We start from the raw sequence: 141,264 nt of genomic DNA on the forward strand, positions 1-141,264 counted from the left end.
TGTTTCTTTCCAAAAGCGAATATCATGAACCAACCTTATACACGTGGGTAGACCACGCAAGTGGACTGGTCTATGAATATCATTTATTTCAAATCAATAATTGATTAGATTTATTATTATTTAAACTTTTTATAAAAAGTTAAAATATATATCAACATATTTCATTATACATTTAATATATATTTCAAGGAATCTATAAAGCTTACTCAAATATTTTAACTCGCTATTATTTAGAGATCAATTTAAATTATTTGAAATTATTTTAATACAAATAATAATATATACTACATTTTCATCCTATTAAGTAAGGTGTTACACATTTATTATTATTAGATAATAAAAAAATATGTAATATATAATTATTTAATGATGATAAATATACTACGTCTTATTTAATGAGATAAAAATTAAAAGATATATTGAATTTTCTTTTCAACACCCAAAGACATCCTTAAACTATGTGTGTGCGCGCCGAAAGTGTCCAACTGAAACAGCTTCAATCGCCACTTCAAAGCACCATTTATAGCTGCTCTGCACACACTCATGCAATATTTTGAGTGGGTCGTGTACGAACACATCAAGTGTGTTTAGACTTTAGAATCTTTTTTCTGACCTGCCGTGCCCTTCCGTTGCATTATTATTATTAGATCCTTTAGATTAAACATCGACTATGCTCCAACCTTGGATCTCCATGAACAGCATTATGGAAGTGCATAAAGTAAACAGACTTCACAGTTTACACCACTTAACAAAAGATCACAGAGAACAGTTGAGAAAAAAAAATTATATACAATTACTCTTGCATACTCTTTTGTCTGCATTATTTTTTAATATAAAATAATTAATTTGATCAATTATATTAATAAAGTATACAAAAAAATCTGTAAATATGATTATATATAACAAAATTCGAAATAAAAATATTGTTCATAAAGTTGATCGGAAGAAAGATATTCTCTACATGTTATTTTACAGCTCAGTAGCCCAAACCTCTATATATAAAAGCCCATCAACCGTTAGCCTGGGTACCTTTTTGTTTTTGGGTCGTATTTGGGCTTCAGTTGGGAGCCCATAATGTGGAGAATATAAAAAACTCGGTATGGCCTCTAGATAAAGGGGAAGGAAGATTTCTTAATTTGTTACGAAATTAAGGCTGTGTTTAGTAACTGCAATGTTTTACTATTATTTATAAATAGTTTATTATTATTTTTTATTTTTTTATTTTTTTACTATTTACGAAGCTAAATATTTGGCGAACACTGTAGGATTTGTTTCATTTCAGCTATCACTACTACTGTATATAAATTCGAATAAATCCGAATAGGATGGCAAGGACATTAATCTTGAGAAAAGAGACATGGCATGTCGGGTGGGAAAAGATCGGACACGCCTAAAACACACAAAGCCATACGACAACCGATTCCTGCCTCCACGCGTTTAAAATGAGCGTGAAGAAATTGACCCACTGACAAAACCAACAACGGCAATTATAATTCCTGCCGTAATTCAAAAAATGTTTTTGTAAGCCCGACAATCGAAAGGAGGACGTGAGAAGCACGTGAGGTTAAAATCCAATTTATTACGACTAAAATCCGTATTTCCTGGTTTATATATCTATATCAACTTGCATAAAAAAAAAAAATCCGCAAAATGATGGATAGCGGATAGCCCCACTGGGCACCACCTCGGGTACCACCATCTCTAGTGCTGATGTCACCCTCTTATCTTTTTTAGACGTTGTTTGTTTATACAGTGTAAATAAAATAAGATAAAAAGTTTTAAAAATTAAATAAAATATTATTATAATATAATTTTTTAATATTAATTTTATTTTATAATAAAAAAAATTAAATTATTTATTATAAAAATTATATAAAATCAGATAACCATTCTATCCTCTTTAAGAACGTACAACCATCTCCCGCCATCAAGTCACAGTTAAAACAAAAACGATCAATACTTACGCCGCACCTAAACCGATGCATTGACACGTGTATACGATATTTGTGAACTAATGCAATGAGAGGAAAAACAAGATGTTAATATATTTATAGCATTGACAATGGTCTATGTATTTTTATATTTATTTTTATATTTAAATAATATCATTTTAAATTGATCTACACTGGATTATGTATCTTTAAAATTTTACATAACTATTAATAATGTTTATTCAAGTTTGGAGAATCACAATTCACTCTTCAAATATTATTTTACTATTTTTTTCTCTCTTATCCATTAAAATCAAATTTGTGAAATTTGTATTAATATGATTTTGATATATAAAGTTTATATTAAGTTGATAATACAAAGTATTTTTTTAATATATATTAATATTTATTGATAAAAGTAATCATTTTGATATATAAAATTGGTAATATTTAGATATATAGAATTTGTATTTTTGAGCACATTGTATTAATTGTAAAATATATAAAAATAATAATTTAAAAAAATAAAAAAATATTTTATTGTTATCTGGTTCAAAAATACATAATTCAATATGGGAATTTTTCTTTATATATAAACAAGAAAATCTTCAAAACGGTCCATCTGTTAATCTTTAATAAACAGCCCACCAACAGTTAACTTACACGTAGCCTCCTTACCACTCATATCCTATGCCTCCACCACACGCACGCAAAGGATCCATCCCCTCTCATTCTCTCCCTCGCATTCTCTCCCTCTCCCCCAGAACCCAGATTTGCGAAATCAGCCACTCCCCCTCCCTGCCACCCAAATCTCACGAGCCACGCGGCCCACTTCGCATCATCTCTCCGTCATCGCACGAGGCTGCTAATTCATTCTCTTATTTTTCCTACAGATTTCTAAAGTCCTTTTGAAAAAGTTGAAATTGCAAAGCACAACTAAAAGTGGAGTATGACTCATGTCTCGGTCTTATCTTAAACAGAGTGGGGGGAAAGCTAAAACCCAAATCTGAAAGTATACTGAAAGTCTATCACCCAAAAACTAATTCTTTCAAATTCTGAAAGTATGGTCTGTTGAGACAAAGACAAAAAAATAGATTCTTTCAAATAAAACAAAATGTGTGTGCGCCCAGGTGTTTTTTCCTCTCTTTTATTTATATATATTTTTTTCTGTATCCAATCCTGACAATTGGTTGTCTTGGTTTTCCCTTAACCATCGGTGGGTTATTAAAGAAGCTCCTGAAAGTTTTGTTTGATTACAAGTGAGAACTGAGAAGTTTTATGCGAACACCTTCTATTTTTACTCAATCACCCCAAAATTTATCTTTAGATTTTAAGATACATTATCATTCAAAAAATTATTTGTCAAATTGCTTTCAAAAATACAGAGCAAGCTTTTAGACACTGTAATGGCGACATCACAACAGGAGCAAACGAACGTGATGGCTGATCCAGAAGGAGCAAGTTTGAAGAGATAAAAAAACATGCGATCAAGAAACCCAGCAAACGACGGCAAATAAAATGGGGGACGGAGTTGGTTGATAGCGGAGATGGGCGACGGCGGCAGAGAAGAGGTGATCCAGCACACAGGGAGTCGAACGTGAGGTGTGGGGGTACGAATGTTGCTATGGAGAATAATAATTTAGTGTGATGCATTTCATTTTGCTTAGTGTGAAAAATGTAACGTGTCAAAATCTGATTGGCGGCTGTTAATCCCTCTTCACCAGCCCGACCGTCCCAAATCGTTACTCTATATAAAATCAATCTTTAAAAATTATAATTTTGAAAATACATATAAAAAAATTAATATTAGTGCTCTTACAAATAGAGAATAAAATTTAAAAGCTGACATTCTGATTATTAACATCAGTTGCTAGATTATGCAATCCAAATGAAGAAAAAAAAAACAAAAAAAAACAAAAGATTTCTTCGAACAAGGTATTGAAAGGCCTGTTTAAGATTATGATCGAATATTCAATACAATAAATTTTGCAAATATAAATAAATATTGGTGGGAGAAAAGATTTGAAATTGTGCTGTTAAATCTCCTGCTCTGCCCAACAAAATAAAAAATAAAAAATCTCCTGCTCCAACGTACATTTGTACCGCGAGTTTAGCCGTTGTGCATGAGGAGAATTATCAATGCTCGACAGGGACGCATGAAAGTCTGAAACTTTCTAGATATGGGCCAAAGTACAAATGTGCCCTAGTATAAGGGGCAATGTCATAAAGCTCAATTTATCAAAATTTTTACCTTTTTTACAGCAAGTTGCGTTTGAATATTAAGATAATTTTAAATATTTTGTAAATAATAAAAAATTATTAAATTATAATAAATAATATAAATAATAATTGAATATACTGAAAATATTCCATCAAACCTTAAAAGCCTGAAAAAGTTGCGCTTTATTTTTATTTATTCCTTTGCCATTCTGAGGACGCAAAGGTTCATTTTAGTTGCAGCTTTCTTTTAGTAATGGGTGTCACAAATTATGTTAAGTACCCATTTTACTGTGCTTGTCAGAGAAAGTAAATTGGTGGGGGATGAAAGGTCAAAAGGGTAAAGTCATTGGGAACTGAAAGAAATGAGGATCAGCACTGAAATATCACAGGTTGGGGTGGGGGCATTTCGAAATTTAATTTTTACAGAATTTCAGAAATGCAAGATCCCGTACTGTTTTCAAGTGGTCTATATTTGAAGTAGGGAAAGTGGGGCTGAGTGTTTCTGACAGCCTGTGACACCATCATTTTGGAATGTGATGTAATTTTAATTAATTTTGTTAGGTGGAAGAGGATTTAAGAGCGAGAGAGATTGAATAATACAAATAAATAAATAAAATTAAAAAAAAAACCTGGGAGAAGTCACCATCAAGAAACCCTTTATATATGGAGAACCAAACAAAGAGGTATGATGTATGAACAGCATTTTCTACTGTGGCCACTGTCAAAGACTAGCAGGCACTACAGTGAAATTAATATAGCAACTATAGATTAAAATGACATATTCACCCATCAACTATACTCCAACTACATTTATACCCCCGTCACCCCACCTAAATTGAGTAGCTTGGCTTTCTTTAGTTTCCAATGAAAGATTATATTAATTGATCCTTTAGAATAGAATATTACTAATATATCTAAGAGATAAAGATGTGGATATTAAAATTAATTATATATGATGATTATCTGTTCAAATTAAATTAGTCCTAATGAAAAGAGAAAGTGGGTCCATGTGTACAACTTCATGGCTGATTGGTGTTTTGACATTACCATATTTTTCTTGATTTTTAAATATCAAGACAAATGAAAATGATATGGGCAACTTCATGGATTACTTTCAAATTTGGCTGCCCCTAATGATGATATGACTAGTTTTTATTTTTTATTTTTTTAATTTATAATCACTTTTACTACGCATTTAATTAATGTCAAAAGTGATAGTATATAAATTTTTTTTTGTTTTAGCCAAATATTATATTTTTATAGCAAGAGACTTTATCAAAGTAAAGTCATTCTATCTCAAAGAGTAATTAGTTCTAATGCTTGATCTCATTCTTTAAAATCACGCCTAAGGACTTTAGAGATCAAATAATAATAAGGGGACTAAAATGCACTTTTCAGTCCATAGTTAAAAGCATGCATGACGATTTTTTTAACCACAAATTCAATTCACATACACTTAACATCTTCATATATTTCTCAGAATTCTTCTATTATTAAGTCACTGTATAGATATACAATCCACATAATTTAAATGATAATATTTAATTTGTATGATTCAAATTTTAAAATTTATTTTTTAATAAAATTATATCATATAATGTATGGTACAGTGGTTTTAGAATAGGGACACTACTTCTAATGGTCTAAAAAATTGCAAGTTCCACACAATAAGCCTCACATAAGTGCAATGCAATGGTATGTGTGAGGATCATATTGATTTGCATTTTACAAGTTTGTGATTGGTAGAAGTTTCGATAATTTTCGTACGTCTTGCCGATCACTGTCTTCTAAAGTGCTAGCATGGTTTGGTGAGCATGCTACATATATGCATACATGTTTGCATGGGCGATTGCATTAGAATGCGCGATTTGGTAATTTTTTTTTTTAGCGAGTCATTATTTAGAGTGGGATTTCCATTTTAGTACAAGACATCAAACGATCGAATTGATTGGTGTGTTTATTTGCAGTAGAAGTGAAATAGGTAGGTCGATATTAATTATCGGTGAATTCTATAAATACTCATGATTTTACATAGTTCGATTAACCTGTGTCTGTAGGTTGACATAACATTATGGTATGAATACCTCATAACATGATGTTCTGTCCATAGAATCCAATGATTCAAAGCTGCCTTGTAATTATTTGGTGGACCATTTTTTTTAGTCTTCATTAAAAATTATATAAGACAGTGACTCGACATATATAATAGTTTATATCCAAAAGAAATTGACTCTTTAATTGATTTAAAAGTTGGGAAGGGAAGATCCTTTTATATAGTTGTAATCCGCAGATTAGGATTGCAAAGTTGATAAAATTGGTAGTGTTCGACTGTTCAGATTATTCAGATGATTTAAGTTGATTTGTGAATATTAATATTTTGTTAATTTTATTAAAATATGTTTAAACATAAATAAATTAATATATATGTTTGAATGTATGAAATATGTTGAAATTAATTTAAATTTTTAATAAAATTTTAAAAATATTGTAAATCATATTTAAAAATATCTCTGAGCAAGGGCAATAGAGTCATCTCGAATATTCTCAAGCCCACTACATTTCCGAAGCCAGGGGTGCCCAAGTTGACTGAAAACCCAAAAGAAGAATTTTGAATAAACAAGTTAGAAAAAGAGAAACAACAAACACAGTGTGTGGGGTTGGGTTGGGATGAGCTGTCCTACTGCATTTGATGCTTTATCTGATGCTTACCTGCGCTGTCTAGCTGCTTGTTGCCCTGGACTCGTCTATTTACCAATAAACCACTGCCATCTGGTCTCAAAACGCCACTCCCTTCTTTTACCAAATCGCATCTTTCCCTTTTTTTTTTTTTTTGCTCCTTTCTTTTATTTATTGCTGTCGTAGAGCCTGACTTAATCAGCAGTTAAATAAACTGGCATTGTTTATGACTGTTCATGTTCATGGTGAAGAAAGTCCCATTTTCTGAATCGCAAAACTGTTGCCTCGATGCATGGGAGAGGGAGGGAGAAGTTGAGTTTTGGATTGGTCCCAAGTGAAAGAGGTGAATTTTGCCATGCATGCACCTCTGTTTACAAGTTGGGGGCACTTCTTGTACCATGGAAAGACAGTGTTGACCACCCTTTTAGACCAATTGGTCCAAATAATATTGGGTTTTTTCAGGCTAAAAGATCGGTATGGCGAATTTCTTGTTTACAATTTCAAATAATTTGGTGTATAAAATATTTGAAGAGCAACCATTTTAAAGGTAAATTAGATCAGTAACTGAGGTATATCTGTGTAGGAAACTAACAACGGAAGAATTTGAACATTATATTTACGAGACCCCACGAGTGGGCTTCTGCTACTTTTTCCTCTCCAACGTCCCCATCTGCTCCTCTCTCTCTCTCTCTCTCTCTCTCGCGCAGCTCAGGGAAAAACAACAGTCAATCACGAACCGAGAAAGAACCCCACAAACACTGCGAAATTTAAGACTCACTCTCTCTCCTGCCTTTCTTCTCTCTGTGTCTCTCTAGAACAAAGAGGGATGATGAGTTAGAGGAGCAAAGAGACGGGCTTGATCAATCACCTTTGAACCCAGAAAAAGAAGACCCCTCAAACCCCACCTCCCAACCCCACCAAATGGAACTAACAGATTTGCAAAGCAACAAGCAAAGCAACACCACCGCTCACCACCACCACCACCAACAACACCATCATCATCACCACCACCATCCACAGCAACAACAAAACCAGTCCACTTCTTCTCACCTTGTGGTCCCTTTTGATGGCAGATCAGGAGGACCCTTTATGGGCTCCATCTCCATCCAAGCTGGCCTCTCCACCCATGCCGGTGCATCCACTTCCTCATCTTCCTCTCCTTTGCCCTCCTCCTCTTCATCATCCTCCACTTCTACCTCTACTGCCCTAGACGCCTCCCTCGCCATCGCCACCAGATCCGACTCCCACCCGGCGTCCACCCGATCCGCTCCCCTCCTCGACTCCATAAAGAAGAGCCCACAACAAGAATTGTCAATCGTACCGATTGTAACAACAACTACAACTATAACAGCTACCACAACAACCAGTACCCCAGTAAAGCGATCCACAAAGGACCGCCATACCAAGGTCGACGGTCGAGGCCGCCGCATCCGAATGCCGGCCACATGCGCCGCCAGGGTCTTCCAATTGACCAGAGAATTGGGCCACAAGTCTGACGGAGAGACTATCGAGTGGCTGCTACAGCAGGCCGAACCGGCAATTATCGCTGCCACCGGAACTGGTACAATCCCAGCCAATTTTTCCACCCTCAACGTCTCGCTTCGGAGCAGCGGTTCCACGCTCTCGGCTCCTCCATCAAAATCTGCTTCTCATTCGTTTCATGGCGCTTTGGCTCTAGCTCACCATCCTTACCACGAAGAAGGATTCACTCACCCGTCTTTTTTAGGTTTTCATCAACAGCAGCAGCAGCAGCAACATCTTATGACAGCTGATCAAATAGCAGAAGCGCTTCCCAGTGGCGGCGGAAGCGGTAGTGGTGGTGGTGGGGAGAGCGGTGGCGGCGGAGATTCCACAGAGAATTATATGAGAAAGCGCTTCAGAGAAGATCTATTCAAGGAAGATACACATACTCAACCACAAGGTGGTGAAAGTGGAGGTGGAGAAAGTAACTCGCCTTCAGGGAATAAGGCTTTCAAGAGTGGCCTACAATTACCGAAAGCTCAGGTGCAGGAGGCAGGATCTTCGGGGTTGCTTAGGCCGTCCAATATCCTGCCCGCCACATTCTGGATGCTGCCCGTTAACGCTGGTTCAGGTGGCCCGTCCGTCGCCATCACCACTTCTGGGGCTGGTCCTTCAGAACCACATATGTGGACTTTTCCCGCTGCGCCAACAGCGAGCGGTAACACATTGCAAGCACCACTGCCTTTCATTTCAAGGTTCAATCTTCCAGGCAGCAGTCTTGAATTCCAAGGCAGTAGAGCGAGTCCTCTACAACTGGGTTCCATGTTAATGCAGCAACCCTCTCAGCATCTTGGGCTTGGAGTGTCGGAGTCCAATTTGGGAATGTTGGCTGCTCTCAATGCATATTCTAGATCAGGTGGTTTGAATATGAATTCTGACCAGCATAATCACCCATTAGAGCATCATCAACACCAGCCTCAAGCTAATGATAGTGGAGATGAAGGCCCTAATAGTTCTCAGTGAAAGTCCAAATTAAATATACGAGTTGGTTAGTCGCTCTTATACAATAATATTATGTATAAAACAGCTTGTTTTGCATTTTTTACGTTTCGTTCTTTGGGAGCAGGAGCTAGAGATTGTTGGCTTTGTTTTGCAGATTTGGAAGTTGAACTTTTGTGATGAGTTGAGTTCTTGAAAACGTCGTCCGATCAGGAAAGGGGTTCCTAGTTCTCATTCTAGTCATGTTCTTTGAGTTTTTTTTTTTTTTTTTTTCCAAGTGTTTTTGGGATTTGTCTAGATTGATCATTTGGAGTCTGAGATGTAATTTATTAGTTTGGTCCGAAGGGACTAAAAGGAACAGGCAGAGAGAGATATTGTATAGGAGGATATTTGTTCATGTTTAGTATTGTTATTTGCTTTGTTTGTATGAGAAAATGGAAAAGAAAACAAGAAAAATGGGAAACAAGAACAACCAAAAGGAATTAAGAGTTAAAGTTTGATCTTTTTGTGTTAATATAGTATGTATGAGCCTTTTTGTTTCTTTTTCTATTTTTGTTTACGAATAACATCGTATAAAGCATCTCTTTTCACTCTCGTAACTTTCAAAATACAGCGAGAAAAATGGGCAAGAATCTTTTTTAAGTTCTCTTTTCAATCTTTCTGAGACGAAGAAATTCCCAGATAAATTCATAAACCTCAACGCCTAGCTGTGATTCTTCATTCTTGTAGAGATGGAAAGGAAGCAGATAGGACAAGGAAAGAAGTGCAGCAAGCAGCAGCCAAGTAAAGCTCTTTATATGTGTGACTGTCTCTGAGAGAGAGAGAGAGAGAGAGATACAATAATGGAGTACAAAATTTTATCCTTCACATAGGAGAGAGAATAAAATTTTAAAACAAACACATGCTAGAGTTTACTTACCTCCCACTTTCTTTCTGTGACTTTAAAGAAAGATCCAAACAGCATGTCAGGTGGGTTTCAACTCTTTATTTTTTTTTATTTTTTTTCATTCCCATTATTTTTCCTAAGCATTCGTCCCACTTGGCTCGTGGGAAACTGTAAGTCTGCATGCATGATGATAATGAGGTATCATTTGCATACAACTAAGAGTATGTTTAGCTGATTAAAAAAAAAAAAACAAAACAAAAAGAGTATGTTTAGCTGCTTTCCTCGTCAATAAATTCTAGGCGTACTGTACGTCTTTCAATCAGAACCGTAGATCTACTGAATATCTTCCAAATTTTCAGCGAATATAATTTCTTAATTTGAATGGTGGATTGTTCGGTAAAATCATACCATGAAGTATTGATTTTTTTTTTTTTGGACTTTTATATATATCAAAAGATGAAATTTATGACGTTGTCGTTAAAGCCAAAGACTCTGAGGGTGACTTCTGCTCTCATGTGTTGACTTGAACAGTCAATTCAGATGAATTTCTCATTTTCATTGCTTAATCATTTTACCCTTTTATATATTTCAACACAATGTGGGGGGTTTTTTGGGTACGGTTTCTTAAGATTACCCAATACCTTTTATTATTATTATTATTATTATTTCTGTTTTTTCTTAGCGAGTTCCAATATCTGTACATGCATGTCCCTACATGAGTACTGACTACTGAGTTGTTGGTTTATTTGAATTCACTCCCTGGTAAAGTTCTCCCTTATTTACATTTTTCTTTCCCGTTTAAATGCGTGCGTACGTACACCACATGCATCGGTGACCCAAAAGAAAGGGAATCTTTGCAGATAAAACGCATTTATACGCACATACGCACTTATAATATTATATATATGTATATCATGTTAATAAAGAATTGAAGATACAAGATTTTACTCAAAGAGTAACAAGAGTAGTGCTAGGATGCCGTCTAGCTTTGACTATTAAATATATCCACTAATATATAAAGAAAATAATTTATTTTTTTCTTCTTTACATTTTCTAATATATTTAAATAGATTTAAAAATAAAAAAAAAATTAATACACTAAAAATTATTTTCTTAATTATTAAGTACAACAAAAAAATTTAAAAAAATTAAATATATGAGAAGGCAAACCCGGCGATATACTAGCATTTTCTTTACTCAAATAATATTGAATATCTTATTCATTGGCAATACTTACTATTGTAGGGTCCATAAACTTTAACTATCTCCATATAAATGGTAGTCTATAAAACATTTGATCAAAACATTGTAGAGGGTCTTGATTCGACATTCGATTCTATATATCATTCTTAAGAGCAAGGGAATTAAGGTAACTAAATGAAATAATATTAATAATATAGATATTTAAAAAAGAAGAAAAAGAAGAAGAAGATAGTTATATATTTTTGCCATTTTCTCAGCACTCGTTATTAACCTAACAATGGGGTGAAACTTCTAATTGATTATTGTTTTACCTTTTATTTTTCCTATTTTGTGGGAAGTAAGTTGAGATCCATTTTATAGCAAAATATGGGTACGTAGTAATTTGCGGGAAGTGTCACTAGCTGGCTCCAATATTGACGTGAGATTCACATACAAGTACATATTGCACTACTATTTGTATCAATGCTTTGAATACCCTACCAGATGCTGTATCGGTCAAAATATTAGAATAAAATATTTTGATACCAGTATCGTTTTATGTACTGTTTTGGGATAGTCAATATATGAATAAATTATATATATAAATATATATTAATTATATTCTAAAATAATAGTCTATATATGAATAAATTATACATAAATATATATAAATTATAAATAATCTGGTCTAAATTAGAGATAAAAAAAAAGTTTGTAGTTTGAAAAAAATGAGAAAAAAAATAAAGGTCGGAATACCGACAGACCGAAATATTAGCTAGTATGATCGGTATCTACTAGTACGGCTGGTATTTAGACTGATATAAAATAAATAAAATTTTTATATTAAATCAATAACTAATACGGTACGAAATTTAAATCACTTATTTATACGTCGGTAGCCCTCCCACGAATCCGTAATTTCCGCAAGAAAAAGGTAGAGTTGAGAGTATTATTCGATATTCTAATTAACGGAATAAATTGAATGGAAGTGCATATTTTGACCTTTGTAATTAAAAAATAAAAATAAAAATGGGTTCAGATTACTGTTCAAGGAAAGGAGCTAAGATGAATTAATAATAATGAGCGACGATCTGTAGAAGAGCATGGACGGCCAGGATGATTTTTATTTTGGCTTGTTCACGTGGAAGAAGAAGCTGAAGTATAGATCTGTTTGGATTTTGGAATAAATAAAAGTCACGCGCTTCACGTGCTCCAATCATAGAGGTCATAAGTGCGAATTTGGTCGAATGTGAAAAGCGACTAAACGCGTGGAGACATTACACACTCTCTCTTTATTGACTTCGGCACTTTGGTATGCCAATAATAATTTAGTTAAAAAACCCTTATTTTTTAACCCATATCGGATTACTCATTGGAGTATTTTAAGTCAATTTTTTTAGAAATTCTCTCTCCATTTTTTAAATATTTATACTGAATCACCGATTACATATTTATATTATTATTATTATTATTATTATTATTATTATTTTGTTAGAAAGAGATTATATAATTTGTTCTTGTATTTTCTTAAGGAAAAGACTGTGAATTGAGTACATAAAAATTATCATCTCAAGTTTAAAATTTTTACTTTATTATTATAATTTTTCTAAATCTCTATACAATATATAATAAATAATTTAATTTTTTCTTAATTTTTTCAAATATTAAAACAATAAAAAATATTTTTTTTTAAATCTTAAAATTCTCTATTACCGAACTTAAATTGTAGGTTGCTTTTCAGCACGTTGCCTGCATACAACCTGTCAGGTTTCATTATCAGATCAAGGTCGGGAACCGTATGGCTATTTTAGTAGTATCTTCATGAGTTTCTTTCTCATTTTGACTGTAGTGTATTTAATTTTTTTATTTAATAATTAAAGAAGTAAATTGTAATGTATTGATATCTATTTTTTTTATTTTTAAAAAAATATAAAAAAAAAGAAAATATAAAATTTAATTTATATTAATGATACCCCATCGTCAGCCAGCACACTAATACTATTCATATATATATATTTTTTTCTCAACTATTCATAAGTATGCATGTTCGTGACTATATATGCATACGTAGGCTTTTCATAATAATAATAATAATAATAAATTATAGCTCAGTAGGGGCCAGCAAGAAAGGCATAGATACAGCAAATAAATGGAGTTTAGGTGACGCTCGGGGTTTTGTCTCCCAAATTAAGGGAAGTTGACATGCAAACCATCTGTAGATCAATCATCAATTCCCGTTTTAACTTCCTTCTAGAGGCTGCTGCTGCTTTGGTGGCTGGCTCTCTTTGCTTTTGCTTATTCTTTATTTAATAGCTCAACAGGCTTTCTAGTGGCAACGTGGGATGCCCTTATTCTTACCCACTAGATTCCGAATGAAGTTTCAAAAAGGAGAATGACAACCCAAAAGAAAAGAAAAGAAAACAACACAAAAGAAACGAAAAGAAAAAAAAAAAAGAAACTCATGGGAAACACGTTCGTGAGATGAATCGGAGGAACTACCATCCATACATTTGATTACTAGTGAACTACCTATTTACCCATTTTACCTTGTCCTTTATTTCCATTCTTCAAATTTGCTTTAATATATAAATAAAAAAATATATATCAAATATAAAATTACTTAAAATGTATCACATTGGCAAGTGTGGTTAAAAATAATAAAATTTATGACAGAGAATAGCATCTTCGTCTTAAAATAAATATATAGTTATAGAAGAAAAATGATAGTTATAGTCGTTAGTGTGTAAATACTGTGTAATCACTTTGAAAAAAAATTAATTTTTTAAAAATAAATTTTTATTTTTTTCAAAACGACTACACGATATTTACATACTCCACGACTATACGTAACATTACCTATAACTTGCGATAATTCATCGCTTTGCAATCAAGAACTTGAATTCTGCAAAAAAGGACCAGCATCGTGGAGTGGAAGGAGGATGTAATAACCAGAACGATAGGCCTACTAAATCCTAAACTCCATTTCTGTGGTAGGAATTGTTTAGAATCAACACATCTTTATCGTCAATGAGACTAGTCAAAGCCGTGAGGGCTCCTCCCTCTATGTTCAAGAAACCCATGGACTTGGGTCACCGGTCACGAAGTCCCCAAGCCTATCCGATGTTTGTGAAAAGTCCACTACACAAAAAAACATGCTTCGGATAACGTCGAATAATGAATGCAACAGCATTATCTACCTGTACATTTTGCATGTCCACACCAGACACAGATGTAGACAGCGAAAGAATATTGGTTGCCCTTTTGCATAATGATGCTGCGTTGCCTAGATTAGAACATATATATATATATTTTATTGGCACCGGGTATCCGAAACAGCATCCCAATTAATCATAGGGGTACACAAGCCTCCAACAAGAAATTTTCTGCAAGTGCACCTTGATTAATTTAATGAAAAAATCATTCAATCCGATCCCTAGAGAATGTTTGCGGGGATTTGAAATCTTAGACTTGGGGGAGCATACCCTCAAGTCTAAGGCCTTTTACCACTTGCGCCAAACTCTAGAAGTTGTTTTAGAATATATATTTGTGGGAAATGGATTCTGATTAAAGATAATCTACATTGTAGAGAGAGAATACGGAAAGATTTATTGTATACCAACAGAAGTGTGCAAGAACTGCATAGGAAAATACTAGCTTATACATCCCTTTGGAAATGAGAGCATGAATTCGGCCTCTTACCCCTGTATTCAATCATTTCAGCAACTGTCATAATACAGTTTTGCGGGACGCAATTACAGTTCATCTCTGAGACATTTCCCCTACCAACAATCTCCCAAAACAAACTTGACCATCGATACTCAGCAATAAACAGTTTTTCATTAATTGAATATTACTGTACACATGCACGCTTGCATACGGGAAGGAGCAGAATTTAAACCTCCGAGCTTTACATACACACTCTGCAGAAGTTGATCATCTGCTTGGAACATGCATTTTATCCTGTCATACCATTACAAAATGAAATTGACAAATGAATTATTATGGCATTTAACAGAAAATGGTATTTGAATGGCAAGTCAAAGGATACATTGAAAGCTCAATTTCTTCACTTATAAACTTTAGAAACTTACTACTCACAACTTGTACTAGCATTCAGTCAGAATTCTTAATGTGCTTTATTTTCTTGCATTTGGTCCCGAGATTCCAATGGCAAGAGAGACAACGCCAGCAGCCTACAGAACATGGTCCAATCAAGGCATGCAGAAACATGGGTCTTACAATCAGAAAATTCAGACAATTCCAGTTTTCCTTCTTCAAGGACAATAAATATGTCCTATCTAAGCAGAATCTGCTGTAGGCTTCCAGGAATAATTTGCCCAGGCCAACATCTTCACTCATGTTTGCAACTTTGAATAAACCGCTGAAGAAAAATTAATGCTGCATAATGCCTAGCCCATTGTTTTCTCTTCTTTTTTCTTTCTTTTAGATAGGAAAATCATCCACCAAATTGTCTAAGAAACCCAACCAAAAAAGATTTTTCTAAACTAGTTCCATTGTTTACATCACAACTAAACAGTAAGTTAAGCATTATACTTCTGAAAAGAAAAAGCAGCTAATGACCCACAAAGTGGGTAGTTTTGAGGCACTCAAATAAAATCTGCAATGTTCCATTTTATTTTGAGTTTTCCATTATTTCTTAAATGTCTTGCTTATAGCAAATAATAGAGAACTTTTTTCAAGCAAGAATACAGTTGGTAGCTTACGACAAAGTGTCAGCTGCATAAAATATTGGAAGCCTTCCCAATCCAGCAGCTCTCCATTTTGTATTTTGAAAAGAAATATCCTGCTCAGCTCTTGACCCTGTTGCAGATAGAACAAACTGAAAGACACAATGTCAACAGTGACCCAGATCATTGAAGAAACAATAGAAGCAACTTTGAACTTAAGCAAAGAGGAAAATAATCAGAATCCAATAATCAAATAGAAAAAAGGAATAAAAGAAAAAGGAGTACCAGTGGAAAGAGTATAGCCATAACCCCATAGCTTACAAGGGGTGAGAAAAAGAATATAGCGAATACACAAGGGCTTCCTGGATAACCATGAAAGAAAATAGCAGTGTTGCACAGATCACCAAATGTCCCAAGTATATGAATTGAAAACAAATGGAAATAATGCATTCCTATCATCTATGTTAGGATGCAAATAACAAAAACTGAGCATGAACAAGATCATAGTTTCTATGCATAAATACAATTTGCTTCGTAATCCATTAGACATTATTTTTGAAGTCTTAATATTAATCTTAGGATTTTCCTTCCCCTCTCATCGCCCATAACAGACCTGGAATATGCTATTCTGTTCAACCACTGTTCCTCAAGCTTAACCAAAATCATAGTTTCTATGCATAATTTTTTTTTTTTTTTTGTAATCGACTAAACATTATTTTTTAAGTTTTAAAGCAAATTAATCTTAGGACTCTCCTTCCTTCCCCCACTCAAAAGAGGCCCTCCAGCCACTGAAACCTTCAGTTTCCAGGTTATAGAATCAGTAAACAACTAAAGAGAAGCCAGTGTATTCAAACAGTTAATTTTTCCATGTGAAACTAGTAGGTACTTGACAAAATTAAATTAAGCAATTCACTCTGCTGAAAAGGTAGAAAAGGAATTACCAAAACCAGCAAAAAATGCCCAGTTAGATTCGAAGTAATACAGCCTTTTGTCCAGAGCCACTTCAGAAAAGTTCCATTTGTATCTGAAAGTTCAAAAGCTTTAGTAGTCATTATCTAGCCCATCGTGAGCACAAGAGATTGAATAGCAGAGGACACGAACCACATACTCGAAAGAGTAGTAGGCATACATCCAGGACAGGAGTAGGAAATTGAGTACTTTCCCCACATAAGGTATGAACCCTGTAGCAAATACCTACATGTAGTTCTCAACATCTATCATGTTTTTCATCAAAAAATTAAGGAGATAGCAAAGTGACATTGAGAGATCAAAATTATATCTGATGATATAATACGCTTACAGTTGTGTAAATTTTGAAACTCAGTGAAAGCTTCATCAGAATATAATAGATGGACAGACACACGGGAATACAAATAATACAATGATATACTTCACCTCTAGGAAGAAGAAGCTCAAAAGAAGAACTGAATACACCTGCTCTCCTATTCCAACCATGACCCTGCGCAGACATGAACAAATGAGCCTTAAATTCTTATTTGTGATTCTGTGAACAAGTGCCTGCAATCAGCAGTAAATAATCCATTTAAAGTGACATCAAATAGTGACCAACTTTACCCTCCTAGGCCAGCAAGTCTTTCTGCGTGAACTGTATTCTGTACGGTAGATGTCTCACTTGGACTTGTAGGTTCCACTCTTGAAGGTCCAGATCTCCCCATTGCAGCAAAACCAAACTTTGCAATGTCATTGTACCTGAATGAAGACATCTTTTAACACTCCAGACCAGGATAAACCAAAATTAAGCTTTAAGGAACCACTTGAATTTATGGTAAACATAGAAATTAACAGTAACTTGAATCCGCTAATTCTCTTTTTCTATTCTATGGATGGTGTCATGAGTTATGGGATTAGATGACCAGCAGAACTCTAAATGCCTAGTAATGAGATGGAATAATTCTATTCACTTCATAAAACAGTGATGACCATAGACATTCGAAGACAAAATTGTGGCCAACCAAGGTCCAACTCGTAGCTATAGGCACCAAGCTGAAACCATCAATGATATACATAGATCAAGGAATGTAGCTGTAAAAAAGGGAAAGCCATACCATATATTGCTTAAGATAATGCTGAACACATACATTGGGTAGAACCAAAAGACCTGCAAGTAAAGAATAAGAAAAAAGTGAGTCGGGTCAGTCAAAGTGAACAAAATAAACTGAGAGAGATAAGGTTTTTCCATACGGAAGAAAAAAGGCACAAATAAACATTGTAAATCTAAACCATGTCAAGAAGTTATTTCCAATATGGCATTTTATTATATAGCCTTCTTATCGGGGGAAAACAAGCTTCAAGAATCATTCAAAATAAGATTAAGAGTAAATATACTTTTTGGCTTCCTTTACAAAGGTTTTAATGGGTAGGGTCAAATACAATAAAAATCCATCTAAGAAGCTCAATTAAGAGATTGTCCAGAAATAATTATCCCAATGAGACAAAAGTGATACTGAGTTGCTGATACTTACATAAAAAAGTTGTACGACTCCACGACGTAGGATGGAGTAAAATTTTAAAATGCCATCAAAGGAGCAAGGTAATTGAGAACTAATATGCGAGCACTGATCAGGTAATATCCATTGAAGCATTGGGATGACAACTGAGTTCAGGACAAATATACTGCGTAGAAATATGGCAGATATTTAAATTATTAAATCATTACATGCCAGATAAAAGATGTACTGGTCATAACCAACAGAGGCCTTCTTACATGTTAATATTGCGTTGGAATTGGGAACCGAAGGCCAAATAACTGTGTTACTGTAGAAGGCGCATGGCAAGCTAGTTGGTAACAACTAGATGATGCACTTCCATTTATCACACTACTCATCAAATAGAAAGCGGTATTTAAAAATATTTTCGAAAGGAGGAAGTTTTAATTTTGCTAGAAATCCTAGGGAGAAAATTGAAATTCATAAGACAATAAAATACGAAAAAATACGGGATGATTATGTCCAATTTTTCAAAGCAACAAAGCAAACCCAATTTCTCAACTTCAATTATCAAATAGTATTATCAAATGGAACAAATATATTTGAAATAAACGCGACTGAATCTCCAATCAAATGGACCAAATATATTTGCAATGCTCTTAAAAGTCACTGAGATTAAGATTTTTATACAAATAAACCATCTAAAGAGATAGAGGAGGTTACCTTCCTAAAAAGATAAAACCATTAAGTAGAAAACATTGCCCTGTCCTGATCAAAAGCTTTCTCGACCTGCACAATATATTAAACATATGCTGAGACGGTAAACCCAAAACTAAAAAATAAAATCTGGACCCTGGTCTTCTTCCATAATCAAAAACCTCCGTATTTCCTTTTATCTTCAATTATTTTTTTCCTCAAAACAAACGGAAGCAGAGGTAGTTAGAAGCGAAAGCATGCAGAGGAAGTCGATAATTAGAGAAAAGGAAGGAGACCTGAGGCAGAGAATGACAACCCGATGGAGACAACAGGCCTCGATGAAACCCTCGAGCCATAGCAGCGTCGCCTGCTTTAGTTTTGCGCCACAAAGCTTCATGGCTGGTTTAGTGGCTTCCATTTTAGAGAGAGATGGAAGGAGGGAGAGGGGAAAGACGGAGACGGAAAAAGTTGAGAGACATGAAGGCTATACAGCTTGACCAAAACATAAGTTGCCTGGGGAAGTTACAAGGTGACTTGTGAGTTCACCAATATTTCGAAGCTACGAATAATGGTTGGGCCACATGTATATAAGTAGATCCGTTTGGATCTTGAGTTGAGTCAAGTTGAGATGAGTTAAATTATTTATAAATAATAATAAGTCGAAATAGTAGAATAAATTTTATAGAGCCCACTTAATATGAGTTTGAATGTATTAGATGTTAATATAAGTTTAGATTTATTTATGAGAAGTTTAAAAATGTTATAAGTTCTGCATATAAAGAAGTGTTAAATTAAAAATAATTGTAAATTTTACGTGTAAAGAAGTTTTAAATTGAGATTGGTTTAACAATTTGAGAGCATTAGCATTAAACTAGTCAAATATCAATGAAATCTAAAATATAACTAAATTTTGTTTAAATGACATGCAATGGAGTAGCTAAAAATCTTTAGTTTAGACTGTGAGCTACAGTAAATCTAAAATAAAATAATTTTTAAAGTTAGAGAGTCATTATTTACCCATCAAATATATATTTTATTCACAAATAATCAACAAGACTTTAATAAATTATTTTTAAAACTTTTATTAGTAAACAAAGCTATATTATATTGAGAATATTCATAAAATATTTTTTGTAATAGGCTACGTTATGTTGGATAATTAGGTTGATATAAAAAATAGTTTGGAAACAATAATTTTAAGCAAAAATTAAATTATTAATTAATATATAGAGTGCATTTGCAAAAAATATATAAAAAAATATTAACAAAATTATTATTAAAATAAATAATATTATATTGTTATTTTGACTTTGTGATGAATAGTTCAATGTGAATTAATATATTAAATGTTTTTAACTTTAGCCAAAATCTCAACTTTTAGCCAAATTTTAGATTAGACCATTGTCAATGCTCTAGAGTTATGTAGTTGGATAATACACTCAGCTTAAAATTAAACTAAACTTACTTAATCTCAATTCAGTCCAACTTCTAAATAGGGCTAATGGATTGTTTGGAAAACATAATTCATCTCATTTTATCTAAAAATTTATCATAATTTCTTTCCAAGTATCACTCTAACATAAATACTTTTTAATTTTAAATCTTCAACTTTTTAGTCTAATCATTATAACTATTCTAAACTTTACAAACAAAACACAAAAAACAATTCAACTTTTTTAAAATTTAAAATGAAAATTATATTCTACCAATATTTTAACTTTATAATATTGTTTATGTAATTTTTTTCTCTACTTTCTCAAAACTCAATAAAATTTTAATTAAAACAATTTCATTATTATTCACAAATCATTTCACTACTATTCATAAAATTCTCATTCTTCAAACATCCTTTAATTGCTTAAGAAAAGCCATTTTTACAAACTTGGTTTTTTTTTTTTCTTTTTACCGTGAATATACACAAAATATACCATTATTAAAAAAGAGAAAAGAAAAACAGAATATACCAATATTTTAACTTGTAGATTTAAGTTTTGAGAAATGTTATAAAGAGATTTTGTATGTTATAAAGAGATTTTGTATGAGTCTTATATGATATGTTAAATTTATTTTATAATAAAAATAATTTTACAATTTAATATAACATCTAATATTATATCATACATATTGGTGGTTAGGTACCCATACCCAGCTCATTCGGCCCACCCACACTAAGCAGATGTGCTCCCAATAGGTAAAATTGGGCCAAGTGCCGAGTGGGGTACCATCCGGCCACTTGTCCCATATATATATATATATATATATATATATATATCATACATCATATATTTTAAAAAAAGGAAGAAGAAAACCCTAACTATAAATTGGATAATCTTTCTATCTCCTCGTTATCTTTGACTTCTCTCACTTCCTCTTCTCCCCATTCCTTTCATGTCTCAGTGGTCTCACGGTTCACCGTCATGTCATCTTTTTTTGTATCTTCTTTTATTATTATCATCCTCCTTTTAATTTGGCTTCTCTTTCCGTTGTCATGGGTTACGATCAAGTCACATTTTACAACAATAAGATTAAACTTAGTCGTGGGTCTCTACAATCCAAGACAATTGTTATCGTTATGGATCTGTAAGTTAGAGACCCATGGCTGCAATCATGAGTCTGCGGGTTTTATGACCCACGATTGTGACTGTAGGCTATAAAAGATTTGCCCACAAATCTTTATGACCCTTGCATGCGGTCCCAACCCTTAAGTTTGTGCACAAATATTTATATTTGTGAGATTTTTTTTTGATGTGATGTGATTTTATTTTATTTATTGTAAAAAATGTATTGTCGGATAAATTGATTGAATGGTAGTAATGTCAATTCGCCAACTCAACACGTGGATGTAGATGACCACTCAACGCAGACGAGCACGGGATGCAAGATGAGTAGCTACCCGTCTATATAAAATGGGCAATATCTCTAATGTTAAATTATATCAATTTATAAATTTATTTAATTAATATCAATTTATAAATTTATTTAATTAACGACGACTTTTGTAAGTTTTTAAAGCGCGAGGGATGTAACTGGAAACTCTCCTAATTTGCCGTTGCGGTACCCGATAGCCACCCCGAAAGAAACGATCAGGTGGCACTTTACGAAGGTCGGTTAGAAGCTACATAGCGTTGACGCTTCCTTCTTTTATTCCTAGCTCAGCTCTGAAACAGAGAATCTGGAGAAACAGAGAGAGAGAGAGAGAGGATGCCGCAGCCAAGCAAAGAGCCCTGCAAGAAAGAGGCTTGCGACATCCAAGCCTGTCTCACCAAGAACAACTTCATCCCGCAAAGGTACTCTCTTCTGATTAGGTATTCGTGTTTATGTTTTTATGTTCATTACCTTTTCAGTTTGTTTGACTGCTGATAAAATGTAAGGTACGAAAAGAAGATAACCGAGGATTTTTAATTTTGTACTGTTTCGGTTTCTTGATAATTGAAAAATGAATTCTGAGATAAGAATATCACTTTGCTATGTTCATCAGAGGTGGACTTGTTTTCTCGCCGTTAAATTTCACAAAATCTTTTTCGTTTTTCATCATTTCTACCTTTTCTCATCATTCGAGCAAGGAGTTTCTGAATTATTTATAATCATGTCTCGATAAGTAAGGCTTATGGTGGTCTTCATTCCTATCTTTTAGCTAGATTATTTTTTCATTTGATCTTATTCTTTTTAATTTCTTTCGATGATGAATTAATGCATGCATTATAATGACTCAGCCAATTAGGGTTTCCAATTCCGCTTCGCTTCTTTTGCACGTTTTTTATGTGCTCATTGTGCCGTATGGATTTGAATGATGAACTCTTCCCGTTTGTGCGAGTATTTTCCCCTTCTTATTGTTTATTTTGGTTTGCCATTTTTTATTAGCTCCTTCCATAGATTAAAAATTATCAGAAAATTTATTGCTTATAGTTGATAAACTGTAGATCAAATGTTGTCTCTGTCCCGCTAAAATCAGGTAGGGTTAGCGTAGCCAATATTAGAATGATGGCAATTCTGCCTTTTATTTTTCGTTCTTGGTGCGACTTTCGCTCAAGTAGTGAATGATCGGAATCATCCGCATGTGATTATTTGATACAGGGAATACTCTAAGACAAAGTCGTTGAAGAAAAGTTTAGCCAATGAGAGGTAGACTTGCTCCAATAGGGGGTTATCTTGCTTAAATGTTGTGCTGACTATATTTGGTAATCCCCATTAGGATCACAACTTCCATTTTGCAGAACTTCATTAATGAAGGACATATGTTCTGGCCAAACTAGCGGGGCGGTGAGGCTTCCACTCTTCCCTAGCTATTCTTCCATTTGGTCTTTTTGGTTGTCTAAATATTTGCTTTAGGATCAATAACATATTAGTATTTTCTTGGTTGCAATTTTGAATTTGCTGTTATCCAACCATTGTCTCACAGGTCAATGTGACACTTATTTGAGGCACTTACAAGTGAAGACATCATTTTTTTTTCTCCTTTGATAGGATCATAAAGAAGAATTAATATCCAGCATGTGGATATGTTTCTAACTCATACCATCTTAATTGTGATGAAGCAATTCAACACAAAGCTCATTTCATTTATCCTTTAAAGAACACTACATATTTAACAAAGAAGTTCCTTTTTTTGTTTCAAAAAATAAAAATAAAATGAGTAAGATAAACTTTTCATATCTTATAAGTTTTCTTAAAAGATATGATATATCATATATGTCCTAATTTTTTTATTTTTCCAAATGATTCATATTTTTGAGTCTATTATACTTGTGTGTGAGTGGGTAGATTTGACTTTCATCTTTGGTTTGTAACTATTGGAAACTACATCCAAGTTGCAGATCAAAGTTACCTCACTGCTTTGAATCGGACACTGCAGTATGATAATCTAAAGAACATTTCAATGAATTTTTCTGGTTTCAGTTCACATGTGTCCCACTTTAAGAGAAGCCCTGTTGTTCAAGCTTTCAATTTGCAATTAAAAAGTTTCATATATGGTTTTGTTTAAGAGGTCTGCCCTCGTAATTGTGTTTGGAGTTTTGGGTCAGAACAATGATATGCAGCATCATTCTTTAAGATTGGTGAGGTTGGAGCTAATGGTTAATGGGAAGTAACTGATTGGGTAACACTCTGCCCACTTGTGGTATTTGTATGGGCCGAGTTCAGTTTGCAGCATGTGGTTTTGAAAATTACTCATTACCCACCTGATGTCCATTATACTATACTACTATTTTCTGAATCTACCTTGAAATTTGGCACGTGCAGATAATGTGCTTTAAAAAAATGTGCCTTATATCAGCCTGTGATTTAGAGAAACAAAATATTGCATGTCCGCCATGAGTTTTTTGTGATGGTTGCCATTTGGCCCCACTTTTATAGTTAACAACATAAAGTGGATGATAGTAGCGTTGATCTTATACCACTAATGTGCAAATTTATAAGCTTCCAAGTTCTGAGCTTGTCCAATTCCACGAGTGGGGAAAATTTAGTTTACCCGAGTGGATTTGTAAGCTTATCCACCATTGAACTCCTCTCATGGTCTGCCATGATGCATGATTGGTATAAAACATCCAATATGGTAGACTTAATTCATCTTCTATTGACTTCTTTGACATTTTTTGTATTTAATTATCTGATGTCTTGCGAGAAATGTGGTTTGCATTTCACAACCTTAGCAAGGTTGGATGGACTGAAGATCTTCTTCTCTTCTTTTTTTTATTTTTTTTTTCTTCCCCTTCCCCCCCTCCTCCTCTAATTTAGCTATCAGGATATAGTTACCCATAATTTGGTCATTCCCAAACTTGAAATGCTTGATGAGCATTCTAGGGTGGCATTTTTTCTCCATGAAATAATATGGCTGGCTTCCTTTTTAGCTGTTATTATGAATAATGTGACCATGAAAAATGATCATTATAAACAAATAAACAGCTTGTGAAAAGGTATACTTTCTATCTGGTCAAGAGAGTAATTACTTCATCAATTTCTGAGAAATTCATTCAAATGTTTGGTTGAGTGGTATGACCAAGAACATTGGGTTCCTCGAATGGGTCTCTAAAAAACCTAAGATTCTAAATTAGATTTTGGGGCTGGATTCGTGGCTTTGCGTTTGATGGATGATTTTCTCCCAGCTTCACAGTTTACCGTCATCTGTTATACTTTTCCTACTCATAAATAGAAAATCTCTAGTACTCTTCCCTTGATAGCATTTGTTTTTATAACTGTAAGAGCTATTATCGACACTAACCCCATGTATGATCTAGTAATGCTGGTGTTCACTTATTTGTGTCAATGGTATAGGTGCCTTAAAGTCATTGAACTGCTGCAATCCTGCTGCGAGAAATGTGATTACAAGTCAACACACTGTGCTTCTGTCTCTGGCCTTTTGAAGCAAAAGCCCAAGTAGAAGCCATTATCTTACAATTTCATTTTCACTGAAAATGGCTAACGTAGCTCTTTATTTATGCCCATCTCATGGGAAAATGCTGGCAGAGCCACTAACATTAGACGTGGTTCGTGAATTCCGGGAATTTCTTAGGCAGGCTTATTGCGAGAAACACATCCCCTACTAAATGCAGTGTTTGCTGGAGGGGGGTAGAACACAATGACGTGATTATATCATCTCAAGAAACGCTAGGGAACTTTTGAATGGGTGTTGCTAACCGTTGAAAGGTACATTTTTTTACCGGTATACTTTTTAGATGTCTGTTTGGTGCTTATTTGTTCTAGATTTTATTTCTTTTCGTGGGTCAATAAAGAGAAATATATGGACGTTAATACTAGTTAAATAGAAACTTTAAGTTTTTTGTGCATATTAACAAGTATTAGGGAACAATGTTCGACGGCGTAGTCGACTTTCCTGGTAGAATTCTATCAAGTAAATTAACTTCCTCAGCTAATTGGTTCCAAAATCAATCCCTCGTGGGCGGGGCTGAAGAATCTGTCTTAGTGAAGTTTAACATTAAAAAAATCAGTTCAATCTTTTTTTAAGAGATTATGGTACGTGGAAGTCATGTTATGCAGAAATGTCATGTTATACCATTAGATATGCAGTCCTTCGATTATTGGTTCTATCTATAGATAATTCCTATGAAGTCTCATGATTAATGAAATTTAAAAAATATATATATATATATATATATATATATTTTAACGTAAAATAGATACCCAAGGAGTCGTCCACGTAATTGGATAAACATATAACTAAAGGGAGTAGGCGGCCAACCATGAGTTTGGCTACCACCCTTAAACTTTTTTTAAATAATAATTTAGTTTTAATCTTTTTTTTATACGAGTGGTGGCTTCCCAAACATGTGGACTGTCCACGTAAATTCCTACATCAATTTATAATCCTATTGAAACAAAAGAGTGTACCCCTAGCATTTATCTTCAATCCTGTTCTCCCCTATATCATCTTTAATGGCTCATCTTTGCGGAGGGAGATGTGCATATTCCACGTGCAGTAACCCCTTCCTAGACTTCCCAGCCCAAATATTGGCAAGAAAAACATTGTAAGTCGGGAAAAAAATATAACTAGAATACACTATAAACAAATGTGCACAAAATTACGTTGCCTTTCGTATGGAGTTTGGGATAAATCGAATACAATGAAACAGATGAAAGCAAAGGTACTGTGAAGCCGAAGAGAAAAGGAGAGAAGAAAATTTAAAATCTCACCTTCTTCTCTTTTTCTATCGAAGAACATGATTCGGATGAATAGCTGCATAAAATACAGGTTGCATCAGCAACTTCCGTGCCCAAGAAAAAGCATGCAATCTTATTTTTCTTTAAGCGACTGGAGGAATGATGCATAGATCATGGTCATCTAAAAGATTCCTGCCGCTTAAGAGGGATGCCTTCACCACCATTAAGGATATCGTCTTCTGAGTGTTTAGAAAGTCGCAAGCATAGAGCTGTTGACAAACCTGTAGATGATTTGCCGATATGATCAATAGGTTCGTCAGAATGCTAAAAAAGAGTTAAAAACAGATCAAAATCATGTAACGAGCCTACAAGTTCCCAGTGCCCACAGGAGATAATGTCTCCTTGTCAGTTAACTATCATCATTTGATACAAAGGATTCACAAAGGAAGATATAGAGAACATACCATCTGCCATATCCTTTGTTTTGTGAAGAAGAAAAGTTCCTGAAAGGATGGTCACAAACCCACACATTTCTGTGACTACCTGGGTTGGACTCTGCCTATCCCAGTCCTGAAAGTAAATTCAATTTCCACAATGTCATCAACTCAAGATCATCACATGGAAATTCAAATGATTCTGTAGACTCAAATAGTGTAAGTCCAGCTGAAACTATTTAGAACAAGCTCAGAAGTCAGAAATTACTCTTAATATATCAGCTTAATCTGACATTACATAATTGAACGCATTATCATTATTTTTTTAGCTTATCAAAAAAGAAAACCATCAGCCTTAATTAAAAAAGAATGAAAACAACCAGAAAAGGAAAACAATTACAGAGACGGAAGAGCATCATCATCACTCTCACTCACCTTTTGTTTCATTCAAATTTAGGAGGGGTTCACATCAAACCGTTAACTTCTTTAGGTAAATTAAGAAATAAAATCTGAATTGAAGACATAAATGGGACTAAAACATCCTGCAATGTATGAAGCATGAAGAACTGCAGATTGCAGCAAACGACAGAGTTCATCTTGGTCAAAAATAAAGAAAATTCCATACAAAAATAAGGAATTAGCACTCAAAGTTGAATTTTACTATGATCTATAACAGGCCTATTAGATAATGGACATGGAACAAAGCCCAAAGGCATATCATGAAGAAAAATCCATATGGCTGCACCTTTTTTAACCGAGCCTTTCTGCTAAGGAACTAATTTTAATCAATCCTGTAAGTTAGCAGGAGGGAATTTTGGTTTGACTGTGACATTCCCGATCCTATAAGTCCATGTATCTGATGACCAAATTTATGGTGGTCAATAATTTTAAGGTTTTGAAAAAGGACTAATAGCAACAATCCCCATGTGTACAGAGAAAAGGAGAAGAACGGGCTCAGATAACACTGGCCTGAAGAAAAATATACCTTAAACATGATCACACTAGCCAAAATAGTAAGTGAGGTGAACATGACATAGTATATCGGAGATACCACGGCCGTGTTAAATGTATCGAGTGCCTGCATTGAAGAAACAAAAGAAAAGAAAACGTAAAGAAACAATTGCAAAACAGTATCTATCAAACGAGATGGGAGCAAAAAACTTTACCACATTATATATTAGAGGTAAGATTCACCAATTTTATGGTTCTAAGTCCATGCAATTGCACATCAGCCACTTGCTTCTTCAGAAGGTCAATCTAATGCAAGTTTATAACAAAATGCAGCTACTCCAATGGTCATTCATTTCAAGAATGCCTGTGCACGCTTAGAGACCCTTCTTTCAATAAATTTATTTTCTCATTCATGCATGCAACTGTTTGTAGTCACTCCACCTAGCATTCTAGTTTGTGAAATTATAAGGTGCACATAGATGATGAAGTTATAAGGTTTCAATTAGAAAAAATTTAGGACGTAGTATCTCCTCACAAATGTGTTAGAATGTTTATGAAGTCAGCATACGGTTGGAGCCACTTCCTGATGGCTCAAGTTTTTGGGACTAAATGTTTCTACCATAATATTAGCCTGACTAGGAGCAGGATAGATCAACAAATAATGACCGTGACATAAGCTTCTGCGCCCTCAAAAAATACCATGTCTCTGGATTCGACAGCCCATGGACGAGCACTCCAAAACGACAACTATGATTAAATCTTCCAGGACATTAACTTGAGGATCCAGAATGCTTCATTAGTGCTTAGTGGTTATTAGGTGTATACTGTATATATTTCCTGTGTTCTTGGGCTGTGCCTTTTCCTATTAATAAAAGGATCATCAGTACTCTTTATGTTTGGATTGTGGAGTACAATAGCTTCTGTTCTAGCTTTCTAGACTTTGTGGATTTGTGTTATTTTTCTTCCTGTCTTTAGTGGGGTGTTTCTTATTGTGTACTTTGGTGTACCCTTCTGTGCTTTGAATAAGATTACCTTATAAAAAAAGGATCAGAACGCCTTGATTTAAACTATACCACAGTGAAGTTAGAATTAAACTAACCCAACAGATAGGCAATAGTCCAAAACGTAGTTCTAAATTTGCAAATATAGAGGCCAATATGGAACAAAAATCTATTTCCTTTGTATAAGGTGAGCATGCATTTAAGAGTTTATCTGAATACCAGAGCAGGAAAATTATGCTCAAGCATGGCATAAGTTCCAGGAAAAGTTGCTCCAGCATCACCCACTCTATGGAAAGCAAATGGTTTTGGCGAGAGAACAGCTAAATTTAGGTGGTTCCATGTATTCTGATCAGGCTGGACGAACCCTAGGCATATAGCCGTATACTAATTAAAGGAGACTCCAAACTAAATTCCAAAACCTGCAAGTTGCAAATTCATAAAGTAACTACCCTGAATACCAAACCTCAAAGAAAAATGCAGCCATCAAGAAACTACCTCAAATTAATCCAAACAAAGGAATCCTATCACCCTAAAGATTCAACAAAATAAGTTGGGCAAGAAAGATTCAACAACCTAAAGAAGGGTTGTGTGCTGTGCTGGAATTGGAAATGAATGCACCATTTAAAAAAAAAAAAAAAACAAAAAAAGTGATGGAAAAGGTGGGTAAGAAAGTTCTTATCACTCTCTGAGATCTCCTTAACAAAGATAAATACATTCGGGCGGCTGTAGGGTGGCTCTACAGCCACCGCTGGGAGCTCCCGTTAATGCATTTTAAGTGTTTTTTTTTACATGCATTTTTTTAATACTTTTAAATATTTTTAAAAAAATTCACAATATCATTAAAAAACACTTTCTTAATCATGAAGTTAAAAAAAAAAAATCCCAGCAGGAGCTCCCAGCGGGATGCCTAGCGTTTTCCAATACATTCAGATAAGCAAATTGTGACAATCTATTCAATATCAAATATCCACCTTCTGTCAAATCACATATGATACCAGTCTATGAATTCAACAATCTCTTTTTTTTTTTCTTTTTTTGATAGGTCTTTTTTCTCTTCTCTAGTTCCCAAACCATAACGTAAAGGAACCCTTACTCATCAGTGACAAGTTACTAGTATCAAATCCTCCATACCCTTACTTGCCTAGCCCCCATGGTTCTTTCATATCAAACTCCACCGCACCTTAAATTGGTTCGTGGCATCTTCAAATTTCTGAATAATTTCTTTTGAAATGATGAAGATGTTGAACCTCTAACGCTAATAATATATATAAATAAAATTAAAAAAAAAAAAAAAGCCTAACCTGAATCTTTATTCTTTTTCAATCAACATTTAGCAAGCAACTTCTAACAGTAAGATGAAGGCGGGGGGAATACGATAACAGATCCACAAGCTTTAAGAATCCAACAAGTCCTCAGAAAACCTCATGAAGCACCAAAGAGGTAATGTCAAAAGACCGAGAAGAGACATGTCTCGCCACCAACACCTCCATCCAATGTTGAGATCTATTTTCCAAAGCAAACCCCATTCAAGGCCAAAGGCCAGAAACATCATTAAATGGAATGAGAGTCCAAATTTAGACAATGTTTTGAGTTGTGGCAGGCACACCCCTTGAGAGCATTGGATTTGTGATACTCTAGATTAAGTATAGGAGGGTGGTGAATGTAATCCCATATTATTTGAGAGGAAAAAGTTATTTCAGTTTGTCAATGAGCTCCATTTGTAACTACCCAAGGAACACCTAAGCCAGGTTTGCACTCCAAAAGAACAAGTCAATGTACAATTGGTTTTCATTGGAATCATCAAAACATGTAAGAATTTCTCTCCCCCATGCAATGTGGATATTCATCAACCTCCTATAATTAATCCAAGGTATACAGGATTTCGACAAGGATCACAAAATTGCATATTATAGGAATATACTTAGCATGCTCCTAACTTTTTGAATTCTTGTGACTGAAGAAACAAAGCCCCTTACAAGCTTGAAACGGTCATCATTTGATGAACATGTAGCCATATACTTCACTCATCAGTCATAATGGATGAACAAGTTTAAATAAGTCATTTTTGAGCAAAGTTTCTAATGAAAATAAAAATAAGGAAAACAAAAACTACTAAAATGAACGAAATACAAAAACAGAAGACAGAAGGCACGGACGGAAAATGCATAATTGTTACCTTGTTCAAATAGTTCATTTGTGTAAGAACACAAGTAATTACAACGAAAGTGAATAACCAAGTTTGTGGATAAATTAGTTGATTCATTCCCGACAATGTCAACTTCAGAGCAATTCCTAGTGCTTTGACACTCATGACCTGTCAAAAAGCACTCTTAGAATAAAAAACACTGAGGAGATAGAAAATGCAACTCAAAAACATTAGAATTTATATCAAATACTGATACATACCGACAGAGAACCTACAAGGGAACAAACTCCAATGTAAACCATTATGTGTGTCTGGCCATACTCGGGTATAAAACAGAATATAAGAATAAATGCAGCCGTTATGACCAAAGCTGCATACATGAGAAAAGCTACAAAAGAAACAAAAGGAAAAAATAAATATTTTCAAATTAAACCAAATTAGAGGACAATGATATCTGAACATGAAAAGCAAAGAATGGTTGAATCAATTCATACACGCAATTCCAGGAAACATTACAATTACCTGGCTCCATAGCAAGATCCCAAACTTCTGTCACGGATTCAATCTCACACTCTTGAGGAGCATGTAGAACAATTGTAGTAGAGCCCACAACACACAAAACACAACCAAGAATTCCAAAAATATGTAGCTTCTCCTGTAAGATAACATGTGCAAGTGCAGCACTGCAGACAACATGATTGTAAGCACTCAGTACTGGAAAATTAGAATTATCTATGTAGAAAAGTTTTTATCATGCCTGATGATAATGCTGAGAGCCCCAAGAGGAGTGACCAGAATAGCTGGTGCAAACGCATAAGCCGCAAAATTAGCAACTTCTCCGACAATCACTGTTAAATAAAAATTGCTCTGAGAATTTTTTTTTTTTTCAAATCTAAATCTTAAATAAAATCATAAGCTCTAAGCAACTTCATGAAACATAAATTCCTAAGGTATCAAATGCTTTCTTTTGCATCTAGGTTCTAGATATGATCATATACATGTCATTAATAACAATCAAGGATTGAGACAAGGGGTCCTCTATTCCCTCTATTTTTTGTAGTTGTAATGGAGGCAATGTGTAGAATGATGTCAACAACTGTGAATGGGGGCTTTTATAACACGCTTATGACACGCTAAATAATGAAGAGAGATTATCCTTTCTCATCTCTTGTTCACTTATGACACGCTAATTTTTTGTGAGGCTATCCAGGAGAGAACATGTAACAGCCCGCTAGAAATTCAATTGTGGAATTTCTTTTGACCTTAATAACCTCGTGAAAATTCCGTAAGTTTACATGAATCGACTAATCGCATAGGTTTTAGCCTGTCAACATAGTTAATGTTATCACTCACTATGGTGCCAGAAATGCGATTTTAATTATTTGAGATAGTTAGAAGTGTCAGAATACATTATAGTCTACACCACTAGGCTTAATTGAATATTTAGGATTTTTCAGTACTAAGTTTATTACGTTTATTTTTGGAGTGAATAGTAATCTCGGTAAACGTACTAAACGCAGTGTTTTCAAAATCACAGTGTGAAATGTCCAAATTAGGTTAGCGAAATTTTATTTGGATACTTGGAAAGATCTTAACCACACATAATGAATAGTATTAAATACTTAGCACAAAGAGAAACCATTAGATGGAATTGTGAAGGAAATCAAGGTGTGAGATCATGACACCTAAGCAAAATACACATTTGGAAAATATCTTAAGAACATAGATTTAAAATACACATGGAAAGATTTTAACCACCTTACTCTTCCAAGTCTACTCCACATTTAGAAAATATTTTGAACTAATTTCTTGGATATTATTGGGTAAAAAATATCTTGAGTTGATTTTTGTAGATATTATTAGGTAAGAGAGTCCTACACTCCACTCTCACTCCGGTAAGAGAGTCCTACACTTAACTCTCACTTCGGGTAAGAGAGTCCTACACTTAACTCTCACTCCAGCTTCATCTCTTCCATATCTCATCCATAATTATCTCCAGCCACCTCTCCCCACGAAATTATCTTCAATTACACCTTCCAATAAAAGATTATCAAACACTCTCTCTCGGACAGCTTTTAGGAGGTATTTTGCACGCCAATTTCGAAGCTGTTGTAAGTGTTTTATCATAAAGTCTCCTTCATATAAGTTGTTCCTTTTTGAGTCTAATTTACATGGATATCTTATTTGCCCCATTTGAAGATCATTTGGTCAGTCAAATATTGTGTAAACTATAGAAAGGTCATTCTGGGAGATAAACTGGAGAATATGTTATAGTTTGGAGTTTTTGACCAAGCTAATGGATAGATATTGGTCCGAAATTTTTATGGAGTATTGTTAACATGTATATGTGACTATTGGTTGAGGATTTTTGCATGATTAAAGGTTTTGATGAAAGATGTTCTTAGATTTAGAAACTTAGAAACTGAGAAACTGGAAGAGGAAAAACAGTTTCTGTTTTGAGAAAGTTTAACTCTTTGGTGGTCTAAACCTATTCTAATGACTTTGATAATTTTATTGGAGGATCCTAAACATCTTATATACATGTTATATTATTATTTTGAAGATATTTGATGTTAGTTTCAAAGATATGAAATTTTATGCAAAGAAATATTCAGATAAGCCAAAGTGTGGATATTCTTGGCTAAATTTATGTTTTGGTTAATTTCTAACCATGTGATCTTGAATTAGAAGCTTGTATATGTTTTAGGACATCTTTTTAAACCATGTAATGGTTTGGTTTGAAGATCATATATTTATAAGTCATAGATCAAGAGATTTATCAAAACTAGTTGAGGAAAAAGTTCCTGTTTTTGGACTAAGTGTAAAACCAAAAACTCCAAATGTTATTTTGTGATTTTGGTGACTTTAGTTTGATGATTTAAAGCATGGTTGATGTTAGGATGATATTATGAATATGTTAGAAGTACGATTTGATTTTTGAAATTCTTGGAGATGTTTTGATTTAAGGTCAAAACTTGTGATTCAAGTGCTTGGATCTTTTTACAAAAAAGTTTGGTGTTGATTATTAGCTTTTTCTAAAAGGATGTTTTAAGTATGGTTTTGAACTTAGGATTGGAAGATGTTTGTTGCAAAATTTTGGTTTAAGCATGAGTTTTGAAGTTGGAAGGAATTGCAACAAAAATAAAGGGAAATGGCCTATGGATGTTTCGAACATAGTGTGTTCTTCATAGTTGTGTTTTGTTTTAAATTTTTCTGAGTTGATATTTAAGTTTAGGACAAAATTTACATGAGGAATGTAAATTTTGGAAACTTTTGGAGTTAGTATGCAAAATCCTTAAGTTATAGGTAAAACGGTCATTTTCCCACATGTAGAGAGTAAAATGAAAATTTTACTCTTTAAGTTAGTATTTTCCATATTTCAAATTATTAGTGATTTAGTTCTAACTTTTAGAATCACTAATTACAGTTCCTCGTGATCGCACTTGAAGTTTTATAAGAAACGCGGAGATCGAGGTAAGTTAGCTTTTAACTTACTAGCAGTCTACTGTGTATGTGTGCTAAGTAAAAGAACTACAGTGTATGTATGTATGTTATCATATGTGTCATGCCATGTCAAGTTATCATGTAATTGTCTATTATACAGAATTTATTCTGTCATCAATTTTTATCTGTTACATAATATATTCTGTTATGTATTACTGTACATTACAAGTACGTCATGCTAAGTATGTCATCTATTACATGTAAGTCAAGTCATGTAATATTCACTGTTGCAAGTATGTCATGTTAAATATGTTGTCTATTATATGTTATGCCATGTTACGAAATGTTTCTATCTCAAGTTGGTCATGTATTCTAAATTATGTTCAAGTCACGTTATGTTACGTCAGGACTTCAGTCCTTTCGTATTCCAGTCACATTTCATCTTGAGTACATTATGATGTGTAGAATACATGGGGCCACAACAACTGTGGAGTATGTATTTAACTACAATTGTGATGCGTAAAATACATGGGGCCACAACAACTGTGGAGTATGTATTTTTCATGTTAAGTCAAGTTTTTGTAGAATACATGGGGCCACAACAACTGTGGAGTATGTATTTTTAATGTTAAGTCAAGTTTGTATAGAATACATGGGGCCACAACAACTGTGGAGTATGTATTTAACTACAATTGTGATGCGTAAAATACATGGGGCCACAACAACTGTGGAGTATGTATTTTTCATGTTAAGTCAAGTTTGTGTAGAATACATGGGGCCACAACAACTGTGGAGTATGTATTTTTAATGTTAAGTCAAGTTTGTGTAGAATACATGGGACCACAACAACTGTGGAATATGTATTTACACGTAGAATACATGGGGCCACAACAACTGTGGAGTATGTATTTTTCATGTTAATTCAAGTTTCAGAGCAAGTTCATGCTAAGTCAAGTTCAGTTCATGATTCAATTTAAGCTATGTCAATTATGCTATGTTGTACGCTAAGTTATGCTTTAATTACTTATGAATTTGATTATGCATTTATGTTTTTACTGTCATACATGCATCATTAGTCTGTATGGAAGTTTTTTGTTAACTTGCTGAGATTTGTAATCAAATCTCACTGTGGTAGTCCCAACTACCATTCCCCCCGAATGGTAGATCTTGTTACAGGACCTGAAGGAGGATCAGGAGCTGACCAACTAGACACAGTCGACTGAACGACGGTGCGTCGTTAATGTTAATATAGTAGTTAAATTACTACTTGTACGATGGAGTTGCATCTCCAGTACTATTGGATCATAACTATTTTGGAATAGTGCTGTGATCTTAGTTATTCAATGGATCTTTATGTATGAAGTATGTTTCAAGTATTGGGATATTTTCAGTTTGGTGCATAGTATTGCTAAAGAAAAAAATTATCCGCTGCGAATATTGCATAATGTTAGATGCATGTTAGGATTATTGCATCTTATATGTCATGAACGGGGGCAGGTAACCTTGTGTTGCATGTCTCGACGCTTCAAATGTCCGTCCGATCCCAAACGGAATTTGGGGGCGTCACAGAACATTCATCATTTGCATAGTTTATTCCAGTGCTTTGAAGTTGTTTTTGTGCTGAAATTCAACTTGGGCAAGTCATGGAGTGCCGTTTGGAGCAGTTGATAACATTGGCATTTTGGCATGTATCCTTGGTTGCAAGGTGTCATCCTTATCCATGAAGTATCTAAACCTCAAACATTATTTTCAAACAAGGCCTTATGGGCATTCCTTTGATTAGCGGGTTGCATGTGGTCCAATGATTGAGATCTCCTAATTGGTCTAGAATTGATAGATTTCTCATCTCCCCTAATTGGGAAATCATGTTCCCTAATGTGTCACAGAGAAGGCTACCTCCTTTATCATGGGATCACTTTCCTATGTTACTTGATTGCGAGAATGTTGAACAATGTAGAGGGTACTTTAAGTTTGAGAATATGTGGTTAAAAGCTGAGGGCTTTGTGGGCAAGGTGAAGCAATGGTGGTTGTCATACACTTTCACGGCTCCCCTAGTTTTACATTGGCAAGCAAGTTGAAATCACTGATAATACAGAATAAGGGCTAGTTTGGACACTTAGAATATCTGTGAATAGTAGTGAAATTGTTTGATTTAAGATATTTTATTAGATTTTGAAAAATGAGAGAGATATAAAGTTGAATAAAAATATTATAAAGTTAAAAAAAAAATTTGTTTGAATATAATTTTGGGAGGTAGCCTTTTCTGTTCCCTAATGTGTCACAGAGAAGGCTACCTCCTTTATCATGGGATCACTTTCCTTTGTTACTTGATTGTGGGAATGTTGAACGACGCAGAGCGTATTTTAAGTTTGAGAATATGTGGTTAAAAGCTTAGGGCTTTGTGGGCAAGGTGAAGCAATGGTGGTTGTCATACACTTTTATGGCTCCCCTAGTTTTGCCTTGGCAAGCAAGCTGAAATCACTGATAATACAGAATAAGGGCTTGTTTGGACATTTAAAATAGCTGTGAATAGTAGTGAAATTGTTTGATTTAAGATGCCTTATTGGATTTTGGGAAATGAGAGATAAAAAGTTGAATACAAATATTATAAAGAAAAAACAATTGTTTGAATATAACTTCTTTTTTTTTTTAAATTTGAAAAATTTGTATTGTTTTTTGTATTTTGTTTGAGAATTTGGGAAAGTTGTAATGAATAGGTAATGATTAGATGAAAAAGTTGAAGATTTGAAATTGAAAAGTGTTTTGTTTTTTAGTGATGTTTGGGAAGAAAATATATGAGAATATCTAAGAATACTTTAGAGTACTTGTGTTCCCAAACTAGCCCTATGACAAAGTTTGGCCATCTTGGGAAAAGGAAACTTCTTTTTCTCAATGAATCATGCCGTGATGATGATTTGGAAGAAAGAGATCATCGTCTAAGACAAGAATTGAGAAAGAAGGAGATTATCAATGAAGTCACCTCTTTTCACCACATAATTTCATTCTTGCGAATGTCACCGTTACTTTAGCAGCTATAAGGTATCGATAAATTTAGATGTGGTGTATTGTGGATGCCTGTACCATAACGAGCCGATAAAATGAAGGCTTCAAGTACACCATAATAGAGCAAACTGATTAAATGCAAACACATCATTTTATATAATAGTCAACAATCTAGTTCTATTTTTTTCAATCATAAAGAGTAGCATTTTGGAGGGAAAGTCGAATACCAATTATAGTCATCGACCAACGACCAAAAGATTCATGTAAAACTCACTTGTTATCATGCCGACCCACCAAAGTGGCTCATATAAGTAAGAATAGCCTCCAACACCTGTGGAAACCATCAATTAAACTTAAAGAAATATGTTACATGTGGCATAAAGATAAAAACATATTTTACTAATAAAGAAACATAAAAAACATATTCAAAGTATACAATAGTAGCTACACTCTAAATAATGCAACACTCATCCCATACGTGGATATTAGAGACAGATGTGAGAACATGGCAACATCTCCAGAAAATTTAATACAAACTAGATCAAAGACACCGTCAGTTCATGTAGGGTAAAATGCACATCCATATAGACATGGAAAAAAAGGAATCAACTTTCTCAACATGAGCAAGCTTCCTAGTCCTCAGTACAGTACTTTTAATTCATTTCCAGGCACATCAGCACAGTAGTAATAATCTAACATCACTAATTGCAGTCATTGTTCAGTCCAACATTGTTATAATGAGCATCGGTTTGAATTTGTAACTTAATTTTCCTTTCAATTTTCTGATAAGTAACTTTCTGTTTAATTTACTGAACAGGCAGCTGGACACCAGCCAATAAAAAATGAATGCCTCTATGATTTTACTTTAACTACATCCACAGGCAACTAATTTCTCAAACCTTACCAATTACAGCACCGACTCAACTGCGCTATCGACTAGAAATACCTAAGTCCAAAATGTAGACTAAATGAATTTTTCAAAACCATAATAGTTCAACTTCTTTCTGATATTTAGTAGGTCGAAGTCCACATATTGTCAAAGTTGTTCAATCAAAACTACGCAAAATTTCAATTACTCAGCACACGTGCGTCTTATTATTTATACACCACGTCAATCCATCAAAAGTCCATCAAACCGGCTTTTGATCGCTGAGTAATTTCCTTCATTCAAGTGTTATTGAAACCTACGTCTCTCGTCAGTAAGTTTTTGTCGTGATACGGATATTATTTTAACAGTGAGAAATTACGACAAGCATTGTATACCGAAGATCTCCTCAACTTCACCGGACCAACCGTCCATTGACTTACCAAACACGAATAACGTCATACCCTGCCTTGTTTTTCCATTCTCAGATTTAGTTAAATTAAAATCAGAAGACGAGAAACAAAATCCAACATTGTATAACAACTCCCAATCAATAGAAATTTAGAGAAGTGGCCCCGAGAATTATTTGAAGAATTCAGTACCTGCTCGGACTCCAGAAGCGCCGGCCTTCTTCAAGCCCTTCTTCTTGACAATGAAGCTGGCGCCGATGAAGACGCTGGACGAGAGAGCAAGAACAAGGCCCTTGACGTTGTCAGAGGACATTCCCTCGCGCCAGCTCGTCGGCGGACTCGGAGAGGTCGTCGAAGACATGGCTAATGAGCAGAACAAAAACCCTAGCCTCCACCGGTGGCTCTAACATACCCCCACCGGGAGGGCCATTGAATGAAATCGCTTATTGACTCGGTGATCTGATCAACTGGATACTGAGTTAGAACGACGAGTTGGATCTGGATAACTAATGGATGAACAATAAATTAGAGAATGTTTTTGTCGGCACTTGGAGCAGTCGGTGGTTACAGCTGTGAGCGAGGTTTCCTGGATCGGAGAGAGAGAGAGAGAGAGAGGCGTGCTGGGAAGGACTAATTGGTTATTAATTGGCTTTACCAAAACAATGACTCCACTCCGACTTGGGGTTGATGACTGCTCCATTCCATCTTCTTTCCTTTTCACTTCTCCACCTTTTCTTTTTTTACTTTCTTTACCAAAAACATAAATTTTACTCATCCCGTAATATTATCGTCAACTTTCGAATATTCTGAATCTTGTGCAATAAACTGAGACCCTTATTTTTATCCGAGGGCTGTCGCCAGACTCGCCACTTAGGCAACTTTTTTGTTTTTTAAGTATTTTTTAATATTTTAAATTATTAAAAAAATTTATAACTTCATTAATAATAATTTCCTTAATTATTAAATTAAAAATAATTAAAAAAGAAGGCTATCATTATTCATAAATGTTTGTGTCGAAAATATTATTCGAAATAATTAATTTCAAACACTCTTATCAATTGAAAAAAATAACTTTTTACGGATCACGTTCCTAATATTTTGGCACCCAAAAACGCATTATCCTCAACAGTTCTCGGTCGTTAATTAATGCTAAAAACATGGCTTAACCAAATTTCTTACAAGTATAAAAAAAATCGGGGGTCTTTTCCCTTGGATAATGCCAACAAACAAAATATTGATTAAAACTCTTATACGTTGGTCATAAAAATAAATTTATAAACTAACTTAATTTTATATGATTTGTTATATCTATTTTATAATAAAAATAATTTTATAATATAATACATCACATCAAGTTAATATATAAATTTATTTTTATATAATCATTTTGTAACTTGAGTATTCATCAAGAAAGATATTTTAATTACAAAAAAATATCATAAAAGTAAATATATAAATTAACATAACTTGATATAATATATTAAATTGTAAATATATTTAACATACCATTTTCAAATCACGTCAATTTATAAATTTATTTTTATAATATTTCCTACAATACATCACATCTATAAAGCCAAATAACAATGCAATTGTGTAAAAAATAGAGATAATGATGTGCCTCCTTTAATTGATCAATTTAATATCAGCTTATAAATTTATAAAATAAATCTAATATATCAAGTTTAATATAACTTTTGTATGAACTTTGGACTTGGAATTTTTTTTCTAAGTAAATTTCATTAAAATAAAAGATGATACAAGTTAGAGAGGGTGGAGTTCCCTAACAAAACACTCTAAAATAACAACCACAATACAAATAGGTGAAAAAAAAGAGAGTTTAGTGACCAATTTTTTGGTCTATACCCAAGCCATATAAAAAGGGTACCGTATTAAAAAACGTTTTGAAGGTAAGCCACCGTTAAAACCAATGCAAGTGGAAGCATTGTAATTGAAAGTTTTGAGATATTTGTTAGTGAGGTCCTTAGTCTATTTTACAAGATTACGGGTTAAAAAAAATAATAATCCAAATAGATTGGTATCGGAATGGCAGATATGCAGTGGCATAATAGTCAGCCTGTGCCGCTAGATTGGCTCTTGAGGACCCCACATCAGTGGAATGAAGGTGGGGTCAGCCCAATCTAAATGATTGGAGAATAGGGAGTCTGATGGTATGGCACTTGTAGCCGGAGGAGTTGTTGGAGCCCGATGGCGCATGAAAGCCACGCGTGGAAACAAGTCGCATGTGAGGGTCATGCACCGACATTTTGGGTGTTGTTCTGATCATCCCAATAGATTGGCGGGAGGGAAACATCGTGGTGGAGCGTGTGTCGATTGTTCATGGCCGGAGATATGTAGATCTAAGAAAATCTGAATTGGTAAAAAAATACTATCATATAAATATATTCACATATAAGTAGCAGAAAGTAAATGAAAAAAGAAAAAGAGACGAAGAGGAAGGTAGAGCCGAGACTCATACCTTCCTTTTTGGTGTAACTGAATGAAAAGATTGGTTTTTCCTTTAAAAAAAAAAATTGAACGACTCACATCTAAGTTGAGATACTCTTAACGCTTATCAACATATTTCATTACTATTAATTACTTTATTATTATTTTTTACTATTATTCATTACTTTTTACTAATATTCAATATTCAATTATTATTTTTTAATTACTTTTTATTATTATTATTCACAACATATTTTAACATTTTTCAACACCCAAATTCAACTTAAATCTTATGGGACTTGGGAGATTCTAATTTGCTGCAATACTTATGAAAAAAAAAATCGCTTCAATACTGTGACGTCCCCAAATTCCGTTTGGGATCAGACGGATATTTGAAACGTCGAGACATGCAACACAAGATTACCTGCCCCCGTTTATGACATATAAGAAACAATGTTCCTAATATGCGTCTAACATTATGCAATATTCGCAGCGGATAAATTTTTTTGACTTAGTAATACTATACACTAAATTGAAAATATCTCAAATGCTTAAAACATACTTCATACATAAAGACCTATTGAACAACTAAGATCACAACACTAGTCCAAAATGGTTATTATCCAAAAAGTACTGGAGATATAACTCCATCGTATAAGTAGTAATTTACGTTAACTACTATATTAACATTGATGTCGCACCGTTGCTCAGTCAACTGTGTCTAATTGGTCAGCTCCTGATTCTCCTTCAGGTCCTGTAACAAGATCTACCATTCGAGAGGAATGGTAGTTGGGACTACCAAAATGAAATTTGATTACAAATCTCAGTAAGTTAACAAACAAGTTCCACACAGGCTAATGATGCATGGATAACAGTAAAAGCATAAATACATAATCAAATTCATAAGTAATTAAAGCACAACTTGATGTATAACATAACATAACTGACATAACTTAAATTGAAACATGAACTGAACTTGACTTGACATGAACTTGATCTGAAACTTGACTTAACATGAACTTGCTGTTAAATTTGACTTAACATGAACGTGATCTGAAACTTATTCTTTAACTGCTTAAATACATACTCCACAGTTGTTGTGGCTCCATGTATTCTACGTGTTACAATTGTTGTGTCTCACGTAGTGTACGCGTCATAATTGCTGTGACCCCATATTTCGTGTGCCTAAAACTTATTTTTTAACTGCTTAAATACATACTCCACAATTGTTGTGGCCCCATGTATTCTGCGTGTCACAATTATTGTATCTCACGTAGTGTATGCGTCACAATTGCTGTAATCTCATACATAAGTAATCAAAGTATAACTTGGCGTACAACATAATATAACTGATATAACTTAAATTGAAATGTAAACTAAGCTTAACTTAATATGAACTTGAACACGAACATAATATGTATGTGAACATAACATGATATGACATAAACTTGATTTGAAACTTATTCTTTAATTGCTTAAATACATACTCCACAGTTGTTATGGCCCCATGTATTCTACATGTCACAATTGTTGTGTCTCATGTAGTATATGCCTCACAATTGCTGTGACCTCATACATAAGTAATTAAAGCATAACTAAACTTGAACTGAATTCTGACAATCAAAATGATTTCGCCTAAAGTACCTCGCGTGAATTACAAAAAGAGATGCTCGGACAATCATAATAATTTCATCATGAGTATCCTAGACATAACAAATTTGAACGTAACTTGAAAGACATGACGTACTTGAGATAGAAACATTTCGTAACATAGCATAACATGTAATAGACAATATATTTAACATGACATACTTACAACAGTGAATATGACATGACTTGACATACATGTAATAGATGACATATTTAACATGATGTACTTGCAATGTATAGTAATAAATGACAGAATATCTTGTGTAACAGATGAAAACTCATGATAGAATAAATTATGTGTGACAGACAAATATGTGATAACTTGGTATGACATGGCATGTCATATATGATAACACACATACATACACTGTAGTTCATTTACTTAGCACACATACATAGCAAACTGCTAGTAAGTTAAAAGCTAACTTACCTCGATATTCGCGTTTCTTATAAAACTTCAAGCGCGATCGCGAGGAACTGTAATTAGTGATTCTAAAAATTAGAATTAAATCATTAATAATTTAAAATATGAAAAATACTAACTTAAAGAGTAAAATTTCAATTTTACTCTCTACATATAGGAAAATGCCCATTTTATCCCTAACTTAAAGATTTTGCATGCTAACTCCAAAAGTTACCAAAATTTACATGTCTCATGTAAATTTTATCCTAAAGTCAAATATCAATTTAGAAAAATTTAAAACTAATCACAACTATTAAAACTCCATAGGGTCGAAATTTTCAACTTTTTCAAAATAGAAACTGTTTTTCCTCTTTCAATTTCTAAGTTTCGAGATTTAAGAAAATATTTTATCAAAACTTTTAATCATGTAACAAATCTTCAACCAATAATCATATACACATGTTAACAATACTTCATAAAAATTTCAGACCAAGATCTATCCATTAGCTTGGTCAAAAACTCCAAAATATAACATATTCTCCAGTTTATCTCCCAGAATGACCTTTTTAGAGTTTAAATAATATTTGATTGACCAAATGATTTTCAAATGGAACAAATAAGATATCCACGTAAACGAGACTAAAAAAGGAACAACTTATATGAATGAGACTTTATGATAAAATACTTACAAAAGTGTTGAAATGGGCATGCAAAAGAATACCTAAAAGCTATCCGAGAGAGTGTTTGGTGTTCTTTCAATGAAATGTATAAAGGAAGATGATTTCGTAGGGAGTGGCTGGATGTATTTATGCATAAAATATGGAAGATGGTGAGGCTGAAGGGAGGGTTGAGTGTAGGTCTTTCTTACCCAATAATATCTATAAAAATCAGCTCAAGATATTTTTACTTAATAATATCCGCAAAAATCAGTTTAAGATATTTTTATCCAATAATATCCACAAAAATCAGTTTAAGATATTTTTATCTAATAATATCCACAAAAATCAGCTCAATATATTTTTACTCAATAATATTCACGAAATTAGCTTAAAATATTTTTATCCAATAATATCCACAAAAATCAGTTCAAGATATTTTTATCCAATAATATTTACAAAATCAGTTAAAGATATTTTTACCCAATAATATCGACAGTTTTTAATAGACTTTTCGTCTGAAAATATGAAAAAAAGTTTTTGCAGCATAAGATCTTAAATAACCCACCGAGTCTAATGACACAAATCATAATACATTTTGACACTTCTAACTATCTCCAATAATCAAAAACACACTTCTGATACTGTAGTGAGTAATAATACTAACTATGTAGTTAGACTAAAACCTATACGATTAATGGATTTGTGAAAACTTATGGGGTTTTCATGAGATTCTTAAAACCAATAGAAATTTCGCAATTGAATTTCTGGCAGACTGTTACAAATACTTTTCAATTGGAGCATTCACATTAGGTTCTCATAAAATTCTTTATAATTTAGCTAAAAATGACATTTCCTAAAATTTTTTCCTAAATTTTACTTATCTTTCAAAAACCTCTTACATCCTATTTCTTATATTTGTTCTATTCTATTAAAATAATATTTTGCTATTCTTTATTTATTATTTTTTTCATTTTTATTTACGAACTTAACTACTCAATTTTTTTTATTATGTTTTGAATTATTACTCTAGTAAATGTTTTAAACAAAAATTTAAATAAATTTTTTGTGGTTAAGATAATATTTATAAATTTTTTTTTTATATTTTTGTAATTATTTAAATTATTTTTAAAATTATGATAAATATGAATATGATAGAAAGTAAAGATAATTTAAAAAATAATTTATTTTATGTATTAGAATAAAATATTAATAAAAAATAATTAAAAAATAAATAATAATTCTCAAAGATAATTTAAAAAATAATTTATTTTATATATTAGAATAAAATATTAATAAAAAATAAAAAAAAATAAATGATAATTCTCAAAATATGAAAAATTACTATTTATTCCTTAAATATTTTTCTTAAAAATAAAAATTCAGATCTAAAAAATATTTTAATCAAAATCATATAATAAATCTCGAATTATATAAAATCCGGTGCGGCACCGTGAATTTATAGAGCCAAACCGCAAGGCAATCGCATTAAAGATTGAGGAAACGACGTGGCTTCTTTTAAGTGGCCGGGTTAGATAGTTGGAACAATTCACTGAATCACTGTACAAAGACTACCGCAGAGGTTTTATGATCCCCGTAGCACCGCGTAATTAGGCATATACCTAAACGCCCTACTCCGGATTCCAAGTTCGAAAGCGGCGCACAGGGAGAGCTCGTGCTTGCAAGTGAAGTGAGCGGAGCAGCCATGTCCATTTCCATGCTGCAGCCGCGCCTCTCGTCCCCAGTGCCATCCCCACCGATCTTCTCGTCCTCCCGCATTTCAGTAAGACGAACCATTTGGTGCTGCGCCTCGCAGTTCCAGGTGGCGGTGGTGAATGGGCCAGTAGACGACGGCGGGGCCTCCGAGAGGAACGTCATCCGTGTAGGCCTCCCAAGCAAAGGCCGCATGGCCTCCGATACGCTCGATCTTCTCAAGGTATCCTCTCATTTGTTTTATTATCTGGTTCAAGAGAAAATGCCGAAAAATGTGTTATGATATTTTCTTGATGACTGTTTTCTGTGAAGGATTGTCAACTGTCTGTCAAGCAGGTCAATCCTCGACAATATGTTGCACAAATTCCTCAGGTGCGGCATTTTCCTTTTCCTTGACAAATCGATTTGTTTTGTTACTATTTGACCTAGTCGGTAGAGGGGAAAGCATTGAAAAAGCCCTTAAAATCAATCGGTGTATGCTGTGCCATTGTATTTTCCGCAAAAGAAAGCTTTTGTTCTCTTGAGCTGGTTCTTCACATATTCATGCATGATTACAGTGTGGAAACAATCTAATGGAAATTTTAAGTACTTACTTTTTGAACTAAGTTTGATATAGATTTTTTATTTTAATACATCACATTTTATATTTTTGCTCGTAAATACTGTTTGTGTTGTTAAATGTTTATATGTTAAGTTATTTTGCAGCTCTCCAACGTAGAAGTTTGGTTTCAGCGGCCAAAAGACATTGTTCGGAAATTGTCGTCTGGAGACCTAGACCTTGGTATCGTGGGCTTAGATACAGTCAGTGAATATGGCCAAGTAAGCATTCCTTTTATGAAAGCATTGGGCCTCAGGCTTGGATCTGTGTTCTACCCCCAACCTAGTTTATGAGATATTCATAACCAATGATCTAGATATCAATTTTTTTTCTTTTCTTTTAAGTAGCAATTTCTCTCTCTCTCTCTCTGTGTTTTTTTTTTTATAAGTAATAAGAGATTTTATTGACAAGTAAATAGGCATAGCCCAAGTACACAAGAAGTATATAAGAGAAAAATGATATAGAAATCACATAGGTCAGATACCCAATGTTACTAGTTTAATCCACAGTCCTCATAAGCTCGGAAACTCAATCATGACTTGGCACGCAGGAATATTTTCAAGAGCAAAAATTATATGTCTTGCATTCACACACAGACACACCCATTAACCCTCTTGACTTGTATTCCTCCCTTTGTTGTTAACACACACCTGTGCATGTAGATAACACCTTGGAAAATGGGCAGAGTGCCTTGAAGACCCTCCATGTGCTGATAGCAAGGGATAAAGGTGTGTAAACGCAATGAATCCCATTGTTGGCTGGTTTCCCTGCCATGCAAAAACTCATGGAGATGGATACTATCTATAGGGTTGGATACCTTATGAGAGGGAATGATTGGAGTTAGCTGATCAAATATATTTTTGTATCATAGAGTCATTATCGAAATAAATTTACTATGCATATGTTAATATGTTTCCATGTCAAGAATCAGGGTAAGAAAATGCATATTAATATTTGGTACTTCTGTCAGGGGAACAAAGATCTTATTCTTGTTCATGATGCTCTTGAGTATGGAGACTGCCATTTATCCATTGCAGTAAGTCATTCTTGCTAATAGCTAACTGAATTGTGCTGCTCATCTTATAAAGCTTACTGTTAATTATCTATATTTATTCTTTGTTCTTTCAGATTCCCAAATATGGGATTTTTGAGAACATAAACTCTATGAAAGAGCTGGCAAAAATGCCTCAATGGACTGTTAAAAAGCCCCTGCGAGTTGCTACTGGATTCACCTATGTATGATCTGTGTCTGATTTTGTTGAATTCTGTTAGTGCTTACTGATTATTTTTTGGAAACATTTTTTTTAGCTTCTTGGTAGATTGTTCTATGTTAATTTTAGTTTTGATCTATTATTTTGCACAGCTAGGTCCCAAATTTATGAAAGAAAATGGAATAAAGCACGTGACCTTTTCAACTGCTGATGGAGCATTGGAGGCAGCTCCTGCGGTGAGATACACATTTTGACCAAATAGTTAGAGATTCTCTATCTTTCTTTTTGTTGTTTGTCTTTTTCCTCATTTTACAAGAGAATTGCCGACTGCCCTCTAATTGCCCCTCTTCAAATATCAACTATACTCTTTAGGATTTGCAATGGTATAAGGGAGGTGTGTGGATTTTTTTCATGCTACGATGTAAACGGTGGGGGAGAGAGAGAGAGAGAGAGAGAGAGAGAGAGAGAGAGAGAGAGAGAGAGAGAGAGAGAGAGAGAGAGAGAGAGAGAGAGAAGGGGGGGGGGGGAGTGGGGAGTTAGTGTATCTTTGTTGGTCAGCTGGCTTTTGTACTAAATGCTTCTCCTTGTATATTTTTGCATCACACATGAGGTGATATGGAGAAAAATGAAATAGATAGTACAAAACCGCACCACGAGTTGCAAGATAGAAGTATAAAGAATATAAGTTGACCTGTTATTTGTCTTTCCTCAAATGCTCATCTTTTATTCCACACGAAGTGAAATTATTGCCCATTTCTTCTTTACTCACCTTCCCTTTTCCTTATGTTGTTTTTAGGTGACAACCTACCACAATGATAATAATCGTGAATGCTTCAACAACTTATGGACATAAAAGTACTAGGAATATCTTAGTAGTACTAGACCTTCTATCTTTTCCTAGACCTCTCTTTTTCCAGTTCTTAGTTTTAAGTTTTAAGATGGAAGAACTTAGACCACTTTGCGGTGGAATAAAAAACTTTCATCTTCTCGAAAGTGGGTGGCAATAGCTTTCGTATCACAGAGAGGAACATACGCTTGACCATGTTTCTTCTCTTAAATGGCTCGGTAGCTTCATGGGTGGTTAAAATGGTGGGGGAAGCCATCAAAACTAGGTGGCAAAATGATTTCTTCAAAAAACAGAGGGTGGGCAATGGAATTCTTACTTTGTAGCTTCTCAGAAACTCTAGAGGCAGTTATCTCCTCTTGGAGGAATTTGACAATGGCAGGAGAGGAGGTTCTCTAATCATTCTTGAAGGTGTAAAGGGTAGTGGTTGGGAGGGTTTTGCTTATAACCTCAAAAAGGCTGCTGAGCGCACAATGGTGCAACTAGATAGAGTCTCGCGACGGGATGGAAAGTCTGTCCATGCCTCGAAATCTTATGCCATGGCTGTAGGTTCTGCAGCAGAGTGTAGTTCTGCTATGGAAATGAAGGAAGAAGCTACTGGTCTTTACTCAGTGGACGTGGGGACATTTTCTAACAGTGGTGAAAAGTTGGGAGAGGTAGAAGGCGTGTTTTGGGCTGTCAAAGCACAACTTTCTGGTGTACTAGAAGAAGTTTCTTTATTAATACAAAAGGTTGATCTGGGACTGAGCATGGTGATGGGACTGAACAAGGTGATCATGTCTAACACAGCTGTAGCTATGCGGATTCCCGAAGACACCACTCCTATTTTGGGAAGGGATGTGCTTGGGTCAAAGGAAGGGGAGTTGGTCATCCACGGGTCAAAGGATGGGGAGTGCTTGGGTCAACAGTCACGTTTTAAAACCACGGATTAGTCATGGGCCACTGTTTTTAATTCCCATGACCCGCGGCCCATAAGCCCACGGGCCGAGACTTGTGGAATACCGGATGGGGCCCCATGGGCCGGTCCATCCAAAACATAGGCCCGACCCAACGGGATGTGAACCCATGCCCATCCACCGGCGCAAACACACGGGTTCCACATGTCTTCAACCAGTTAACCAATATATCAGCTAACTGCGACCCACCGGCATAGATTCTGCTGGCGACTTCCCCGACCACCTTCCTGGCACAAAAACCACCGACGAACACGGTGGTTGCCTCGGTTTTGGGAGGACAACGTCCAAAGGCCTCTTTTGAGCCTTTCTCCTCCGTAGAGGCTACGCGTCTGGACTCCATCAGTGGCTCTCAGGCCATCGAATCTTCCCCACTGCCACAGAAAGGGCCGATGGTCACCGTCGACCATTCGGCTCCTATTTTGGTCTCCACCCTTGCCGATAGCAGTGCTAGTGGCTTGAAATTTTCCTTTCCGCTGGGGCCAAACGTGGGAGATGCTTCTGATGCTCCTAATCACTCTTTGGGCTTCTCTGAGACACTCTCTAGGATCCTAGAAATTGATCTGGAAGAGGTTGAAAACTCCTCTGTGGATGGGAGTACTTCGGATGAAGGGCTACTGTACGGATCAGATCTTCAGTTGGTATGCAAGGAATTTGGGGCTGACTCACTTGCAACTGATCTGTATGAACCCGCGGATACACCAAGTCCCATATGCTCACTGCCACCAACAGCACCTTCAGCTGATCCACATGTTGATTGGATTTTTCAGAAGGTTAAGGATATGAGTTACTATTTAGGAATGTCTTGCGAGGGCTATGAGTATCAGCTGCAAGCTCTCCTCATCGCAATAAAATCAGGCCACTTGCTAGATCAGCGATGAAGAATGATAGGGAGCTCAAGAGACTTGCTTGCTCCATAAACTATGATGCACGGGAGGGTAGAGCGTGCAGGGGACGGCACAAGGATAGGGTGAATCTTGGTGATCCATGAAGTCTAAGATTCTTTCATGGAACGTTCGTGGCTTGAATGACCTGAACAAGTGCCTTAAAGTGAAGAATTTATTACGGGATTGGAAAGCGGATATCATTTGTTTATAGGAGACAAAATTAAAATTTATCGACAGGTACATAATCAGAATCTTGTGGAATTGCCCTTATGAAGGTGGACCACCCTTGTTTCTAAGGGTGCTTCAGGGGGTATCCTATTAATGTGGGATAAGCGTGTAGTCAACTTCGTGGAGGACTATGTCAGGGAATTTTCGTTAGCATGCTCTTTCTCGAATGTGGATGATGACTTTGTTTGGGGTTTTGCAGGAGTTTACAGACCAAATGATGATAGTAGCAGAAAACTACTCTGGGATGAGTTAGATGGTCTATGTAGTTGGTGGGATATTCTGTGGTGTATTGGGGGCTGAGTGAGCGGTCGGGGGTTTCTAATATGGGCTCAACTATGGCTGACTTCTCAGCCCTTCTCTCTGACTTAGACTTGATGGATCTCCCTTTGGCAGGGGGAGACTTCACTTGGTCAAATGAAAGGGCCTGGTCGAGACTGGATAGGTTTGTTGTCTCTCTTTCTTGGGAGACTCACTTTCCCAATTTGTGTCAGAAACGGCTTCCTCGGCATTGTGTTCGGATCATTTCCCCATATTACTAGATTGTGGAGGTCTTCAGGAGGGACGCAGATACTTTAAGTTCGAGAACATGTGGTTAAAGATAGACAGATTTGTTGAAAAAATCCGTTCGTGGTGGACGTCTTATCAACTCACAGGCTCTCTCAGTTTTGTCTTAGCAGGGAAACTTAAAGCATTGAAGAATGATCTCAGAAAATGGAATTTGGAAGTCTTTGGGCGCATCAAAGACCAGCGGGACAAACTCTTTACGGAGTTACAACAGCTAGATGAGAGAGAAGCAGATATGACATTATCTTTTGAGGATAGGACTAGAAGAATTGTTGTACTTGCTGAGCTGGAAAAAATCACACTCATGGAGGAAATCTTGTGGAGGCAAAAATCACGGGCCCTTTGGTTAAAGGAAGGGGATAGGAGCACAAAGTTTTTCCATAGGGTTGCAAACTCTCATAGAAGGAACAACGCTATAGAGGTCCTTCATGAGGAGGGCAGGGTTATATCGGGTAGAAATGAAATTAAGAACCATGTCTTCCACTCCTATGAGAAGCTTTTGACAGAGCAGTACCTTTGGAGACCCAATACGGACAACCTAACTTTTGATTCCATCGACCAGACAACCGCGGCCTAGTTGGAGAGGCCCTTCGAAGAAAATGAAGTGCTTGGTGTGGTAAAAGGTATGAATAAAGATAAAGCCCCAGGACCAGATGACTTTTCAATGGCTTTCTTTCATGCTTGTTGGGAAATTGTCAGAGAGGACATCATGAAGGTTTTCTTGGAATTTCACTCTTTTATGAAATTTGAGAAGTGCCTAAACGTTTCTTTCATCGCTCTCATTCCCAAGAGAGCAAGGTCAGTGGAAGTGAATGATTTTCGACCTATAAGTTTGATAAGTGGGGTTTACAAGATTATCTCTAAAGTCCTAGCGAAGCGGTTGAGCTAAGTCATGGGGAAAATAATCTTGAAGTCACAAAACACCTTTGTAAAAGGAAGGCAAATATTAGACTCGGTCCTCATTGCCAATGAATGTCTAGAGAGCAGAGTTAGAACCGGCACTCCAGGTATCTTGTGTAAACTGGATATGGAAAAGGCTTTTGATCATGTGAACTGAGATTTTTTGTTGTATATTCTTAGCAGGTATGGCTTTGGGACAAGATGGTGTCAGTGGATCAAACACTATATTACAACTGCCAGATTTTCTGTTTTGATCAACGGCACCCCTGAAGGTTTCTTCAACAGCTCTCGGGGTTTGAGACAAGGGGACCCTCTATCCCCACTCTTATTCATCCTTGTCATGGATGTACTGAGCAGAATGTTGGACAGGGTAGTGGCTACAGGCTTCATCTCGGGTTATTAGGTGGGTGGTTCTACACATGGAAGCATGATGGTTTCTCATCTCTTATTCGCCGATGATACGTTGATTTTTTGTGATCCAAATCTGGATAAGATCTGCTCCCTTAGAGCACTCCTTCTTTGCTTTGAAGCTGTATCTGGTCTCAAGGTGAACTTACCTAAGTCGAAAGTATTTCCCGTCGGCTCGGTTAACAATTTAGGGGAGGTGGCAGCCATCTGGGAATGCAAGGCCGCATCCTTGCCAATGAAGCATCTTGGACTCCTTTGGGGGCCCCCCATAATTCGAAGGTAATGTGGGAAGGGATTGTGGATAAAATTGAAGGCAAACTAGCAGGATGAAAGAGAATCTACTTGTCTAAGGGCGGGAGAATCACCCTTATTAAGAGTACATTATCGGCTGATAATATGTGTAATAATTCTGACTCCATCACTTGGTCCGTGAGTTTTACTAGAGCTGTACAAGATTGGGAGATGGGGGACATCGCTGAGTTCTATAGAGTGCTATATTCGCTGAAGTTAAGGGCAGGAAGGGAGGACAAACTACTTTGGACTGGCACAAGAAAGAATAAATTCTCAATTCGTTCATACCATAAAGCCTCGTCGACCCATTCCCTCCAATGCTTTCCCTTGGAAGAGTATTTGGAGGAGTAATGTTCCCCTCAAAGTCTCTTTTTTTGGTTGGGTGGCCTCCCATGGTAAAATCTTAACAATCGACAAACTAAGAAAGCGTGGATTTTATATAATGGATTGGTGCTACATGTGCAAACGTAACGGCGAATCAGTGGATCACCTTTTACTTCATTGCGAAGTAGTTAAGGCTTTATGGGATGCAATCTTCTCGAGGCTTGACATTGTGTGAGTCATGCCCAAGAGGGTGATAGACCTATTGTCTTGTTGGCAAAGGATTAGGGGCAATCGCCAGATTGCTTCTGTATGGAAGATGATACCTTTATGCTAATGTGGTGCACATGGAACGAAAGAAATGGCCGTTGTTTTGAGGATAAGGAACGCTCCCTGGACAGCTTTAGGGATTACTTTTTTCATACTTTGTTGCTTTGGGCCCATTCTATTGCATGGAATGGAACGGGTCTTAATGATTTGTATGCTACTATCCATAGCACGTAGTTTTTGTAACTAGGCTTTTCTTGTATACTCCCTGTGTACTTGGGTTTTGTCTATTTATGAGAATCAATAAAACTTCTTTTATCTATCAAAAAAAAGTTTTCAGTTTAGACGCCCACTAGTGGGTAGCCCAAGTGGAAAGGGCTAACTTGTATGCATGAGCCCCATGTCATAGACTTGATTCCCCTTGGGATCAAACTGCGATTTAAGTGGGAGACCATGGCGGTGGTTTGCTGTTCTAGTCTCCCTGGGGGTTTAGGTTCCATGGGTGAGTCCTTCTAAGGGCTCTGCCATGGGTTGCTGTCAATCCATCATCATATTCTAGTCCTTCTAGTTTTTTGTATAGTATCTTCCTTGATAAGATTCAGCACTTCTGATATCCTATTGGTCAAAGTGGTTGTAGCGTAGAGGTGTAGGCAGCTTTTGAAGGAAGTTGCAGGGCTGAGTTTTCAGTTCTTGTAGTGGAACAATGAAGGAAAAGAATAATAAATCATATTTAGTTATATCCTCTTCCTATCATAATTGTTTGCGTTGTGGTTTATGACCTGCATAATATAAGATAATGATGTCGCTTGCATAAAGAAATATATGTTTTGATTACAGTTCTATAAAGGGTAGCTATCTGGATAATAAATTCATGCTATCTCATTATGATATTAATGCTGGCTATTTGTCTTTCTTCTTAATTTAGATGGGGATAGCTGATGCTATTTTGGACCTAGTGAGTAGCGGAACAACTTTGAGAGAAAACAACTTGAAAGAAATTGAAGGTGGAGTAGTGTTGGAAAGCCAGGTAAGCTATCTTGGGCCTGGGTGGCCATGACAAGATGTCATGTTGTAGTTTCTATAATGCTATTAAAAGATAGTCTGAAGGCACCTGATTTTATATTTTGTTTTATTAAATCTAGTCTTACCAAAATGTTTGATTATTCTTGAGGCTGTTCTTGTTGCAAGCCGGAAATCACTGATCCAACGGGAAGGTGCATTGGACACAACACACGAGATTCTTGAAAGATTAGAAGCACATTTGAGGGCAGTTGGTCAATTCACAGTATGCCATGTTTCTTATGCTGTGGTTGATTTCAAATTTTCTTCATTTTTTGGTTTCTTACATACTTTGTTGGCAGGTTACTGCAAACATGAGGGGAAGAAGTGCAGAAGAAGTAGCCGAGAGAGTGCTGAGCCAGCCATCATTATCTGGACTGCAGGTTTGCTCTTGGAATGAAGTCACTTTTCTTCCCCACATGATTTCCACTTTTGATTCTCATTATTCAGGTCCATCAACAATAAATCATGATTTCTTACTTATCAAAAAAATAAATAAATAAACACTAAATCATGATTTAGAGATGTGGTGGTGAAGAGTTTTTTTCTTTGGCTGCAAGCTGACTTTTTGTGAGCATCAAGAACTCTTCTAAATGCTTGGTTATATGTGCAGGGACCCACTGTAAGTCCAGTATTTTGTAAACATGATGGGAGGGTAGAAGTAGATTACTATGCAATTGTTATATGCGTACCGAAAAAGGCACTCTACAAGTCTGTCCAACAACTGAGAGCGGTGAGTCTATACTATTTGATAACTTTTTATTTATTTATTTATTTTTATTTTTTTATGAGATCGGTAAACAAAATTTTTATTGATCAAAAGATTAGACAAAAGCCCAAGTATAGGGGACATATATAAGAGCAATGACTAAGCATGCTAGTTTAGTAATATTAGGAAGGAAAAAACTCTAGCTGCAAAAGGATTATACAAAAGCAACCCCACAAACTGATGTGACTTGATGTGAATCGTCATATTGTAAAGTTACTTTTATTATAAAGTAGATCTAACAGTTTAGATGAAACCGCATCAGTTTGTGGGATTATTTTGTGTAATTTCTTTGTAGATGTAGTAGTACTCTCTAAGCTCATCCATTGACTGCTCTTAGTCTTCAAAGCTTCTATCATTCCTCACCCTCCAAATGCACCATCAAAAGCTCATCCAAATGCACCATCTTCCATATGGATGCAATTTGAGAGTTATCCCGAATGCCTCTCCAATCTCGGTGTCACCCAAGCCAATCCCAAATTAGCAAAAACTTCATTCCACAAAGCCTATTTGATAACTATTTGCAATGTGAACTTAAACTGGTTTTTCAATCTCTCCAAATGCCACATGGAGAATGTTTGCTCTCTGGACTGGTGCGTATCATGCCCGACGGAGTTTTCAGTGTTGGAACACTCGTATTTTACTTTCTATTGGGCTTGCCATATTGTTGTGCCCATTCCGTTGGTGATATTTTTATCTGGTCCCGTGATAACTTGATTGGTTGAGAGTCCCCAAACAGAAATCCACCGAGGAACTTAATTGTTTGGGTATTGGTTGATGCAGGTTGGAGGAAGTGGAGTTCTCATCTCTCCGTTGACCTACATTTTTGATGAAGAGACTCCAAGATGGCGTGAGCTTCTCACCAAGCTTGGGCTTTAGTCTATTGTTGTCTATGCCCTTTTGCAAGCTTCCATTAAATCCACCTGGTGAAATTAATTATCTAGGTATTGGCTGATGCAGCATGGAAGGGGTGGAGTTTTTTCTCCGTTGACCTACATTTTTTATGAAGGGACTCCAAAATGGAGCTAGTTTTTCTCCAAGCTTGAATTTAGTCCTTTCCAGTCTATTATGCCTTTTGGGCTGTTTATTGTGGTTCTGAATTCAGGTGTGGTGTCTGGTAGACGATGCTTGTGTCATTTTGAGTCGGTACTTGTTAAGTTTTTTTAACTATGGAGTGTATCATTTGCAAAGATGCATAAGGGTAGAACAAGCTGAACGCAAAATCTATAGTAGGTGACAGGCTGTTTTCTGTTTCTTTCCCCTAAAAAAAAGTGTTTTCTCCATTAATGGTAATGTTTCGCAAGGATAGTCGGATAGAAGTCTTGATCAATGAACTTAAGGGAATAATGTAAAGTTAAATAAAAGCATCTGGCCAACGATGCGTTTGGATCTCCGGTCATTGCTCAATGAACTTAAGGGAATAATTTAAAGTCAATCTTTACCAATTTTATCTTCTCGGCTCTCCAATGTGGAAATTTGATTTCAGCGGCCCAAATACATTGTACATAAATTGTTATGTGGAGGTCTAGATCAAACTTTCGGAATAATTAACGAGGAGTATTTTATTACGCTTAGAAAAAAGAAATGAAGAGCATTAAATACTGAGTCATCATGTTTTCGAGTGAGTTATTAGTTTGGTAAGTAAAATGATCAAAACAATACATATTTTGTATTAAATGAATATTCTCTATTCTCAAGTGACATTTAAATGATATTTCGACTGTCCAAGTCTTCCGTATAACAATTTTTCCATGCAAGAAAACATAAACGTAGCCTCCCCTAAACATCCGATCAATACCCCTTCTCTTGAACAGACGCAGATCGATCGATACACCCTAGCTAATTATTGGCAAAGTGATTCCAAGACCCTCCATATATGGTGACACATAGGGTTAAAGTTGTATAAAATGCAATGGCGGCATCTCTTACATAGTCGGCCTGCAGAACTTCTCTGCCAGACTCACGGAGATGGATTATAACTATAGGGTCCGCTGCTTATTATAAAAGAGACGATTGCGGCTAGCTAGCAGATCTATGTATATTTTTGTCATCTTGCTGTAAGGCATTGTTGCAAATAGCAAACTGAAGCTTGCTGCTATATTAAGTTCCTTGCTAATTGTCTTCATGTACGTATTATCCTTTGATCTTTCAGATTTCCCAAATATGGGGGATTTTGAGAAGATGAATCTATGAAAAGCGTCGGTGAGTCACCACTCACCGCTGCATTCTCCAATGTATGATTGCTGTTTCATTTTGTTATGTTATGGAGACGATTTTGTACCGTTTGCTCAAGTTGATGATTCTCTATTGATTTCAGTTTTTGATCTATATTTTATCCTTCTGCACATCTAGGTCCTGAATTTAAGAAAGAAATTAAAATGTACTAAACCACTTGATCTTTTCAACTGATGCTGGCGCACTGTTGAGAAATACATTCTCACTGCACACTAACATGATTTTCATTTCTTTTGGTTGCAGTACTCTTCTTGCTGATTTAATAAGCCAGACTATTGACTGGCTTATAATAAGAGATTCATGTCCTATCTGTTTTCTGTTTAATTAATTAATCGATCCATTATATATGTTCTCTCACACTTTCCATTAATGGTTGAGGGCCTTGATCTTCTCTCCCTTTACTCTCTCCTTTGTTCCTATGTTAGTGATGAGGTGACTCATCGATAAGACTCCAATAATAAAAACGAATTTAAGGACTCCTCGGAAAAAAGAATCTCAGAGTCAGTATATAGTTGGTATTATAGCATGTTAGAAAACCTGATTAGAAAGACAAAGGGAGCATCAAGCAAATAAAGTTGGGGTTTCTTCCCGATCTGACATTGTAAAATGAACCTTTGAACTCATCTTTATTGTTAAAGAAGCTCATTATTAGAGTATTAAAGACAAGTTTTGCTAACAAGATGGGAGACCAAAAGGGGGACATTGCCCTTGGATTAAGTTCTGTTCCTATGGGAATATGGGATTGGTGCAATGTCTCTGTGGGGTGTTTTCTGAAATTCCCACAAAGTCGTCAAGAATGAGAATCCGCCACTTGTCAGAAACCCCATTTGAAAAGTGATAGGAAACTCCAATCTAGATTAGGATAAACCACGTGAAGGTCAATAGTCCAACAAAAGATTCTTGATTATTCACATGAAAATTGACAATAAAAAGTGGTAAGCTAGTGCTTGGCTTTGCTGCTTAAATTAACAATTTACCTAGCTTGATTACACATGGGCCTCTTGGAAATTTAAAAAAAGTTGCTAGTGAGATGATTGGAAACTATTTATTATGCTTCATTTGTAAACCTCTCATTTAATGCCATATCATGGGATGGTGAGATGATAATGAAAAAATAAATGATGAGTAGATTTTTTCTTAGAATAAAACATCACGTACAATCCATTTTAATGCAATGCCAAGTGTACTGATTCTCCGGATTGACTTCTTTGACACCCCCCCTTCTCCCCCCTCCCTCTCTCTCAATTTTTTTATGGCATTTGTAGAATAATTTATCTAACACTTATAAAAGCATGATCTAGATAAGAATGGCCATGAGCTTAGGAAATAGCTAGGATTCAGAAACGTAGAAACTTGCTGTGATAAGTTTGTCTTTTGCATTAAATATATGTTTTTGAGGTGGTCCTAATGCTCACGGAAGCACAGTAGTGTATGACTTTTCAGAGTATTAATTCGGAAGAAAGTTAGGGAGAGATTATTTCAATTTCACATGCTCAAATTGAGAGGGAGTGCCTGGGGAAGACCTTCTGTTGGCAAGCAATCCACTTCTTTGTATTTAAGTGCCTGGCTCACACATCCAGTTGGCATGAACATGGAACCTTTAAACAAAAGTTTTTGTCATTTTATTTAAAAGTGACAAGGAATCTGTTAGTCAAAATGTTCGGCTAAAGCTGTCTTACTGGCATGGCTGTTAAATAAGATAGTGCATTCTCTATGTCACTTTAATTTTTAAGTTTCTGCAATTAAAAAAATATGTATATCATGGAAGAGAAATAAGGTATAAATTACCCTCATTATTAATCGGAAAGAGACAAATCCAAGTAACATGAGATGTCTACTGAACTCACATAAAACAAGGCTCATTGCAAGATAAATGCAGACATCTGCATGTGGATTCTAACACTGCAAGTAAAGGAACTCAGGTTAAAAAGGAATAGTGGTTGTTTTAGTCAGAATGTCCATGCCCTCCTGCCCAAACATGTTCAACACTGAGCAGCAAAGTCTCTGCACTCCCACTGTGGACCCAAGAATCTCCTTCTCCAACGACTTTGCAGACATTCAACAACCTACCAAGCATGAAAACACCTACAGAGAAGCCCCCGTTTCCTCAGAATTCGAGTTTTCTGTGAAAAACTACTCCATGATGTCTGCAGATGAGTTATTCTTTAAGGGCATGATGTTGCCTGTAAAGAATAGTCGCACCAACCAGCAGCGAAAGATGACTTTAAGAGATGAACTCTCTGTGGATGATGATGATTATGAGGATGTGTTTCCGAGGATACCGAAGAATGGAAGCCGGTGGATAGAGCGCCTTGGCCTAAAAAAGGGTCTCTCTCTCTCCCCTACCAATAAAAAATGCGACAAGAGTGATGGGGTGCTGGAAACTGTAGTTGAAGAGAAAATGCCTGGGCCTGTGTTTGTTCACGAAGAGGCCTTTGTTAGCAAGAAAACACGTGTAAGATAATCTTCTGCTTGAGTAGATGGTTGAACCTGGGACTTGCAGATCTAGATCAAGTTTACAATTCAAACAATGACTTAAATAAAGACAACATACACATACACACACACACACACACACACACACACACACACACACACATATTTCTGCATATAAACAACGCACTGCACTACTGATATGTTTGTTATAATTGGTTTCATTGTTATAGGAACTATTATTTTGAGGCCTTGAAGAATGTTTAAGTTGCGGATACAAATGGAGTAGGATTGGATCAATAAGTCAGATGGAAGTAAAGGATGTTCTAAAGAAGTAGCATCGGCAATCATCAAGGAAAGGGGGGTTTGTTGTCTGATATCTTGCTAAAAAGTTTGAAGTTTTGTTTGCTAATGGTGAAGGTATTGTATGGATAGTGGGTTCCATACTGTATGTTCAGGTTTGATTAACTGCATTTTTTTTTTCTAACTCCTGTTTCTATCTTTATATTTGACTCAAACAGCCCCTTCCGCCCTTAATTCCCATTGGAAGAGAGAGAGAGGAAGAGGTCAGCTTTTTCTGTTCCGTACAAATGTGAAATGTTGAATGTTGAACTCTCCTACGTATCTAGGATTAGAGATTATTGTAGTCAATCTATCCATTTCATATCTATTGTTTCAGTGATGTTCATCTCTCCCTAACTCTGTATACATATACATATACATATATATATATATATGTATAGAGGTGTAACCGGTACGGTATAAGAGCCAATACCGGTATACCTATAAACCGGTACTTCCGGTTTTACCAGTTTCGATCTAGTTTTTTCGATATATTATACAAAGTATATATAATATGCTATAAATATTATAATATATAATAATATAGTGATAATAATATTATTATAATTGTATTATAGATTATAATGATATATTATAGTATATTATAACATATAGTGATATTGTATTAATATAACTACTAATACTATAGATTACAGTGATAATATATAATTATTTATATGGAATTTTAAAATTTAATGTTATTTTAATTAGTAATTTAACATATAATACAAGATTATTTTATATATAATTATCTATATTAGATATAAAAATTATATATAATATAAAAAATCATATAAAAAATTAAAATATATATTTATATGAATCGCTTCAATCTAATATTAGAAAAAGAAAAATTAAAACCGGTTCACCGGGGATGTTCATCTCTCTCTCTGTATAAGAAACACCAATGTTGCTCGCTTTAAAATGTTGATTACAAGTGGTGTTGAAAGTAGAACAACAGTGACATTTTGACCTTTTATTATATAGATATTTACATCGCCTGGATCTAACATGTATACATAAAAGTGTGGAGAGAGAGAGAGAGAGAGATCTACATCACTCACAAAGCGGTTCGATTATACAATGACATCCCTAATACTAAAGCATATCATTTTCAGTATGTAATTACCATCGGATACCCTAATACCCAATAATTTGTAGTGTTTTACAGTCAAAATCTGTAACCCCACCAGCCATTTTTGGGACAAAATAAAATAAACGACAGTGCCTAAATTAAAAGCCCATAAATATTACAAAACTGGATTAGAAGTCAAAAGTATAGGTTCACTTTGACAATCTAATGCATCCTTCTTAATTTGCAGAAAAATAAGGGTAAAAACCCAGCAAAATAAAACCAATTAATTAATCTACTAAAAGATGGCGGTGCATAAACATCATTGTTTTTTGTCTTCAAGAATCAGAGATAGTAAGCACCCCAACAGGGTTAGTCCCTCCAACACGCAAGTCCCCTCGGAGACAAAATAAACATTCAAAAACACATTCTAATTGTATAAAGAAAGCAGCGATTTCCTAATTACAATGTCCAGAAACACTAAAATAAATTCTATAACGAGATGAAAGAAAGGGGGTGCCGCAGGGGTTGACCACTACCACAGTAGTATCAATGGTATTTTCAGTAGGTAATTGTTAAATAAAACATGTACATGATCAAACATTTCTGATTGGGAAAACACTGTTTGCTGAATTATTTACAACAGAAGCAACTTTCACCATAATTAAGGCTTTAAAAGAATAACATGATGGATAACTATAATTACAAGGCTTGTGAGCGTGGCAAAAAATTCTAAGAACCATTGGATATTTACAGTTTGTACAAAAATTGCCGTCTTTATCTTTTCCTGACGGGAAATAAATCAATTGGTAGCTTTGTTAACTATACATCTGCATCCAATAAACCAAGCATAACAACTTTGAGAATCAGGTAGAAAATGCCAGTGGTTGAGCAAGCACTTCAGCTGACAAACAAGAAATGTTTTGTATACTGTAGAAACATCATCTCCCCTTTTAAGTCTTTAACAAACAGGTCATACACTATAATTTCCCATATAGAGTGTGAGTAAATTCTGAAAAAGTAACTTACATGATACATGCACCCCTCCACAGCAACAACGAAGCTCTTCATCAGCTCCCTTTTATGGACGGGAAAGCAGTTCTTTACTTGACCGGTCAAGATATACTCTGCAAATAGTTTATACAAGAAACACAACGAATCTTATAAGCAAGAATTAAATTACAGAAGTCAAGTAAATATATATTGGATCCCTATGATAGGTAGGACAGGCAGCACCATTAATCTTGTTCTGATAACTGTGTGGGACCCAAATATTTCTCCATGGATTCTTTCTTACGCTCAGGATCCAGGCTGCAAGCACGAACAGTTCAGTTAGGTTCAGGTTCTAACTTCTAAACATTTAGATGTGCTGACAAACAATTATATAATCTCATAAAAATAATAAAACCTCAAAATTATGGCTGACCTATTTCTAAAGCCAAGAAGAGTATAATGTATAGCACTTGCACAAGCAGAAGCAGGAGCTATAGCAGCTGCAGGAACTGCACGAATTGCAGATGCCAAAGCAGATCCAGCGCCAGCTCCACGCTGGTACTCCTTCAAGGGAGTCCGGACTAAGGCAGAAGCAGATTTTCCCAAGCCATCACTAAGGCTTTCATAAGCCTGTCAAGTTAAGAACATTAAAAATTTAAAACCTTCCCTGGAGAACACAGCACACATCTTTTTCTGAACTGATAACCATTTATTAACTCCATCAGGGTCATGATTTCAATGCCCAACAGACTGAAAATGTTTATTATAAATGAATTTTTGTGACAAGACATGGCAGAAGGAAAATGAAGTATACACAAAGCTTGCAATTAACAAGAAATAAGGTCACATGTCCAAAACAAAACCAAAAAGGTAAAGATAAAGATGACTGTACAAAATAAACAAACTTTAAAATGATATGTCTTCATCTAAAACTCCACATATGCATGCTAGGATATAAGCTTTATTCAGTAAGTCCAAAACCAAAGTTGACAGCTAATGTAACACATTATGTACTGCATTGACCACTAAGGTCTTGTATACAGAACAATTGCTAAGTAACGTTTGATTGCTTTAACTAGGTTCATATCAAGATTTTAATTAAAAAAAACTAGATTCATAACAACATTTACGAAAAATCTATTAAACAATATCTTGGACGAAACAGCCCTTGAGCAGAGGGGGGCAAGCCCAGTTTAAAAGGATGAGTTCAAGTGGGTTTCCACATGTTTGTGCGCACATGGGTGCATGCACACAATTATTATTTATTAGAATTTACAAACATACAGGATCATCTACAATTAAGAATTACTGATATGACAACGAAAATATGGACAAATTCTTACCCGTTGGAGTCCTTGCTGTGCATCATTGGGCTGATCAGATCTTACATGTGTCTTCGATGTACTTTGTCCAGCCCATGGTACAGAAGGAGGAATGCTAGTAAAAATATATTCTGCTTGCCGCAGAATATCATGAGCCCCAGCAGCCAAATGTACCCCAAGTCCAACAGCTTCAAGTGAAATGCTTCTAAGAAATGCAGCTGTGCCTGAGAAAAAAAAAAAAAAAATTACCCAGTTTTCATTATTTATTATTACCCTTCAGATATCATGTGAGCAAACAAAAGGTAAGATAACATCACATATGGGAATTAGAATTGGTTTTACTTAAATAATTGCAAAGATGGATGCAATTTTTTAGTTACCACAACAGGCCACCAAAAAGAAAAAGAAAATCTGGATTAGCCCATAAAGAAATAATAAATCTCTAATGTCAATAAGCAATGCTCAACCATGCTCCCATAAATGATTCCATAAATGATTAAGAAACATCTGTTTTTATTTTTCTTTTTTATCAATAAATAACTATTACCAATGTTTTATTAACGAGGAATAGGCATAGCCCAAGTACACCATTGTTTTTAATTTTACTGCCAGTGGTAAGAAGTTTCACATGGTTCAACTAATAAGTTGTCTTATTAAAATAATCTTCTTAAACACCAAAAATTGCTAGGTGCTTGGGCTGCCATGATGGAGGCCCTGATTTTTCTGGTAGGCATTGAACCATGAAAATAGTTCAACTGATTTACCTCTTTGCATTCCCTTGAGAACTCTACGATCCCTCTTGTAGTTCTCAACTGGCAAAGAAACCAACTTCACAGCGCTGGAACCAACAGCAACAAATGATCGGATAGGAGGAAGGCCTCGCAATATTTTACGAACCTACATTATAGAAACATAACTATTTACTTTTGATATATAATAGTCAAGAAATTGGAACACGGAATCATTATGTTTTCAATAAGCACAATGAATGCTACTAAAAAACCTGGTTTTGTGAAACATCTTCCAGCCACTCCCCTATAATTGTTTCGCAAACACTGCCCCAGCCATAGATGCCAACAGCATGGACATGCTTCAGTTGTAGCTCAACACCCTGCCTCAATCAGTTAAATGTGATCAAACATTCCATTCACCCATCCCTTAACCCAAGAGGACTCGAAATCTCGATCACTGCATTCATAATTATACAAAGAATGCAAAATTTACCTTCCAGGGGACAAGATTCACGAGTTCTACATAATTCCCACTGCTCAGTGCTGTGAGATCAAAATGGTGAGGACTGTAGTCAACCCGAACAACAACAGGCCATACATCAAATTTCTGGAAAAAAAAAAAAAAACTTTAACACAATGAGTACATAGATTTTGAGCATAATAAAATACAAATACGTTTGATGAAGAACCGAAACATGAATTATCCAGAAACATAGAGGGTTATAGTTCTGCCCAAATTCCAAAATTGACTAAATGAATATCGAAAAGCAACATCATCTGGACAATACAGACAATGCAGCAAAACCCAAAATAGACAAAGCCAAAGGCACTGGCACCAGAGAGAGAGAGAGAGAGAGAGAGAGAGAGGACAACCAGAAATTATATAGCACATCATAATCATGATATAATCAAAACAACATGCCTGAAAGAAGGGAAGCAATGCCTCATTTGGAATTGTATGGCCATGCAACAATTTTGAACCATCTGACTCTTGGTAACAAGCAGGAGACTGGTCGACTGGTGAGTTCTTAGACCCAAAAAAGTTGATGAGAAAATCAAGTTGGGACTGATGAAGATTCAGTAGAATGGGAAGTAAAGCAATGCGCAACCTGAAAGGGAAAATTACAAGAACCGGCACAAGTACTTATAAGAATATTAGTAAGTTAGTAACCACTGTGAAAACCACACTCACTATTTTCCCTTCACATTAGAGGGGGAAAAGTTGGTGCATAATTATTGACCATGCTTCAATACCACTTATCAGCCTAACATGAGGTAGAAGACATTAATATGCACAGGAAGCAAGAAGCAAAGATACTGCTGCCATTAATATTATAAGACTGACCTCGATGCATAAATTATAATTTCAAATTTTTTATGCAAACCTTACATGGGCATGCACACCCACACACATATATTAAAGTCACAATAGTAATCAAACAACTCATGTAAACCTAGTAGATAATTTCAACTGAAAAACGGAAGTTCTAAGATAGAATAACAAAATATGGTAGTACTCTATGAAAAAAGGCTAACAGGTTAATATCACCTTTAATATCAGAAGAATTCAAATAAAGCATTAGATTATTTAGACTTACCGATACTCCTCAAGAGGAATAAAAGGATCTGGTCTGACAGCTTCTAATTCCAGTTTCAATGCTTTTGAGGATGATTCTCTGGGATGTTCTTTTGAATGCTTATATCCAAGCAACTTCCAACACAAAGGTAAAGAAAGTTTCAGACTGTTAAAGAAAAGAACAGAAAGGAAAAAAAAAAAAACAAAAACAAAAACAAAAGGTAAAGACATTTGAAAGTTCAAGAATTTCAACAATACCAGTTTCCATGGTGCGTCCCTGCTCTTATCGTAAAGATGAAAATCTTGAACTGAAAGAGAAAGTTTAGATGCGCATACTCCACCAATTGGGAAAAGGTCATACTGAAATTCCATCCCTGATAAATAAAGCTCCAGACATATAGTTTTATCCCTTCCATGATACGACTTAGAATGCTCACCATCATCTCGAGAATCATGCCAGTCAGAACCAGCATACATTCTCCATCTGACATCAATCTTCTTTAAATGTATACGCCCAGTAACCTTTCCAGTATCGGCATATCTCGTATTATCAATAAAAGGAAGCTTGCCTTCCACAAAATGTTCCACACCACTTTGCTCACTAGCCTCTGAAATGTGGTTTTCTACGATTCTTACAGAAGTGTCCCCATACCATCCACTAGTTCCCGTTTCAAGATCTCCACCCCCTGCATTCATGGATCTGCATTTAGGTATCTCAGGCATAGATTGTTTGCCCATAGATAATTCTGACAAAGGGAAAAAGTCATCACCTTTTATAAACTCTGGAAAGTAATCTTCTTCTAAAAATGAGGTCTGACTACTTTCCAGTCCCACTACAGGCATGGACTCATTGATGGACAGATCATGAGATGATATTTCAGTAGTTTCAACATTTAAGCCACACGAATCACCAAGAAGGCTTTCATTGAGTGAAACACAGATGTGGGACTCAGAAGAATCAAATTGGTAGATACCATTGCTATTAAATTGAAATGCATCCTCACATATCTCATCCATCAAACCAACCAATCCAGGTTCACTCTTTGTATCTACACTTGCGGTACACATTCGCGAAGTTGATGGCACAGAATCACCACCAAGAGTACTAGTTTCATCATTAAAATCATTCTTCTCTTGTGCCTTCTGAATATTATTCCACCTAGCCTGCAAATGCACAACCGATTCCTCCACATCAGGAGCAAATAGCTGCTGAAGTTGAGAGGCCAAACGAATCAGACCAGAAGTGGTGTCATGGCAAGTTTCCACGTAAATGTGAGATTTAGAACATTCCACCTCCCACAGAAGGCCATTCTTACAGTTAGTTCTCAAGATAACTTCAATGAGTGCCTCCCAAGCAACTCTGACATAACCAACCTCGTGAAGATGCTCAACATTGTAAGTGCCACCAAGAATATGGGGTTCTGAAACTGTACGAAGAAGCAGCCCAAGATCCTGCACTTGGATTTTGTACTCAGTGTCAATTGAGTTTTTGACAGATGAATTTGATAGATTGAAGGAAGATGCAGCTAACAGACAAGCAACATATTCTTCAGCCACACATTCTTTTCCTTTGGCACTTGAAGAATAAAACTTGGGATCAAGAACTTCAATCCCATCCACCAATTTCCTCAAGTAAGGCTCATAACTCAATCCAACATCAACAAAGTTAAGAACAAAAGAGGACCCACATGATGTATTCAGATCCTTCTGCATACCATTGTCACCAGCTAGTTTCGTCTCAGGTGAGGGCAAGCTGAAAAAGGAGGATATAGTGTCTAACCAATCCAAGCGACCACCTATCGCAACAATGGTACCACATCTGACATTTACGGATGTAAAGCCATGAAAACTCTCTGGCTCCCACAGGTATACAATATCAGAACCCGCCAATCTAGATGACAATGCATTGGAACCTCTTCCATCACCACGCTTTAAAGTAGAATCACTGCATGAGATTAGAATAAACTCTTGCTCGGGAACCCCAGTGATGGAACCCCACAATTTGCCTTCTCCATGGGCTAGCCAAAAAAATTTGGCATCCTTAATACCTCCAATATTTGAGACAGACAGCAATTTAAACTTCTGAATTTTCAGTTTCAAAAGACACCATGATCCTGGAAGTTCACTCTGCATTGAGCCTCCAATATCCTCTTTTGCATCTGGGATAATTGAAATATCTACCGCATCACACTCCACAAGAAGTGATGTTTGAGACACAGAAGATGGTTCCCTAGAATTGGCAGCATCAGAACCCATGCATGACAATCCATTCATCACCTGATTTAAAAGATCGTGTAATACTTTATACTGAGAACTGCAAAGAGTAACTGTAACAGGAGATAGATGAACATGAAAGAAGAGTACAGAGGTCAGAATTATTCCTTGTCGAATTTGAGAATTTAACCCTTCCAGATCTTTCACAGTAGACACAGAAGCAAACTCACCCTTCCCTACAACTTTATAACTACTCCTTGATTCCCCTAAAGTGGCTAAGAGCTTTGCCCTCCTTTGTATCCAAGGACCAGTCACATGACCCTCCGGCCAAAGCATGCTGATGACAGAAAGACAGCCTGTTTTGTTTGTCATGGACAGAATGTTCTGAGAAGAAAGTTTTTTATTCTGCATGTTGCTAGAGTTAATTCCAACCTTATCTTCGCTTGCAGAAGAGACCGAGTAAATTTGAAGATCACCAACATGCAAACGCAAAGACCTTGTGGTTGTGAAAAAATGTTTTTTCTGTGAACTTGCATCTGAAGTTGGACTCATGTCTTTATTCACTCCCATGTTCAATGCCGACTGTGATGAAAAGTCAAAAACAACAAACTGGTCCCAGGAAGAGTAGCCTCTACCATCTTCACCATTTTCAAAAGGGAAGCATAGTATTACCCGAGCAATGGGCATCATTATATTGCCACGCAAGCTTTCTGTTGAAGACAAGCTTGTCATGGGTAGAGTAGAACCTCTTCTAGCATCTGCCTGTGATGATCCTTGCTTCTCATTGAAGACCCGGGGTGGGAATTCATTCCTTTTTCTGTTTATCTCAACAGATTTCACCACTTCCACGGATAAATTCATTAATGTATTAATCAGAGGGAAATTCACCCAGAAAACAAAAGGTGATAATTGCAATGAAATTGATGTTGGCCCCATAAAACTGCCATCTGATGAACTTGAACTCACAGAATATTGGCAATGAGTGACGCCTGAAGTTTTAAGCAATGTAACTTTGACTACACCACCCTTATTAACGAAAGGAAAATCTGCATCAGCTAAACTATTTATTTCCTCTGAATGAGGATCTTCAGCAGGAGAGGCAAATGGAGGGAGAGCGCCTTGAACTTCAGCTTGCAGTTGATAAATAGAATGCTTTTGACTGTTGTTCAACCCAAAGTCCAGGGCATTGTTTTCACTGCTGTGGTAATCAGAAACCATAACACACTCCACCATTCCATCAAACTTCATTTCTTGAGGACATACCTGTTAATCTCATCAGATGTTTGAGTAAGTGTAGAAGAATATCAAGCCACACAGACAGTGCAGAGCACAAACGGCAAAACAATAAATGGACGTAAAAGTCTTCAACCACATTTATTACCTGCAAATGAAGAATGATGTGTCTGCATTCTGCACCCAGATAATGAACATTAACCTGATCACCCTCAGGATCACACAAATGCTTTTGGGCTTCATCATGGAAAGAAAGAATGATGGAAATTTCAGCAAATGCAGCTTTTACAATGGTTTCAACATGCTGCTGTTCTGTAATCAAACATTGAAAGAGGAGAAAATCAAAGTTTCACTCACAAATATCTATGAGCAATATATGAGATCTGAAAACGCAATTGGAATTATTTAACTCTTAAATGAGAATATATTAGAAACGTTCAGCCCCAAAAGCTTAAACTAATAAGTGTACCAAAAATGTAATTCAAAGGTGCACTAGACACGCTCCCCCCCCCCCCCCCCCCCCCCCTTTCTCTCCCCTTTTCCCTACATGTAGTGTAAGATTTTATTATTCTTATTATTATTATTTTTTTTCAAACGAGAATTTTATTAATGAAAACAAAAATCATAGCTAAGATTCCCGTTGAATTATAAAAAACGGAGGTTCTGAGAATTTGAAGACTAAACCTTTTAGACAACTGACAAAGACCATTCTCTCTGGTACTTTATTTCAACTTTCAAGTGAAGCCAAGTAAACTGAAAATATAATGTAAGAAAAGTGACAGTTGAGGAGAAACATATATATATATATATATATATTTTTTGGATAGGTAATCAAGAAATTTTATTCATAGAAGTAGGCAAAGCCCAAGTACACAGGGAGGAGGAGAAACATATATAACAAATCTCATCTGTATAAGTTCGATTTTGGACAATTTGAATGGACCTTGGACACACCTAGGTGTCATCCAAGCATCACCCAGGCACCAAATATCATCTGCGAGTACATATTAGGCCAAAATACAACGCAAGTTGAAAACACAATCAATGCGCTAACATATAATGCATAGAATGATTAATGCATTCAGTATTAGAGTTCTAAAATGGGGAGAAGAGCGCATACCAGAGGGCATATGCAAAGATCCAGAAGCAAGGCTGGATGCTGCAGTAATTGCACTGAAAACAGAAGATGTCCACTTCCACATCCCACTGCTTGTTAAAGCTGATTGGGAACTTCGTATTCCATCAAAACATTCAAAAAATTGATCTACACTGCACAGAGGCAACAGAATGACATATTAGGGGCAGTGACAATATTTGAAATTGTTATACTTGACTACCAACCGAGGCAGGAGCAAGGCTATACACACATGAAACAAATTAAAAGGTTTGAAACATTCAGTTGTTGTTTACATGCATCCACTACTTGGCATTACCAGGAAACATAATATATGAATGCATATACGGAAGACTGGCTCTTAAGGTTCTAATGCAATTCCAAATTCATTACTTTTTCTGTTTGGAGTTGGAAGCAGTATGGTTAGACCCAATATCAGTTGCAAGAAATAGAAATATAATCAACACCGAGTGTCTCTGGTGGGAGTGTCAAGAGAAATTTCCCTCTATTGCAGCTATAATAAAAATATTGACACCACAAGACGATTACTAACCTTGCCCCAAAATCAAGTTCTTCAAAGTGATTTTTATGGTTTTCATGGACTGCAAATGGCAACCAATCTGAGATGACATGTGACCCAGGTAGCAGAGATTCAGTGACTGAATCTTGTAGCGCCAAAGAAGATGTGTCCATTGGAAAATCACCACAACTTGGCATCACCTTGTCAGTAACGTGTCCAGTAACTGGTGTTGATGAATGGCTGTAGGATGCTGCATTAATGTTAAAAGAATCCGTTAAATTGTACTGCATATGATCCTCAATATCAGAGTCCAGGTTCTTAAGAGTTCCCCATAAAAGCAAGAGCCATTTAATTGTGCAGGGCTGAAGTCTCAATTCCACGGGATCAATGTGAATATCTGCATCCATTTTGTGAGTGTCTAAGGATCCATTCTTCCAAGGTATACTTAATTTTATATTCCCAGAAAACCCGCCTCTTTTCCCAGTCACAACAGGAGTGGTAATATTTGAGGGGCAGTGCACCGAAACATATTCACCAAAACTTGTTCTTGATATGCATGGAGAGCTTTCTTTATTGTTGTCATCATCAATTTGAAGAAGTTCAAGTACCGCTTCTCGAAACTTCACAGAACTTGTCAACTGACTTATTCCAAGAAAGCTCTCAATTCTTGCACCACCATTTAAATTGGCATCTGCAGAAACACAAGTTCCACATTCGGTTTCTGATATTCGAAGCACTAGGGTTGTGCGACTGCCCTCATTCTTTTCTTCCTTCTCCAAATATGGATCAAATGCAACTATCAACTTTTTTATCTTCACGTGGAAACTTGTAAGCAACCGTTTGACCATCTTTGCAATCATCTTAACACCTTCATGAACATCCCCAAACATAGATTTGGCAGCATCATCCACCATGTCATGCTCACCCTTTCGAAAGTCAGAATGGAGACCATCATCACCATGCTGAACTGAACAAGAAGTTTCACCCCCAGCTGGTGAATTATTCTTCGAACGAGGAGCAAGCACAAGCTCAAGTTCATCTATCTCAACCAGACAACCTTCACCCTTCCAAGGCATTTTAACCAGTAAAGAGCCAATGGACCCTTCTTTTATAATCACTGATGCTGCTGCACCAAACTGTTTGGGGGGAGGGGGGACAGGAAGAATTATGCCATAAGAAATCAGCATGATGACAAGTAAATCCATTCAAGTTAAAAAAAAAAAAAAAAAAAACAATGAAAAATGATGTTAGCAACCCTCTGCACCCTAAATTATATGAAATATCAATTAATAATAGTTACAGCTCTATTAATAAGTTTCTCATTATTTACAAAAAAAAAAAAAAAAATGTAGTTACAGTTCTAACATTTTGATCTACCATGTGTCTACAAAAGAAAGATATGGCCCCCCAAATCAGTTAATGTTTTTAAAATAAAATAAAATAACCTGGGAGTCTTATCCTTGGATATACGTAATACAATTGTGAACATATAGACTAGCGATATTAATCAATATAGTCGTCTTTCTTTAGGCTAAATCATCAGCATATGACATCACATTCAATGGTTCTCCACATAAAACGGGCGCCAAGCATATAACAAGATTAAATGCTAGAACGCTACATATTCTTTAAATCCGGAATAACTGACGAATTGAAAAAAGTGCTACTATTGACAAAGAAAACAAACATCTCCGCTCAGTTGAGTCTAATGAGTCAATATGACTCTAATTACCTTAACCGGTAGAAATCTCCCATTCTTTTCATTAATAAACACAAACAAACTTAAACAAAAATAAAAAATAAAAATTCGCGTATTCATTCCCATGCTAATTATTAATGAACTTTGTTTATTTCTGAAAAATAAAAGAATCAAGCGCACCTTCTCATTGAGACAATCGACATTAAGCGCGAGATCGCTAAGCTGAATCGTGCCCTCGCGGAGCTGCACGTCAAGCTGATCGAGGTCGATATCCCCCAATATGAACTGCCCCAATTTCTTCTTCAGCACGAATTTGCAGACCCTCTTTACGGCCCACCGCGAGAACATCGCCTCGGCCGACTTCGCAATATTCCAGGGGAACATTTTTATGCTGCTTGTCGAAGAATTCGGAATTCTCGAGGCCTGCGTGGAAAGTAGGGTTTTGGGGAGGTTAGATGATTAGGACCGAGGTCTTTCGCCGCTGTTGTGGTTGCTGGCGAGGAAGGTTTCCCTTCCATCGACCATGAAGAAGAAGAAGAAGAAGGAATTGTTTGTAGTTTGCGTGAAGTATAATTGATTGAATTTGGGTTCAGTTCTTACGAATCTTGGGGTTTTGATGAATGTTTTGGAGGTTTCCGTGTGAGTCCTCACCTCCGAGTTTTTTAATTTCCTTTTTAATTCAGTTAAAAAATATAAAGGAATGAGTTATCCTGAAATTGAGAAAATATAACTTCAAAAAAATTATGAGTACCGGAAAATAACGTAAACTAACGGAATATTTTGAAGGGTGACGCGTCATGTACAGTCAGTCCACTCGCGGAATATTACGTGTTACCACTATTTTGTACTTTGGGTAAATATTCCATTCGAATATTTTAATTTAATATTCGATTAATCTGTATGTACATATCAATTTTATATAAAAGTTCACAATTTATTTCATCCAGTTTAATTGGGAGAAAACCTTTATCCACATCTACTGCTTGAGATTTTTGTTAATTTTAATATAATTCTCTCCCTATATTAGAATTATATTTAGATGTTGAGATGATCTGAATTGATCTACGAATAGTAATGTTTTTGTAAATTCATGTGATTGAATGCAAAATCCTTTAGGATCAACCTTTGTTGCATATCAGCAAAATCTGTAAGCTACGATGAGTTCATATTTCATGAAAAATTTAAAAAGTGACGAGTCCAGTAATGATTAAGTTGAAACGAATTCAACAATCAAACATAACTTATATATATATGGGTAATGTTAGAAGGAAGTATCAAATAGACAAGTCTTATTCAAACTCTTTATAAAAAAGCAAAGCTTTTACAAATCATTTCTCTCTCTCTCTAATGTGTGTGTGTGTATATATATATATCTCGGTAATTCAACAAGTAATAGCTACTTTGATTATAAACAAAGTCGACATTTTAAATATTCTTTTGGATAAAGCGTATATCCGTATATTGGGTATTCAAATTTCAATCATACCCTAGCTATTTCTTGTTGACATGAATAACATTTTGCTCGACCCAAAATGGGAGGGAAAATCACTGTTTTTGTTCATTGTTTTGTGTTTTTGCTTTGTTGTCCTTGCGTGCAAAGTCACTCATTAGGTAAAAGAACATGTAAAAGGGAGTTTGGATGCCCGTATATATGGATGGTTAAAGAAGAATAAAGAGAAGCATGGCCAGCAATGGAACAGTGTTATAAAACTTTGAAAGACTGCTATATATTTTTAAGACAAAGGAACACTCTCTGATTGGATGAATCCAGCCATTTTCTTGGCATGGTGGAAACACTGCAATTCTGAGTTGAGATAAAGTACCAAAAGAGGTCAAGTGGAAATATCATGAGGCTTGCTTTTTAAACTGTGTATCGATGCAAAGGATGTCAAAAAGGAGGATCCTCCAGGACCCCACTACAAGGAATCAACTTAGTGATGAGTAGATGATGCTCTGTCATGACAATGACTGGCAATAAAAAATCAAAAGTTTAAACTCCAAGTTGGAAAGGAAACTATTTGAGTGGGAGAGAGAGTTTGAGGGAGGTGAATATTCAATATTGTCATATTGTGCAGATTGCAGATAGGGTCCTAAGGGTTTGGTATCCTTCTATTACTTTTATTTGTACCATCTTCCTATCGAGAAGCCCCTATAGCTCAGTGGTAGAGCGTCAGTCTTGTAAACTGAAGGTCTGTAGTTCGATCCTGCATGGGGGCACTTTTTTTCCTGTTTATCTTCTTTCTCTCACCACTCATTGGCTCCAGGTTTTCTATAGATTTGCACTGAGCAGATCAGGCAAGAGCAGACAAACAACTTGCATTTGACTTGGTAGCATAATCATATAGAAAAAGTCATTGCTATTATGATACATTTAAGTAATACAGCGGGCTAACTGAAAAAGCGCATACATTTTGAAAGGACTGCTGCAAAGCTACTCCTAAATCCCAAGTACACAAAAAAATGACATTCTAAGCTAACTTGGAGAAAATCAAAAACCTCAGGAATGACGAACCTAATGTTAGTACATTGCAGAGGAATTTGCAAAATTCTATTCCTGTAACGCACAGTTTTCTAGGAGCAAAAGAAGGGCGAAATTCCAGTAAGATCATCAAGTATGAAGTCTACTTTCTGCCTGCCAAAAACAAATGGGTGGAAGTGAGAACTCTGAAACATGTTAATCTGCAATTTTTTGGATGTTTTTTTAACATACTATAAGTTGCTATGCAAGGGCCAACTCGAAGAGTTTCAGAGATGAGAGCAATTACCGGCTTTGATTCTTTTGGCACTCCTGTCCATGTGCAAGACATCTGAATCCTTGTCATCGTCTTCATTATCTGTTAACTCAGATGCCCTAATGATGAACACCTAGGAAGAATAAATCAGGCAATTACCATAAGCAGAGCACCTCTATGATTGAAATTCTACTTAAAATTGGTGTTTCATAAAATAATTTTTGAAACATGCAAAAACAAAGCATAGCCAAACCATGCCTACTGGACAAGTACTTTCTGAGGGACATAAATATGTAGCTTTATGCACGTGAAGAATGTCAACATTACATAAGACAATTATTCCTAAATAAAGTTGTCAACATCAGAATCGTACCACAATTATCAACATTGGCATATACCACAACATTTGTCGTGTTTAATTGGAGTAGGTCGGCCCACATGCATAGATGCTTCAAAGCACTTATGGGTACCAAACGGGCATTGGAACCAGAATCCAACTACTCACCTTAAATTTAGTGGGCTTAATTAACTGGAACACCAATGCATCCCCATCAACTAGTTGATGATCAACGGCGAACCCTTTCCAGCCACCGCTAAGACCAGTTTTCCGAGCAAGATATCTTGTTGGGAACTCATTTCCACTCTCATCTATTAAAGTGATAATTTCGTCCTTATGGGAAAGGTGCATCTTGCAGAACTGGACTGAAAGACCCTATTTTTGTTGCACAAGATTATGATAAGAGTTACTACAATTAAATCTTCTAAAAGAACAACCAAATTTTAACCAACAAAATACTTCATTATAGGGAAAGAATAAGACATCATATCCGACAATTAAAAGGATAAGCGACCATTGACAGTCTGTTAACTGTCAACGATGCCCGAATTTCTATTTTCAGCTGTGTCCTCAAGCAAAATTATCGACAGAAATCCATAAACAATGGCCGTCTACAAGACTAGAAGAATCGAGTCAACACCTGATACTATATATTACTGAAATAATTGTCTTCGTTCATGGCATCATTTATTTTATTTGTTCAAATCATTCGGCTTACCAACCAAAATCCACCGGTGACGTGTGACTGAAGCATGGGCTTCAGAAACGTGGGGAAGTCAGATCCCAAACCGGACTCAACTTGTTCTGCTCTCTCAATCGCATCTTGCCTTGCTTGATCCGAAGCATAAAATCGGTTTAACAGATCTCTCCGCTGATAGCTAGTCAACCCACAACAGTCATAAGATAAGTAAACTACGAAATACTCGATTCTTTTATGACCACCGAATCAGACATACCAACCTTCTGGGCCTCGCCAAAGGTTCAATTGGGACCTGCCCAGAAACAAAATAAAGCATTTTAGCAGAATAAAGATATGTCTAAGCATCTCAGACTATAAAAAACAAATCTCCAAATAACTTAGTCGGAGGTTGATTTGAGTGTGGGCACTTGTAACACACACACACACACACACACACAGAGAGACAGAGAGAGAGAGAGAGAGAGAGAGAGAGAGAGAGAGACTGACTTCCTTGTAAGTCGGAGGGGGCTTGCCAGAGACACGGCTTGACCTTCTCACCCGTACCGACGAGAGGTCCAGTAGCTGCCTAGGCCGCTTCACCTGCTTCACCTACACGAACCCCAAAAAAAATAAAACTCCACGAAAACGATCACTTTAGAATCCAAATACAGAGGGAGTCGCCGAGAGAGATAAGGAGCTATAAAACCCACCGGAAAGGTCTTAGGGCTCGCGGCCTTGAGAGCTTGAGCGAGCTTGCCCAGATTGAGCTCCTCCATTCGCTTCTTGTTCTCTTCCAACCTCTGTCGACGGCATTCCTCATAGCTTCGCTTCGATTCGACCACCATTTGCCTTTTCTACCCGACGATGATGCTCTCTATCTTTCTTTCTGTGTCTAAAGGAATTTTTTTTTTTTTTTTTGGGTTCACTCTTGCAAAGATACTGTGAGAACAGCGAAACCAAGAAAATGGAGGAGAAATACGACCGTTGGACTCTCCTTAATTTGTTCAATCCTGGACAGTACGATTCATACGACCGTGTTTTGTGCGCCAATAAGACAGGACCGAGTTTGAAACTTTGAATTCAAACGTGTCCACGTCATCAGGACACGTAGGGAATTTCAAACATTGAGCTCCTCCCGCAATGTGCGGTGAGTTGGCATACGGTACTTGTTAGTACCAGTGAACTGCGGCCATTTCAGTGTCATTTTACAGCCTGTTCCAATCAAATAACGATGTATTTTTTTTTTAGAAATAGTAATTGCAGAGTACAATGATTACATAATTTTTTTTAAATGAATAAATATAAAATTTAGAAAAAATAAAAAACTAAATTTATTAATAATGAATCTTACTATTTTTTAAAAAGAATAATGCTATATATAATCGTGAATTATGCAAGTATTGTGCATTCATTTTTAAAAAGAGTAGCCTATTATTAAAAAATTAATTTTCTTTTCATATAAGTCTTGTATTTATTTTTTTTTTAAATGATTGTACAGTACTTATATATTCATGACTGAAAGTATTTTTTTTTTTAAATTACATGGCCGTACGAACTTGACGACTATAATTAACTTCAAGGTTATATCTAACATTACTTATAACTGTTAACACTTCTTTTCTTTCATTCTTTCCTTTTATTTTTATTATTATTATTATTATTATTATTATTATTATTATTATTTTTGTAGTTTTCCCTCTCTTTTTTGAAGCCGCAGTGTTTAGCATGCATATATTTCATACATGAGTTTTGATTGGCATCAGCCACTGTAGCGGTGTGCAATTTTGCACACCGTACGTGGCAAATGTTTTTTTTTTTTTTTTAATTATCCGAAACGCACCGTTCGGTAGTTTAGTGAGATATGAAATTCATTTCGAATTGAAACCCCCCCTCCCCCGGCGTAGAAATCGAGCCCGCGTCAAATGTAGTCCCCGCCCGCGTCGAACCTGATCTCCCCACCCCCACCGGCGACGCCGTCTGTTTAAAGCCGTCCAGCCATTGTCGCCGGTTGAAAGCATCCGGCGACGTCCTCTGTTTGCAGCCGTGACGACATTTTCACTGGAAGCATCCCGCGTCACCCAACAGGATCGTCCTCGCCCAACACCCACGAATCCTCGTCGGCCCACGTAGTCGGCGCTCAGCACCCACAGCGCCACCCAACTTGAATCTCGCCAGCGCCGAAGAACGAACCTGAGTCTGTCCGCCAGTTGGGGAGGGGCACGGGGAGGGGGGAGAGGGGAGTTCAAGATAGGGTTCGGGAGAGGAACGAAATCGACCGGGGAGGGGGGAGGGGGGAGAGAGGAGAGAGAGGATACTTAGATTTGAAATTAAGTGAGAATGAGAGGGGGGAACGGGAGGGGGAACGAGATCGAGGATAAAATTGTAAATACACTCCCAAGCCACGTCACGTGTACTCCGGCTTCAGCCAAATAGTGGCTGATGCCCAGATTTATTCTTCATACATCGACCAAGTAAAAAGGGCTGAAATGGCATTTCGGCACAAAGAAGGATGGGGAAGAAGCTTGTAACTGTTAGTCGAATAATCAAGATAAAATTCCCAAGGCATGCAGTGTTGATTTCTTAACGTTTCAGGTTATATTAACCTCTGAAGTATATTGAACAAACAAGTTGGTAGCTTGGTTTGAGATGGAAGTTCTTAGAACATCTGGTCAGTGGTCCTGGATTTGAGGCAAGACGACAAAGTTGTGTGCGGATGTGGTTGTGGTTTTGTGTGTGAGGGAGGGAGAGAAGGAAAAGACAGAGACACTGCAATAGCTCGTCAAGTTGTCCAATAATAACAGCTTTATCATAGGTATACAAAAGAGAGAACCAACAGATACCCAAGTACAGAAAATACACCATCCTCTGGCCTTTGCTAGCAGTTGTATCAATTTCTTCAGTGATCATCACTATCTTAAATAATCCATAAGTACAGAAAATACACCATCCTACAAAGGGAACTTCACAAAAACCAGCCTCTCAATTTCTTCAGTTTCACTTGATGCACTTTTTTTCCCCAAGCTATCAGTAGATGCACTAGGAACTTCACAAAAATAGGTATATACCTATAAAACAAAACATCTCTTACATATTTCTGGTCCCGGAATATACTATAGTCTACAGAAGACTGTTAATCAACAACACAAACGTTCCTCATTACCAAGGGGCATTAGCCACTTCTACAAACAAAAGTTCAAGCTTATCTGCAGTTACATCTAGATTCTCAATCTTGGTATCAAGGCTATTCATTTTATCTTTTGCTTCCAGAAGCTTTGTCTCCATAACTTTTATCTCCTCTTCTGCATGAGCTCGTTCAACTATAGCTTCTTTATACCTCTTTGATTTAAGTGAAATATTCATAAGCTGCTCTAGCCGTGCAAGCAGGAAACCCACATTCATGCCCAACACCTCAAAGGCCTTCAAAGTTTTTTCCCAAGTGGAAAAATTATCTTGTGAAGTGCAAATCTTGGAGGCTCTAATGGCATCGGAAATGTTAATAGTCTCAGAAATGATTCCAGCAGCTAATTTACAGTTAAGACCCTCGAGGAGATGGTCATGAAGAAATGCTTTCTGACTGCAGCACAGCTTGTGGTACTTGGTCAGAAGGAACTTTGGGAGCTCAGAGTTTATAACTAAACCATTAACGAGAACAATGAAATCCTCAATGCTTCTGACTTGTTTAAAATCAACAATAGATTCTGATAATCTAATTCCATCCAAAATTTCTGAGCTGAAATCACTGTCATCTTCTAAAAAATCTGATATTGGCCTGAGATCAGTACCACAGACCATCAAGTTATTCTCTCGACTATTTTCGTGAGAAAGAGGCTCCAAATTCTCAATTTCTATCTTTTCACAAGCCTTGGTATCCTCATCTGCATGGTTTACTCAATAAAAATAAATAAATAAAAAAGTAAAAAAGTAACAAGGAAATTGAAGAAGGGTAGCAATTTGAAGCAATTTAAAAAATCATCAAATTGAAAAAAGGAAAAAATATTAACATGAACTGCAAGAAAATACTTACCACAAGTCAGTTGTTTTGGGCAGGCATCCAATTTTAAAAGGGCAAGAGCACCATTCACTTCATCTGAACCATTATATCTCACAATGTATACCTGAATGGATCAGGTACACTACATATATAATAAGCATGGACACATAGCAGCTTCAAGCATCACATGATAGATTATATCATATAAATTGACATGCAATGCAAAGAGAAAGGCCGAATTGAACAAGTGGACTTCGGGAGTTTTTCTGTTTGCAAAGAAAAATGAAGGATAGAAGTGGATGAGCCTTTGGGTTACATTTGTTAAGGAAAAAATATCCAAGAAGAAAGCCCAAATTTTGGCACTTATTTTATTTCAGATTTTGCAGAATAGATGTCTTTCACTTACGAAAAACTTATACTTTGAGGTAATAATGAAAACCCAATCAATGCCAAATAATAAAAAAACCATTTATTTTCAAATATTGATCTACAACAAATTAGTATAAACAGCATTTTCTTTATTTTCTTTATTTTTATCTTCCCCTGTTACACTTCTATTCAGTCAACAGATTTATCCATACCAATGGAGTACTTCCTTTTTACTGTTCTTTGGAGAAGTAAGTGAAAATCATCATTACGGTTACACCAACTTACATTACATGCACTGAGTACAAGCAATAGAACAAGCAACAAGGAACAACGGGTGCAAATGTAAAAACAATAGAAAGAAGGTTCAAATAACTACCTTAAATTTTGAAGGCTTGACCAAATGGAAAACTACTATATCTCCCTCCAGTAATTTGTGAGAAATAGAAAACCCTCTCCATCCTGCACTTAGTCCCACCTTTTCAACTAGATATTTTGTTTCAAATTCTTCCCCACTTTCATCTTCCAAAACAATTGTTGTATCATGCTTAGGCAAATGCGTATAACAAAAGTGCTTCGGGAGACCCTGTCATCCAAATCATTAGCACATACAACAAGATCAGTAACCTAAACCTTATTCAATTTACAAAAGCATAGGAAAAGTTATGTTTACCAGCCAAAATCCAACAGTAACATGTGATCGACTCATAGTCTTGACAAGGCTAGGGACATCTGGTTCTAGATTTGCTTGAAACTCTTTTGCTCGTTGTAAGACGGAAGACTGAGCTTCGGACGAAACATTTAAGCAGTCAGTTCTTGCTCTCTTTCGCTTGAAACTGTACCAAAGGTTGGAGGCAGCAGCACTGTTAAAGTTTTACTAAATCCCTGATATGTCATAACAGATTAATTAGCAGACCGATGATACTTACTGACCTTCTTAACTTATCTGCATCATTGACTCCCTGTTCAATAACCCACAAAAAGTTTCCATTAATTCAGTACCATCATTACGGAACTCACTTTTTAAAATGCTATCAAAGCTTTTAAAAATGCTATTCCGTACAGTTCTCAAACACACTTTCATCCGAGATTCAAAAATGGAAATTAATAAAATTAATTGGGAGGTTGAGTGGAGATTGGGTTCGGACAGTTCTCTATTAAAGCATCCCATTTAAAAGCTTAAACCGACGGAAGATGAAAGATCATATCGGACAGAAAAATATTGAATCTTTCACAGTTTTATTGACACTGCCACCAAGTCAAATAACAGGTAACAAACACCCCTTCCTGAACTTGTTTATCGTGTTTTCCACTTTTCAATTATTTTTCTTACAAAAAGGAGAACATGTCTACGTCGAATAAAAATTGCGTCTTCAACAACTACGTAAAACAGGCTTGTACAAAACATTATGAAGGAAATTCTCAATATCAAGAGATCAGAATACCCCCAAAAAATTGAAGTATATAAAGAGCACAGTACAGGAAATGATCAAAATAAACAGAGCACAAAATGAAAAACAAAAGACAGTGTCCTGAAGCTTTTTTTCTCACTTGTGATGTAGTCATTTGGTTAAACCCAGAAGATTTCTTCCGGAAAAGCTTTTCTTCGGTCTTTGGTGGCCTCTCCAGTTTTTTAATCTGAGAGGAGAAACAAAACAAATTCACAACAGTGAACAAGCAAAACCCATAACAAGAGAAAGATGGAGACATTGGGGGACCTCTTGAAGAGAAGAAAGAGAGGATTTATCTCTCATCTTTTGTACCGTGGCCATGGTTGAGCAGCTCTGAGCGGAGGCCAGCTGTTTAATCTGGGAGAAAAAAAATAAACAAATAACAAGTCACAGCAGTGAACAAGCAAAACCCATAACGAGAGAAATAGAGAAAGATGGAGACGCTGAGGGGGACCTAGTGAAGAGAAGAAAGAGAAAAGTTCACTCTCTGCTTTTGGAACATAGCCATTGTTGAGTAGCTCGGAGCTCTCTCTGTTTCTGGTTCTCGATAAAAGACAAAAAGCGTGCAAAATATATAGAGAAGGAATTGGGACGTTTAATTCAAATTTTGTCAGACCGAAACTCACTATTCACAAATACTTTAAAATAAGAAAGGAATGTCCCCATTTTAACTAATTAAATTAGGTGGAAAAAAACTAATACAATTAGTTTTTTTATTTAATTCATATTTAAATTACTTACCAAGAAAATATTTAAAATCCATCATATCAAATCAACTATTATTATTGAGAATAATAAATAACATATCATCTCTATAATAACCTTATTAGCCAAAACTCAGGATTTTAAAACATGGAATATTGTTTACGACTTTGCCAGATTCTTGTTAGCCAAACACCCTTAGGCTCTAGCAACAACTTCCAAAATAGGGAAATAGGTTGGTGATTTGGGGTACAACTTGCAAAAGCTGGAAAAGCATGGCGTTCTCACCGAATGGTAATTTGGAGGTGTTTGGTGCGGGCAAACTCGTAGCCCATTTGAGTCAACGACAATGCATCTAATCAACCATATACACAATGCATCGTGAAGCATGAAAACTTTTCCATCTTGGACTTTTTCATGTCAAATATGTAGAGTGAAATATCATTCATCATTGTTGTCATCTCTAACCTCTGTTTACAAAATGAAGGCCCAAAAACGTGGGCATAACAGTCCATCCACATTAACCAAAATCGCATAAGATATTCAACTGTCGAATCTGTGGTATCGTCCTCTTTTGCATATTTAAAAAAATAAATAAAAATTCTTCCCATTAAGACTTCCTCTTATTTACATATTACAGGTCTCCAGCCTCATTCTTGACCATTAGAAGCTCGTACAGCCATGGTCTAATACCAAAACCATATATTTCTAGATAACACCACTATACAGTATACACTATCTCATGCAAACAACTCCTTACAGCATCTGCAAACATAGAACTAATCAATAGAAGCCCACTTCTGAATGACTGTATCTATCTCCCAGCATCAGCTGACCACTTGTGCATTCATGTAGCTTTTTCTGTTTTAACCGTGCATTCATATAGCTTATTCAACAGGAGGATAGTTCATAACAAACATACACCTCACTCTATACATATCATCTTGTCCTCACTTATCTGTACACTTAGCTTATGGAACAGGTGGATAGGAGATCATAATCAACATACCTCTTTGTTTAAATACGATATATATGGTCTTATCCTGTTTAGTGCCAAAGGATTCCAGCTGTTCCATTTGGAAAGCCCAACTCCGCTACTTACATTCCCAACATCAAGTCTTTAATCATCTTCCAGGAGGTTGATTTGCTTGTGATCTCTTAGATGCTGTTGAACAACTCATGCAAACTTCTAATAGATTTTCAGAAAGTCAACCTGTAGGAGAAGTCATAGTCTTGATCGGCGAGTGCATTTAATACCCTGGATAGGCAAATTTCTACGTGCAGAAGCAAATGGCTGCCCATTCAGAGAGCCACCAAATTTAATATCCCAACCTTCAACGTTCTTGGGAACACAAACATCAAAGAGGAATTGGCCAAGTACGCTATGTGCATTGATTCTTGACGGGCTAGGTAGATAAATGGATCTTTCTTTCTGCTCATCTTGTAAAGATGGAGATTCTCTACCATTTTGATACTCTGAAGAACTTGGCAAGAAGAAGTGGTCGCCTGGCCCCTGTGCAACTCTTCTGAAGCTCTGGTTTGAGTTAATAGCTGCATTCTGGAGGTCACAGATTAGCTCAGATATCTCATCATGCATACCTTGCATGCTAGCTCTTTCTCCCAGTAGTCGGATTTTTTGGGAATAAACTGAAGCGGCCTTGTCAAGCAAATTGGTCACAGCAGCCCTATATTGGATTGGATAATGCTTGTAATGACCTAAAAGAACATAAAAATCACATGACTTCTGTTCCAATGAGCCACAAATATGTAACCAACAGAAAATTTGATATGTTCAAAACGCTATTGTTTATTTACAAATTCAAAATAGGAAATCATGATTGTTTAGCACATATAGGTAACATGCCAATAACCAGAAGGCTAAATGATAGGATTCAAAATTACACTGTAGGTAATAAGAAACTAAGAATGTTTGAGGCAAACCTATGTGATTGGAGCCATTCAATTTCACAAGCTTAACTTCCCCCCCAAGATCCTGTAAACGTTGAGCAAAATTGCAGATAATGTGGTACGGTGCAAGTTCATCCTTTTCTGAGCACACAATGAGAAAAGGAGCGCTCAAGTTCTACACAAGAGGGAAAAATGTTACATTGGCAGATGAAAATGGTGAGAATATAAGTTTAAAGGCAAAAGGCAAGATGGAAACTTACAACAGAGGAGTACAAGGCCTGCCAATACTCCACACGTTGCGATTCAAACCTAGTAAGATATAATGCATCAAGACCAGAAGCAACGCCTTTCGCCACCCAAGAAACAAGTTTCGATGACCCAGGCATTTTCCAAATGGAGGGGTGTAGAGTGAATCTTGCACCAAAATCACTTGTAAAATCTACTGGACTAGAATCATAGATATGCCCAGAAAAGCAATTTCTGACCAACTGATATTCGCCCTTCAACAACCATAGAGAGAGAGAGAGAGAGAGAGAGAGAGAGAGAGAGAGAGAGAGAGAGAGAGAGAGAGAGAGAGAGTTAAATAATGAAGCTAATTTAATTAATTAGACATTTTTAAGAAAAAGCACGATGTATAGGTCAGAAAGTTTTATCCACAACAATGAAATAGTCATACCCAATACATCTCTCCACATGTTCCATCGATAACCTGCATTATGAGTGCCAGATTTGTTAGTTTGCCACATTCAGAAATAAATAATAGTTTAAACTCAGCGGAGCATATAATAAATGCTTGACTTGCATTTACCTAAAAGAAAAAATTTAATGCCTACGATATCACAAAATTTACAAGTACCTGAAAAATCTTATACATGCAAGCTTTGGGACCACCAGATAGAGCAACAAAGACAATAGGGCATGGCCTAATCCTTAGCTCCTGCACCCCCAACACCAAAAAGGTTTTTGTACGCGTCAAAACAGAAGTACCTAATTATCTCAATATAACAAAAGTTGTCCAGTCTGCGATCCCACATCATATTGATGTTGGATGGGTTTTGATTTAGCTTAAAGATTGAGCAATATGGGAATTCAGCCCCAATCATAAATTCTGCTTCAGATTAAAGCTTTACAGTATCTCATTGAATTTTCAACTTTTTATCTTACTTAATAAACAAAATTGAAATCCCAACTGAACTTTTTCAGTTGAAATCGGAGAACTACTTATTAAGCTGACCTCAACAAGCCCGTTGAGAACAACAAATGCCAGTGACATGGCCCTCTCAGGATAAAATCTGCATAAATATTAACCATGAGTAAGAGAAGCGACACTCGTTAAAAATGCAGCAAACACCTTCATAGTAAGCTGGAACTCCAAGGAATGCAATAAACCCCCCCCCCCCCCCCCCCCCCCCCAAAAAAAAAAAAAAAGCCCTGAAAAAACCACAAAACAAAAGAGAGAACACCAGCTAAATTGGACCTGATAAGAACTACAGGTAAATAGTGCTATTAGTTGCAAATAGGGGTCTGAGTTGGGTTTCTGAGCCCCAGTTTGCAGTTTCCTTCATGTTCTCAGCAACCAAACGGAGCGAACGAAAAGAAAATATCTTACGCGTTGAGAAAATCGGCATGGCAAACGAGGCAATTCCATCCGAGGGACGCGTACAAGTCTACGTAGCTCTTCAAGTGCCGCAACTGAATCGAAGCCCAAGCGAAGACCACCGCGATTCCTCTGGATTGAGCCTCCTTTCTTCCCCAATGGAGATCACCCCCAATTCCACCGCCACCACCCCACATATTAGTTAGTTTTTATTTTTCTTTTTTTGGTAATTGTTCGAGAACAAACAGAAAAATAAAATAGGACTCCAGGTAAATTCAGCTGTGAAAGTCGATAATTTGGGAAATTAGGGCTTAGGGATTGAGGTGGGCTGGCTTGAGCCGCTCGTATTGGTGTGGGGAGATCTGGGGAGACTAGTGGGTGGTGGTCGATGGTCGGGTGATAGTTCGCTGAGTGGAGTTGAAAGCCACGTCGGATCGTACCCACCACGCGCCTTTTAGGATAAGCTCCTCCATTATTTCTCTAAGAGGTAGTGGGACCCCTTTCTGCGTCGGGAATTTTTTTTAGCCGCTGTCTGTTGAGTGCGTGAGATATATTTAATGAGAAAATATTTAATGGGAAGAGATAACGAGACTATAAAATAATATATATCTATTTTTTTAAAAATTAAATTAAATTTAAACAATAACATAACGAGACTATAAAATAAATTATAAAATTATCATTTTATAAAAATATATTTATTTTAGAAATAATTGTTTAACGTTGTAAAAATATATTTGTATCTATCATTACTCTTATTATATATAAAAATAGACATACTAGTTAAACTATAAATCAACTAATAATAACAATTATATCTTAAAATGAAAGAACACAAGAAAATATGGATAAAATATACATCTTTATATATATAAAGTGGCTATCTAACGGAATTTTATTGGTTTAACGGTTTTTGTTGTTTTACCGTTAAAATTAACGCCGTTAGTTACATGAATAAATTAAAGTGACTCTCTCTTCTTAAAAGTTCTTAATTTTTTAATCTCTCTCCCCAATCACTTATGAATAAATTTATAATTATTAAAATTCATGCAGCATGCATGATCCTGTAACCTATGCATTGATGATCATTTATTTATGAGGTATATTAGAGATATATATATATATATATTCTATTATATATATCTATATAAATATATATTCTATATTCTATTATATATATATGATCTTTTATATAAATTATAATTTATATATCAATTTATTTATGTGATTTAAAATTTTTATTCATTCCTTATATAAACAAAGAGAAATGTAAAATAATTAAGTTTAAATCTATTTACCAACTACATTTACGAATACAATTATCCTAATAAAATATTATTTATTTATCAATTTAAATTCATTATGAAACATTAAAATCAAATAATAATATCTTATAAAAACCTTAGTATTTTATTTCTTTATAAAAATTATGTTACTTTTTAAAAATAATCGCTTTATTAAATTAAGAAAACGTGCTATGCACGTTCCTTTACTGTTAACAGTTTATCTCCTATGCTGCACATGTTTGTTTCAAGATTTTTTTTTTTTTTTATAAATTCTAAATGCTTTAAAACTGATTTAAGTCTATCTTACTATTTGATGTTAGAATTTATATATATTTTTTCTAAAAATATTACATTATTATTCAAAATTTTTTCCTTAATAAAAATAATATTTCTATACACTGGACGAACGTCCCTTGGACGTTGCCCAACTACTAGTATATTAATATGTATGAAAATTTAATGAAATGCTTATATTTTATGCGATTTAGGTTTGTATAGTTGTTCTTTTAAATCATTATTTAATATTTCTTTAAAATAGCACTGCTCTTCATTTTAGAAATGTTAAGTCAATCGATATTTTCACCTATTGTTTTTTTTTCTAAAATTAATAGTTAAGGAAATTATTATTAATAAATTTAAATTATTTTTAAAAAAAGTATTTAAAAATGTTTTAAAAAATAGGTAAAAGAAAAGAAAAAAACACACTCTAGTTATCGATCATGCTGTTGGTATCAATTATTAGAACCTGTCCTAAAACTCTATAATTTTTTATTTGAGTAATGTTATTTATTATCATTTTCTTAGCATCTCATAATATAATATTAAATTATTAAAAAATATTTATTATATTTTATTTATAAGCCTATTATTAATATCACATCATAAAATATTGAGAAAATTATGGTAAAAAAAGAACGATAAATAAATTTTTTTTCTTTTTATTTATAGCTATTAATGAGTCATATTTCCGTTTTTTATAAGTTATAATTCAAATATTTAAACAAAACAAAAAATCATTGAACATATAATACATTAATTAGTTGTACATAATATGAAAGATTTTAAAATAAAAACAACATTTCTCAATCTTTTACAGCCAGAAGGAGAGTCATATATCAACTTTCAAGACATCATGAAGATCCACTCTAAGAGGCTGTAATCGTAGGTTCGATAGGTGTTGATAAATAAATACGTAGGATCATGTGCATCTCGTAGAAGAAATATTCACCAATTATTTTCTAAACCACATAAATAAAAATGGTTGACGAGTTTACGTGGAAAGTATATTCCAATGCTTGATGTCGATAAAAAAAAGAAAAATAAATTTTATATATAATTATGAAGTGTGTAAATATTATATAATTATTTTGAAAAAAGTAAAATTTATCATTAAAAAATTAATTTTTGATATAAAATTTATATTTTATTCACTTATTTTAAAAATAATTATGCAACGGTTACCTTATAAATAGTTATAAATATATTCTTTTCATAAAAAATAAAAATAAAATACTTTAGATACTAGGAGCTAAATTCCTCTTGTCAGAAATCACCTCGTTTGGACCCAGTCTCAATAGATTCGGCCTCGCCCACCCAACCTCTCTTCAAAAGCCCCCTTTGCGGGAGATCTTTGTTTCGGGTTTTAAGCTGAAACCAAATCCCACAGGGCCTTTCAAATGCCCATCATGTGCCTTAAGGTGGACCTTGATAACGATACCTCTTATAATTTGGGCCGAAAAGAAAACTATTATTTTTATTATATATATATATTTGAATAGAGTTTTATTACATATAAATATAATTACGTACTAATCTGTATATTAATACTAATTTATTTATACTTAAAATTTAAATTAACACTATTTTCAATAAAATCTACTTTTTAACCAATCACATCATATTGATGCACAGATTAGTGTATAATTATACTTGCAATTATAATTTTCCATTTGAATAACTCAATTAGAAAACTTCTACACCATACACCGTCGAAGTAGAAGAATCTTATAAATAAAGATGAAGCCGAGATTATAATTTTGGGGGGCTAAGTGTTTTGGAATAAATAGTTCAATTGGGTTTTTCTAGGAACACTACTAACAAAATGACAATTAATAAAAAAAAGATTAAAGAGTAAGAAACGAAAAATAAATTCAGAGAGAATAGGGCCGTAATTGTAAATGGTGTATGATGTAAAAATTTTAAAATAATATTGCTCTATGTGAAATAGAGACAACATGCAATATTATGTGAATCTCATAAATATTTAATATTATAAGGTATCGTCTGGATAATGATACTCAAGCCGTGTAGAATATAGTTGAATGTTTTGGCGCACACAAATATTTGAATGGGAGTCAACAATCTTGAATAATAAACAAATATGTAATTCGTCGTGTAAGAGAAACGGTAAGAAAAGAAACGCCAAAAGCCAGACTTCCAAAGAACCAATCTCCTTAATTAATTAATATATTAATGAGCAACATTCTACTCCCCACCCGACCCATCTCTCAAATCTACGTCTCCATGGAAATAAAATAGGGGGCGCCAGATCCAAAGCAAGCCAAGTCTGGCAAACCAACGCGTCAGCAATCCAACACTGCACGTGTAAGCCTTCCCCTTTTCGTATCTCTCTCTCTTTTGTCTTCCCTTTTCTACTTTGAAGGCCTGGAAGCCTTTTTCCATTCTAGCCATTTTTACAAAGGAGAAAGAAAAGAATTTTGTACAAGGAAGGAACCGGAAGGTTGGAACAACCCCACGTGCAATAAGATTGCCTTGCTTGCAAATTTGACACGTCCGAAAATTCACAATCATGCCAATGTGCATGCATCTGTTTCTTTTTTGTTCCCATACAAGCAACCTCAGCCACAGCTAGCCGTCGCTATCCCCATATTCGGCGATTCTTGCCCACCACGATTATTTCTGTGTCCACTCATAAGCTGTCATTTGACCCATTTCTATCTATTTCTTTCTAGTTGAAAGACAAAAAAGAGAAGAAAAATCAAAAAAGTACTTCGCCTATGGCTTTAAATGATTCGACTACAAGCATTTCATTAATTCACACATCATTTCCTGTAGGGTACTGAGCTTTTCCCTCCTGCTGGCCATGCCCACTTCCATTAATTCTCACTACTTTCAAGGACTTAACTTTTGGTTGTTCCTCAGAATCATAAGTTAGGCACAGTGATTAGGAGAGCATTGTAATTTGAAAGGCTGGTTTGGATGGGTCCAATTAATGCACCATTTCTTCGGTTGTCTACGAGTCTCAACCCCACGACAGGCACCTCTTTTTGTTGTATGCCAGAAACTTCATTAATAGAGTGCTGGGTCGGCTTTATATATTTGCAGACTCAAGAAACAGAAAACCTCATGATTGTATATGTGTATATATATATATATATATATATATGCGCACACAGCTTGTTTTATTTGAATGTGAATGAATATCAGTACTCCACGAAACAAATGGTCCCAACAATCATAAGAATCATACACACGAGAAACTTAGAGAATATTCCGCTTTCAAAACAATAACGGGGGTGAAAGAAAGGTGTAAGAAAGTTAGTACCAAACCAAAACCGCTGAAAACGGAAGCTTTTACAAAGAGCCAAAAAACAAGCCCAAACGAAGATTGAACACTTTCCACAATCCAAAATATCACCCATCAATGCAGTACTCTATCAAAAAAAAAAAACTGATCAAGGGAAAAAGAACAGAACAGAACAGATCATACGTAAAAGTGGAAAAGTTTTATTTTTTATTTTTTTCCTTCTTCAGTATCGATATCTAGCTTGTTTCATTGCGAAAGGGATGCGATGTCTGCAGAAACAGAAGCATTTTTGGGGGACGGTAGTAGCAGTACAAAGGCAGGCAGGCGGACAGAGCTTCGTTCTTTCTAAAATGGTAAATAGAAGTAGATGAGAGAGAGCTGTGCAAAATAAAACAACCATCTCCTACCTCCCCGCTAAACCAAAAGGAGCAAAGTTGCATGCAACTCCCTGTGTTGCCCAGTGTCAGTTTATGTGAAATAGAGACAACATGCAATATTATGTGAATCTCATAATATTTAATATTATAAGGTATCGTCTGGATAATGATACTCAAGCAGTGGAATATAGTAGAATGTTTTGGCGCACACAAATATTTGAAGGGGAGTCAACAATCTTGAATAATAAACAAATACGTAATTCGTCTTATAAGAGAAACGGTAAGAAAAGAAGCACAAAAAATAAGAAGAAATGATATTTAGAGTCGTGGTTATATAAGCGGTATGCAGTCACTTTAAAAAAAATAAATTAATATAGAACCCACATAAAAAAAATTAACTTTTTAATCATGGATCCCATTTTTTTTCAAAATAATTATACAACGTTTATAATTTCACGACTGTATATAAAATTGATCAAAAACCAGACTTCCCAAGAAACCAATCTCCTTAATTATCTAATATATTAATAAGCAACATTCTACTCCCCACCCAACCCAATGACCCATCTCTCAAATCTACGTCTCCATGGAAATAAAATAGAGGGCGCCAGATCCAAAGCAAGCCAAGTTTGGGAAACCAACGCATCAGCAATCCATCACTGCACGTGTAAGCCTTCCCCTTTTCGTATCTCTCTTTCTTTTGTCTCCCCTTTTCTACTTTGAAGGCCTGGAAGCCTTTTTCCATTCTAGCCACTTACAGGGAAGAAAGAAAAGATTTTTGTACAAGGAAGGAACCGGAGGACTGGAACAACCCCACGTGCAATAAGATTGCCTTGCTTGCAAATTTGACACGTCCGAAAATTCACAATCATGCCAATGTGCATGCGTCTGTTTCTTTTTTGTTCTCATACAGGCAGCCTCTGCCACAGCTAGCCCTCGCTATCCCCCATATTCGGCGATTCTTGCCCACCACGATTATTTCTGTGTCCACTCATAAGCTGTCATTTGACCCATTTCTATCTCTCTTTCTAGTTGAAAGACAAAAAAGAGAAGAAAAATAAAAAAAGTACTTTGCCTATGGCTTTAAATGATTCGACTACAAGCATTTCATTAATTCACACATCATTTCCTGTAGAGTACTGAGCTTTTCCCTCCTGCTGGTCATGCCCACTTCCATTAATTCTCACTATTTTCAGGGACTTAACTTTTGGTTGTTCCTCAGAATCACAAGTTAGGCACAGAGATTAGGAGAGCATTGTAACTTGAAAGGCTGGTTTGGATGGGTCCAATTAATGCACCATTTCTTTGGTTGTCTACGAGTCTCAACCCCGCGACAGGCACCTCTTTTTGTTGTATGCCAGAAACTTCATTAATAGAGTGCTGGGTCGGCATGATATTTTTGCAGACTCAAGAAACAGAATACCTCATGATTATATATGTATATATATATATATGCGCACACAGCTTGTTTTATTTGAATGTGAATGAATATCAGTACTCCACAAAACAAATGGTCCCAACAATCAAAAGAATCATACACACAAGAAACTTAGAGAATATTCCGCTTTCAAAACAATAACGGGGGTGAAAGAAAGGTGTAAGAAAGCTAGTACCAAACCAAAACCGCTGAAAACGGAAGCTTATACAAAGAGCCAAAAAACAAGCCCAAACGAAGATCGAACACTTCCCACAATCCAAAATATCACCCATCAATGTAGTACTCTTTAAAAAAAAAAACTGATCAAGGGAAAAAGAACAGAACAGAACAGATCATACGGAAAAGTGGAAACGTTTTATTTTTTTATTTCTTTCCTTCTTCAGTATCGATATCTAGCTTGTTTCATTGCGAAATGGATGTGATGTCTGCAGAAACAGAAGCATTTTTGGGGGACAGTAGTAGCAGTACTAAGGCAGGCAGGCGGACAGAGCTTCGTTCTTTCTAAAATGGTAAATAGTAGTAGATGGGAGAGAGCTGTGCAAAATAAAACAACCATCTCCTACCTCCCCGCTAAACCAAAAGGAGCAAAGTGGCATGCAAATCTCTGTGTTGCCCAGTGTCAGTTTAGTGACTTTTTTTTTTTTTTTTTTTTCTCATGGCTTCAAACGAACCCACTGGTACCGTCCCTCCAGGGGCGTATCCTTCACAATGTCATAGTTGTACCTGCAAGTAAGGAAGGAAGTTGTTGGTTAGTTAGCGTTTGATTCTCCCTTCTGCTAAAATACGCTGTTAGTGTGCAGCCACCTATAGTCTGCACTCACTCTCTCTCTCTCTCTCTCTCTCTCTCTCTCTCTCTCTCTCTCTCTCTCTCTCTCATAGAGAGAAACCGGGTACTCACTTCTCAGCGAATCGCTTTTGCTCTTGCTTCTCGGCCTTTGCGAAGAACTCCTCGATCTCTTCCTTCGGTGGAGTCTTCGCCGCCGATGTCTTCCTCGCTAGCGAATCCATTTCGTCCGACTCTCCGCAGAGTTCGCTCGACGGCGTCGTCTCTCTGCTGAATAGAAAGAAGATTATGAGAAGAAACGAACCGTCACGGAACGGACGAGTTTTTGGTTTCGGAGGGACGTGGGAGTAATTAAAAAATAAATAAAAATTGACCTTAGTTCGGTGTTGATGCACGCTGAGTCTACGGTTTCGAAACTCTTGGCCTGCAATTGCACATTCAAGAAGCGTAAATAAATACGACATTAAAAATCTAACTAATTAAAACGAGTAATTAAAGTCTGGGGGCACCGGAAAAGAAGAAGTATTCCAGAGAAATTCCGTTTGGTTGACGAGAAAAAAATGGGAACATGAATGTAGGAAAAGAAATTTTACTCAAACAAGGCTACATTAACCGTTTCGATTTCTAGTGTGGAGCTCTTTCGAATTTCTTTTCATGTTAGGGCAGCAAAAGCAACAAAAAACAAGAGACCTCAAAACTTTGTTTTCTTTAATTTCTACCGGTTTCTCATCAATGATCAACCCCGAGTGATATAAGTAAATTCAAAACCAAATGACCCAAGTAGTCTAAAGTGATCAGAGACTCAAACTCAAAATTCACCTCGAGATCCATGAGCCTAAACCTGTCCTTCACAACCTCGCTCGACTCATTACTGGAACACCAAGAAGCCGGGAGCTGGTCCGAGCGGAAGCTCGAGCTCAAAGCACCGGCGTTCATTGCTTCAGAATCCACTGAATTGGCAGGAGACGCCACATTCCCGGGCAAAGCCACGCAGGAAAGAGGGTTCTCGAGCTCAACGGTCAAGGAAGGCAAACCAACAATTCTCATCCGCTTAGACACCCTCGTGCTCGTGCTCGTGCTCGAGCCCTCCACGGCTGCAATATTTCGTTTACACTTCCTCGTACAATCCCCCATACTGTACGCACTAGCCGAGCTCTCTCTCTCCGTCTCTTTACTACTATCGTTTTTCATGGCTTTCTGGTTTTGCTTTTTATTTTGTGGGTTTTTGTTTTATTAAAGGTAAAAGGCAGAGAAAGAAAGAGCATGCGAAGATGGGGGAGATAGATCCGAGGGGAACATCGAAGACGTCTTGAAAGAGGTGGGCAATTGAACAGGATGGACGGTTGTGATTCCATTAAAAATAAATAAATAAATAAAGAGAAATAATATTTATAATAATAAATTTTAATCTTTTCAAAAAAATGAGTTAAAATGAAATTTATATAAAAAAATTATTTTTTAATAATAGATCTCACTCTTATATAAATTTTATTATAAACAATCATTTTTATATATTTTATTGATGTAATGAATTAAAACAGTTATTTTATATTAAAAAAATAATAATACAACCAATCATATTAATATAATACATAAAAAAAAAATATATAAAAATTAATCGTTTTATAAATTGTTATTGAGGTAACCGACCAAACCCATGATCACACCCACAAACCTGAATGTAATGCTTCAAGACAATTACTTCGTCCATGCAGATTTTTATAGAAGTGGCTTTCTACGAGCATGGTCGTGTAAATTATTTTTTGAATAAAATAATTGCCATGCTTTAATCCTTTGGTATCCAAAGCTTATTTATTAAGAAAAATTTTATTATCATTCTTATACCATACATAATTTTTTATATTTTTATTTTTTACTCTTATATGTATGGAAGATGATTAGAAAAATTTAATTAATTTAAAAAGAATAAAATATAAAAAATTAAAAATAAGTGTGGTGTGTGAAGATGATGCGTAACAAAATTCATTTATTAATTGATCACGCCACATTGTCTAACATTATAGATCCAATCTATCCTTTAACGTGCACCATAGGGTTATTTTCTTTTGTGTAATCCATAGACATAACTAGTGTCCAATATATATAGAGAATAGATACAGTCACAAATATATTTCGTAAAAATAAACTTACAAATTGATATAATTTCATATTATACGATGTTACATCTATTTTATAATAAAAATAATTTTATAATTTAATGTATATATCATGTCAACGTAAAGTAATTTGTAAATTTATTTTTATAAAATATTTTCATGACTAAGGCATTTCTAATATATATATAAGAGACACTTTGAAACAGCCCGGTTGCAAATGGGTGAAAAACAGCCCACCAATGGGCTTCCTCCACGTAAGATAAAAAGGTGTAAATAAAGTAAAATGAAAAGTAGCTAATAAATCCTTCTAATAGCAGAACGATCACTGCTCCATTCCTTTCCCTCCGAAACTTGCAAAAACACACTGCACTGAAAATCCATATTTGGCAATGCAAAGGTTTTGACGCCCAAGCTCCACATTTGCAGTGATCCTGAAAAGGTTTATGAGATCCTGTCAAAAATCCTCTACATTTAGGCATTCACGTTTGCAGTGAGTTGTGAATCACTTCACCGCACCCTTCATTCCCTTCCAATCTGATTTTTCCTCCAAAATTTTGTTGAGATCCTACCGTCGTTGCCATCAATGGTTTGATTTTATCTCTTTCTTTATCTCTTTTGCTTAGCAAATTTCTCTTTTAAACTTTATTAAAGATTGAAAAAATGGATCAGTTGTGGGGTCTTGAAAATGGATGTCTATTTGCTTTTCTTATATCAAATAATCTTTTTTTATCTATTGTTAACTATTTGTAAAAAGGTCTTCGAGACGCAAATATATTGCTCCTGTTTTGGTCTTCTAGAATCACAATCTTACGTGGAGTAGATATATTTTGTTAAGTACGTCAGTTGAAGAGGATTCTTTGATTTGTATCTTTACTAGTAAGAGTTTAGAGTTAAAATGTTAAATACCATGGGGAAAAGGGGGAGAAAAAAAAAAAAGGAACGAGATGAGATTAATTTTCAGGGATTGCAAGCTACTCAAATGGAACCGACTGCTGTGGCCAAAGGGCCTTTGAGACTTTTTTACAGACAGTTGGTATTCATGGAGGAAGATCAGTATAATCCATATGCCAAGAAAATTTCCATAGCCCATATTACAATCACATTGAAATGAGATTTAAATCCAATACAAAAACTCCAATACAAGTTCCGTGAAGATTGAAAAGTTCAAAGTATACACAAATTACCATCTGGTTAAATTGAGAAAATGTGATTTCCTTGCCGTCGGGATGAGTGGGGTGCCGCCTAGCGCCAGCTCCTTCGGGAGGCAATTTCTGGTTCTCTCCCATCGAATTTGGGTTGGAATGGATTTCGAGTTTGGGTTGGGAAGCTCTTCCCGTCGTCGGCTGTGGGTTGGAATGGAGGCAAAGTGTGTCCGGTGTGAGTTAGTGCGTCTAGTGGAATGAGCTTGTATGGAAACTGATTAGTGGGATTTAGGAAGAAAGTGAGTATGTTCCGGTGTGGTGAATTGTATGGAGATGATTCAATTCAGATGATGTGTCGCAATATGGTTGGTGGGCTGATTTTATGAGATAACCAGATAGGCTGTTTTTAAGATTTTCTCTATATATATACACCACTAAGCATAGGGTTATTTTGCCTTTGTCATCTATAGAAAGCCCCCGGCCTCCTCTTTTATGTAATACAGAAATTATGTTCCACAACTTGCTCAGCAACAGTACTTTCAAATCCGAAAGTAGGGCACAAAATAACGAAGTTTGTACAATGAAAATGACCACAAACAAACAAATACAATAAAAAGTTATTAGAGAGAGAGAGAGAGAGGACATTTTACTACCGGTAGTATTGATGCTTAGAGCACTAGCAATGATTTATTTATCTTTATTTTTATTCTCAAATTTGAATAAACTTGTTTTAAAATCACTTACATTGGCTTATTTATCTTTATAATTTTAAATAATTATGAATAGTGATTATTCATCTTTGAAGATGTCATTTTCCTTCTTTAAATATTATTTTATTATTTTTTCTCTCTCCTCCCTCTCTCTCTCTTTTTTTTTTTTTTTCTCTTCTCTCTCTTTATTATTTTATTATTATTTGATCAAAAAATACATAATCCAATATAAAAATTTTTTTTCATATTCAAAAGTAATTTTCAAAATATGTAATTTTACATATAAAAATAAAGAATCCATTGTCAATGCTCTTAACCAAGGCCAGCGAGCTGTAAGAAGCATTGATGTGGGAGCCTCAAAGAGGAGGTACTAACGTCCTGAACTCAAGGCGAATATTAATTATCATTTTATGTTACTGCAACTGCTTTGGTTTGGTTATATATCCCGTTTCACGCAATTATTATAATTTTTTTTAATTTATATATATATAAAATATAATAAATAATTTAATTTTTTTAAATTTTAAAATAAAAATTATATTATAATAATATTTTATTTAACTTTTAACTTTTATCTCATCTTATCTTATCTTTGTAATCAAACGAGTACGTAGCAGAACTACTGGCTGGGGATGACACCCACGCATCGTGGTGGTAAATGATGGTAGATGAAATTTCGAGTACATACAATAAAAAATAAAAAAAATAAAAAAAATCTTTCATTTTCCATTGAAATACAGACTAAGTCAGGATGGATGGTATGGTCATAATGGGATCACAGTTGGGCTAATTCATACTAGACTTGATTAGATTCATGCCAAACTCATTAAGCAAAAACAGTTGAAAGAAGACGAGGGAGGAGAATTGAATGCTGAACTGCTCTGTCATGATCATCTGTGGGACAGCCATGGAGCTACTACCCTTATCAGTAGATCAGTTGGCCTGAAAAATTGGTTGGTATGCAAACATTGGGCGGGGGGGGGTTTGGGGTTTCTTTGGTCCGCTCACTGTGTCTCACTGAAGGTACTCGCAGTTGTTTGTGAGTTTCTTGGTACATGTATTAGCAATTGGACCACCAGGTTCTCATGTCTACTACTTCTAATATATCTTGCAGATTAAGTTGCCCGTTGGAGAGTCGCTTTCCAACTCGACAGAACTTTTAACCTCCACAGTAGTGCATGTCAAGTTCATCGATGCTTCTAGTGTGTGAAAAGAATACTGAAGTTAGTCTCTTAGGTCTAGTTTCTTAGCATTGACCCCCACTCCTCCCTCCCTGTCAACCCAAAAAGATAAAAGAAAAAGAAAAAAATGAATGTATCATTTCCAAGCTCTAGATATTGCTTGGGTGGTCCTCTTCCTCTGTGAAGATGTACCGCATATGAATGAAAATTCAGAGTTTTGTTTATAGACTAGAACTTGTCCCTTGTCCTTTTTGTTCCAGTGATGGCAATGGTGGTTGGAGTCAATTTTTCAAAGTCCGCTAGCTGCTCGTTTTAGAATATTTATTGTCAGAGAAAATGAGAGGACCAAACCTTTAAAAGGGCCGGGACGCCTTTTTCGACTGAAGGAGAAAGTTGCATGACACCATATATGATATGCGTATTTAAATTTTCGAAAAAGGAGTCTTCCTGGAACTCTTTGTGGTCCTTTCACTTTTTAAGGCATCTTTACTTTGTATGAACTTTTAGAACATCAAAAGCGAAGATTTTACTGCAAAAAAATTGCATGAAATTCAGCAAAAACCATTTGGTTTCAAGTAATTATAAGCTAGTGCTACTGCGAGGGGGAAAAAAATATATCATAACCGAGGTCCTAATTGTTAGCTGTATATGCACCATTTATTCATACAGTACAGCATATTGCAAGATAGGAATGGAGAACTGCCTCTTTTAATGTCCAAGTTACAAAGTTGATAGAAAGCGACCTGGCAAGCTAGCGAGGTACGTGGCAAGTTATTGAGCCCTTTTGGTCCAGGCGCTAGCCTGACACCACCCAACGATTGCACCATAAAAAGGCCGAAAACCAGGATGAGCAGTAGCAGCACATGTAGGACTTAAATTGGTGTTGTGTAGATGAAGGGGTAGGGCCCGTAGGGGACCAGGGCAAGAAAAGCTAAACAAAAGGTAGAAAAACACGTGGGAAGGAAGACATAACCCACCTCCCCCTCCCCGCCCCCGCCCCCCGGGGAATAGTTCTCATCATTGTTCATTACCAAGATAATGAATGGCATGCGTACTGTCGAGTCTGCATAAAACCATGACGCCCGGCCAGGACAGGCCAGCAGTACGTACGTTGGGTATCGAGGCGTACACCGGCTGTATAGCTGTGGCCAGAGAATGGTTTTCTTGGGCAACTGGGGTTGTATCAATTGGATGTAGTAATTAATTAATTTGCAACAGTAATACTACTGAAACATACGTTGATTGGTAGTCAATGGTTTTCCTTAATTATTACTGATCAGATACTGTTCTCTCATCTCTGCAACTAATCTCCATTTTGCATTTGGATCGATGGAGTAATCAATTTTAGCAACCGTAATACTGAAAGATACATTGATTTGCTTGTAATGGCAGTAAATGGTTTTCCCTCGTTATTATTGAGATCCTGTTCTTTGCAACTACTCTCAGTTTTGCATTTTTAAGTTGGTGTAAGGATATTTTATTCATTTTTTACTATTATTTTATTATCGAGTTTAATTTACGTGATTACGTTAGTTAATTGAATTTATTTTCTTCTAAATTATGATGCTAGAAGATCTCATTTTGGAATTTTTAATTTAGATCCAAAATTCCAAATAGCAAAAAGAAAAAAGTGAAAGACATTCAGAATGCTGTAAAATCAGCCTTTCAGATATTCCTTAGTAGAAAATGTTAAAGTGGATAATGTCTTCTATGGTTAAGATAAGAAAAAGTGAAAAAGACTTTCAGAATGCTGTAAAATCAGCTAAAGTGCAAGAAGGTTTTTGCCAGTGGCAATCACGGTACAAATTTAAGGCCCAAAAAAAAAAAAAAAAACTGTATATTAATGAGGGGAACCAAATGCAATAGGGACACTTCTCTGCTCATGTCGTGGTACTGAATGTTATGGTGTGTGGGGCCCGATAATGCATTAGGCTCGGCATGCAGCAGGTAAAACTATGGGACCCGAAACGTGGGTCGATCTGAGTCTGGCTCTGGCCCCTGGGGATGGATGTACACCACCAATATTGAGAATGAGCGAACCAAGTCACATCTGCGTGTATCTCGCCATTTGTTGTGAGCTGTTGCATGTTTTTCCCATGTAACGATCTATCCATCTCATTCATGGGAGATCAGCGCATGTGGATGGAGAAGAAAGAAGAAAGAAGAACTTTTTAACAGAGGAGTTATTTTGTGAACACAACCCCCCCCCCCCCCCCCCCCCCCAACAAGAACCGAGGTGAAATACCGACGTAAACTCCACTAACGAAAGTGGATGAAATTAATGGCTGGGCTATATGACTCTTTTTGTTGACAAACGCATGTACAAACTCACATTCAACAAGATTTATTACGTTCTACTATCGGTCAAATGTTCCAATCAACCAAACATCCTAGCTAGTCATCAATTCCCAGTACGACGAACAGTTCGAGAAAATAAAGGAGCAATATAGACGAGTCACAAGACCCATAATTCAATTATACATGCAGGGCCAGGGCCGACCAGGACTACGTGGGAAGAACATTCCTTTCGGCCATTGTCATCCGTCATGACTCATCTCACCCTCGACGTTTTTTTATCCTAATTTTGCATTTTTGCCTCGAACTCAGCAATTACATTTTTCTTCATTTCCAGGTAAGCAATAATCTCCCATTCCGATGGACAGCAGGCAGAACTTCTTTGATAGTTTCTCTCCAGAAGCACCGCCTAGATGGGTCAAGCGGCTAAATAGCTCTTTCATCTCTCTTCAATGATTTTTGAGTAAATTTCTCTCGGTTAAAACATCATAGCAGCATACTTATTTGCAACTGCTTGTTCATTTACTGGCTCATTTGTGCACGTCTTCAGGTTTGTTGGCCAATGTTCTCTCTTTGACGGCGGTCTTTGAGAATGGACAAAAGTCGTGAACGGAAGGATGACAAGCAATATATCATCGTTGCATAGAAGCAATGGGAGGCTCACTTCCCGGGTCCCGCTTGCTAGAGCATTGCTAAATGACAGACGTTATAAGTTCACAATTGAGTTAATATCGGTGTAAATCCACAAAAGTAGACAACTGATAGACCCAAAGTTAATAAAGGGGATTTGGGAAGAAAGGAATAGAGGTGGGCTTCAAGGTCTTGACTCTTGAAGTGAATTAGGTACCGGCGAGCATATAAATTAAAGTCTACGCAGAAATCCTTTCTTAGACAAAGTATTTCTCATCCGAAACCCAAAAAAGAGGTTGTCACGAGAAGGGTTCAGAATCGGGTTTTCAATTGAGCCAACATACATTACGGGTTGGAATACCAAATTTCGGATCGGATTTCCAGTATCTACCGACGATGGCTTTCAGAATATCTCATTAAATCTGTCATAAAAGGGGTCAAGGAATAAAGACAGACAGTTCTTAAAGTTGGTGGGAACCAAATGATGTTATAAAATAAGAAATATGTCGAGCCCCACTATTGTACAAATTCATGTTGCAAAAAGTCTCATTTTCTTTTCATGTAATCTACGGTCCCAAAATCTCTTCTTCCACTTAGAAAAATCTGGGGCTCTATGACCATCTTATAAACTGTCGGAGAAAAAATTTGTATCACAGAATTGTCTGCCCTCGCAGAAATTTTTCGAGTCTTAGAGGGCTTTCTTTATTTGAAAGAAGTTAGAGCATTCCTTGAGCGCAGCTTCAACATCATCCAGAGAAGCCACTGCAGCCACGACACCTTTGTTTTTAACTGACTCAATTGCATCGGCAAATTCCCTGAAGTCTTGCATCCTGTGAGGAAAAGAGAAAAATCTTGCACTTTACTTGAGTAAAGGTTCAAAGGTACCCAAAAACCAAGGCCATTTAGAAAGAAGGAAACTCAACTTCATTCTGTATCTATAGATATTTTGCATCATTTTAGTCCATTTATCTTAAACTTAAGAGCCACTAGTTTTTTTAAGCTTGTTTTTGTCATAATTTCCTCGGTTTGGAGAAAAATAACTTTATTCCTTCCACTCTTTATAGTTTCTGTGGCCTAGTTTTAGCATACCTAGATCGGTAAATAAACCTAATTTGTTACCTGGTTGATAATATCTCTTCACGTCTTCTTTGCCTTTCTTCTTCTGTGATTCCCAACAGATACCGCAACATACTTGAGAGAGAATGGGGAAAAAAGAAGATGAAAATTGAAATATGAGTTATACTGAAAACAATAAGAAGCATATTAAAAAGCAACTGTATCTGCTGCTTTTAGCAGTGATCTTGCCTACCAGGTAGTGTACTTTTGAGTCAGGACGGGAAATTACTACAGCTCATATGATAAATAAATATTTCTCAGTAAAGAAACAGTTAATATTCAAATGTAACATCTTTAATTGTATTAAAGTGGCTATCAAAAAAAATGTATTAAAGTGCAGTTAAAAAAGCTCGATGTAAAACAGCCACCTTTTACAGAGCTCTGTATGCATACCTGCTATAACCTTTTGCATCAGGGAGCTGGTATGAATCCACATCTCCAATGGTCCCAATAATGGCTTTTGTGAGTGTATCATCATCCATTTCCAACCCACGGAGAAAATCCCCAGTGCCATCATATACATCCAGTGTCTTTAACAAGTTGGGGTCACGATAAGATAAGAAGGAGAAGACTCCTAAAAAAACCAAAAACATAAGATTCTAAATAGCAATATAATCCTACTCCAGCACAAACTCACCATGGCACAAACTTGTACCTGAGTGAGTATCAAAGTTACAAAAGCCTCCATAAGCCCCACCACTAACTCGCACACGATCCCATAACCACGTATTACTAATGTAGTTTGAAATTACATGTGCACTCCCATCGAGTTGATAACCAGTTTCATAAATGTTAGCTGCTTTACCAACATAATTAACCTGCAGAATAGAAATGTGAATAAATAATTGCAAGGAATAAATAAAGCAACGGGAGAAACAAAGAGGTAAAATAGAAATTCTCACCTGAGTGGGTATAACAATGGCTTCATTTGAAGAATGAAGCCGAGCATTCCAATTAGTTGTTTCAACAAGAGAGCTGCTAGGAAGTGAGTCAATAAATCTGCTAACAAACTTTTCCGAGTTTGTGAGGATTTTTCCATCAGCAGTCAAATTTACAAGGCAACCGTTCCTCGAAAGTAAGGACTTGCGGATCTCCTCAAGAGATGAAGAAATTCCAGCCCAATCTTGATCAACTTTCTCTTCGAGAGATTGCAAGAATTCTAGGTAACTACAAGTGGAGTAGAAATGCAAACTGTATCAGACCATATGTATGTAAATCCATTGGAGCTACTGGAAGGAAAAGAACTTTTAGTAGTTCCTCCAGAGAAGAATTCTTTGTTGCAGGCAGATTCAAAAAGAGAAATGTCATTGAACGCAATGCCTTCAATCAAAGCTAAGTGCCTCGTTTGAGCTTCTATCTCAGTCAAGAAGATTCTACTTGAGAAGCTAGTCAGCAGAAAGCAAAACTGCCTACAAAGCTTTGATACAGCTCTACCCCTCCCAAAAAAAGAACGGAAAGATGCCTCAGCTTCATGGGTACCTTTACCCCAAGCATTTATTTATTTATTTATATTTTTTTTAATGTCGGGAAACCTCTCCAAGGCAGAGCCCTTCGGACTTTCGAAATTTCCCTACACGGAACTTGTTAAATCTCTGGCTTTTCACCAAGAGTGTGGCCCCAAAGGATTATTTTCACCACTTGGGCCAACCCCTGAAGGTACCACTTGGGGTGAAGGCCTTCACCACCAAGGCCTTCACCCCAAGCATTTATTTTCAGGTAAAATCCATTTTCAGATCACTTATTTTGGGATTAATACAAACCATCATGGAAGATAAAAGTCTTGAAAACTACCTACAAGGCATCCAATAACATCTATAGACATTCAAGTAACAACATGCACAAAGTTGTACAGCAATCATTTATATAATTACTAGAAACATTAATTCATGGGAAACCCCAAGGGGTTGGCCCAAGTGGTGAAGACGTTGGTCTTGGGGTCTCACTCCCTTCAAGGTCCAAGATTCAACACCTTATGGGTAACAATCCTTTGGGGCCACACCCCCTGGTGAAAAGCCAGATTTTAACTAGTTACGTGTAAGGAAACTTTTGAGGGCGCGGTGGACGAGACCGGAGTTTACTCTATAGGGGTGTATCTAAAGGGACTTGCCTTGGAGAGGTTTCCCAACATAAAAAATAATAATAATAATTCATGGGAAACATAATCCTATGAAGTGAAACTAAATGCTTCCATAAAGGGTAGAATAGTCGACTATACAAATTAGCCCAAAAGAAAAATCAGTAGAAAATATTTAAGCTGACCAACCTGATACCACCCATCTGCTCAGAAATCCACCCAGCAACATTTAACTTCGCACCCATCCTCGCAGCCACAATTCCATGACCACTACCTCTTAACCGGTTCTGAAAACAAAACAAAAAAGTGAACCGTGAGACTCAAAAAAAAATATTAAGGTCCAGTTATGTTGATTATTTTCCAGAAAATAAATAAATAAATAAAATACCTCCATTCTTGCTTTGCTTTGTGAGACAAACTGTTTAAACCGCTGCCGATCTGTAAACTGGACTTCTTGAAGAACACGATTAACCTATAATAAATGCAGAAATCCTCAGTCAGCATATGATCCATGGAGAACAACTTTTTTGAGAAGGGAATTGCAGTAATGACAACATATGGCAAGAAACAAAAGTATCAACTAGAGCCGGCAAAGGCAGTAGGGGATGCCAAGGGCATAGGTATAAGGTAAAAATAAAAAAGAATGTGTGAAGTTGTGGATGAGGTCTCTTAATAAAACACCCATTTTTATAGAATCATCTCTCTCATCAATTAAGGTTGACAAATGTTAGTCAATCATAGACGTTTCAAAAAAACCACAGCTATGCAGAAGACATTCTTAATTTATGGCAGTCTACTAATCAAGCTTGCAACTCCAAACTTTTTCTAGATAAGTCAATTTATTAAAAGCACAAATGAGATCACAACCCAAGTAGACAATGTATACAGAAAGCACTAGACTAGGAAAGAGAGGGGAAACAGGAAGACAAAACCACTACAATTAAAAAAACTGAGTATTCTGAGCTGACATCCAAACAAGAGAGTTCTTAGCAATACGATTCTAAGCTCATCCGCCATATTCTCGTTGTCTACAAAGTTAGTGCAGACATTCTAAACTTCTTTGCATGAATTTTTGTTCTCCAACAGAGGGATAACAAACAGAAGTTAAAAGGCTTTAGAAGAGGCAGATGCTCGGGGCAAATAATTAAGCAAAATTATTCAATCTACAGGCCAAAAACAATAATCAAAAGATTGAAATATTCACGTATTATTCCTGTGTAAAATCAGAATCTTGATCAAATCACACAAAGAGAGTTGCATTAGAGGTCAATACCTTGTTCTCTCCTTTATTTGTGCATATATTCTTATGTTCCTAAAAGAGTTCTACATATGAGTTTTGGCATGTCTGTAAAATCATATTCGGTTCAAGTTGCCAGAAACAAGTTCACTCACCCAACTAGAGGAAATAAAGTAAAAGCTTAGGCCTGATTGGTGTATAACTTGAATAACAAAGATGCCCCATGACAGAGATTACAGAATTTGGGCCTGGTGCACTGTGCTCACAAATTTCACAATAGGTTAAATACACCTAATGAATTGCTGCAATGTTTACAATAACCCAAGTGGTTCAAATTAACTTCATTCTAGGTTTTTTTTTATTGGCACCAAGTGTCGGGAATAACGTCCCGATGAATCCCAGGGGTGCACAGGCCCTTGGCAAGGAACTCATTTTAGGTTTCCTACACATAAAGTCGAAAGAATTAATACCAGGGAAAATAGGTCTTCTGCACGCTCTGCCATGGCTTTGCCTCGAACAACCATATAGCTACATGGATCCTCTCTACCTCGTACAGATGATGTGAATGGATAAACTGATATTCCTCCAGTTTTTCTTCCAATTAACTGATTAAGTTGAACAAAAGTCAAGTCTTCTGTACCCATCTCCAGTAATGATTGGCTGTCAAGAATAATGTTAAATAGTCAACTAATGTAATCTTTATTATCTTAGAAGAAGAAAAATACAATATGCACTAGATTTTATGAACATAATGAACATTACTAACACTGCTGCTGCTACTTCCCTGTTAATGATTTCCGTTTCTTGATGGTAGATTATTTTTCCCCATAGAGCAAGTATAACGTTTGCTCTTCCTTTCAGTGAGTCGTTCTAGGATTATGAGCAGTATATATAATTTCTCTTTTCAGAACAGCTTCTTTTGTGAAACATTTTTTTGTACTCAGACAATAGAAACAAGACATCAATAGCAAGTTTAGCAACAAAATAAATAGTATCTCTTAGTGCAACATCTCACCAAAAAAGTGGTACCAAAGGGAGAAGCTCTTGCTTCAGTGTACCCATATTGAAGACAACTTCAGTGTACAGGACATCATTTGTAAAGAGATCATGCTGCAAAACTTTTACTCCATTGATATCCCCGACCTACAGTTCACATAAGAATGCTTTATAAGCTCACTGCCCATAGGAGAAACATGTAGAACATCCAAATGCAAGATACTAAAGGTAATGACAACCTCTGTAGGAATGCGAATTGGTTCCTTTGGGATGTCTTGCAAAGAGAGGCTTGGGACACTTCTCAGGGCTTCTGGTGGATCAGGAGTTTCCTGCTTCAATCGTAACTCCTGTGTGGCTCGTGCTAGCTCAGCAAGGTCTTCCTCTGTCATACTCGCTTTAACATTCTCCAAAATTTCCTTTTCAGCTTCTTCATCACGTGAAGCTTTATCTGGATCAGGCTGACAAAAAATAACCGAGAGATAATTACAGAAGCATAACATGCACACAGAAACTGAAACTTTTTAGGCTAAGATATATTAGTGACTACCTGCATTTCTATGGTAACACGATGAGGATTTTTCAAGATGAATTTCTCTAGTAGAGGAGAAAAGACAGCTTTGGAGCCTTCCTCTGCTATTCTGGCTTTTAGGGCCATTAAGGGCTTTTCATACTTTAATGGTGCAAAGGGGTCCATATCATATATCCATTTACCCTATAAAACAACAGAGTACTTACATTAGAGAGAGAGAGAGAGAGAGAGATGCCTAATTATGTAAGACAACAAAACAATGCTGAATCTTACAATAGACCGAAGCATCAGTGACAAGCCACGAGGAAATGATCCAGTGTTGTTTTCCCTAAGAGAAAACTCAATCGTGTTCATGGATGCCTCCACAGCATCAGCATCAAAACCTTCCTCCGCTAACTTTGCAAGCGTACTCATGATTAATTCCTCTACCTTTTCAATATCAGGTTCGGAGACACCCTTCAAACCAATGCTAAACTGGGGCTGAAGGAGCTCATCTTCAACCCCACCACCAACTATGGCCTCTCCTAAGCCACTTTCAAGCAAGATTTTCCTTAATGGAGAAGCAGGAGTTCCCAGCATAAGATGATCCAAGAACCCAAGGGTAAGCTCAGTTTCCAGATCTAGGGGCTTATCAGAGAGTAACCAATTAAGGCATACCATATTCTTCTTCTTCAAATCCCCACCTTCACCGGCAGGATATTTCTCGACAATCCTGACTGGGTCTGAAAACAGTTTTTGTGGTTCAATTTTTGATTCGTTTGGAGCAGAACTTGCATCAAACATATCCAGATACTCTGAGAGAATGAGAGAGAGTAAGATGCCATGCCATATTAAAAAATAAATAGAATCAATACATTGTTCAACACCCCCCACACCCCCCCCCCCCCTTCTACTTTTTCTCCTCAACTTAGCTACCAGTGTATCATGGTCTTTAAATTGAATGCTCATAAAAATTAAAAGGGTATTTTTTAATCACAAATTTAAGCACATTTTTTTAAAAGAACAATGGAATGCACTTCAGTATAAAAAGCATATAGAATGCAGTAGGCATAACACCATGAAATTAACTTTTGGTAACTTGTTCCGTTTTATATTTATAGTAATACAAAACCACCAAAGGAAGACCTTTTATGAGGATGGGGAAGTTATCGAAATCGGCCATATACATCGCCATAGGGAAAGTTATTGGGGCATATGTTCATAAAGTAGATGTCAGTTATTACCACTTAGGATACGTAGGCGTTCATTTGGATCATCGTCACCATAAAACCATATCCTGGCATTGCTGGGGTGGTAATATTTACGATGAAATTCCTGTAACGTTTAAAATGAAATTACCGTAAATTTTATTTACGGAAATAGCACCATGTGGTATCATAAACAATAATGAAGATTGACCGGTAATGGATAAGCTGGAACAACTTGCGCTCAAGCTATAGGCAAAAAAGAATAAGCATGCAGATAAAATTAGCCCTTGTGGCCGAAAATACGCCAAAGAGTTCTAGAAGGTGTGCTACAAAACAGGAATAAAAAAACACCAAAATCAAAGTTCAAAAAGAGGTAGTTAAAAACTTTTAAAAAACAAAAAAAAAAAAGCTAAATGTTGTTATCTATATCTCAATGAAACCAAAAGGATCCTTTCAAATTTCAAGACAATAAGGCAACTACCAAAAAGTACCAGAAAATTGCTGCACAATTCCATAGAAAAATAGCTGCATTAACCAAAACAAATTTGATGGTATTCAAATGCTTAAAAAAACTATAAACGCTCTGCCAAAATCTTCAAATTCATTTTGTGACAACATACACAAATAAAAATTGACAATAAGCAATTGAACAGCCAAAAAAGCACATTGAAACACCAGAATTGCATTCCAACTTCACAATACAATAACTATCATGCTCAAAAGAAAGAACACACCATGTCAATCATTCAGGTTAAACAAACTGGTAAGTAACCACAAAGATACAACACCTAAGAAATCACTATTTGAAAGTTGCACGTATTATACTATCACAATAGAACAAAGATCTTAAAGAGGATTCCATGTGACAAACCTTGAACTGCTCAAATGTCAATTTTGGAATAACTTGTGGATCACCTCCACTGTCAACACCGTAAGTATTGTCTGGGAAGAGAGCCTGTTACCAAACTCCAGCATTCATTAAATGGAACGATACTTGAACATTATTTATAAAAAATAAAAATAGAAAAGATTCTATAAACCCAAAAGTAAAAAATTTGTATTATGTATTAGTGTCCCAGCATGACTTTCTTTCTATCTACTTGCATGATAGGCCATAGATCTGGCACATGCCATAGTAGTTATTTAATTTGGAAATAAATGAAGGAGTCCAGGAAACAAATCTGAAACTCGAACAGAAAGGATCAAATATTCTGGACAAGCTAATTATCAGTGTATGAAATAAGATCGTTTATTTGCACAAATTACCAAGACTTCCTACACAATAAATGTGATTGAGAATGCAAACCTTGTTCAGCACAGGTAGAAAGTGAAAAGGGACATGTAAATAAACAACAAAAAAGAGACTTGCCTGTTGAGCTGTCCGCCCTAATATATTATCAGGCTGGGAATAGACACCTTTCATCTCATTGAAAACAACACCTGAAAAAAACACCAAAATCATCTATGAAGGATAAAAAGAACATGAATCATATGGCAAAGAATCAGATGATTTCCAAAAAGAGGAAGCTAGAAATACTGCACAAAGTATAGGGTATTCCATGAAAAACTGTAACACCACTCATGGTTGGGTATATATATCAAAAAAACAACCTTTATAAGATATATCTTCTGAAGGATTGTTTAGCTCGTAATGCCAACCCTCCTGTTGAAAAGTATGGAAGTCTTCCACACATTTTGGGAAGAAGACAGCATCCAGGTATACATCAACCAAGTTATAGAAATCCTGTTTAAGAAAAATTAGAGCTAGATCAAAGACAAAACATTTAAATTCCCAATCCCATCCCACTGTAAAGCCCCTTCTTACCTTTGTATTTGTGGAAGCAACTGGGTAACAAGTCCTATCTGGATATGTGAATGCATTTAGAAAAGTATGCAAACTGCCTTTCAATAATTCAACGAATGGTTCTTTCAAGGGATACTTTCTTGACCCACACAGCACGCTGTGTTCCAATATGTGTGGAATCCCTGTGGAATCTTTTCTGCAGGAAAAATTAGATACAAGAACATCAATATTTGGGCATTAATGGAAGGGTTCGCACATTTGGTCATCTTTCTTTAAGCATTTCCTCCCTTATTAGAATATTTTCATCAACAAGAAAGGTCTTACAAGTTTACAACTTCTTGAGGTCTGATATTATTCTGCAAAAACTTTTACACGGTGGATAAGGCTTGACCCAATGCTAAACCTAAAATTTATACTATTTAGCTTCTCGTGCTCTACGCTCTTTTTTGTCCACCATACTAATTGTAATTTTTCTATTTATTTTTTCTCAAAAGTACATGTTCACAACAAACACATGACCTCCAACGACTACAAGTTTACCGTTATCATGAAATCGAAACCGAAAACGTGAAATCAGGCACTGCTAAGCTCTTCTAAGACGGCCAATGCAGAAGAAGATTGATTCATTTTACATGCTTCACTGAACAAATTTCAAAACAAAACAGGGAGAGAAGTAGCACTTACGGAGGCGTGCGGAAGACAACTCCGAAGACCTTATTCTCGTCGCTGTTCGACACCGACATAACCTCTGCACCGGTCTTTTCGTGCTTGTAGAGAACGGCTCTTGATTTGCACTCTCCGACGAACTCTTCGGACACTTTCTCGAACCCGAGCTTCTCGGCAACCTCATCTCGTGCCCCTACAAACTCTACACCACATAAATACCAATCGCAAAATCATCAACACTGTGCGTTTTGGTCAATAAAAATGTTCGGCGAAATAAAATGTAAATTCAAAAGTAGTTAGCGTTCTTCAAACTAAAAACGAGAGAGTACCTTGGGAAGTATGGGTGGGGGGTGTGGCGACGGCGCGCGTGGAGAGAGAGGACAATCGTTTTCTGAGGTTAAGACAAGAGGCGGAAGACGTAGCAGCGAGCAAGCTCCGGCGGAGCAGGGTTCGTCCGGTGGGATGGGGAATCAAACGGTGGCACTTTGGGGCGAAAGACGAGGAGGAGCGAGAGAGAGGGGATAGGGAAGTACGAGAGAATCTAAGAGCAGAGGAGCGGAAGAGAAACGCGTTGCAGGCGAGAGGAGAACATGTGAGAGAGCGGAGCAGAGCTGCTCTTTCCATGGATAACCCTAGAGGAAAGCTAAACGAGAGTGTAAAAGAAGGAGACGGTATGGGATGTTTGGGTGTTTCTATTGGGAGGGAAAAATATCTTCTGTGTAGCGTGAGCCGTGAGGGTGTGAAAGACGGGGACAGTGGCTTGGAAAGTAGCAAGATGGTGAATTCCTGCCCAAGAAAACCACTTATGTTGGTTTTATTTGTTTAAAACTCTAAAGGAAAATGTTGGAAAATATAAAAATTGAGTTTGCGTGCAGCTGGTTTGATCTCTCAATCCACTCACGTTTCTATCCGAATAAATTATAAAGAACATAATAACATTAAAATAAAAGGAAAATATTATAAACACAAAAGGATTCCATACACTTACGTGCCATGTGTTCTTTTTTTTTTCTCTCTTTTTTCCTCTCCTTCCCTTCCCTGTGCCCACCCCTGCCCTCTCCCGATGCTCCCTCCTCGTACCGACTATGAAGGTTAGGGACCAACTCATAGTGGGTAGAAGATGCCAAAGTGGAGTACCAACAACGAGGTTACCGAGACACAAAGGGATGCGCTGCTCAGGGAGAAGAGAGAGAGAATGGCTCAAGTGACCAAGGGAGAAGCTTATGTCGATAAGGGGCTGGGTGCAGTAGCGCAGTTGGGCTGCATGTCAGAACCCCTAGGAAAGTGGCAACGCCTCAACACTGTTCTTGGCATGCCAAGTCGGCCCCTTGACACTATCATTGACATGCCAAGATAGCCCACTGATACTACCGATGATATGTTATGACAACCCCTTTACACTATTGCTGACATGCCTTGACAACTCATTGACACTGTTGCTGGCATGCCAAGACAGCACCATTGGCACGCCCAAGACATGCCAGTGACATGCCCTTGACACTCAGCAGCACGCAGTAGGCATACCATGGCTCATACCATGACATGCCCATGGCCTGCCCATCAGTACGCTAGGGCCATGTCAGGACATGCCCTAACACATACAGCAACAACCCAACGAGATTAGTGGCGTGCCATCTAGTGCACGGCACCAGCCTGTGCCTAGCAACACAAATGCCTAGGCCACCTGTCTAGGCCATGCAGAGCCAACACACGGCACCAGCCTGTGCCCACCAGCAGCAACGCCCATGCCACTCACCTGGGCCTTGAATCAACCTAGCCCAGCCATGGGCCATTGCACACCATGGGCCATCACGGGCCCATGCAAGACTTATTTTATTGTTTTCATTTATTTTCTTTAAATATTTTTTAATGGACATTTTGAGAGTTTCCACCTATGTATTGTCTATATATAGGACTCTTAGACATTTCATTTTACATCTTTTGACAATTTCCTTTAAGGACGGCTTATTGGTCTTGAGATCATCTTTTGATACATTTGCACTTGGGCTACTTGGGTACAATTCTTAAATCTCAATGAAAGGATTATCACCTTACAATTCGTGAATATGTGTGATTCAATTTATCCAATATATGAGTATTTTTCAATCAATATTTTGCAATCCATGAATAGGTGTTGAGTTGTTATCGTTGGTGTTCATTCATATTTTCTTGAGTGTTCATCAATTTTCCATTGTGTTCATAAATTTTTTTGCATAACCTCATCTCCCAAACACTACACACGCCTACAATATAATCATTCATTACTTCCCTTATTCCGCATTACTATAAATAAAGCCTTATTTTATTCCTCAATTGACCATAGCCGAAATCTCACTTTCCATATAGGGATTCCTAAACTTTAAGAATCCTAATTTCCTTCCATATCCATATTCCTTAATCTTTGTCCATTAGTCATACTTACCATATTTTATCCATTCATTCTAGAAATCATCCTAGAATTACTCACTCATCAAATCAATCAATTCTCTCTTATCATAGCAGAAACACACAAGCCTAATTCCCTCATACAATTTAGCAAACCTCCTTCCATCATCTAAACCCTAGCCTCACACATCATTCAAGCCCTAATTTCATCTCAAGTAGCGTCAACTCCAAGAACAACATCAAGCCATGCCTCATTATTCAAGTTCTCGAATTAATCATTTAGATTACCCTTTTACATCACCATTCACTACATACATCAATTTCACAACTAAACACCAAACTTCCATTCACCTAGGGTCTCATCGTTGCCACTATTTGTTCAAGACTAAGCAATAGGGTTAGCAACTTTAGTTGTTAGAAGGAGATTCGGGACAAAAGGATCATAGTGTTTTCGGGATTTGACTGAGGTCCCTAACACTGCGACGACTGCACTAGCAACAACAAGAGAGATGGGACTTGAGGCTCAATTTCGGGAGAAGGGCTTGATTTCGGGAGGAGGAAAGGGAGATGGGCTGCACTGTGAGGGGTTGGGTCCAGTCGGGGGACATGGTGAGGGGGAAACACGGCCATTGGTGGTGGTCGTCGGCTAGTTGTGGCGGTGCTGGGCACTGCTGAGGGGAGGGGGAACACAGGGAAGAGGGGTTGAGCGTTGCTAAGGGAAGGAGGTACATGGGTGAAAGAGGGGAGAGAGGGAAATAGGGGGTAGGGAAAATGGACACATGTGTGAAATCCCTTTGTATCTCTAGAAGCTTCCTAAATAAAATGACTACCAAATTTTAATATTTCAATCTCACAATACTCTTTTTTTCAATCTCATTGCCATTATAATTTTATTAAAATAATTGGTGGTTATATCCCGATTAATCATATGGATATCTATAATCATTCTCTTCGAGACCGTTTGGATATTAAAACTATCTCAACTCATCTCATCATTATAACTTTATTAAAATATTACACAATATAAAATAAATAATTCAAAATTTTTTAATTTTAAAATAATATTAATATTAAAAAATAATATTTTATTTAATTTTTAATTTTTATTTAAAATTATCTCATCTAATTTCAGTATTTAAACGGTTCCTAAATATTGAACCCACGATAAGCCGGACTAGAAAAGGAAGAGAAGGGATCACAATCGCACTGGACTAGAGCCCAGTGTTCCTAAGCTGGGCTGTTTTTCTTGCCAGCCCATAAAGACACAGATCTTTGCGGGTATAAATTCACAACACGGGGTCTTGGGTACCCAAATTTCTAACAATGAAACAAACCCGAAAGTAATGATCAGACTGTTTCGCTTGCACTTTACATTTTACAACGTGAAACTGCAAGCAATTCTTATATCTGGAAATTGGAATTATTTATTTTTGGAAAGGTTACGGGAAACCATGAAGGTTTGGAAGAAAACAGTATAATCGTCACAACTTTCTCCAAGACTGTCCCGACTCCAAACATCCACTTCGAAGGCAGCATTGTAAAGACCACCGTAGTTCTGAAAACGAGTCTAGAAATTCTTCGTTTTTAAATTTATTTTGGTAGGTTTAAAAGGAAAATGACATACATGTTTTACTCAATTAAGCTAATAACTGGGCACTCCATGGTCTGTCTCTTTTTTGGTAAAGAAATAGAGCTAAACCCTTATTCCAATTTAACTAATATAAATAAAAAGAAATACTATAAATATAAAGGGATTATGTAAAATAAATTTACAAATCAATATATTAGTAGGCCCCGATTTACATATTTACTTTTATCTAATTCGTCGGTGGCTAAAATATTTTTCTTAACACATCCACCAGACAATAGCCCGACAAACACTAAAAAGCCACAAAACCCACTGGCCAAAGTAGTCTTACTGAATATGCTCTCAACCCATTTGGTCGTGAATTCAGCCATTACTAAGGGCATTCATATTGACTTCATCAAAATTATTTTTAAATTTTAATAAAAAGTATAAAATTTTTATAATTCTAAAATCTTCCTATCTATAATCCTATATTAGATTAACCATTGAATTCATCAAAATAATAATATAATATTATTTTTTTAATAATATTTTTTTTTCATATTTTGTAATTAAACCTACTATATGTACATTAATAATTTAATTTGATATTTAAATTATTGATTTCCATTTAATTTGAAGGCAATATATATTGTGCCTTTTATTAACTTATATGGACCTACACACACACATATATATATATGTATCAATATTGAAGGCAGAGACAATTGTGCCTTTTATTAACTTATATGGATATATTTATATTTATTTATATTGAATGCAATATCACAAATAATTATATGGAGCTAAATATCGTATACAGTTGCAACATCTTCTTAAAAGCAAGACAAATTCAGCTTCTTAAAAGTTACACATCTTTACAAATTTAGTGTCTTAAAAGCTACACATTTCTACAAACTATACTATTAAGTTAAAAAATACAACTGCAACATCTGGAGCTAATAAAACCTACACAAATTCAGCTTCTTAAGTTAAAAAATACAGCCTCAAAACAGAAAAATCCAACCACATAACAGCGTACAAAATCAGCCTTACTAAATGACATCCATAAACAACTTGCATTATCATTTTAATGTCCACTTTACAGATCCAAAAGACAAGTTTAAAAATACAACTTCCATTCACCAAAAACTTCCAGCAAATACAAGTGCATCACATACAATTCAGATACACAAACACTTCCAAAAAGATGGGTACTTCACAGATTTTCTATCCACAAACATTGCCAAAAACTAAACTAATATTCAGATTTTTCAACCACAAATTCATCCAAAAATTTCCATTCAAAATAAATAGAATAAAATCCATTCATAGTGGCTACCCAGCCACATGTTTCATCAGGAAGTCTTGTGGCTAAGCAGCCACTAGAAGCTGGATAATTGTTTGGATCATTTGGATATACCATCTGAATCACTCATTGACTTTTCCCAAATTTTTTTTTCTAAACTTTATGGAAGTAAGCTTGTTGCATGGCATTCATACCAGAAAGATCCTTGCTCATCATCTCAGCATTGAACTTTATTTTATCAAGCTTCAGTTGTGCACCTCTATCGCGATCAACCTTCGTCTGCCATTCTCTTCTCTCCGCCATGAACAATCGTCTATCCTCGATCATTGCTCCTAATGCCATGTTGAACTCAGCATCAGATGATTCTTGAGCCTTTTGCTTCCTCAAGTTTTCCTTTTCAGCCTTTTATCCAGCAGGCCTTTCAATATGCTCCTCCACAACATCACCCAAAACTTCACTTGACTGCTCATTAGAAGGACGTTTATCATGTGGCTTTCTCCTCGTATTCAGCGTATTCATATGTTGATGCCATTTGGGTTGGTGTCTCAAAAGATTCCAAGAATGGTCCATTGTAAAATTTCTTCGTTCCATCTCTTTGTACAATATTTTTGCCTTTTCAATCTGAAAAAAGTTTTAAGGAATAGTGTCAAATAATAAATCTTACATAAATAAACCATATTATTAAAGGAAAAGTGTACATACCTTATCTTGTTCGGTTGCACCACTCGGGTGCAATGACTCTACTTGAGCTAGATATGCACAAAACTTATTTGTGCATTTCTGAATCATGGACTAACGATTTGAGGAGAGATCCAACCAAACGGTTCATAGTTTGTGGTTTTTTATATTTGTGATAAAATTCAGAAATCCAATCCCACATTTGAGTGGATTTCTGATTAGTTTCCCGACTGGCATCGATACTAATGTTGAGCCAACCAGAGACAAGTACATTATCCTCCTCAACAGTGAAAGAAGCTCCTCTTTGAACTTTTTTTGTTGGAGGCCTCTTTTCACCTTGAATGGGGGTTGAAGCGACCACAACATTAGAATGCCGTAAGAATGTTGGAGTGGTAATAGGACCTTCTCCTCCACTTTGTAAGAGAGCAGTGAAGAATGGGTTCTCATCCAAAAGATTGTCCATCCTAGGAGAATTCTAATTATTAAGTTGTCAGACAAAACAACACATACATAATTATTAAACAAGGCAGTACATTTCAAGCTTTTAACATCAGCATATATAGCAGTATATGACTGCAATTAAAAAAAAATGCTAGTAAGACACAAAAATAGTATAAAAAAACAGAACACTTTTGAGAATTTAAGTATGAAATTCTACTTAAATCTGCTACTAAGACACAAAAACAGAACCACCTCATAGAGATTTTTGACTAATAAAAACAGAACACCTCATTGAAATTCTACTTAAATATGAAATTCTACATAAATATCAATCTTTGAGATACATTTCATCTTCTGTAGTTATTGTAAAATTTTCTAAACCGACTATAACAATTTTTTTTTTTTAAAGTCTAAAACAGGTTTACCATTTATTTGCATGAATAGCAATCTCCTACTAAAAAAAATAATACTAAATGTTATAAGCAAACATGAGTTGGTTTTCAGATGTTTTGGATCCAGAAAATACAATACCAGAATCTGTATGGTTGCTAGAGCCAAAAGGAAGACTGAGTGCACCTTAGAAAATCACAAAATAAATAAAACCAAAGTCAGTCATATGCATTGGAAGCCACCAAAGTCAAGTGTAGTAAGATAAATATGATATTTTTATGTACTTGGTATATTGGAACTCTAAAAATGCTTAGCCAAATGGTTTTATGTGGAGTGTACCCCACAATCTGACTGGCCCTGCCCGTGACCCAAAATAGAGAGGAAATAAATACTTCTTGTGTTGGTATAATGAAATTAGTACTAGGCTGTGACCTGGTTAAAATGCTTTATATATGTAGTAGCCCTTCTACTTGGAAAAAAGGAAAAGAAAAGAAAAGACCAACCCTTTTGCTTTCTGTCCATTTTCAAGTTACTACTTTGCTTTTATATTTTTCCTAAGTTGGCATGGTAAACCTTTTGTGAAGAGACACAAAGTTCTTATTTTGAACCATATCTTGTGCTTTGTTCTGGATCCAGCATGTTTGGTGTAAATAGATTCAGATTTTAGCTTGTACCTTAGGAAATATTTAACTATATATAAAAAGATTGAAATAGAAGCAGTTTATTTTGGAGGCAGCTGCAATCTTCATCATACAATTCAGTTACCTTTGACCTAAACCACATGTTCCTTTCTTTAACAAAAATTTTGTTTTCCCTTTGTTTTAAATGATGTTTTACTCTTGAAGGTTGTTTTTAAGCATGGTCAACATCTACTATGTGACCAAACAATTTTATAGTTAAGCATGGTCAGCATCTACTATGTGACCAAATAAATCTAATATCCAATGAACCTCACACAGTGGTATGCATGTCAAAGAAAACATGGGCAAGAAAAGAAAATTCCAGTATGAAAGCAAAAGAATCTGATCCGGTAAGCATTTTGAATTGAAATCCTACATCTAAAGAAATATCATGTTTCAGACTTAAAGAGACCATATAACCCAAAAATAAAGGAATAGCAAAAGCAAAATAAGTCTCACTGACACGAATCCCTTCAATACACAAAGCTTGTTTCACTAGATAACTCTGTATAATAATGATATCATAACTAATCATAGTTAGCAGCAGAGAAAAATTCAATAAGCTATAAGAATGTCAAAACACATTCTGAAATGCAATTAATGTCCCTTAATTTTGAGTCAACATGGTTCTGAGTTCTTGGTATTTTGTTCAGCTCCTATGCAAGATATATTAAAAGAATAGTAACGAGAAATACAAAAGGTTTTAAGAGCATATAGCAGTCTGAAGACACAAGTGTTGGCCGTGACAGCTCTTAACTACAAAGAACTGAATTAAAGCATCAGGCCAGCCAAAGTGAGTTCAGTGTTAAAAAAGCATACTCAATCCCTCTCAAGTTCCCATTCTTGACCACTCTCCCCAAAACCGTCACACACCCATCGAACCTCTCCATTGCCTCCCTCCCTTCCTTTCCCTGGTACCGATTGCCCCACTCACAAACAAAATGCAAATAACTCCCACAACAACTTTTTTATGTGATTCCACTTAATCGTCTAGACAATAATAGCCAAATAGCAAAAACACAGACAACTGGGTTGGAAAAATAGACCATAATACATTCGCCCATGGCATCAAAATAAAACAAAACAAACAAACAAAAAAAAAGAAAAAAAAAAAGATAGAACTAGGGTTGCGGAAATTTGGAGAGGAGACGAACCTGAAGGGAGAAGAAGGTTGCGCCAAGTGCTGAAGGAAACAACCTAGTAAATCACTCTGCTTCTACATGAACAAAAGAGAAGGGGAAAAATCGGTGAGGAAATACCGTTACAAAGAGAAATAGAGAAAGGGAGAGAGCAAAAAACATGGGAAGAAAATGGAGAAGAAGATCGCACCTGATTTGAGGAGAGAAACCATGGATTTGCTTTGATTTTGTGTGGAGGAGAAGAGTCCCTTCAGATTCTGAGCTCGGACAAAAACGAGAGAAAGGGGGGGAGAAAGACGAGGGAAAGGAGAGAGAGATAAAATAAACCGGCTATGTATTAAAATTACAATAAAATATAAGGATGAATGTGAAACAGTAGGCTTTCAAATTTGAAGGAAGTGAATGAATTACTGTAGCTCAAAACTTGAGATAATTGCTTTTACCGAATCCAATGCAGGTCAGTTTTATCTATATTCATCAAATTTTGAAGATGCATTGGCTTTTGATGAAGCCAATGCCAATACTCTAATTTATCGCCACTCAGACCTACTGTATCTGGAAACAAATCTCCTACCAACCATAAAACATCTTAACAACCACTGGCTTGATTCACGACAGTGACAACAGGTAAATGATTACGCAAAGAAGCATTCTTATTGGGCAACCCATCATGTTTAGACGATTATATATCAAGGCGCAACACTCCTGCTTCCTGCTTCAACAATGGATTCAGGGAGTAGTAGTGAAGTTGCCCTCGAATTCCTTCCATATTTTTGCGCATACAAAGATGGGCGAGTGGAAAGGTTCTTTGGCACCAATGTCGTCCCTCCATCAATCGATTCCCACGGTGGCACTGCCACAAAAGATGTTCAAATTGTTCAAGAAACAGGCCTCATAGCACGTATTTTCACCCCAAGCGCCACTGACCCAGGCTAGAAGCTCCCTGTCCTAGTCTACTATCATGGAGGGGGCTTCTACATGGGTTCGCTTCTCTCGTCGCCGAGGCCAACATTGTTGCGGTCTCTGTTGCTTACAGATTAGCCAAAGAACACCCTGTGCCGATTGGTTACGAAGACTCCTGGGTTGCACTTCGGTGGGTGGCTTCCCATTTTACCGGCGAAGGCCCTGAGGCCTGGCTGAGAGAACATGTTGATTTTCAGCATGTTTTTCTGGCTGGGGACAGCATGGGAGGCAATATCGTGCACAACATGGCAACGCGAGCTGGGGTTGAAGGTTTGCCAGGAGTGAGATTGTTAGGAATATGTTTGGTTCACCCCTATTTTGCAAGAAAAGAAACTGTAGGAACTTGCGTGGCGGACAGATTGTGGCTATTTTCATGTCCTGCGACTAGCGGGTTCGATGATCCGAGGATTCGAGGCTGTCGAGGCTCGGGTGCTCCAGGGTGCTGATATTTATTGCTGAGAAGGATGAGACGAGGGACAATGGTTTGTTCTATTACGAAACACTACGGATGAGTGGGTGGGGAGGAGTGGTGGAGATTGTGGAGGCGGATGGGGAAGAGCACGTGTTTCATCTGTTCAGACCAAATTGTGAGAAGGCTTTGGCCTTGTTGAAGAAGTTGGCCTCTTTCATAGACCAGGACAACGCTTAATTTGCTAAATAAAAGAGTGGTAGAACTTAATTAGCTCTGCCAATGAGCCTTTGCATTATTAGTGTGTGATGGAATAATATGTGATGACCCGTTTTTACGTGTATTTTTACTAAATGAGTGTTTTTAATTTAATTAATATATTGGTTTATTTATTTTAAATTATTGTATTTTAATTGATTTTTAATTTATTTGATGTGGTGTTTAATTTATTTTAGTCGTTTTATGTATTTAATATCGTTTTTGGCGGATCAGTTTTTGGTTTTCAGGAGTAAGGATTGGACCTTATTTCTTTTCTTTTTTCTTTTTTCTTTTTTCTTTTTTCATTTTTCCTTTTTCTTTTTCTTTCCTTCTTCTTTCTTTCTTTTTTCTTCTTCTTTTTCTCTTCTTTCCCGCGTGCCCTAGCTGCCCCTTTCTCCTTCCCGTCGCCGACCCTTTGGCCGATCAATTCGCCGCCGTCCCGCCGCCGTGTAGTACACCACCCCTACCAAAATCTTCCCCTCCCACCAATGATCATCCCTACCAATTTGCAGGGTTATCCGTGCAGCCGTTAGCTGCCACGCACGGCTGAAAGTCACGGCACCAGCTCTCATTTCTCTCTCTGTCGCCGGTTGCTTTCTCAGCCCAGAACTGCCGCTCACCGGCGATGTGGCCGACACCACCCACCCAGTTTTCTTCCCCTCCCACTGGTGAACATCTCCACCAAGTTTCACCTCCATCCGAGCCACCGTTAGTCACCATGAGCTCCTCCAAGCCACATGGTTTTTGAGCTTTTCTGGCGCCGTCGCTCTACCTCCGGCTACCATCTCTTCACAAGTTCTTCCTCTACCTCTTGCCGACCTAACCCACCCAATTTCGGCCCCGATCCGTTGTCGGAGCAGCTCCCACGAGCTCATCTCCGTTCAGCCCATTTTTGGCCTTCCACCGCTATTTCCACCACCACCCACGGCCTAACCTCACTTCCTTTAACTTCATAAATATCTCAAGACCATTCTCTATCAATTTCGTGTCTTGGTTTGTCCCAGTTCGAAAGTGAGTAATTTATTACCCACGGCCACAATGTAAAATACACTGTTACGTTACTTTTCCTCTATCGTTTGCAACGCCGCGAGCTTTCAAAAAATACTGTATAGCGCTATAAGTATTTTCTAAACTCTACTTTTAGATTTAAATATATTTTACTCTTACAATAATTATTTATCTGGTTGGTTGGTTGATTCCAGACTGAGTCCGAAGAGTTCGGGGGTCGGATGAATTGAGGACGGAGTTGCTTGGATTGTTGATTTGTGATTGGTTGGTTGTTTTATGCATTGATGTTGCATTTATATATTGCATTCATGCGTATTTTATTTTAATTGAGAAAAATCATGTTTTGTTGGCGTAAATAGAATTTCTGGTGCGTGTGTCTCATGAGCCTAAGTCGGGATGGGTTATTATTTCGGTGGAGCTCCTCTAGTCACTCGGGAGTGGATAATATTGGGTGACATCCCTTGAGTTGTCGCAGGGCGACGACCGGATCGCACGATACGGTAACGCTGTCGTGTCGACTCCGTGGTCCCTAGAGTGGCGAGGACTAGAGGATGGCCTGGCCAGGGACGCGCTGGGCGCGAGTACTGGGCATCGCTCGTTTAGGTGTCACACGCGTAGACGTTACCTGCGGTGTGGCACAGAGCCAGAGTGTGCGGATGATCCCTAGAGGAGATCATGGTGCATGCATAATTGGATCGGTTTTTATGGTTTTGGTTACAAGACATTTTTCTAGAAAATGGAGAGGTTCGTTTTGAGGCTATGTGATCAATTTTCTGGAAAAATTGTGGTTTTTGATTTGAGCCATTATCTGGGATAATGGCGAGGAATGGTTTTAATGGTAATGTTTTTGGGCCAAATGGGTTTTTGGCGTGCGTGGAAAAAATATAGTTTTACGGATCATGTGTATTGGCATTCTTTCATGCATATTGTTTGAGTTATAATATGCTTTTGTCTAGTGGTGTTTAGATCTTACTTACCTGCGGCACCATTTTTGATACAGTAGATTTTGATGCAGAAATCGAGGAAGAGAAGGAGGCTAAGCCCGAGGATGCGGCTCCGCCGGAGTATTGAGTTGAAGTTTAAGCTTGTTGTTGGTTTGAAACAATATTTGTAGTTTATAATATTTTAATATGTATGTTTTGAACAGCTTTGTATTAAACAAAGAAAATTCTGATACTTAGTTTATGACTTTATTATCCACCGCGTGTTTCTTCGTGCACATTTATTGCTCATACACACACTTGACACTCGTCGATAGAGTGGTGACCCGTGATGTCATCATCCGGACGTCTCGATTTTTCCGTATCCGTGCGTGGGGATTTGGGGGCGTCACATAATATTAAGATAATAATAATATCCTTGTTCGTTTTAGTTTTTGTTATCCTTAATTACATTTACAATGTCATAAATTTTAAGTACGTGACATTTAAGTAATTGATTGAATAAGAAGCTTAAAATGTGGCGGGTGACGTGTCACTATGTATAACTGATGTTGACAAAATTTAGAATAAAGATTAGCATTACTCTTAAGAGAAACTCGATTTTATTTTTTTATTTTTTGTACTTTCGACAGGAGAGCATGGAGTGTTGAGAAGTGTAGGTAATAAGCAATCTACGAGTTTTTGATGAACTTGAATAATGATAAATGTTAGCATGCAGCGGTTTAATCACATATATATATATACTAGTAGAATTAAAACGTCCAAGGGACGTTTGCCTAGTGGAGGCAGATTATAAATATAAAACTTTTCCATGAAAGTAAATAATAGTATAAAAGAAAAATACAGCAATTGTATTAAAATAACTGTATGTCTGAGAAATTGGAACATAACAAGTTATTTTCTACAACAATAATAGATTGTGGCACCCAAAGACATGGACCATAGTTAAAAGTCTGATGTACAACCTTCACTGTTAAATCAACACAAAATGATAAAAAAATATATATATGAGTACTTTGATGTTTTTACTCTGATCCATCATTTTGTGTCATCCTGTACAGCATTAATAGAGACGACATTGAAATTCTTGAACTGCTTTTGGTTGAGTTGATCGAGGTCTGCAAGAAGTTCAATCTTCCACTCTTTCTGTGAAACTTGTGCCACAAGATTTTCTATATATGACAAATGTTCCTGCAAAGGGAATTTTTAATTATAATTGCATAATTAATAAAAATTTAAATAACTTATATGCTGAAAATTTATGTCTTCTAAATTAACACAAATTTTTGAATGCAATGTTTTTAATTAAATTACTATGCATGTTATAAATAAAAATAAAATTGACATAATAGACAAGTATATAAAAATCAATTTCAACGATTTTTGTTATAATTTACTTTTAAAAGTTTTTTTAAGATAAACCTCAATGTATTTATAGATAATGTATTAAATATGTTAAAAATTTTGAGATAGATTTTTTTACTCGCAACAATAAAGCGAATGGAAAATAAGAAGATGTACATCTCCAGTATGATTCATAAGCTCAACTGCTGAACAACCGAATGCTTCTTCTACAACTTCACCAAACATAACAGCAGATAGTCTTCCTGTATTATCGTCGAGTTCAACATATGCTCGGCAGCTATAAATTTGTTGGAAATATCATTTTAAGTTAGAATCAATAAAAAATATACATTAAATTTATTACATAAATTATCAAACAAAAGATTTGAAAGATACATACTGTGGTTGGGAAATGCTTTCGTGTTTGCAATGGTAACAAAGAAATGTATCATTGTAATCATATTCAGTTCCTTTATTACAGCCAATACATGACATGTAAAAAAATATCTTGCGCAAATCAACCACAATTATCTTCGCATTTATCCAAAATTTTGTTTTCTGCATCACATTAGTTAGAGACAATTTTTTAGAAGAATTGATTGTATAAATATTTGAATCTGTTACTAAGAATAGGATTTTACCGTCATGGGTTGCAAACTTTTGATGAATTCAGCAACATCACAATTCTTGATTATTTCCCGAATGCCAACAGAAGATAAAGATGCAGATGGGTGTGTCAAGTTTTTTGCAATAATACTCTTGAGTAATAAATCATTAATCGCTGCCCTTAAAATTCATAAAAACAAATACAAAATAAGAAATAAAAATATGAAAATTTCAATATTCAAATTGTATGAAACAAATAATGACTTATTTGTAATGATTACCACTCTTGCAATGAAGTTGCCTCAGGAATAACAGGATTGATCATAAATTTACTTTTCGGACGTGATGATAGAGATAATCCTTCATTAGAAATAGGCATCATAATTAATGCAAGTATATATAATGTAAAAGAAAATATAAGATTGTTAATTATTAAAAATACCATTATAAGAACCAACTCTTATTTTGGTTCCAAATATAATTGGCTTTGTCTCAATCATTTTCGAGATTTTTTTGCATTCATCTTGCACGAATCGACCCCACATAGTTAAACATATGGGGTTTAAGCTACAAAATTGGAATAAAAAAAAAGAATTAGCAAAATATGCAATAAATAAAAATTCGAACATAATTCAAAAAGAGTGAACTATTAAAAAAATATTTTTACCCTTGATCGATAACATATATCTCTTGAATAGTTGTTGGTCCATGTGCTAAAGTTATCTCTCTACATGGTTTGATTTGGATTGCAACAGCTAAAATGTCTGACAAATAAGATTTAAATTTTTAGTATATTGATAATTAAATATTCTAAAGTAAAGAGTGAATTACCTATTTCTGCAATTAAATTCTTGTAGGCATCTAATTCATTGAATGGAATGAGTTGGTACTTTGGTGGCTCCAATTGTCCTTCATCCTTTGGAACTTCCTCAATTATCGTTTTAGAATTCAAGATCCATTGATATTCATATGTTTCAATTCTATACTTTGGATCCAATGACTTCACATATGCATTACTGATGTAATATGACTGGAAAATGTGCAAAGTATCTTGTCGCGAGTCAATATCTTTATCAAATATTGTAGCTTGCAGCTGATTTTCCTGTATAATATAAAAAATTGTAACAGATAATTTACAAAAAATAAATTGTAATAAATAATTGACTATAATGATTTTCTTTGATTTTAAATTGTTTTGAGTTATGTGTAAAATTTTTGTTTTTAAATGTGTTACAGGAAGATAACTAAATTAATAGAACATCGTCGACATTTATATAAGGAAGCCAAAGATTTAAAAAGTCAAACATCAAAAGACCCAACAAATTAGCAGTAAAAAAATAAAAAATAAAAACAAAACTCAATAGATAGAATGTAAAAATAACAAAATCATTTACCAGTTTTTAATCCACTAAAAAAATATAGAACAATAGATAGAAATAAATATTATACCTTTGGATCAATCAATGTTAGGCTTTGGTACTTCACTGGTGAGCGTTGGCCTGTTCGTTTGGGTGACTTTTTTGCCACAATTATTTTGATTTTCCAGTCTCTTGTACTTGGAGTGATATCTTTTATTGATGTATAAACCGTCCGCATCTTTAAAGCTGTTCACACACAAAAATATTAAATGTGTAAGTATAGTCAACGCAATATTAAATAAAAAAAATTGCAAAGAGAATTTAAGAGTATAATAAATTAAAAAATACAATACTAAATATACATAAAAGAAAATTCTATTAAGTGCACAATGTTGTTGAAGTAATTAAACTGAAATTATACAATCGAATCATTACCTATTTAACATTAATCTGAAGATGCTAATCTTAATAATTCCGTATAGACAATATTTTTTGTGCAGTTCTTTTCTGATCGCTCAGTTGACACTGGCCGTATTAAAATCCTTACTGTGGATGCAGTCTTTGCCCTTGATAAAGCCACATATAATTGACCATGTGAGAAAACAGGTTGAGGTAAATATATTCCAACAAAATCCAATGTTTGCCATTGTGACTTATTTATAGTCATTGCAAAACTTAATCTAATAGGAAACTGAGTTCGTTTGAATGGGAAGCCACTATTTTCATCAACATTTGGTAAGAATGGGATCCTTGGAATAAAGACCCTTTTTCCGCTGTGATGCCCAACTGCGATTTTTGCATCAATGACATTTTGATCAAAAGCCTGACAAATTAGACGTGTTCCGTTGCATAGTCCTTCTGAAGGATTAATGTTTCTAAGCAGCATGATAGGACAGTTTATCTTCAGTAACTATTCATGAGGAGGAAGTCCATTTGGGGTTAGAGTATTTAAAAAATCTTCCATAATTGACTGTTCAGATGTATCTATTGCTTCATCAAAGCTATAATATCGCTTAAGCTCACCAGGAAATCTATGAATTAGCAATGCATTTATTTCATCAACATAACTGTTCTTTGGTGTTAATATGACCCGATTCATCATAGCTGAAATATTTATTGAATATTCATGAATATCATGGAAAACAGCATCTATTAAATGATCCAAAGAAGTACAGTCATCTTCGTAAGGAACAAGCATGCCATCAAGAATTTTTATAGTTTCATCAACTGTGATTGGTGGCATTTCGTTGCCCAATTCTAACACATATTCTGAAAAAACTGGATCCAATCTTGCTCGCATATTTTCAGTCAAATGAAACTTGATCAATGTAGGCCACAAGTAAGAAGAAACCAAACTGGCGTCAACATGTTCTTGTCTTGTTCCTTTACGAACCACAGGTAAAACCTGGCGAAAATCTCCACCAAAAACTACAACTTTTCCACCGAATGTTAAATCTGAATCATTAATGTCTCGTAGCATTTTATCTAATGCTTGAATATGTTGTTTTCTTGACATAGGGGCCTCATCCCATATAATTAACCTTGCCACACGTAGTAACTTTGCGATGGCACTTTGTTTACTGACACAACATATGCTATGTTCATCAGTATCTAGTGGAATCTTAAAGCGCGAGTGTGCTGTTCGACCTCCAGGAAGGATGGATGCAGCAACACCAGATGAAGCAGTTGCAAGTGCGACTAATTTTCTTGATCTTACTACGGCAAGAAGTGCCTTGTACAGGAATGTCTTCCCCGTCCCAGCAGGGCCATCGACAAAGAATGTAGCAGCTTCATTAGAAAAAACCTTTCCCAAAATTGAATTATAGACATGTCGTTGTTTACTATTAAGGGCTTCTGATGCAACAATATCTTCTTCTGAAATTTCAATAGCCAATTCATCATCGATTTCCCTAGATTCGAGTTGGTCTTCACCAAAACAAATGTTGTCATCAAGAAGATGGAACGAATTAATGTCTTTCCCCATTGATTCAAGTGTAAAAGAGATTGAGCGCAAAACTTGCATTCTTACATCCGACATAGAATTTTCAGTCGACCTAAAATCAACTGACATATCTTGCTCAAAACGTTCCCAAAGCTCTCTTGGATTGGTTGGATTACAATAAACCAAAATAGTTGCAAATAGTCGTCTCAAACTGGATGACATTTGATATAGAGATGCTTCATGTAAACAATCTTGTAAGCTACTGTCTCTTTATAGCAAACCATGCATAGTTGCTGCCTCACGAAATGTTGGAGCCACGACACCATCAACTGTTCTAATATTTTCAAACGACAAAGGTCCTCTTACATGATTTAGCAATATCCGCAGATAATACCTCTCACCTTCAAATGGATTTGCTGTAATAATTCGACCTATAACAGTTTTTTTTTCCGACGAGTCCACTCTTTGTATTTTTGGCTCCAAACATAAAATTCTGGAAATTCTTTGTATAACAATGTCCTGGCATTTTCATCTACTTGGTTTAATGTAAAGAATTCTGTTAACATTGATTTTGCTGATCAATCAGAGTTGAGAACATTGATTAAGTCTTCATTTGCTCGAAAAGTTACTTGGTGTTTATCCTCAAGATGTAAATGTAAGCTATATACTGATGGGTACATTTCATTAACAATGAAGTCGTATATTCTCCACATAGCTTCAGGTGGAGCAATCCATCGGCCGATTGGAATTGTTGGATTTCGTCAATTTGTTGATTAGTTTGTTTGGAAACCAAATTGAAAGCAACACGATCATGCCCTTTGTAAACATACTTATAAAGATATTTGACTACTTTTATCGTAGAAAAAATCTCCACATTAATGTGACAGTCAAATGTTGCAAGCAAATATGGATTATATGGAACGACCCAACGGTTATCCAAATTATGGCCTCTCAGTTTGACAGTTATTCCATTGTCAGAACGCTTATATATTGGGAAGCAATCATTTCCAACAGTCGTACCTGATGCATAACTTTTTGGATATTGGCTTTTGCAACAACCATTTTTTTTCATGCAAACATTTGTTGGATTCAACACTCCACATGGTCCATGCACCATATGTTTGATAACAGCATTATGCAAGTGCAGATTTGTATTTTTATCAGGTATTTCTGCCGATACGATCTCATCAAAAGATTCAGGCACATAGAGTTTCCAATTCCTCTGTAATATAATTAAAAAATGCGCATGTGGAAGCCCTCTTTTTTGGTGCTCAATAATATAAACATATGCCGAGACTTTTCCAAATATCTGCTGCTTGAATAATCGATCCTTTAATTCTTCTAATTTTGCACGAAAGACCCGAGCAACCAAATCAGACCGATTTTGACTCTCCTCATGCAGGCGTAATTCATTTGAAATTTCTTGCCAATTTGGATTGCACGTCGTTGTTAAAAAAATGTCTGGTTTACCATAACGCTGAACTAAAGCCATTGCTTCCATATATCTTTTTTGCATATCTCTTGGACCCCCAATAAATGACGAAGGCAGAATAATCTGTTTCCCAACATTAGAAGCATCAGTTTCCCCAAGTGTAATGGTATCAACAATACCTTGATATAACTCAGATTGAATATGTTGTTGTTTGCTACGGAAATAATCTAATCTTGACGTCTCGATCTTAACATACATATCGGCAACAAATTGTTGCAATAGGCGACCAGACAGTAACAAAATTGATCTGACATTTTCTCTGATTTATAACTTGTAACAATAATATTCACGACACAAAACAATTGGATCCTTCCTTCTTCTGTTCAATGCTGCAAAAGTTGTAGGGGAATGAAACATTATAAAATTGGATGTCTATAAACTAAGTACAAAATGAGAAGATTAAGATTACACTATAACCTCGATGTTCTCTTCTAAGTAATTCTTCTGCTGATATTGATCGGTGAGGATCTATTGATCGGGTTGTTTCGTTACTTGTTAATGTGCTTCCTCTATTGACCCTTTGAATGCCTTGGTGCCAACCAGTATCGCTAAGAGGAAATAACAACGGATACTAAAGTGGATCATAGCAGCCAAAATAATATTGAACTATATGACTTCCACCAGAATGACTAAAGACATAAATGTCTCGTCCTCTTAGCTGATCTGCATCTTCATTTTCAACCCATATTGCTGCAACTTGTGAAGATGTCGGGACATTGAATACACGTTGATCTAGACCAACATCTGATCTTATATGGATTACTTGATTTTCCAAATTTGACAAATCACCAAGAGATCAAAAGAACAGAGAATATGGATTGATGTGAAGAATATCGATGAGTTGAGCTATAATTGATGGATTCATTCTGTCTGAATCAGAAATGCGATTTTCTAATTCATGCTCCGTATCATAGAAATACAATTGAAAATAAGAAGGACGACCATTTAAAGGGATTAAATCATTGATATAGTGATAGATCTGTCCCTGAGTTCGAAAGGTATAAATTCCTCTATTCCGTCTACAAAGATCTTCATCGAATTTAACTCCAAAGGATGTAAACGCGAACTTGTTATTATAAGTCCGAACATAGGTCTTAAAATGCACAGATTCATCTGTGTTAGAGGTGAAAAGATCATAAAGTTGATCAGGGACGGCATTTGTGGCCAAAGAAATTGTCCCATCAGCACAACAAAATCCGTTTGTTTCATGATAGAATCGCTTTGCTTTACAATGTCTGCAACAAGGCACATACGGCAAAGAATATGCTTCAGATGGCACGACTTGTAATAATTGCCTAAGTCCAGCAGAACGGCGATGCCCCTCACCTATTGAGTTCAAAAGTGAATATAAGACAATAGGTGTAAACTCATCGATTGTTTTTTGAATGATTTGACCAAGGACACTACTGGAAGAGTGACAAGAGTTGACAATGGAATCAGAAGAATGAATAATATAATTATACTGATTTCTTACCCCTACAAGGTGGCGATATACTTGTTTCAAAACTTGACTGTTCCTGAACAACACATGGAGCCTATTTGAATAGAATGTTCCCAAATTTCAATGAAAAAGAACAGAAAGATGTTTGAATACGAAAGATGACAAAATAATTTCAGGAAAACCTGTTGAATCAGAAACTGATTAGAGACGGTTGTTTCATCTATGTATATATTTCCTGATTTACGTGTCAGAAAATCCATAGAATGACTCGGACAATTTGAGCGATCTGTCACATTGTTTAATGATGAAGTTGCCTCTGAATCAACCACACAGAGATTTACACCAGGAGGAACACATACTTCATGAGATGAAATCAATTCACCGATGTCAATATCAGAATGGAAAATCCGTTGTCTCTTTGACACCTTTTGTAGAACAGTAAAGTCTTGAATGATGTTTACATGTTGGACATCATCATTTGAACGTTCATCAATTGATATAGTCAGTTGATCACCATCAAACGAAGTTGAATCTTTTAATTGGAGAGAATCGCTGCTAGATGCCTTTTTTTTAGCATATATTTCTCTCCGTTTTCTACGGAGTTCTTCCTTTTCCTCTTCTGGTAAATCTTTATACGGGATATTCTCCGCCCGTTGGTTTCTTTGATCTTCAAAAAATAGTCTCCAAACTTAACTTTTACAAAACTAATATTATTATTTCAAAACAAATGCTACATAACTTATTAACACAAGCTTACCACTACTCATTATGTTAACGAAGCAAATGATTCTTCCAAAAGTTGGATACTGTTCCACACAACCAAAATTAAATGAATAAATAATAATTGCTTAATGCGAAATCCATACCTCCTTGATGTATTTTAAATGCTATAAACAATTTCGTTGATTCATAAGTTGAAAAATACATACAACCAAATTATTTATACTTTAAATCAACAAGGAAATGAAGATAAGAAAATAACACATGAAATGGAAAAATACCATGAAAATGGAACTTATAAAAAGCATAGATCGATATCACATATCAAAATTCTTGAATAAAATATTTCTCAAAATTAATTTGCCATTCAAAGCAAGGATCCACAAAAAAATTATAAGTAGGGACCAGGCCCGTTGTTTTCTTTGATCTTTAAAAAATAGTCTCCAAACTTAACTTTTACAAAACTAATATTACTATTTCAAAAAAAATGCTACATAACTTATTAACACAAGCTTACCACTACTCATTATGTTAACGAAGCAAATGATTCTTCCAAAAGTTGGATACTGTTCCACACAACCAAAAGAATGATTTTCAATGAAGACCTTGTACAAAGATTTTTGTTTGGAACTTTTGAAACATAGAAGATGATTTAGTGAGAAAATGTTATAGGGTCAAAATCCCAAACACAACTCAGCACCATTAAAAAACTAATCAACATGCTGTGTTGTGGGACCGGCTTATTAGAGGCTGATTTTCTTAATCAAGGGTTAATCTTCCTGCAATACTCGCAGAGAAAGATATTATTTAACGTCCACGAAATTAAGAGCTTGTTGGCATCGTTGGTGAATTATATATTGAGAAGTGTCGCGTCTAAAAGTTTCATAAAAATAAATTTCTAAATTAATATAATTTTTTAAATCTATTTTATAATAAAATTAATTTTACAATCTCATATATCATATCAAATTATATCAGCTTGTAAGTTTACTTTTGTATAATTTATTTATATACACGAAATTAAGAGCTTGTTGGCGCCGTTGGTGAATTATATATTGAGAAGTGTCGCGTCTAAAAGTTTCATAAAAATAAATTTCTAAATTAATATAATTTTTTAAATCTATTTTATAATAAAATTAATTTTAAAATCTCATATATCATATCAAATTATATCAGCTTGTAAGTTTACTTTTGTATAATTTATTTATATATAAAATATTTTTCTTATATATATATATACATATTCATATAATATGTGTGTTGCATGATTAATTGGTCCAAAACAAAGAGCTAACAACTAAAGAAAAATAAATCTTAGGTCCAATCCAATTGACTTTTAGCACCAAAATGTGATGATGATCATGGAAGCAGCTAGCTAATTGCAAACCACCACGTACGTACATGGTCGATGGAGGATCGGATGGGTTTAATTTCTTAGTGAGGGAAAGACCATATATATGAAAAAGCTGATGGTAGTTGGGAGGGTTTTAATAATTAAGGCAAACATATATTATTAAATAAAATCACTCAAAGCTTTGAGTGATTAATGATACATTATCAATTTAGATAATGATGAAGAAATATTATTTTATAAACTTAGTTTATAAAATAATATTCTATCTTAATTCCTCTCAGTGTTTTATGCACTTTGATTAATTAATGATACCTTATCATTTTATATAATGATAAAAAAAATATTATTTTATAAACCTTAGTTTATAAAATAATATTCTATCTTAATTTCTCTTAGTGTTTTATTAAAGTGTTTATTTTAAATAAAATACTTACGCGTTTTCAAATCAGTGTTTAAACTCATCGTTAGATCTTTTTGAAGATCCCGAAATGTAGGACTGATATTAAATACCCAGGACCCTACCCTTTCCCTTCAGTCTTTTTCTCTTTTTCTTTTCTTTCTTTCTCCCTTTTCTCTCTCCCTCGTGAAGCTTCCAGCCGATCACTGTGCATGAACTTCCTCCACCGTTCGGTCTAAGCTCCAGACGGCGCCACCTTCAGCCGCCGTGCCTCACCTCCCTCACCGGCGTGTTCCTCCCTCACCGGCGAACACAACCTCACCGGTGGTGTGCTTTACCGGCCACCCGATCTCTCTCTTTTCTCTTCCAAACAAATGGGTCTTCAACCCTTTTTCACCTTTTTGGACCACCATATACGGCCGAAATGGCCACCAAGCAACACCAACGAAACCACCATGTCAAGAGCTTCCTCCCCATGTCCTTCTTTCTCCCTAACTCTCACTCTTTCTCTGATGGGTCTCCACACACACACGTTCGGTTGCACCGCTGTGCACCACCGTACACGGCCACCCATGGTGTTTCACCACCACCACCTTGTTCCTCTCATCACCACGAACTTCCCCAAGAAATTCCATGACCAACGAAGCTATGTAGAGCTCTCACTCTCCCTCACTCTCCAAGGCCGAGAATAGCTTCAAACGGCCGATCCGCCGCCGTGAGCCACCGTATGGCCACCACCCGCCACCACAGCTCCACCACATGTTCCTCTACCTTTCCCTAGCTTCCTATGAAGTTCTATGACATATATTATTAAATAAAATCAAAGTTTATGATCCCTAATGGAAAATAAGTAATGAAATTATGTACCCCGCCCATAACAAAAGCAAGCAAAAGATGTTTTAGCGTTCAAACTTTGAATTTATGTGATATTGGAGACATGTTTCAATAGCTAGCTTTCAAAGATTGGGGGGCCTCCCTTGTCTCCTTGGTGGGAAGCATATGTTTCATCATATTCTATTATTATTAATTATTAATAATAATACTTAATCAACGTGCATTGCATTTCGATTATATATTGAGGAGTCAATAGAATGGTAATCCAAATATTGTATTCAAATATATTTGAATGAAGTCTGATGTATACTTTAAATCAACAAGGAAATGAAGATAAGAAAATAACACATGAAATGGAAAAATACCATGAAAATGGAACTTATAAAAAGCGTAGATCGATATCACATATCAAAATTCTTGAATAAAATATTTCTCAAAATTAATTTGCCATTCAAAGCAAAGATCTACAAAAAAATTATAAGTAGGGGACCAGCAAAAAGAGATATATAATATATATATATAATATAAGACACTTACAGGTCTTGAAATGAACAATAGAGAGTCTTTTATATATTTAGATCTCTTGATGAGGACAATTCCTGTTTAGACACAAAAGGCATTGTAAGTTTTAATTGTATTATATATATAGTATACATATATATACACAGGCAGATTATGTGTAGGCAGATTTTCCTTACCATAAAAAAAGAAATAAAACTAAGGAAATACGTACCTGAAACAAAAACCGAATCAGCTATGTGAGACCAAGTTAGAAGTGAACACAAATGAGCCATAAAGACCGTTTTAAGGTGTCTGTTATTCTTAATCATCCAGACGTCCTATCATCCTGTCAAACCACTGCTGCAACCAAATCTCTTTACGGATTTATGATGACTTATAATCTATTACTGTAGTCATATTTGTATGACATTTGCCTGATGAATTTTTGTCGCTTTTCATGTTTGTTTCCTATAAGGTAGGCCAGTACGTACGTAGTGCAATAATTCAACATCGATCATGATAATGATTCCATATTTTTATAACTATTATTATATCTATATGTAACATATTTTTTGCATGAGAATAATGCTTTTATATATCATGGATTATTTTGAAACTTATCATGGATTATTTTAAGAAGTCTTTATAGTGAAAATATCAAAAGCAAAGGAACATTCATATCTTGTGTGTACAAGCAGGATAAATATTGTCAGGGTAAAACGAGATTGATATGAGTCATGATTGGTTTGAGAAATTACGTGCAGCTCCCGACCATGGGGCTATATATACATAGGATTTATATACCACGTACCCCCCATTTACCAAGCTTAGGATTTATTATATATATTAATAAAAAATTCAAAAAATAAATATATATATTTTTATTTAAGTAGAGAGTTTTTTATATATTTAGATCTCTTGATGAAGTCTGTAAATTGATATATTAAAACTTAGTTCAATAATTTATTTCAAGAAGTCGATGTCTAATGTCAACAACTAAGTTAATTTATATTATATAGATGTATATATATTAGCTATACATGATGATGATAAGATCAAAATGAAATGATCGATATATATCAGCTCTTTGTCTTGTCACGTGGCAAGGCCAGCAGTTACATTGTAGAATCAACCGCCCGTTTTCGAGATCAAATAATATTATATTAAAGTAATAGATTATAACTTTCGATATATTAAAACTTGATATATTAAAACTTAATTCAATAATTTAAAATGCATGGGTGTATGCCAGCTATTGATGCTCTCTGTCATCAAATAAAATAAAATAAGTGAGAAGATGCGATTAGACTTGGCAACCGAACAAAGCATCTTCACATGGCATCAACTCCAGAATAGTTTCATTGTCACATGGTTTGAAATTTAATCATAGACTAAAGGTATACAGTAATAGATTATAACTTTCGATATAGTACGTACAACTTGTAAAATTAAATTGCTAAATATAAGAGAGAGGCCCCAGGAAAAAGGTAACACGAAAAGCAAGCAATCCAATTGTGATCTTGAAGCTGCCTCAAGCTTCCATAATTCAAAGTGTCATCCATCTGTACATAACTTTTTTTCTTTTTTGTTTCAATCAATCATTTCTAGCAAGTATTGTTGCTGTAAACTTTTTAAGCGGACATAATTTAATTTAATTAATTAAGTAGTAGGTAATTTTAAATAAACTTATATCTTAATAAAATGACAAAAAAAAGAATGTTAGGATAAAACTGTCAACCTATATTTTTAGCAAAATATTATAATTTTTGATAAAAAAATATTAATGATTTTTAGAGCTAATTAATATAAAAGTATATATTTTTCTTGCATAACATGAATAATAATTAATAATTAATTGAGTTGATCATGATCAGTTTATTTCAATTTCTAACCAGCACGTTTTCTAATCGAATAGGGTCCACTCAATTATTCGAACCCATCTTATAAAAAGTATCAGTTACTATTCACGTGTCGGGAAAGAATCAACATTTATCCAATATATATATATATACAAATGTGAATGCTCTACATTTCTTTTAGAAATTCGTTCAAGTTATCTTTATCACTTTTCAAGATCATGTTTACATTGTAGTCTTCCTTTTTTGTTTTGTTTTGGCTTGCTTCGGCCACAAATCATGCGAAGAATAGTACTAGCAATTACACCGAACTTCTTGCTAGCTTTTTGTCTTATTGCCACACCTCTCTTTTTATTATTAAAAATTTATTATTTTTATATAAATTTTATATATTTAAAAAAATGATATTTAGACATTCTATATAGACAAATATTATTAATGTCACCTTTAATTTTAAAGGGGAAGGAAAGAAATTCATGTATATTTATTTCTTAGGTTCCATTTAAATAGTGAGTTTAGATAAAATTAATTGAGATAAAAGTTAAAAGTTGAATATAATATTATTAGAATAGTATTTTTTAATATTATTATTATTTTATAATTTAAAAAAATTAAATTATTTATTATATTTTATGTGAAAATTTACAAAAATTATAATAATAAGATAAGATAAATGAAATACTTTTACTATATACTTATTCAAACTATAGCTGACGTGTGGGTACTAATTTGTAAGGTGGAACCCAACCAAAATCCCTTATATGGTAAAATTAATATATTAATGATATTAAAAGGATAAGTGAATGTTAGATAGATATAGCTGTATGCATGATTTGTGGGAGGCATTGTCTTGCCATGAGATCGAATTATTGGAATAAAAGGTCCAATTATTAATAAAGTAGAGGGCCGATTTGGATTGAAGTGAAGAGCTTTTTTATGGCAATATTGTCAATGATGGGCCCACAAGCGGGGTCATCCTCCATGCCAAGATTCCTAAAAACCAAACTCACATCTTCCTCATTCGCTTCGAATGCGTAGGCGTCTGTGAACCATTATAAAAGTAAGCAATATTATTTCTTTCAGTGACAGATGGAAAATAAAAAAATGAGTAGTAGAAAGAAGAAAATCATCAATATTCGATGATCATCATCGGTGCCAAAAAAAATAAATTATAAATATTTTTTCCCGAGCCACTCCAAGGGACGTTTGCTTAGTGGAGGCAAAATATAAATGTAAAACCTTCCCATCAAAGTAAATAATAGTAATTAGCAACACCGCTATGCACCGCTCAACAGCAGATAAGAGGGGTGAAATGCCCTAAAATAAAGAACATAAGAAATAAGTACATCTCATTCAGTATACTGAAGCAACTGAGGTTATTTATGTGAATCAAACCTGTTTAGAAGGAGAGCAGCAGCGCTGTCACGATTGTTGATATCTTGATCCCGTGGAATTTTTCCAAATAACAAGCAAAGATTTGTAAATGAGAAGCTTCAGTTGGGATTTAGAGAACATTCATGGAGGAGTTGAATGGAATTATTAAATCTAAAATACCATCTCTTAAATACAATTAGTATTTCAGATTCATATTACGGTTTTGTAAGAAATTGTGCATTATTAAAGGAGAAATAAAATAGAACACATAGAAGATCTAACAGAAGATAGAAACACAAATATGAATATTTGTGAAGTATTATTTTATTATCACAAAGCAAAATTATAGAAATTTGAGGCTCTTTGCCTCAATCTTTAAACGCTCTTGCTCTTCAAAAATCTGCATGTATTTCCTATCTAAAGGAGTAGCCACTCGAAAAGAAGAGTTAAACAAAGATTTTAAATCTCTGTTCTCTCGCTTTAGTGCTTCTATCTTCATGTTGGAATCCATAAGAAGCCGCTGAAAGATAGAAATATTCTCGTGGAGTTTGTTAACCCCACCAGTCCTAGATTGTAGTCGCTGAGAATATGCGACAAGGGTTGATGAGTATCGGGTACCGAAACTCACAAGCTTGTAGATAATTTCATTATCTGACTTATTAGCCAAATCATTATTGGATTGCATTATAACACCTATGGAAGAAGCAGAAACAACTGGTGAATGAGGTGCAGAATACCTCATATATTGGTAACGAGAAGATTGCTGAGCCATTGCAAAGTGAGAAAGCAGAAAGAGATTGCAGAGTAAGAATGCAGACTAATTTCAGAAAAGTGAAGAAGATGAGATGCGAAAGAAGATGAACTGAATAATTCTTTTATAGAGAAAATTATGATGAATCATCTCTTGTGAAGTATTTCTCTACAAGAGACAAGAGTGATGTAATATCATAGCTGCGGCGCCTGACAGCTACAGAAGAGCAATGTAGTGTCATAGCTATGCGGCGCCTGACAGCTACAGAAGACCTGTAAAAATCCTACGGATCAGAGTTGTCTGGTCTAAAATAGAGGACCACCGCTCTTGTTAAGAGAGAGAGAGAGAGAGAGAGTGAGAGTGAGAGAGAGAGAGAGAGAGAGAGAGAGAGATGAGAGAGAGAGAGAGAGAAGTTAACTGCTTAATTTTGATGAATTCTTTACTAAGTATATTATTTAGAAAAACACTTAAAGGATATCATTTATATTTTTCTAAGGCAATCGAGAGTTTACCACTGAAACCGAAGATGTTAGACATGAGTACAGCTGAAAAAATCCCGGGAGGTCGAATCCGCACCGTTTTCTATCAGAAAACCCTCCAAACAGAGCAAAAAAGAGAAAACCAAAGAAGACAACGGCCAAAATCTCTTCGTACAGAGCTTTATCAACAAAAACGAAAACCCACATGCAAATTCTATGAGATAGGGCAAAAAAAAAGTAGAGAAAATAAGTGAGAGGAAAGAGAAGGTGAGGAGCGAAATGATAGGAGTCGGGGTGGGTCAATGGAAAACAATTTTATTTCGTGAGAGGAATGTGGGAGGTTTGTGTACGTGACAATACATACAAGGGAAATCCACATGCAATGTATTTGTGCTGAGAAGTGGATTTCCTCCCACCAAATGAAAACCGGACGTCCTTAAAGCGGTTTTTGGTTTTGCTTTTTGGTGATTCATGTGAATGAACTTGTTTAGAAGGCAATTTGTAAAACTGTTTTTGATCTGATGTAAATATAAGATATATATATATACAAGGTTATACCACGTTACTTAATTTTTTTTTTCTATTACTTGAAAGTGTAATTGTAAAGAAAAATGTTACAATTATAAAAAGATTTCATAAAAAAAAATTTATAAATTAATATACTTTTATATGATATATTAAATCTATTTTATAATAAAAGTACTTTTACAATTTAACATACACTATTAAACTATGTTAATTTATAAGTTTAATTTTATAAATAAGATTGTTGAAACATTTTTCAATTCAACAATGGACTTTTTGGGAATGCAAAATATAAATTTTCAAATTATTTGAGAGTGAAAAATATACGTTTTGAAAGTAGAAAGTAAACATAATTTCTCCACAATAAAATAACAATTGAAGTTAAACAATAAAGCTTAAATATTTTTCCTTTCAAATAAATTTCCAAATGAACCCATCGATTGAGTTCCCTCCCTCTTTCATGTCCTTCTTTTTTTCTTTGATTCGTGACAATGATGGGGTACCATGCGTTGATGTAGCAATGCATGGCAAATAATAT

General features: G+C 35.7%; 15 protein-coding genes, 1 long non-coding RNA gene, 1 other non-coding gene and 1 pseudogene across 33 annotated transcripts; 7 read left to right on the plus strand and 11 right to left on the minus strand.

Annotated features, from left to right (window-relative positions):
* The first annotated feature begins 7,469 nt into the window (after positions 1-7,469).
* LOC122311611 (transcription factor TCP8-like) lies at positions 7,470-9,801 on the plus strand. Its single transcript, XM_043126218.1, has 2 exons — positions 7,470-9,336; positions 9,445-9,801. Exon 1 carries the CDS (start codon positions 7,749-7,751, stop codon positions 9,309-9,311), a length of 1,563 nt encoding a protein of 520 aa, XP_042982152.1. The 5' UTR covers positions 7,470-7,748; the 3' UTR covers positions 9,312-9,336; positions 9,445-9,801.
* A 5,148-nt stretch (positions 9,802-14,949) lies between these two features.
* On the minus strand, positions 14,950-19,743 carry LOC122311733 (protein EI24 homolog). Of its 2 annotated transcripts, none has more exons than XM_043126380.1 (12): positions 19,483-19,743; positions 19,214-19,279; positions 18,527-18,677; positions 18,110-18,162; positions 17,619-17,753; positions 17,439-17,502; positions 17,152-17,237; positions 16,985-17,067; positions 16,329-16,405; positions 16,080-16,195; positions 15,454-15,548; positions 14,950-15,315 (listed from the first exon to the last, which is right to left on the minus strand). In XM_043126380.1, exons 1-11 carry the CDS (start codon positions 19,602-19,604, stop codon positions 15,482-15,484), a joined length of 1,020 nt encoding a protein of 339 aa, XP_042982314.1. In that variant the 5' UTR covers positions 19,605-19,743; the 3' UTR covers positions 14,950-15,315; positions 15,454-15,481. The 2 variants fall into 2 exon arrangements, with proteins under 2 accessions (XP_042982314.1, XP_042982313.1); XM_043126379.1 differs by having other exon boundaries at positions 15,447-15,548.
* Positions 19,744-22,194: 2,451 nt separating this feature from the next.
* Positions 22,195-25,968, plus strand: LOC122309685 (cx9C motif-containing protein 4). The gene is made up of 2 exons (XM_043123253.1): positions 22,195-22,473; positions 25,457-25,968. Exons 1-2 carry the CDS (start codon positions 22,388-22,390, stop codon positions 25,560-25,562), a joined length of 192 nt encoding a protein of 63 aa, XP_042979187.1. The 5' UTR covers positions 22,195-22,387; the 3' UTR covers positions 25,563-25,968.
* Positions 25,969-26,359: 391 nt separating this feature from the next.
* LOC122309684 (probable magnesium transporter NIPA4) lies at positions 26,360-39,787 on the minus strand. Of its 4 annotated transcripts, none has more exons than XR_006242498.1 (10): positions 39,247-39,781; positions 38,054-38,110; positions 32,090-32,180; positions 31,855-32,015; positions 31,593-31,720; positions 31,363-31,500; positions 28,220-28,312; positions 27,265-27,370; positions 26,834-27,081; positions 26,360-26,629 (listed from the first exon to the last, which is right to left on the minus strand). XR_006242498.1 is itself a non-coding variant. In XM_043123252.1 (9 exons), the coding sequence occupies exons 1-9, from the start codon at positions 39,413-39,415 to the stop codon at positions 26,978-26,980; spliced, it is 1,047 nt and encodes a 348-aa protein (XP_042979186.1). In that variant the 5' UTR covers positions 39,416-39,781; the 3' UTR covers positions 26,666-26,977. The 4 variants fall into 4 exon arrangements, 1 of the variants encoding a protein (XP_042979186.1); XR_006242497.1 differs by having other exon boundaries at positions 26,360-26,634; XM_043123252.1 differs by lacking the exon at positions 26,360-26,629 and having other exon boundaries at positions 26,666-27,081.
* A 5,984-nt stretch (positions 39,788-45,771) lies between these two features.
* LOC122310905 (ATP phosphoribosyltransferase 2, chloroplastic) lies at positions 45,772-56,656 on the plus strand. The gene is made up of 11 exons (XM_043125150.1): positions 45,772-46,147; positions 46,237-46,296; positions 46,630-46,743; positions 47,493-47,558; positions 47,651-47,758; positions 47,886-47,969; positions 54,322-54,423; positions 54,568-54,681; positions 54,758-54,838; positions 55,069-55,188; positions 56,005-56,656. Exons 1-11 carry the CDS (start codon positions 45,917-45,919, stop codon positions 56,098-56,100), a joined length of 1,176 nt encoding a protein of 391 aa, XP_042981084.1. The 5' UTR covers positions 45,772-45,916; the 3' UTR covers positions 56,101-56,656.
* A 2,754-nt stretch (positions 56,657-59,410) lies between these two features.
* On the plus strand, positions 59,411-60,571 carry LOC122311875. 2 transcript variants are annotated; one of them, XR_006242896.1, is made up of 3 exons: positions 59,411-59,909; positions 60,123-60,309; positions 60,411-60,571. XR_006242896.1 is itself a non-coding variant. In XM_043126636.1 (2 exons), exons 1-2 carry the CDS (start codon positions 59,411-59,413, stop codon positions 60,135-60,137), a joined length of 516 nt encoding a protein of 171 aa, XP_042982570.1. In that variant the 3' UTR covers positions 60,138-60,571. The 2 variants fall into 2 exon arrangements, 1 of the variants encoding a protein (XP_042982570.1); XM_043126636.1 differs by having other exon boundaries at positions 59,411-59,911; positions 60,123-60,571.
* LOC122311874 (autophagy-related protein 2-like) lies at positions 59,729-73,397 on the minus strand. 5 transcript variants are annotated; one of them, XM_043126635.1, is made up of 16 exons: positions 72,886-73,397; positions 71,040-72,142; positions 70,493-70,641; positions 69,521-69,684; positions 66,696-69,402; positions 66,184-66,611; positions 65,948-66,060; positions 65,272-65,458; positions 64,843-64,956; positions 64,622-64,729; positions 64,383-64,515; positions 63,640-63,842; positions 62,730-62,926; positions 62,540-62,614; positions 62,333-62,430; positions 61,897-62,133 (listed from the first exon to the last, which is right to left on the minus strand). In XM_043126635.1, the coding sequence occupies exons 1-14, from the start codon at positions 73,087-73,089 to the stop codon at positions 62,542-62,544; spliced, it is 5,883 nt and encodes a 1,960-aa protein (XP_042982569.1). In that variant the 5' UTR covers positions 73,090-73,397; the 3' UTR covers positions 61,897-62,133; positions 62,333-62,430; positions 62,540-62,541. The 5 variants fall into 5 exon arrangements, with proteins under 5 accessions (XP_042982568.1, XP_042982569.1, XP_042982564.1 ...); XM_043126634.1 differs by lacking the exon at positions 61,897-62,133 and adding an exon at positions 59,729-59,867 and having other exon boundaries at positions 66,184-69,402; XM_043126630.1 differs by having other exon boundaries at positions 66,184-69,402.
* Positions 73,398-74,850: 1,453 nt separating this feature from the next.
* TRNAT-UGU lies at positions 74,851-74,922 on the plus strand. The gene has a single exon. It is a non-coding gene; the product is annotated as a tRNA-Thr (tRNA).
* Positions 74,923-75,045: 123 nt separating this feature from the next.
* On the minus strand, positions 75,046-77,474 carry LOC122309292 (B3 domain-containing protein At3g19184-like). 3 transcript variants are annotated; one of them, XR_006242394.1, is made up of 7 exons: positions 77,164-77,474; positions 76,961-77,062; positions 76,735-76,766; positions 76,493-76,652; positions 75,811-76,149; positions 75,471-75,570; positions 75,046-75,337 (listed from the first exon to the last, which is right to left on the minus strand). XR_006242394.1 is itself a non-coding variant. In XM_043122715.1 (7 exons), exons 1-7 carry the CDS (start codon positions 77,296-77,298, stop codon positions 75,327-75,329), a joined length of 747 nt encoding a protein of 248 aa, XP_042978649.1. In that variant the 5' UTR covers positions 77,299-77,470; the 3' UTR covers positions 75,046-75,326. The 3 variants fall into 3 exon arrangements, 2 of the variants coding, with proteins under 2 accessions (XP_042978649.1, XP_042978650.1); XM_043122715.1 differs by having other exon boundaries at positions 75,943-76,149; positions 77,164-77,470; XM_043122716.1 differs by having other exon boundaries at positions 75,943-76,149; positions 76,961-77,053; positions 77,164-77,468.
* A 1,751-nt stretch (positions 77,475-79,225) lies between these two features.
* LOC122310511 (B3 domain-containing protein Os01g0234100-like) lies at positions 79,226-83,393 on the minus strand. 4 transcript variants are annotated; one of them, XM_043124425.1, is made up of 8 exons: positions 83,252-83,393; positions 82,574-82,618; positions 82,362-82,448; positions 81,744-81,772; positions 81,484-81,646; positions 81,190-81,396; positions 80,478-80,568; positions 79,226-80,328 (listed from the first exon to the last, which is right to left on the minus strand). In XM_043124425.1, exons 1-8 carry the CDS (start codon positions 83,351-83,353, stop codon positions 79,610-79,612), a joined length of 1,443 nt encoding a protein of 480 aa, XP_042980359.1. In that variant the 5' UTR covers positions 83,354-83,393; the 3' UTR covers positions 79,226-79,609. The 4 variants fall into 4 exon arrangements, with proteins under 4 accessions (XP_042980359.1, XP_042980358.1, XP_042980361.1 ...); XM_043124424.1 differs by having other exon boundaries at positions 82,529-82,618; XM_043124427.1 differs by lacking the exon at positions 83,252-83,393 and adding an exon at positions 82,716-83,167.
* A 151-nt stretch (positions 83,394-83,544) lies between these two features.
* Positions 83,545-86,894, minus strand: LOC122310512. 2 transcript variants are annotated; one of them, XM_043124429.1, is made up of 7 exons: positions 86,481-86,894; positions 86,106-86,163; positions 85,728-85,808; positions 85,548-85,580; positions 85,132-85,359; positions 84,905-85,046; positions 83,545-84,679 (listed from the first exon to the last, which is right to left on the minus strand). In XM_043124429.1, exons 1-7 carry the CDS (start codon positions 86,663-86,665, stop codon positions 84,189-84,191), a joined length of 1,218 nt encoding a protein of 405 aa, XP_042980363.1. In that variant the 5' UTR covers positions 86,666-86,894; the 3' UTR covers positions 83,545-84,188. The 2 variants fall into 2 exon arrangements, with proteins under 2 accessions (XP_042980363.1, XP_042980362.1); XM_043124428.1 differs by having other exon boundaries at positions 85,132-85,371; positions 86,481-86,892.
* A 6,235-nt stretch (positions 86,895-93,129) lies between these two features.
* On the minus strand, positions 93,130-95,225 carry LOC122309387 (cyclin-dependent kinase inhibitor 7-like). 2 transcript variants are annotated; one of them, XM_043122863.1, is made up of 4 exons: positions 94,720-95,225; positions 94,275-94,324; positions 94,015-94,167; positions 93,130-93,839 (listed from the first exon to the last, which is right to left on the minus strand). In XM_043122863.1, the coding sequence occupies exons 1-4, from the start codon at positions 95,089-95,091 to the stop codon at positions 93,770-93,772; spliced, it is 645 nt and encodes a 214-aa protein (XP_042978797.1). In that variant the 5' UTR covers positions 95,092-95,225; the 3' UTR covers positions 93,130-93,769. The 2 variants fall into 2 exon arrangements, with proteins under 2 accessions (XP_042978797.1, XP_042978796.1); XM_043122862.1 differs by having other exon boundaries at positions 94,015-94,170.
* A 6,129-nt stretch (positions 95,226-101,354) lies between these two features.
* LOC122309902 lies at positions 101,355-103,029 on the plus strand. Its single transcript, XR_006242552.1, has 2 exons — positions 101,355-101,808; positions 101,896-103,029. It is a non-coding gene; the product is annotated as an uncharacterized LOC122309902 (long non-coding RNA).
* Positions 102,434-112,365, minus strand: LOC122309901 (presequence protease 2, chloroplastic/mitochondrial-like). Its single transcript, XM_043123671.1, has 19 exons — positions 111,914-112,365; positions 111,603-111,786; positions 110,940-111,114; positions 110,726-110,858; positions 110,484-110,554; positions 109,986-110,069; positions 109,151-109,241; positions 108,201-108,721; positions 107,946-108,110; positions 107,638-107,856; positions 107,418-107,545; positions 106,873-107,062; positions 105,554-105,637; positions 105,355-105,452; positions 103,994-104,258; positions 103,747-103,909; positions 103,485-103,665; positions 103,095-103,166; positions 102,434-102,805 (listed from the first exon to the last, which is right to left on the minus strand). Exons 1-19 carry the CDS (start codon positions 112,206-112,208, stop codon positions 102,664-102,666), a joined length of 3,261 nt encoding a protein of 1,086 aa, XP_042979605.1. The 5' UTR covers positions 112,209-112,365; the 3' UTR covers positions 102,434-102,663.
* An 8,531-nt stretch (positions 112,366-120,896) lies between these two features.
* LOC122310010 lies at positions 120,897-121,785 on the plus strand (annotated as a pseudogene).
* Positions 121,786-124,790: 3,005 nt separating this feature from the next.
* On the minus strand, positions 124,791-127,298 carry LOC122310011 (replication protein A 70 kDa DNA-binding subunit D-like). The gene is made up of 7 exons (XM_043123901.1): positions 127,152-127,298; positions 126,534-126,804; positions 125,984-126,062; positions 125,738-125,882; positions 125,497-125,654; positions 125,274-125,394; positions 124,791-124,943 (listed from the first exon to the last, which is right to left on the minus strand). The coding sequence occupies exons 1-7, from the start codon at positions 127,296-127,298 to the stop codon at positions 124,791-124,793; spliced, it is 1,074 nt and encodes a 357-aa protein (XP_042979835.1).
* Positions 127,299-127,970: 672 nt separating this feature from the next.
* Positions 127,971-129,224, minus strand: LOC122310012 (ATP-dependent DNA helicase PIF2-like). Its single transcript, XM_043123902.1, has one exon. The coding sequence runs from the start codon at positions 129,222-129,224 to the stop codon at positions 127,971-127,973; it is 1,254 nt and encodes a 417-aa protein (XP_042979836.1).
* Positions 129,225-129,627: 403 nt separating this feature from the next.
* LOC122310013 lies at positions 129,628-130,692 on the minus strand. The gene has a single exon (XM_043123903.1). The coding sequence runs from the start codon at positions 130,690-130,692 to the stop codon at positions 129,628-129,630; it is 1,065 nt and encodes a 354-aa protein (XP_042979837.1).
* Positions 130,693-141,264: the final 10,572 nt, after the last annotated feature.

The sequence above is a fragment of the Carya illinoinensis genome, chromosome 5, assembly GCF_018687715.1.
Source record: "Carya illinoinensis cultivar Pawnee chromosome 5, C.illinoinensisPawnee_v1, whole genome shotgun sequence".
NCBI classification, from domain to species: Eukaryota; Viridiplantae; Streptophyta; class Magnoliopsida; order Fagales; family Juglandaceae; genus Carya; species Carya illinoinensis.

Excerpts from the sequence above, each read along its gene's own strand:
- LOC122311611 (XM_043126218.1), top strand. The coding sequence starts at position 7,749 with ATGGAACTAACAGATTTGCAAAGCAACAAGCAAAGCAACACCACCGCT.
- LOC122311733 (XM_043126380.1), bottom strand. The coding sequence starts at position 19,604 with ATGGAAGCCACTAAACCAGCCATGAAGCTTTGTGGCGCAAAACTAAAG. Across the intron at positions 19,280-19,482 it reads GTTGTCATTCTCTGCCTCAG|GTCGAGAAAGCTTTTGATCA; the intron begins GTCTCCTTCCTT and ends TATATTGTGCAG. Across the intron at positions 17,754-18,109 it reads ATTATCTTAAGCAATATATG|GTACAATGACATTGCAAAGT; the intron begins GTATGGCTTTCC and ends GTCTTCATTCAG.
- LOC122309685 (XM_043123253.1), top strand. The coding sequence starts at position 22,388 with ATGCCGCAGCCAAGCAAAGAGCCCTGCAAGAAAGAGGCTTGCGACATC. Across the intron at positions 22,474-25,456 it reads AACAACTTCATCCCGCAAAG|GTGCCTTAAAGTCATTGAAC; the intron begins GTACTCTCTTCT and ends TCAATGGTATAG.
- LOC122309684 (XM_043123252.1), bottom strand. The coding sequence starts at position 39,415 with ATGTCTTCGACGACCTCTCCGAGTCCGCCGACGAGCTGGCGCGAGGGA. Across the intron at positions 28,313-31,362 it reads AAATGAACTATTTGAACAAG|GCACTCGATACATTTAACAC; the intron begins GTAACAATTATG and ends TCTTCAATGCAG. Across the intron at positions 27,371-28,219 it reads CTAGTGTGATCATGTTTAAG|GACTGGGATAGGCAGAGTCC; the intron begins GTATATTTTTCT and ends ATTTACTTTCAG.
- LOC122310905 (XM_043125150.1), top strand. The coding sequence starts at position 45,917 with ATGTCCATTTCCATGCTGCAGCCGCGCCTCTCGTCCCCAGTGCCATCC. Across the intron at positions 47,559-47,650 it reads ACTGCCATTTATCCATTGCA|ATTCCCAAATATGGGATTTT; the intron begins GTAAGTCATTCT and ends TTGTTCTTTCAG. Across the intron at positions 55,189-56,004 it reads CTGTCCAACAACTGAGAGCG|GTTGGAGGAAGTGGAGTTCT; the intron begins GTGAGTCTATAC and ends TGGTTGATGCAG.
- LOC122311875 (XM_043126636.1), top strand. The coding sequence starts at position 59,411 with ATGTCCATGCCCTCCTGCCCAAACATGTTCAACACTGAGCAGCAAAGT.
- LOC122311874 (XM_043126634.1), bottom strand. The coding sequence starts at position 73,089 with ATGTTCCCCTGGAATATTGCGAAGTCGGCCGAGGCGATGTTCTCGCGG. Across the intron at positions 65,459-65,947 it reads ATTCCTCTTGAGGAGTATCG|GTTGCGCATTGCTTTACTTC; the intron begins GTAAGTCTAAAT and ends TTTCCCTTTCAG. Across the intron at positions 62,927-63,639 it reads CACAGCAAGGACTCCAACGG|GCTTATGAAAGCCTTAGTGA; the intron begins GTAAGAATTTGT and ends TTAACTTGACAG.
- LOC122309292 (XM_043122715.1), bottom strand. The coding sequence starts at position 77,298 with ATGGTGGTCGAATCGAAGCGAAGCTATGAGGAATGCCGTCGACAGAGG. Across the intron at positions 76,767-76,960 it reads CCCCTCCGACTTACAAGGAA|GTCCCAATTGAACCTTTGGC; the intron begins GTCAGTCTCTCT and ends GTTTCTGGGCAG. Across the intron at positions 75,571-75,942 it reads TTAAGCCCACTAAATTTAAG|GTGTTCATCATTAGGGCATC; the intron begins GTGAGTAGTTGG and ends TATTCTTCCTAG.
- LOC122310511 (XM_043124424.1), bottom strand. The coding sequence starts at position 83,353 with ATGCTTCACGATGCATTGTGTATATGGTTGATTAGATGCATTGTCGTT. Across the intron at positions 82,619-83,251 it reads CACCTCCAAATTACCATTCG|ATTAAACAGCTGGCCTCCGC; the intron begins GTGAGAACGCCA and ends TTTTTCTCCCAG. Across the intron at positions 80,329-80,477 it reads CCCAAAACAACTGACTTGTG|ATGAGGATACCAAGGCTTGT; the intron begins GTAAGTATTTTC and ends TAAACCATGCAG.
- LOC122310512 (XM_043124428.1), bottom strand. The coding sequence starts at position 86,665 with ATGTGGGGTGGTGGCGGTGGAATTGGGGGTGATCTCCATTGGGGAAGA. Across the intron at positions 85,809-86,105 it reads TTCTCAACGGGCTTGTTGAG|GAGCTAAGGATTAGGCCATG; the intron begins GTCAGCTTAATA and ends TTGGGGGTGCAG. Across the intron at positions 85,581-85,727 it reads GCATGTATAAGATTTTTCAG|GTTATCGATGGAACATGTGG; the intron begins GTACTTGTAAAT and ends CTCATAATGCAG.
- LOC122309387 (XM_043122862.1), bottom strand. The coding sequence starts at position 95,091 with ATGAAAAACGATAGTAGTAAAGAGACGGAGAGAGAGAGCTCGGCTAGT. Across the intron at positions 94,171-94,274 it reads TGCATCAACACCGAACTAAG|CAGAGAGACGACGCCGTCGA; the intron begins GTCAATTTTTAT and ends CTTTCTATTCAG. Across the intron at positions 93,840-94,014 it reads CAAAAGCGATTCGCTGAGAA|GTACAACTATGACATTGTGA; the intron begins GTGAGTACCCGG and ends CCTTACTTGCAG.
- LOC122309901 (XM_043123671.1), bottom strand. The coding sequence starts at position 112,208 with ATGGAAAGAGCAGCTCTGCTCCGCTCTCTCACATGTTCTCCTCTCGCC. Across the intron at positions 105,453-105,553 it reads AAAGCAAAGCAAGAATGGAG|AACCGGTTAAGAGGTAGTGG; the intron begins GTATTTTATTTA and ends TTTTGTTTTCAG. Across the intron at positions 103,167-103,484 it reads GATGCAAAAGGTTATAGCAG|TATGTTGCGGTATCTGTTGG; the intron begins GTATGCATACAG and ends TTCTCTCTCAAG.
- LOC122310011 (XM_043123901.1), bottom strand. The coding sequence starts at position 127,298 with ATGCGGACGGTTTATACATCAATAAAAGATATCACTCCAAGTACAAGA. Across the intron at positions 125,655-125,737 it reads AAAGTTTGCAACCCATGACG|AAAACAAAATTTTGGATAAA; the intron begins GTAAAATCCTAT and ends AATGTGATGCAG. Across the intron at positions 125,395-125,496 it reads GAAAGCATTTCCCAACCACA|CTGCCGAGCATATGTTGAAC; the intron begins GTATGTATCTTT and ends ACAAATTTATAG.
- LOC122310012 (XM_043123902.1), bottom strand. The coding sequence starts at position 129,224 with ATGTCATCCAGTTTGAGACGACTATTTGCAACTATTTTGGTTTATTGT.
- LOC122310013 (XM_043123903.1), bottom strand. The coding sequence starts at position 130,692 with ATGTATGTTAAGATCGAGACGTCAAGATTAGATTATTTCCGTAGCAAA.